The sequence below is a fragment of the Pyxicephalus adspersus genome, chromosome 4, assembly GCF_032062135.1.
Source record: "Pyxicephalus adspersus chromosome 4, UCB_Pads_2.0, whole genome shotgun sequence".
Taxonomy (NCBI): domain Eukaryota; kingdom Metazoa; phylum Chordata; class Amphibia; order Anura; family Pyxicephalidae; genus Pyxicephalus; species Pyxicephalus adspersus.
The window spans coordinates 37,321,491-37,465,669 of NC_092861.1; the positions used below are offsets into that span (position 1 = coordinate 37,321,491).

The window sequence follows — 144,179 nt, forward strand, 5'->3', positions numbered from 1 at the left end:
TCTGTAAACAATAGGTAACAACAGGTAAAACTGGAAATGTAAAAAAAGTCTAAAAACCAAAAACACATATATGTAATATATCACAATTTACCATTCTCATAGATGTGGTGGCTACAAGAGTTTTCATTTTTAGGCTTAAAATATTTTCATCAAGCACAGAAGTCATTGGTTAATCTTCACAGAAATGTCCTAGTCACTTCATGTGTCCTTATTTGGAAGCAAAATAAATCATATTTTCTTTTCTTTTGTAAAAGACCTTGGAAATTAGTAAATTAGACATGTTTGCCATGACCCCGTTTGATGTTACAATGTACAAGTAAATGTAGCCCCCCAGTACAGAAAATATGGTAGTCACAGGATCACCAGGTGAAAATAAAGGTAAAAAAATCTATTGTACCACATTTCAGGACTAATAGGCTGGAACAATATTTGATTTTGGATTTGAATGTGCTTTGTACATTATTTCTATTACTAATATTCAGTATTTATATAGCACCAACATACTATGCAGCGCTGTACATTAAATAGGGGTTGCAAATGACAGACAGATACAAACAATGACACAGAAGGAAAGGATCCTGCCCAAAAGAGCTTACAATCTAAAAGGTGGGGAAGCAGCACACACTAGGAGGGGGGATACTTTATGGAAGAACATGTCCTAGGTATAAAAAAAAATACTGGCAAGGTGGGTTTGGACCAATTTTGTTTTTACATTAAGAGACTGACAAGACCCACTGTAATTGCTTGCTCATAGGAATATTCATTTCTATGCCTGGTTTCATACTTGGTGGAGTCAGTGCATGACGGTATATCCATTTGATAATAAAGTTGTATTGAACAAAGAAAGGAAAGTGTGGAATATCAATGGTGGCCTATTGTTTATGCTTTGATATACATAGGTGCATGTAAAATCACAGCCCTCTGCTGTACCAGATGGACTCAGCTTGAGCACTTAGATCTTCAATGTCCTTTGTTCCCAAAGTAAACTTGTTCTTTTCATGGCTCCTTACTGTGTAGAGTGGGCATATATTTTACATAGGTTTCTGGGCAACCCCATTGCTCATTGCTGTGATTGTGTCATCACTCTTTAGCTGCGTACACACGTCCAATATTTATCGTTGGAAAGGAACGATGAACGACTGACGCACGACCGATTGGCCAAAAATCCTTTTAAAAAAAAGTGACCAACGACGCTGACGAACGAGGATAGTTGTTGGAAATGAACGACCGGCAAGGCGGATCTGATTGGACGACGATCGTTCACCATCTATCGTGTCTATCAGTGATCGTGCATGTTCCAAGCATGCGCGATGAACGTACGTTCTGTACAGGTGCTTCACTGTATTGTGTTTATGTGTGTAAATATATATATATATATATATATATAGATACATTGCCGTCCTCCTCTTCAGCACTAAGCAAACACATCAAAGCAAGAGCTGCTTTCTTATTTCTTGAGTACACTTTGGTGGGCATATTGCACAGAGGGACAAAGGAACAGTGAGGTGAATGTCGTTCGTTTGACTCGATCGTTCGTACACACTATTCACTTCCTCTGGTGCATGTCACTTCCTGTATCGTTCATACGATTGCATCCATCATGTGTACAATATCGTTGAACCATCGTGTCGTTATCTGCAGGTACAGGATTGGTGCTATACGATCATTCAAAGATATCATGCAGGATCCTTGGTCATTCGTTTACCAACGATAATTATTGGAAGTGTGTACTTAGCTTTAGGGCCTGTTTTTGTTGTTTTGTTTTTTGTAAAAATAAATTCACCTCACTTTCTTTTTTTCTTTTTGGGAAATAATGAGTGAGAAGTGCGTGTCAACATGCAATATAACAGGTTTTTGTGTTCTGCACTGCATGTAAATGCATTTTCAAAACAAGCACATAGAAAACAATGTGAACAGAGCCTATAGAAAACAATTGTTTTTATAGCGGCCTTGCCTATAAAAGCTGTTGTGAACAAGCCATACAATCCTTGAAACCATAAGCAGAATTTGAAAACAGGTAAAAATGAACAATTTACAGTTTATGGCTCTCTTTTGTTCTGCAGGAAATCCCTAACATGTCACCATGGGTGATAAAGCATGTACTGCATATAAATACTACATAGGAATAATAATAGGAATAATAATATGTATCTCTGCAGTCTTTTATACATGGCTGAATAGATTCTGCCACTGAATAAATAACCCTACCTACATTATTAAAGCGCTTACTGAAAAACAAAAATGTAATATATTGCAGCTTATCAGTCCTTTGATGTGGTGGCTGCCAGTAGCTTACTTCCTGTCCTAGACTCAGTCACTGTGCTCAGTCTATGGATGAGCAACATTGTCACCCTAGGCTACACTCCTGATTTAATCTACAAATATCTGCCATCTCAATATTTATCCTCATGTCCTATACACAAGAGGGAGGTGTTCTAAAGTTCATAGAAGACAACTACAAACCCTGATAGTATTGTTTGAACACAAACAGCCTGGCAAGATCAACTGCAGCTATTAAATCAAAGCACTGGTAAAGTTCAATGTTCTGGACCAATGCATGGAAAGCAGGTATTAATGAAGGCATGCATTCATTTTTAATGGGACCCCGTACATATCTTACCAGCACATTGTGGCATAAAACATGGCAATGCACTGCCATTCTTTTAAAAGTATAGCACATTTTTTTATTTTGATTTTTTATGCAGTGTTGTACATTAGACAGCCCGCTCAAATGCACATACTCTAATACAATACACACCCAAGTGTTTGAAAAACACAACATGTTGCCATAATGGGAACAGACCCTTAGATATATTTAGGCTGCTCTTTTTTGATCTACTTGAACCTTCATGATTTTAGTAATACCTGAACAAAACCACACTTGTTTAGTAAGTCCACCCATCTGATTATCCTAACAAAACAGGTACGGGTAAAAAGTTCATATGCGTAGGAGCATTTTGCAGATTTCCTACCATAATCACCATTCTTATCCCTAGAATTCATGAGAATAAGGAAATAAATAATAGGACTATAATCTTAAAATCCCACTCTAAAATTTTTTTTATTCTCAGATAAAAGTTTTGCAACCAAGGGTCCAACAAACCCTGAGGCACAATGCTTTGAGAAGACATCATATGGTACCTATATCCCTCACCAAGTGTCCAGCCCCGGTCATTTGTCAATTTTGTGTTAACAAGCAGTAGACCTTACATAGAAAGAGTAGGTGGGTTGTAGGATTGTAAATCAAAGACACTTCATGTTTGCATTTAAATACTGACATTTTGTTTAGTAAATAAGGAGATCACCTCACAACAGCATCACATCTCTTTGTTGTGGAAATCCATCTCCAAAGTAAATCAGATTAAATAGTGTTTTTACACAGTTAGGGTGGTATAGAATTACAAGAAAAACAATTATTGTTGTTATATATTATTTAAAACAAAATGGAAAACATTTCAAAGCAAGTCCTATGAGTCCACCTTCATGTCAGCCTGGTCTAATTGTGTAGCCTTGCAGCAAAATTATCAAGTTGCTTAAGACTGAGTTAGCCTTTACAAATCACCTACTATTAGTAGGTGTAAAATGCACCTGTAAGGAAATAAAGTTAGGCCCAAGTCATAAATTTGCACTGCCACACCACCTGTTATCACACGTTACCAATGCATATTGCTGTATCCGTTGTGGATTGTGCTTTTCACCCTGAAATATGCATTGTAATAGTTTATAAAGTATCCAAGGCTGTTTAAATTGCCCTGCAGTTATTGCTATAGCCACACATTTTCCTTGATCCAGAAATACCTTAGTTATCAATAAATATGTGTTGGATATATCAGTATAATAACCTGGAGCCACTGCCGCTGTTGGAAGTGGGGATTTTAAAGTTATTGTGCAGGATATTTAGAATTTACTGTAAGTAGGATTTGTGTTCAGCAAACATTGTATTGTGAGCCGTGTTGTACAGCACTAGGACTTTGTATATCCATTCATATTCAGTGCCATTCAATAGTATTGCTATAAACTAAATGCTGTTAAGGGAAAATTCAGTGCAAAATAAAACGTATGTGCGCAAAGAAAACTTGGGAGAAAAATAGAAATTAAGAAGGATTGGAATCCCTGTTGGGGATTTTCTACAGTGAACTACACTTACTTTTTGTCTTACTAGCAATTGTTTTATTAGACGAGAAGATAGAAAAATTAAAGAAGGGATGTGAACAAAATTAAAATCTGCCTTCCCCTACTCTTTTGTAAGTGTTGTTAACCTAATTCCCTGTTTGATCAACCATTATTGTGAGCAAGGTTGAAAATGAGTTTTGTAATAGATACCCCCCATATAGTAGTAACAACAGGGGTTCTATACATCCCATCTTCATCCAAAATTCAATAAGAAATATAAGGGCAAAGGACAAAGAATAGGGCAGACCTTCATAAAAATTCATTGGAAAATTTGCGTTCAATGGTTCAAAGTGAAGAAAGTAGGCGGGCAAACTGCTAATAATTCTACTGTTGCCTTATTATAAATAAAAATAAATTAGACTATGATTAAACTATAATTCCAACCATAAATTTCTTTCTTGTGGGAAAGAGTTAGAAACTCTGTTAGGTTCTATCTAGGTCTCCAATGGTTGGATCAATTCCCACTATTTGTCCGAGGTATTATTGTCACTGGGAGAGTATGTCAGAAGAAATCCAATATGTTATAGCTGGCACAAGAACAAGAACAGAAGAGATATTTTCCAAATCGTAACAACTGTTAAAGATGGGATTTTCCCTTATGACTTAGCAGTCAGGTTGCACATTGATAGCCTCTGTTTTATATTTCTAGAGGGCTTTAAGCAGTTCAAAAACTTCAAATAAAATATCGCTCATGTCTTTGGTGCTTGGTGCAGACATACAGTCTCCGACTTTTATGGTATCATCAATCAGGAAGGTCAATAAATCTGTCCTGGTCATTGTTCTCTCCCGAGATGGGTGGCACTGGCACAGAATATGAGGTGTCCTAAATGTGTGATTTGGATGAAGCTTTTATGGAGCCCAACTATTGGCTTTGGTATGACAAAAATGATTGGTTTTGTATGTGAAATTGCCGAATTTCATCATTTCAACACTCAAGTAAATGATCATCTTGGATTAAGGTAGCAGTTTCCGATGCTGTGTCTTTTTAAAGACACATTTGCCCTTAATTTTGGTGTAGCCTAATCTGCAACACATTTAAAGATAGACAGATGGTAGGATAGCTGTTCACCAGTAAGGGTGTCCCTTTTTAGTGGAAATCTATTCAACAGACTAACAAAAACTGACAGCTGTCAATGACTATGCACATCTGAGGTGACAAAAACACACATGCAATTTCTTAATGGCCACCAAAGAGCATGACCGAGAGCAGCCAGTTTGTCTGGGTTGTCACAGGTGTCATGATCCCATGCCATAACTGATTCCTAGGTGGCCGTTGACAGATTACCAATAGCACAGGAGCTGCTAATATGACTTTGCAGCTGACTATGTCTAAATAATTTACCAAAACCTGTAGTTTAAGGGCCACTCTACAAATATCTACACTGTATATCCAATTACGAAGGTTCCTAATAAAGGTTTAGCTAATAAATTGCACTGTTCTAAGTAGTCATTTCTATGCATAATCTGCATGTGTGTGGGCAGCTTTAGAAAAATAGCTATTCAGCAGGTCTGGATTTATAAGGGGTTGGTAATATGTAATCCAAAACCGGGCTAGGTATAAAAGTGTTTGTCCAATTTTACCACTATAATATGTAATAAGTGTGTTTGCTAATGCAACATAAACACTTTACAGCATGTAGACCAGCCAGAGAGAACTGAAGACTTTCTTTTTTTTCCAACACTAAATATTTTAACAGGCTTCTTCTGCATTGTTGAGATCTTAACTCTTTTAATATCTTTTCAGACATGCCGGCCCTTCTTGTCTCGCATAAAGCCTCACTACATACCCACCATTGCATATCCCCCTCCTATTGTGTGCTACTTCCCCCATCTCATAGATTGTAAGCTCTTCTGGGAAGGGCGTTCTCCTTCTCTTGTGTCACTGTCTGTTTTTTGCAACCCCCTATCTAATGTATAGCACTGCGTAATACGTTGGCACTATAAAAATACTGGTTCTTATTTATATTATCAATAATAATATTATGAACACCTAAATTGGGCATATATAGCAGTGGGAGGGGATTTCTGAAGTCCTAGCACAGTACACACTCTCCTGATGCTACCCCTTAAGAGCAACTAGGTAATCATAATCAGGGCAGGTTTTGGGTTAAATAACAGACAAGACGAAGAAAAGTGAGTCTGTAGGCTTAAGCCGCATACACACGTGCAATTCTTGTCGTTGGAAAAGAATTGGATGCAGGATCCTTTCCAACGATAAGAACCGCACGATGCATGAATGAGTGCTGTACATACAGCACCGTTCTGCTCTATGGAGAGGGGAGGGGGAGAGCGACGGAGTGGCACCCTGCTGCGCTCTCCCCCTTCCCTTGCATTAGGATTGCTCGTCCTTCATCATTCGTGGATCCGCCAGGAGGGATCCACGGACGATGAACGACCCAGGCTGTACACACGCCAGATTCTCGCCCGATATTCGCCCGAAGCCGATTATCGGGCGAGAAAAATTTGACATGTGTATGTAGCTTTACAAGTCTAACATTTATATACATTGTAAATAATACAAGCATCAGGCTACAGGCCAGGGCAGTGTTCCTGCCAGCCTGTTACTGCACACAGCAGGTAGCAACTGCCCATTGGATATAGTTAAAGGGCTCATTGCCAAATATCCTTGTGGCTTCATCCACTATATCCATAATTTGGTTACTGGTCCTGCTATATACAAGGAACTTTAAAGGAAGGTGAATAAATATTGCATCCATCCTAAAGAGTTTTCAGTCTGTTTTACATACAGTATGAAAAACACTACAAAACCTAAACATGGAGTCAATTTCAAAAAGACATTTTGGGGTATACTGGCTGGCACTTAAACTTCAGCAGGTACATATAAAAAATAGCATATGGGCAGTGCAATACTCCTTCTCATACAGATGTTTTTGACAAAAATTATTTTATTTCACAGGAGCATATTATTTTGGAATACATTTTGCATGTTTGCACACTATCTAGGTACATGAATAATCTTGAGATAAGAGCTGTAATATTTACAAGGTAACCTAGGCAGGAGCCCAAGGCCCGCTGGATATCCATGGACCCAGTCCTGTTACTAATACTTTTTCAGTAAACCGGGAAGATGGCACTATTGGTCAAAGATACCCACTGCATGTTTTTCAAGAAAGGAGGCACTTGTAGGATCTATTAATACTATGGCAGTACAGATAGTATACCGTGGTGTCCTCCCTGTTCTGCAATTTTATTAAATCTATCTTCGCTTAAAGTAACCATACTCATGGTTCTATGAGTGGTGCTCTCTATACTTTTCTGTAATAACAGAGAACTGACAATGTTTTGCTTTGCCTGTTGGTGAAACTGGTTCAGAAAGTGATCTGTAGGCAGACTCTTGCACGTTTCACCCACACTGGTAACCTGAACTGGATGTGGGAGTGAAAGCCTCAGGCCTTGCCCTGTAAGGTAATGTCCCGGTCTAGGGGAGGAGGTTGTGTAGGGCTGAGCACTGATTGCAGCTCATACATTATTCAGATTAAGGAGGAAAAAGTATCTGCCCAGAGACGCCTCTCCCTGTCCTGTGAGTTGACATTTTCTTACTTTCTTAGGGACATCCAGTTCATCAAGTCACAAGTGAACAACTAGAGGCTGGATTGGACAATCATTAGTTTAGGGGTCTTCCCTGGGGGCTGATTGAGGGCAGTGAGAAGACCTTTTCCTTGTGTGGGGTCACAATGCTTCTTTACTTTCTTAGAACTTTCAGTCTTGCTACATTGTGAGTGTTCCAGCTGAAAGTTTGTGCAGTTCTGTGGGATCTGTTACTTTTTAGTTTCTTGCATTAGGAAATCTCAGCCCACCCCTTCCTCTCCGTGTGTCAGAGCTGTTGAAGTTCCAGGAATCTTCAGGGTCTCTTAAAGTTGTACATTGTTGCTGTTGGTTGTGCCAGGATGAACCAGAATCCAGGTCTCCCTCCACCGGGGCAACAAGTCATCCATGTCACCCAGGATCTGGACTCGGACTTGGAGAACCTTTTTAACTCGGTCATGAACCCAAAGCCCAACTCTTGGAGAAAGAAAATCCTGCCGGAGTCCTTTTTCAAAGAGCCGGATTCAGGGTCCCACTCCAGGCAATCCAGCACCGACTCCGGTAGCCATCCCCCCAGGCTTGGAATTCAGCATGTCAGATCCCATTCTTCTCCCGCTTCCTTGCAGCTAGGTGCTGGTTCTGGGAATGTTCCCAGCCCGGCTCAACAGCACGCTCACCTGCGCCAGCAGTCCTACGATGTGACAGATGAACTGCCCCTGCCACCTGGTTGGGAGATGGCATTCACCCACACGGGCCAGAGGTATTTCCTCAAGTAAGTGGCCTTTGGAGGTTTTTACTAACCCTTTATAAAATGTGTGTGACAAACTTTTATTTTTTGGTAAAATCAAAATGGCAACCGCTCTAAACAATCTATAACTAGCTTCTAAAGGCATGCGATAAACTTTTATTTCAGACATTCTGCTGTGTTGTTAAGGGAATGACTGCGTTAACTCTTCTCCACCCAGGGCTAAGCAAAGGAATGCTGTCAGAGGATTATGCAATCCTGTGTTTTAAAGCAGGGGGGTCTGTATCATGTTGTATTAACTCTTTTCCTCCCACACAGGATTGGCATTCTATGCTCAGCACAGTGGTCTTGTCCAATGTACATCTTGGCTGTATCTATAGGGTGCGCTTTTGTAATGGTTGCACTGGAGTTTTCATAACAGTATATTCACTTTGTATTGATTTACATGTAGCCGGTCAAAGTTAGTGTGTGGTTATCAATAAAACTAGATAACGTAGATCTAGATCTAATCACTGATCAAAGAATCATATTTGTGTCATTTCAAAAACTATTTTAAATCTGCACGCTTTCATTAAAAAAATACTTGGAGGTACTACCATAAATTTCCCCCAAATGTGCTTCTCTTTGGTCACTCTTTTAGTTGCAGCCCAATGGAGACTACAAATGAATATGGTCCATCATTAAAACTCTAGGGAAGATAATCCAGAGCAATGATGTGCAGCCAATCCTGGGGTTTGTAGAGGTAGACCGAAAGTGGGTGAAAGGAGATCATCATGGAGAAGATAAAAACAGTATGAGAACAATATTTATTATTGAAATAAATTATATTGTAAATATTATGAATTTAACCTCTGAAACTGCCCAGTATTGTATCACCATTTATATTTGATATTGCTCTGCAAGGCTAAGACCATTACAGAAAATAAATCAATTTTCCAAAATATTATGAAATCACTTGAAGGCACAAATATGAAAATGTGTTTTTACCACGTTTTTAACGCGTTTACGTTACAAGTGCTCATAAATGCGGGAAAAAGCCCCATTGAAATCAATGGAAGCGTTTACCCACGTTTTTCTGGTCCCATTCTTCTCCAGCTTCCTTGCAGCTAGGTGCTGGTTCTGGGACTGTTCCCAGCCCGGCTCAACAGCACGCTCACCTGCGCCAGCAGTCCTACGATGTGACAGATGAACTGCCCCTGCCACCCGGTTGGGAGATGGCATTCACCCCCACGGGCCAGAGGTATTTTCTCAAGTAAGTGTCTCCAGTAATGTTTCATGTTCGAAAAGGACCATCTAGAGCAGCTTTTCTCAACTTTCTTACCCCAACAAAAAAAAAATGTTATGTCTTGGGGAACCTCTGCTAAAACCAATTTGTCAGGCATCATTGGCAATACTGTTTGTATATTGCTGATAATGTAAAAAAAAGCCCACCTTACAGTGGTAGTCAGAATGCCACTCTTGCAGGTAGATAAAATGATAGTTGGTGATAATGGTATTGCATCTGGAATCATGCAAGCACCATCAGATGGAAGTCCAATTAACCACATTTCAAGGGACCCCTGGACACATCTGGAGGAACCCTGGTTCAGAATGGCTGATCTAGAGATTCTGAAAAAGATTGCATTAACCCTTCTCCACCCATATCCCAGCAAAGGAATGCTGTCAGATTATTATGCAATTTTCTTAAAGCAGGGTTGAATGTATCATGTTGTATTAACTCCTAATAATCTACACAGCATTTTTATTTCATACCAGCAATGCTTTTGTCCAGTGTAAACTGTTTTGCTGCACCTAAAAGAACAATGCACACTTGTAAGGCTTGTACAGTTGTTTTCATAACAGTAAATGTGCGTGGTTACATTTTTTATTATTTTGGAACATGATGTTTTTTAGTGTCTAGTCCTTAGTAGGACTGTGAATAATTAGTCTGATCTGACAAGACGTATACCTTCTGTATGTGTATAGGTGCAGGTAACATGCATGTGACTCCAGGCATATTAGTTGTTTTTTGTAGGGTTTAGCTGTGCAGACTGTCTTATTTACATCTATGTTTTCTCCATGCTTGCACAAAATTCATGTTATAAATGTTACCTTTAAAATTACACAATAGATAGGTTTGAGGAACTGAGATTGATGAACAACACTGTAACCATTCTTTGAAAATAAGATCTAAACCCTTGGATGGAGCTGGATGCAGTGGAGTGCCCCTTGCCTGTCCTCCCCAATATTAGGTTAGAGTGTAGTGACTGGTCAAGTAGCAAAGGGCAGAGGCTTCTGAAGCTTTTATTACATGTATATTTTTACTGTGAGCAGTGTAAATACCTGAATGTGACTTGGTATTACCCTCTTGCAGTTCCTATAAAGTAGAGCTCAGAATTTGCAGCATAAAGAGCCAATCCGGTGTGCTGCAGTTGAGGGAGCTTTGGTTCACTTTTCACTGTCTAGCCACAGACTTGGGGTTGTTAGGGTACCAGTAAGTGTAACTTAACTGCAGAAGCTTAAATTACTGTTTTTGGTCTACAATTTGCTAGTTGACCCACAAATCATCTTATGTATGTTTGTCATGTATATGTCTGTCAAAATTATTAAGGAACATATTCAGAAGATCTCTGATAGTGTTGTCAGCCCTGCCAGAGTTGTGCCAGCTGGACAACAGAACACCTCCATGTGAAGACTAAGGGATTGAAACTGAGCTGATAACATTATTGAATTATTATTAGGGAAATTTCAGACCTGCCACAAGCTCAACTGTGCTCCCAATCACTCCCTTTCAACTGAATGGGTGTAGTTGTGCACACGGTTGTGGTGGATTGCAGCTAAGGTTGCTGAACACAACATGTTGCTTCTGGCTGCCATAGAGTAGCCAACCACTTCCGCTGGCTTGAGTGCAACTAAATTCAATGGCTCACTACGGTTGGAACGTGGTTCAGTGTGGCTGCAGTTGCTTCATTTTATCTATCAACTTCCTGAAAACATTGAACCACAGCAAACCTCAACCACAACCACACTCAACCTGCATGACACAGGGGTTTTCAACCGCAAGACTGAAAGATGCCCTAAAAATGCAGCTTTAACAGGAGATTTAGTGCTCACTTCTGGTCGAATCCACAAGTATTTTTGTAAATTTATGCTGGTTGCAAAGAGACAAAACCAGGAAAATGTGCATGTGTGGCCCAGATGTATTGAATGTTTTTTTTTTCTTGCCAAACATATTCTTTAATTTTGGGAGGGTTAAAGTGCCATTATAAGAAACTATGATGTGATAAAGTAAACCAGCACCTGATCTCTTCTGAGAACTTGAGATGATGTTGTTAGCTTGTACCAAAAGATTACTGGAAGTGGGCAGGAGATATGCAAGTAATGCCAATCCGTCTAGACCCAAGTCTAGATGCTTACATTATAATACTCCATTGAGGATTAGGAGTTCCCATTATCCAATACTTACATATCATCAGACCTGGGCTCCCTCCAAACTCAAATGAAAACCCAAGTGGGAGTGATATGTAAGAAATAGGAAGAAACAAGGAAGAATAATAAGGATAATAGGGCTAGAGGGGTCTCTCAAATTATGGATATGATGTGTGGAGGGTCCATGTGTTTGGTAACTGACAGATATCTGGGATTATTGGTGTCTGTCCGATTGTTAGATATCTGTCCTCAAGATGAAACTTTGTTCTTAAGCTACATACATGCTAGATTTCTTTTGCTTGAAATGATTTTACAAGATTTGTAAGGAATGAGCGTGAATACACAGCAGTGTTTAGAGGGTAGGCACCCATATGCACCCCTTTCCCTTCTCTACCATAGAAAAAAAAACCCACCTGGTGGATCATTGGGGGACCTCTCTACACATTTGTCTTGGGCAATAGTTGCGTAGTTTAACTCATCTGTTTACATAAAGCCACCATGTTTGATCAAGGAAATTATTAGCTTGTAATCACTTTTAATAATATTAAATTACTAATAAATAATATGGTATCTCAAAATCACAATATAGCTCTGGAAACAGGTCTTTTGCTGTATTGCTAAAATGTAGTCAAATGGCTGAAAAAATTATAGAAATCCATTTGAATGAAACCTTCCAATATACTTGTAAACCACCTCTGTTATTCACATGTCCCTGGTAAAATATATACCTAGAGGGTGAGTCCAATATTTAGAGCTTGCAACTCAACAGCTTCTTGTATTACCTCCCCTCCTCCAGCTTGCTTATTGGACTTTGAATAAACAACTTTGTCCATGTTCTTTCTTTTCTGTAAGTTAACCTCCTAAAACATCACCACTGAATGTTACAGTGCTATAATGAGAACCTCCCATTGGAGAAAGATTCACATTGCGTAGAAAGTAAGCTTTGGATACAGTGGAGAAGAATTAGCACCCCTGTTGGGTTTCACTGGTAAATCATGTTGGAGAGATTTCCCCCTATCCAATCCTTCTCTCCTACTGTATCCAAACTAGGAGAAAGATGATTTCAGAAACATCATGGTGACATTATGATTACAATAACATTAATTGTGGCAGTAAGGGGACCGATCCCAAGTTGCAGAGCATTTGAACAAATGTTGATACTTTGCCTGTTACGTGGAATGTTAATTGAACAGGTAAAAAGTCTGGGACGAGGGGGGAACCATGACTGATTGCTTTTACAGAGGGAAGCTCATTGGATATATTATCTGAACAGTGTATACCCTGGGGGATTAAATGCTATGTTATTGTTAGCCTGCTTCCTTGATCACAGATAATAGGATCCTTTTATTCTTTTTTTTAAGCTGCTGCAGTGCTTATTATTTTGGCTTTGTATGGATAATGATTGTAACTTGTAAACCTGATTGTCTTTCATAAGGCTGTCTATTTCCCTCCCTTCTATTAATTTTTCTATCTCCATTTTTTTTATTTCATTTAATATAATGATATAAACCTTTTGTGTTTTTACCTGTGATAATATAAACCACATGTGGTCTCTGCTGTCAACTTGATGATTTTGCTCAATTGTCTATCACCAATATTGTGACCTACTGTCAGTATTAGCAAAGTGCCAATTAGCATGTGCTCCCCACAATCTGGAGGGATTTAGCGGGGACTATACCAGACTGATGCAGAGAGACCGCTGCTTCCTCATAGGAAGCCAGGGTCCTTCTTTGCAGCCAAATGTCAAGGGCAGTGAAGTTTGGGCTCGTGCTGGAGCCCTATTGAACAACAATGAACAGTAAGGCTATTTTCAGACTGGTAATCAATTTGCTGTGTAGTTTCCCAGGTGCACAGTTTCAACTATCAGCCATCTTTGATTGTAGTTTTTAAGTAGTTTTTACATTGTTTTCTGGGCTCTATCAAGAGCTTGAAAATCACTATTGCAGTTGAGCGAGAGACTAATCTGAGATGCTGCATAGTTCAATGACAAAACCGTTACTGCAACCACACTAGTGCTAAACACTTGTGAAAGGGTAATTTGTTTTAATAGTAATTAGGCATCTTCGCAGTACTTTCACATTCACAAATTGCTAAACTGCTGCAGTACCACTTACTACAAAAAAAAAAAAAATGTAAAACTTATGCACATTCACTATATATAGCTTCAGTTGGGCTTTGTTTTGTTTTTTTGTCCCCATACCCAAGCAATTCCTACTTCGAACCAACCCTTCCCTTGTCTGTGTCACTTTAATTCCACAAAGGTTATTTTGTTGCCATACCCATGCATCGCCAATTTAAATAATCCCTAATACAGCAATCTTTTTTCACACCAACTATACCTGCAACAACTTCATGTGTTTGTTTTACTTTCATTCAAGAACTCCCTCATACCTAATAATTAAAACCAATGTCTAGATCTGTATTCATCACTCCTCTTCCAAAACAATCTGAATAACCAACCACCTAGTCAGATTTCTTTCATTTGATATAATGCCACTATTGCTGCAGGTTGTTAGACAAGTATTACTTCTACAGTTTATCACTGCTACTTCCACAATCTCTATAGTCCTCAGATTTATAGATTCAAGCCTTATGCATGTTTGTTATTCATAATGCACTTATACTTCCCTATCTTGCACTTATTAGTGATTCTCAGTATACTGATACTCCCCTATCTTGTCCATAAGAATGGTTCCCTGTGCACTATTACCCCCTATCTTGCCATTATCAATGGCTCCCTATGCACTGATACTCCCCTATTTCACCCCCTGAATACAGCTGTCCTGCACAGCTGCCTCTTGTTTTAGCCTATTTAAGCCCATCCAGTTTTCAAGCCAGTTGTATACAGCTGTGTTCTCCAGAGGGACCACAAGACACCGTTGCTGATGTTCATAGAGTTAGTTTTATTCAGTGCTGTCATTTTACCTTGCCTGAACATTACTCCTAGTCATGGAACATGTATTTTCATACACATGCTCCAGCTGTTTTCTGGACACCAATGATTCCCAGGACACCAAAACATTCCATAAGGTCTCCTGCTTTCCTATTCCTCTTCATGCTGGTGCAAAACACCTAAAACATGCTTAGATAGCTTTTTATGGTTCCTACACAGATCAACTTGTTTGGGTGTCTGCACCTATCTCATTTGGTATAGACTGGGTTTATTATATTATTGGGTATCTCCTATAATGACACACCAAGCAGTCAATTAATAAACCTCCTGCACAGCCCCCTCAGCTCCTTCTCCCATGACATATAATTAGATACACTCAGCTTACCTCCTCTCTCTTTTTTTATGACAAAGAATTTCTCTACACCTGCACACCTGGATATTTTACTGCATTGTTAAAGTGGAACTAAATCTAAAAATAAAAAAAATGCAAGCAGGCAGGTTCTTTATTGCAGAAGGAACAGGCTATGTCACTTCTGCTATAAAAATACATTTTTAGCCAACTTGATTGGCTAGGCAGGAATTATGTAACTCCCACAAATCTTCATGGAAGTTAATTAACTACCAGCACCCAGGTATATGTACACAGTTAGGCTATGTACACACGTGCAATAATTGTCTTTGGAAACCAACGATTGACGACCGATGGTCCGATAATCTTTAACAAAAAAAGGGCACAATGACTGGCCAATGACGCAGATGAACGAGGCAAGACACTGGAAACGAACGACCGTCCTGGCAGATCTGATTGGGTGAAGATCGTTCGCAATCTATTGTGTGTACGGTCGTTCAGTGATCGTGGATGGTTCTGCGGTACACTTTCTCCTGTACTTGTCACTTATCAGCATCCTTCAAAAGATCGTATCTAGCGTGTGTACATTATTGGTGGATTATATTTGAAGGATTGTATCCTTACAGCATGTATAGAATCGTGCGCTTTATAATCGTTCAAAATAATGGCTGTTCGGTTGTCAATCGTTCGTTTTGTAACAATTATTGCCTGTGTGTATGTAGCCTTAGGTATTCTGGGATCATACACTGAGCTGAGCATGCCCACCAAATTGATCCCCCCTGTCTGCAGCAGACTGATAACATCATCTTAATGTAAGCAGAAACCATTTAAAGTCATTTTCTGCTATTCTCACTCCTTCTACCACATTATTACATTATCCACATTAGAGTCACTTTACCTTTATATCCTATTTTATTATGTGATTACACTTCACATTTTTACCTGTTATTTGTACTTTTGATAGTGACACACAGACATAAGATAATCTTTGCATGTGTGGTCCTTTAGATTTGTTTGGGGAATTGTCTTGTAGTTACCACTTGATGCTACGTACCCATCAGATTAATGTCACTGAAGACAATCTGTTATCATCACTAGAACAAATACAGCGCACTTAAGCTACGTACACACATTCAACGATTCCCGTCCGATACTCGGCTCAGGGCCGATATCGGGCAAGAATCTGGCGTGTGTACAGCACCAGTTGTCCATCGTGCGAACTACTGTCCTGGCGAAACCATGGATGATGGACGACTAACAATCGTAATGCAAGGAAAGGGGGAGAGCGCGCAGCAGAGTACCGCTTTATCGCTCTCCTTCTCCCCTCTCCATAGTACAGCATGTACAGCACTCGTTCATGCATCGTGCAGTGCTAGTCGTTGGAAAGGATCGTGGAAGATTGTTGGAAAGGATCGTGGAGATACTATTATGGCACCTGTGTATGCGTCTTTATGTTCTACGGAAAGGGGAGACAGGAGGACAAGCAGGAGGCATCCTGCTACACTCTCCACCATAGGAAAGTACATCAGTTGTCCCTGGTCTGTCTTTCATTGATTCGCCATATGAATGACATTGGAGGACAACCACCTGGCGTGTGTATGTAGCTTTAGTCCTATCCAGTCTTCCTGGCTAATTCTACTTTGGAAAAAACTTACCATGTGGGATTAATTATGTTTCAGCCAATCATTAATAAACATGTAAGGATGTCCAATGTGAACTTGCATTTTTGTAAAAGAAAAAAGGATCCTTTTTCAGATTGTTCAGTACCTGGGTCACACATGCACTGCTGGTCTTCATCTAATATATGGAGGCAGCTGATGGACCTGACAAGACTGACACCTCTTGTCCATAGCTGCAGGCAGACTCTCACCTGCTGGAAGTTATGCTCACATGGATTATGGAGGTCAGTAAACCCGTGTAGGTCACTGTGATTAGCAGCAGTTGTAATGTTTGCATTGTTTGTCTCATCCCACTTCTTCCACTGAATTAGAGTTGCTATGTTGGCACAGCCTACAATTTGTCCTAAATGAGTCACTTCCTATCTTATAAGTGGGATGTATGATAATAAATGTTACCTGTAATATTACTGGAACACTTCTTATCAAGTGACAGTAGCAAACCAATCTCTGTATGAAATTGCCATAAATATTGCCATTCTGCAATCAGTCAAACAATTATCCATCTGAAAATAATAGCTAGCTGTAATGACGCTACAGAACACCTAATGCACATGTGCACCGGTATTATATTAATATGTGGTGTTGTGGAATCAAGTGAAACAGATCTCTGACGGATGACTGGCGCTATATACTGATTACCTGCAAAAGAAATCAGTTTTAGTGTGGACTTAGCTTGCTTTCGGAACATAGGCATTATGGAAAAAATGGTGTTCTGTAGTTCACAGAGAGACATGAGAACAATGTAACTGATAACAGTCAGTAGAGCTAAGGAGACTCTCCTCCATAGGAGCACACAGTAGTCCTTTCCAATCAGTTGTCTATTTATTTGTGGTGGAAAAGTGGTAAATGACATTCGGGGGTCGCTGTGTCAAGTTTTTGCTTGAGACAAGCACAACCGTTCGTCATGATTGAGAATCATCTGACGTGTACATAGCTTAATAGACCTGGTCCAGTGCTAAACCCAGGAGCTGAAACAGTAAGTTCTTGGGCTTCTGATCTTGCTACAAACCTGTCCATGGGAACTCGTGTAGCAAAATTCTCAGCACACAGTGCTTCCATCTTGTGTTTGGGTGGGACAGGGCTGTTATAGGTAATCTGAATGAATAAAAAATATATTTATATAGCACTAACATAATATGCAGCGATGTACATTAAATAGGGGGTTGCAAATGACACTCAGATACAAACAATGACACAGGAAAAGGCGAGGACCCTGTCCAGAAGAGCTGACAGTCTAAGAGGTGGGGGAAATAACATTTCTGTATACTGTGCAACCCAAAATAATTCAAGCATTAGGCTCTTGAAAACCATCTAAAATGTTACACGGTATATGTGCTCCTTTCAGTCCAACACAATCCTATCCTAATGTTATGCTAACAATTTAAGGAAACTGATTTTTTTTTTCCGTTTAAACCTCTGCATACATTGCAACGTAGCATTAATAGAGTGTAGATCTCCATTTCACCTTTACCATTCATAGCCTGAGCTTTTACCATGCTGCATTACATAAAAATCGCACTTATAAGAATAATTATAATCAGCACATTTAAATATATTTTTGCAGTAAAAAAAAAACAAATGGGGGTTGCATAACATATTACATAAATGTTGCATTGAAACAGAAAAATTAATTTTTTATTTTTTTATTTTTTCTATTCCAAAAAGAAGGGAAATAAAAATATACATATCTGTATTTGAATCCCTGTCTGTTTAAAATAATACATTAGGGAAAACCAACAAATGCCAAATACAAACAAATAAGCCTAACAGTGGAGAAGATCAAATTGATATTTTAGGAATTTTACATCTTAGTTGGCATATGTTGTAAATACGCAGCCTGTACATGTATGTTTGGACATATCGCAGTATATTTGATGAGTGTACAATTTGCATGTTTGCAAACTCTTTCTGTACAATTGTACATGTATATTTAAGTAACCAGACTCATACTTTTCTGTAATAACAGAGAACTGCCAATGTTTTGCTTTGCCTGTTGGTGAAACTGGTTCAGAAAGTGATCTGTAGGCAGACTCTTGCACGTTTCACCCACACTGGTAACCTGAACTGGATGTGGGAGTGAAAGCCTCAGGCCTTGCCCTGTAAGGTAATGTCCCGGTCTAGGGGAGGAGGTTGTGTAGGGCTGAGCACTGATTGCAGCTCATACATTATTCAGATTAAGGAGGAAAAAGTATCTGCCCAGAGACGCCTCTCCCTGTCCTGTGAGTTGACATTTTCTTACTTTCTTAGGGACATCCAGTTTATCAAAGCACAAGTGAACAACTAGAGGCTGGATTGGACAATCATTAGTTTAGGGGTCTTCCCTGGGGGCTGATTGAGGGCAGTGAGAAGACCTTTTCCTTGTGTGAGGTCACAATGCTTCTATACTTTCTTAGAACTTTCAGTCTTGCTACATTTTGAGTGTTCCAGCTGAAAGTTTGTGCAGTTCTGTGGGATCTGTTACTTTTTAGTTTCTTGCATTAGGAAATCTCAGCCCACCCCTTCCTCTCCTGTGTGTAAGAGCTGTGGAAGTTCCAGGAATCTACAGGGTCTCTAAGAGTTGTACATTGTTGCTGTTGGTTGTGCCAGGATGAACCAGAATCCAGGTCTCCCTCCACCGGGGCAACAAGTCATCCATGTCACCCAGGATCTGGACTCGGACTTGGAGAACCTTTTTAACTCGGTCATGAACCCAAAGCCCAACTCTTGGAGAAAGAAAATCCTGCCGGAGTCCTTTTTCAAAGAGCCGGATTCAGGGTCCCACTCCAGGCAATCCAGCACCGACTCCGGTAGCCATCCCCCCAGGCTTGGAATTCAGCATGTCAGATCCCATTCTTCTCCCGCTTCCTTGCAGCTAGGTGCTGGTTCTGGGATTGTTCCCAGCCCGGCTCAACAGCACGCTCACCTGCGCCAGCAGTCCTACGATGTGACAGATGAACTGCCCCTGCCACCAGGTTGGGAGATGGCATTCACCCACACGGGCCAGAGGTATTTCCTCAAGTAAGTGGCCTTTGGAGGTTTTTACTAACCCTTTATAAAATGTGTGTGACAAACTTTTATTTTTTGGTAAAATCAAAATGGCAACCGCTCTAAACAATCTATAACTAGCTTCTAAAGGCATGCGATAAACTTTTATTTCAGACATTCTGCTGTGTTGTTAAGGGAATGACTGCGTTAACTCTTCTCCACCCAGGGCTAAGCAAAGGAATGCTGTCAGAGGATTATGCAATCCTGTGTTTTAAAGCAGGGGGGTCTGTATCATGTTGTATTAACTCTTTTCCTCCCACACAGGATTGGCATTCTATGCTCAGCACAGTGGTCTTGTCCAATGTACATCTTGGCTGTATCTATAGGGTGCGCTTTTGTAATGGTTGCACTGGAGTTTTCATAACAGTATATTCACTTTGTATTGATTTACATGTAGCCGGTCAAAGTTAGTGTGTGGTTATCAATAAAACTAGATAACGTAGATCTAGATCTAATCACTGATCAAAGAATCATATTTGTGTCATTTCAAAAACTATTTTAAATCTGCACGCTTTCATTAAAAAAATACTTGGAGGTACTACCATAAATTTCCCCCAAATGTGCTTCTCTTTGGTCACTCTTTTAGTTGCAGCCCAATGGAGACTACAAATGAATATGGTCCATCATTAAAACTCTAGGGAAGATAATCCAGAGCAATGATGTGCAGCCAATCCTGGGGTTTGTAGAGGTAGACCGAAAGTGGGTGAAAGGAGATCATCATGGAGAAGATAAAAACAGTATGAGAACAATATTTATTATTGAAATAAATTATATTGTAAATATTATGAATTTAACCTCTGAAACTGCCCAGTATTGTATCACCATTTATATTTGATATTGCTCTGCAAGGCTAAGACCATTACAGAAAATAAATCAATTTTCCAAAATATTATGAAATCACTTGAAGGCACAAATATGAAAATGTGTTTTTACCACGTTTTTAACGCGTTTACGTTACAAGTGCTCATAAATGCGGGAAAAAGCCCCATTGAAATCAATGGAAGCGTTTACCCACGTTTTTCTCATTTTTTGGCATTTTCCAGCGTTAACCCCATGTTTTATTTTTTAAACGTTGCAAGCAATGTTAAAAATAATGCTCATGAACTTGCTTCAAGGAAACGTCCTGGTGTAGATTAGCCCATTGGAATGCATGGGAATTTCAAACATGAGCTTTTAAAGCCTCAGGTTAAACGCTGGGGTAAACGTCTGTGTAGACTAAGCCTAGAGATCGAAAAAAAAAATTTCTGTGCTACTTTGTAAATTTTGTATAGCCCTTTGGGATACCATGAGGCATTCCACACAAGCTGTGATCAAAATTTGTGCATTTATGGGTTACCGTAGCTAGTAATCCAACAACATTGGTCCCCAGAATAATAATTTTTATTCCAGTAAATATGGTGTAAATACTTGCCAAAATAAACCAGCACCTGATGTTTTCTGGTAACTAGATGTTAGCTTGCACCAAAAGATTACTAGAAATGGGCAGGAGATATACAAGTAATGCCAATCTGTCTAGACCCAAGTCTAGATGCTTACATTATAATACTCCATTGAGGATTAGGAGTTCCCATTATCCTGTACGGACATATCAGACCTGGGCTCCCTCCAAACTCAAATGAAACCCAAGTCTGAGTGATATGAGTGAAAAAAACAAAGATGATTCATATGTACATGAGGGCTAGGGGTGCGTCTGAAAGGTTTGATGTGTAGACAGTTGTTGTGATTGATAAATGGGAGATCTGGAATGACTGGTGTCAGTCCTATTGTCATGTATCTATCCTAAAGATCAAACTTTGCTCCTACTCATTTTGTTTACACAAAGCCACCATGTTTGATTTAGGAAACCTCTGCCTTGTAATCAATAGTATCTCTCACAACCACAGTATGATCCTTCTTATGTCTGGAAGCTGTCAAACTTAAAGTGGCTTTTCAGTTTGAAAAAAGAATTCATCCTAAAGGCTAAAAACACAATGGAATAACGTACATGTGAACTGGACTGGCCAACCAAAATTGCATCCACTTGTGTCCCTGCTGCTAACACACACAGTCTGCAGCTCATAAGTTTGCTGTATTACTTTTCCTTCTGCAGCTTGCTCATTGGACTTTCTTTGAACAATATTCCATGTTCTTACCATCGTGAAAGCCAACTTCCAAGAACTCCAAAACTCAACCTCTTTGCTACACTAGACACGTGGTATAGGGGAAATATGGAGGCTGTCATTCTGACCTTTCTAAAAAGAGAACTTGTGTTGCTGCTATCCATTTAGCAGGGAGGTGACCCAATATGCAGTTCAGCAAAAACAAGAAGCAGTAGTGTTATCTTCCAGGTTGTGCAGAGGTATGCAAATCTAATATAACAAATTGATTAGGATTAATTTACTGTGTTACCTTGCCAAAAAGTTTGGTATTCTAATCAGCCGATCTTGTGATTTATACACCAGCACCAGATTGTACATCTAAGAAGATCTCTCTTCTGTTTCCTGTTGTTTCTTGCTAATTTACTGGAATTGGTGCTGCTGGTTCAGTGGCCAATAGCAGGCTTGAAAGGTATCTAATGTTTATAGGAAGCTGCATTGCCTAATCAAGATTAATTGGCTTTTGACCAAAAAAATGGCCTTGGATTATGTTAACAATCTATGGCTATGGAGGGACTTTAGATTGTGAGCCCCTTAGTTAATGACATGACTCTGGAGTTTGTAAAGCTCAGCATATTGTGTCATCAATTGCTATATAAGTTAATAATATTAATCAGGAAATAAGCATTGCACCTGCCTAGCAGTGATTGTAACAAATATGTATAAATGGATATAGTAAATGTATGTGTATTAACCAAACTTCCTCTGGAAGGTTTTCAGAGTTGGAAATATTAGTTGATATTGCTTTTTGCTGATCATTATATAAAGAAGTAGAGCTGATCAGTCACATCCATTTTTGTATATGTAATAGGGGTTCTTGGCTGCTCCTGTGCTGTCAATGTTGACATAGAACAGCTGATAACGTGAACTTGTACAGAGGTGAGGTGGCCCATACCTGACAGATGCTGAGCTAGAACTTTACTTTCTGCTACTTAGCAATAGCAAACACTTCACATTGCAGTGAATTTGTGGTGGCCTCTTTAACCTCTGACACTTAACACATTCCTTTCTATCTTACCACCTGCACAACACAAGGAAAACCCAACAAGGCTGCAGCTAAGGAATGGCTGTCCAGATGTCTGGAGCTTCTCACACAGAGGTATATGGAAGCAGGACCTGTTCTCCTCTGATGTTTACATTTTTGATGGATTACAATCTGGTAAACATGACTTGGTAATTATAGATTTACAGCCTTGAAGGGGGGATTGTACTGTAAATAAAATGTGTCTCCCTCTTTTACATCTGTGTGTGTAGTACAAAAGGATGACCCATCTTCTCACAATCCCATTGAAGGTCCTTTTATCTCTTTTGTTTACAAAGTTTTATCAGAGTAAAGGATCCTGTTATAAAGGCCTGCAATGTAAATGGGATCTTTTTTTCTTTGTTGACCAATGTAGACCATGTAGGGTTTTTACCACTCTCAGCATACAGTTTATTCAGTTTTGGTCCTCTGCCTCTGTTACCCTAATTTTTTAGCAGTTATTTCAAGTTGGCCTAAGAAGACAAGGCACACTTGTTTTAGCACTGGTGCCAGGGTTGCTATCCAGCCAGTATTTTCCTGGCTTGGATGGTAAAAATTAGACTTGTCGCCAATATTATTAATAGGAAAAAACAATAAGGCCAGGTATTTGGTCAGAACAGGTAACAACCCTAACTGATGCCCATTGCAGGTGCAGATTGAGGTTATTCCTGAGGATTATAGAAATAAAAACCGAAGTGAAAATCGCACAATAATCTGGGCAGGTGAAGGTAAAATCCAGAGCAGCCAAATTTGACCAATGAAGATTGTAAGCTCCTGAGCTAAGACTGTGCAGCAAGTAAGAGATATTGTATGATGGGCATACAAATACACAGATATAATATTGAAATTGGTCATTATTATTATTATTATTATTACAAAGTATTTATATAGTGCTGACATATTATACAGCGCTGTACAAGGTCCATAGTCATGTCACTAACTGTCCCTCAAAGGGGTTCACAATCCATATGTCCCTACCCTAGTCATATATCTTTAATACAGTCTAAGGGCAATTTGGAGGGAAGCCAATTTACCTAACTCCATGTTTTTAGAATGTGGGAGGAAAGTGGAACCTTAGCTCTCCAAAGGCCAGAGTGCTAACCACTGAGCCACCATGCTGCCCATTATAGTTCAAGAGTCACAAATGATCAGATCTTCTCAATATATATCATATATATGGTCCCAATATTTTTTCACTTTCAACAAGAAACATTTCTTTTTTTGCAGATAATTATTTAATTTTTATTTTCAGTTAATGTACAGATTTATACTCCTATGAATAAATCAACTTTAGTTCCTCCTATACTAAAACAGTGTTGCTGTTTAGAATTGCAGATGAAAAGAACAGCTGTTATATGGATTGCCCTTGCTTGCGTGATACTTTTAATACTACTTTATATATTAGTGACTGCCCCTTTGACCGTACCAGTCAAGGGTGTGATGAATAGAAGATCACATTGACTTCAAAGGGAGTTTCCATAACATGGTACCCTGTACAGCAGTGACAAGGCTTAATGAGTAATCTGACAAGTATTTCATAGGCGACAGAGAGGTGCAAGTGTCCCAACCAGGATCACTCCGAGATTAGTGATATTGTATTGGATGTCTTTCAGACCTTTTCTCAGTTCACAATAATACATATAGACATTGTGGCAACATCATTTTGTGTAAAACAAGCTGTTTGCACAGTTACATTTAATATGGTTAAACATATTCAAGGGGATCTGGTGACTTGACTAAAGCTGCTCTCCCCCTCCCCTCTCCATAGAGCATGAACGGTGCTGTATGTACAGCATCGTTCATGCATCTTGCAGTCTTTTCTCGTTGGAAAGGATCGTGAAAGATCCTTTCCAACGAGAAAAATTGCAGGTGTGTACGCAGCTTAATAACTAGTGATGATCAAACAATTTCTAATGCCTGGTAACTGCCCTATATAGTTGTGTGCTTCTTCGTTGTATTTATATTACGGATTAAAGCAGAACTAAACCCTCTTACAGTTTTGCAACCAAAGATGGTGCCATCATAGTCTCTATTTAGGTCAGTAGATGTCACAGTGCTGCACCTGTAAACAGCTATTTCAGGGTTTAAATGTTTGATTAGGAGTTTACAGAAGTACAATAGTAAGTTTTCTCCAGAGACATACCTTGAATGTGGTGGCTTTTGTTCCACTTGTTCCACTTTTGTTCCTAATAATGGAGTATATTTAAAGCCATACACTTAGGCTGCGTACACACGTGCAATAATTATCATTAGAAATGAACGACTAACGTTTGTCCGATATTCGTTAACAACAAAAAGTGCACGACGCCGATGAACGAGGATTGTCGCTGGAAATGAATGACAGTCCAGGCGGATCTGATTGGGTGGCGATTGTTCGCAATGTATTGTGTGTACGGTCGTTCAGTGATCATGAATGGTTCTGCAGTACACTTTCCCCTTTACATGTCACTTCCTGCATCGTTCAAACGATCGTATCTAGCGTACATTATTATCGTATCGGTGTACATTATTGGTGGATTATATTTGAACAATCGTATCGTTACAGCATTTACAGAATTGTGCACAATACAATCATTCAAAATACCCATGTATAATCGTTGATCTGTCGATAGTCGTTCGTTTTCTAATGACAATTGTTGCACGTGTGTACCTAGCTTTAGTATTTTTTTTGTTTTGATAGCGTTAGAAAGATTAAAACCTCCTTGCTAGGCAAAATCCACCACTGGTATTAAAAATCTAAAATTATCAGTTCTCACTAAAGGTGCGTACACACTTCCAATTTTTATCGTTCCAATCGAACGACGAACGATCGATTGGGCAAAAAATCGTTGGTAAAAAAGGACTGTACACACGGCAGATTTTCGCCCGATAATTGGCCGATGCCGATTATCGGGCGATAAAAATCTGACGTGTGTACGTAGCTTTAGTCAAACACTGAAGTGGTCTAAAGGGCCCACAGCATGGCATCAATTGATTTTATAATATTGGTGCTAAAGTGAATCCTAGTGCATCCCGCTTAAAAGTATATTGTGCTTCTCTATTGCTGTTATGATTTGCTTTGGGATGCATTCTGTGCCTCAGTGTTGATTTTCCCAAACATCACAATTGGTAGCTGTTAGCGTTGGAGTTTGGATTGAAATATGTGCTTTTGTATCAGGCAATTAGATAAATCCCCTTAGAATGCAGTTCTGGGTTCCTAGGTGACTTTCTTCAGGCTTAAGAACAGTCATGGGGGCAAAAAGGTCAATTAGAACCAAGGTAGAACATTAGGTTAACTGTGCAAGATTTAATCAGACATTTGTTTATTGAGAAACATTGAATTGATCAAATATAGTATAAAAGGACTGTATTCAACATTGATTTTTGGGCAGAATGGGAAGGGTGGGTAAGATTAGGTCAGGGCAAACTGTGTGGGGGGGGGGGGGAACAACATTAAAATGCACCCTGTTGGAAAGTTCACTTATCTTTAAACCTGCGTCAGCCAAGGAACTAGCAATGTTCTGAAGAGGATCAGCAGACGCAGCCCCCATATTCTTCTTCTGACAGATTTGTGTGCAATTTAAAAAATTCCAAATGGCCAGTGTCATGAACACAGTTCCAAGGAGAGAAGAGGCAAGTGCCACACAGTATTCTTTCTATATTTGTACCAGAAAACACATCAGACTTTGGCAGACAACTGTGATGCACAGTTGCCGAAATTTTTTCCCTCTGTAGTCTTGCGATTGAAGTGGCATCCATTGGAATGCTCATCATTAGCAGTTGCTGCCTCCATTGCAACACCAACAGAACATAAATTTAGTGCTCGGTCCTGATTTTTGTTTTATTAGGTTGCGTCTTTTTCAAACCTATTAACTAAATATTTTTATTTCTGCAACTCTGTTCTGCAAACGTTCATAGAATGATCACATTTAAAAGGAGCATAAGCTCAAAAACACCTAAACTTAAGCACTTAGTTTTAGTTCAGTGTTAGAGCCGAGCACTATAGATCAGTAACAACAGGAACCAGTATTCATCTTCCACGGGTCTACCTACAGTAAGTTTTTTTATAGTACCCTGTCTGCCAAAAATATGTGTTTGGACCTTTAACAAAAAAAAAATATATATTTTTTTCAATACACTGAGCAAATAATTGTCCACATTTAGAATTTTGACAATACAAAGGTCCTAAAATGTTCTTTGAACTTCTGAATTAATAGGCACACTTTGGTATTAGAGATTAATATGCCAAAACATTACTATGCTGATATGTTCTTGTCATGTATTAATGTTCCCTAGTGAGTCTCAATGGCTTTTCCCTTTTAAACTATCTGGGGAATGCTGCAATTTCAATAAAGCTCCAAGTGACTCAGTGCTTCATTATTATTTTGGACAGTGATTGATTCAGCTTGCCTCCCAACATGGGTCCAGCTTTCCAATGTACATAAAACTCTAGGAAACCAGAGTAAAACACTTAGTAAATTGTGTTTACCAACAGATTTATAATAATAAAACAGGAGATAGTCGCATCCATTTGTTAGGAATGAATGAGAAAAAAAATGAGAAGGCTTATTTGTAAGCTGTCATTGACTTTGATTTACTGCAATCCAATAGGTCTCTGAGCTGTGCTGCATGCCACCAGCAAATGAATGATTGGCATCTTCTTGTAAAGCATTTGAAAAATAAATCTTTTAACGAGTTATATCTTAATCAACATAATGATCTTTTTCATAAAATCCTTTTAAATGTATAGATGTCATTAAAATATAATGGATAGAGATATCCTAGTAGGTTTCTATCTAAACAGAGTTGTTTAAAACCAAATTATTTGGAGCCGTGTGACTGTATCTTCCTATGCCTTTCTGCTTATTTCAGCCAAGCGGCAACCACGCTCTATCCCCTCCAACCAAATAAGAATGGTTGGGGACCATTTTGTGCACAAGTTTGTGCTCCTAAGAGGTTGCAGCATGGTTCCTGGAAGCAACATGTTGCTTCTAGTCACAGGGTTGCTTTTCCGCAAACGCAAGGGCAATGAATACCTCTAGGCCCATAGCAGTATTTCGGTCACAAATGCAGACATGTGGTTTAAACCGCACATCTAAAACAGGCCTTAGGCTGTGTACACAAGTCAGATGATTCTTGGCAGATACATGCCGCAGGGCTTGTCTCGGATGAAAATCGGTCTTGTGTACAGAGAGCGCCCGACTTTATGAGTTCGTCCTGGTGGATGACAGAAAACAAGCGGCCACAATAAAAGTGAGAGAGTGCAGCAGGTGCTGCTCACTTATTTTCCTCCCTGCCCTCTCCATAGAGCAGAATTGCACTGTATGTACCACGCTCGTTTGTCCTTCTTTCAGTCATTTGCTTTTGGAAACAATCATGAATGATCGTTTCCAACTACAAAAATCTAATGTGTGTATGCAGCCTTAGTCTCTAAAAAGTGAAGCTTAGTGACTAGGATTCATTAGAAAGTTACAATATTAGTGTTATGGTGCTTTGTCTGGTCACTTCACTTCCTTTCTGTTGATCTGCTTCTTTTGTTTTTACAATAAGCCACACACATTACAACATAACTGTACAGTTGTCTTGGACTTGCCAACAATTTAACATACAGACAATGATCTATCCAAGCTCAGGGCAGCAAATCTTCCATGCACAGCAGAGTTATCTATAGATTTACAAGTTCACCTCTTCCATGTTAGCATGTCTACTTCAATGAGAGGAGAGATGATGTGATCAAACAAGAGGTGAATAGAAACGGTGCCACTTATTACGGGAGAAGACAATATTGGTCCTCAGACCTGCTAAATTCATGTTCCACTCATGTTGGCATCTGCCTGTCACTATAGATGTGAGATTGTGATCTGACCTCTGTGGGCTAAGAAGCACCCATTAACTTTGTATATTATCTCATATCACAAACAACAAAAAAATGAATATTTAGTGTTGTATTCAATCCTTAAATATGTCTACACCCCAAGGTTTGAAATAATGTCTGGGCCTCGTGTTCATGCATAGGTAAGAATCTTCCATCCTTTTACTGGAACTGTGATTGATATGCTTAGTGCTAGCTAGATAGTTCCATGCACATTGGGTGTGAAAGGGTTACAGGACAATGATAAACTTGAATATGAAGTGCTGAAAAAGCTGGAATTTAAAGCCCATGACTGGAGGACACAGCCATTCATGTGCATAGAGCATTCATTGTTCTTCCTATTTGTCTCTTGCTTAAATTTTAATAATTATTGAGTTGCTGGTGATTATTAACTGAGATTATGTTTAACATTCAGAAAAGAGCTACATTCCAGCGCTATAGAGGACAAGACGAGTCGTTATCATAAGTTGGCAGGACATTTACAGGTAGTTTTGGAAAGTTGTTTGCTTGGCAGAAACAAAATCTACTTGAGATTTTCTTACAAAGGACAATAATTCAGCCTTAGTGAAGTGCTCATGAGTACACGATGGTACTGAAGTACCCATTGGGAACAGGATGGAATTTTCAGGGAGGTTCAATAATGTAACTTGTGTGAGCATGTTATTTATTACTTGGGGCTGTTAATTCTACCTTCCATGCAAGTATCAGTTCAATGTATATGGAAGATTACAAGCCGCTTATAAAGAGACACACACATCAGAAATAAAGAATAAAATAAGTATAGTAAAAGCCTATCAGTCTTTAATTGTTCTGTACAGTCAGTTCTTGATTCCAGCCCCCAACCTACATGGCTACATTTCTCTAATGAATGGGACTCCTATTCTATAAGGCCACAGCAATTTGCTGTATTTGATAAATCCTAGTTCTGCATTTTGAAAAGTCCCATTTGCTTGTCTTTAATGTATTTGTATCTAAACCCCAATGGTTATCCCTTTTTACCATATTGTCTATGTTTGTAGCAGATCTGCTTTAAATACCCTGTTTCCCCGATTATAAGGCAATCTCTTATATTTTTTGAAATGCCAAAATATGCCCTGGGTCTTATTTTCAGGGGATGTCTTATTTTTCCATGAAGAAGACTACAGTACACATTTATTGTTGAAAGTCACTCATGATCACTCAGAATCGTGTGCAGGCTTTTTACTTTCAGTTTGGCTCAGGAATAGACACGCCCTGCAGCCAGCATCAGAGACACACACGCTGCAGCCAGCATAAAGGACACACACGCAGGATCAGATACCCGGAGCTGTCTTATAAACTGGTGAGTGTCTTATTTTAATTATTTTTTTAAAAATCGGGGGTGGCTTACTTGATGGGGATGTCCTAAAATCGGGGAAACACGGTAGCAACTTATGAACTTTACATTGTTGCTGACTTACCCTGATATTTAAAGACAGTTTTGAAGTACAGGTAGTCCCCGGGTTAAGGACATCTGACATAAGGACACCTCCTTGATATGAACGCGGCTTCCCTACCCACTGTGTGTAGAATGGAGGCTTGAAGGGGTAGGGGTACAGTTTGCATGACTTGCAGAAGAAATATTTTACTAAACACAGCTCAGGTTGTGGGTGATCTCAGGAGGTGAGCTCTTTCTGCAGCCTCTTGTAACTTTTTAATGACCAAGACAAATTGCAGTTGTTTCTTTTTGCACATCAAAGCACAGCTTGCTCCAGAAGTTAATAAATGTCTAGGCTCCATTAAGATTTTGTTTTTTTGCTTTCTTTGTGAATATACAGGATTTTATAAAGTAACTGACACCATGCTGCCTAATATTATGTTAAGACAAACATCTGTCCTAATTGCATTTATTAAAATAATGTACCTGTTCCGACTTACATACAAATTTTCTATGTACCCAGGGGACTACCTGTATTGAAAAAATTGCATCTAGGTAGTGTCAAGCTTCAACAGGCAGTTCATTTCCTAATAACTTTACATTCCAAAATGTATTGGAAATTATTTAAAAATACAAAGCAACAATTTGTAAACCAAAACCTAATTTTTTGTGGTTTTGAGGAATGCAGCATGGTCATTGTCCATCAGTACTGCGTATAGTTGGTTGTGGTTGACCAGCTCTACACCACAGCTGGGGTATCTCAGCCAATCATTGAAAGGTATATCAAATTATTGGCAACACCGGTGTTCCAGGAACATTGTAAATGGACCTTTTATAAGATCATGTAGAGCCAATATGTACTTCTGTATCTTATGAGTCAAATACCCATTGCCACCTGGGGTCTGGCTTGCAAACTTACCTTACAGTATGTTTCCCAGTTTTTCCAACTGCTTAATCCATCTTTATGAAAATGCTGAAGGCTGAACCCTAATTAAAATTGTAAACTTTTCTTTAAAAGCCTAAACAGCATACAGAGAGCCTTGAGTCATTTTGCGCTCAGTTAAAAGGCTGACATACATGTTCAAGTGTTTTCATCATTTTGTGCATGTTCAATGCAGAAGTTCTTTTTTGGTCATGACTGTAAACTTGCTCCATGAAGGGGGCAGTGACCGCTGTCTGTTAACATGCTGTAACTTGACTCTAGCTGCTAAACTTTAGGTTTACTGATGCTGCCTCAAAATGCCTTCTTTAACAATGTCAGCTTTGTGTTGTAAAAACAAGTTTTGGCCCGGCACAGAAGCTGTTTTTTTTTTTTTTGGGGATATGACACAGAAAGCGGTTTTTGTTTTTTTCCCTTTCTGATTTAGATTCCTTCACATAGAAAGTTCTCAGGCATCAATGCTACATAACCTGCATGTTTGGTTGTTAAGTTCCACAAAACTTTATTTATTTTGTATTGTGGTACAACACTAAAAAATATTTCTCAGCTTATTATATGCTAAAATTTTCCATTAATTTGTAAAGGGGTCAAGATATGCAAAGAATACTGGAAAAACCAAATGTGACAGTAGTGCTTAAAGAAAAACTCCAGCCAAAAATAAAAAAAATTCTAGAAATAAATTTTACCTCCTCCGATGTAAATGCCAAGGTCTTTGTTAACAAAAATAAAGGAAAATAAAGTATGAAAAAATACTGGTGTCCTGTCAGATCCCTCGGATTTGTTCTTGAAATAGGCATGTGCAGTGACTTTATCAGTATCACAATAGGACAGCTGTGTCTGCTCACTATATCATGCTACCCAGCAACTCCCTGTGTTACATCCCTCATATTTTCTAAACCAAATCAATTTACAGCCCCCTAGTTTTAGAGAATTTTAAGATATTGGGTCACAAGTTCAAAACTATGAAAGCAAACAGGGATCTTTTCTTACTTATGGGTTTTTGTTTTGAGACCCCAGGCCCATAGGGGTCATAAACTAAGCCCCAAGGCTCCCCCACTTGCATGCCTAATTTAGATCCCCTGGAGGCCCATCATTTTGACATCGTATTTGAAATAGATTGAATTGCAATAAATGCAATGCGTTGAGTTAATTCACACTGGCTGTTTGTGAAAATAACTGGATACCATATAGGTCTAGGAATGACCGACCCTGTTTTAAGACCAAATCCCTTTGTTCTTCCTCAGCTGCCCCTCTTTTTGGTCTAATAATCAAAAAATGTGCTAGTGAATCAACCAAAAATATTTATTTACACTCCTAAATACTGCATTTTTTCTGGAATGGCCATTAAGTGAAATGAAAATTAAAAAGAAAACACATAATTGCGTTTCAGTTTTTCATGACCCATGTAACTGGGGTTGTGGTAGAGGTGCGTCTTTTGCTCTACATACTTTGTAGTAGAAGGTTTTCCTCTTTCTTTTCTCAGAAATATGGGAGGTTTGGGGTCATATTCCAATTTTTAGTTATTGTGGTTATTAGTGTTTGACAGACAGTTAAACCAGGTAGCTTCCCCCCTCTAAATTTTAAGATATGTGAAATTCCTCCGACTGTTTTGCCTTGGGGTTGTTGTGTTTTGCTGCCCACCAGATTTTGCTGGTAGTGGTTTTCCAACCCTCCTTAACCTTCCTGCCCTACAAATACTTACATTTTTGCTAGTTTTCATGCACTGGAGGACAAAGAAGCATGCTACTACTATCTGAGGCAGCCACCCTGAGCATAATATTTTGTTGTATTTTGCATTCTTCCCTTTCAATGTCCCCCCTTTTTATGAGCTCTGTCTTCTGCTCTACCAAACATGTGTGAAATGTTCCTGAACCGAGTCTAGCAGACACAGGGAGATGTTGTGTAATTCTGTCTTCATAAAATAAGAAACAGCCCATCACATCCTCTCCATATGTCTGTGTATTGTTTTCGTGTCTCTGAGTTAGATTGTGGCTGGCCTGCTAGTGAAAGACTTCTGCATGCTTTATTACTGTAGGTCAGTGTTGTAATGTTGCATCTCATACCAAACAGCTTTGGAGCGCTTTTTCCATTCGATGCCTGCGGACAATTTCGTGGTTAGACCTGACTCACTTCCTGCTCCAGTTTTTCTTATATGAAGTGAAAAAACCTGTTTGTTTCACTCAAGATTTGCGGGTCTTGCCCACAGTTCACTGGACTGACTTTCTGGAGGTTATTAAAGGACAAGAGCCCCTTTGAAACAGCATGTGTTAGAAGTGAGAGGCCTAGCGTGACTAGCTGATATAAATTGTATGGAAGCAATTAGAGTACAAGGAAGTGTCATGCAGGCCAAATGTAAAACTATACAAACTCAGAGTTCTATGTTTTCTACTTCCCTCTTCTAGTTTTATAAGCAAGGAGAAACTCGGTATGTTATATTTAAACAATCCGCGATTCTCTCTTAATAGTAAAGACATGATTTGTATCTTCATAGATCATTGCAAAGACAAATATGAAAATATAATAATAAAAAGTGTTAGAATTAGTCTGATGTAAAACACGAGCCTTAACACATATAAAAAGCTTTCTTGGAAGCTGAAAAACTGACTATATTGCAGTAATGCAACCGGATTTTCTCTACCCATCGTCAATGATTGGAGAGTGATATAAGAAGCAGCAAAAACTAATTCGTTCTCTCTCCTTTTATAAACATGCTCCTTGTTAGCAAATCAGCACAACACACAAATACCTGGATAAGTGAGCTGCTTTTCCCTATTGCACTCTGAACTTTGCTGAAGAGGCTGGTACTAATACAAATTCATGTTCTTACATTAGTTGATTTTAATGTTTTGTTACTGTTGAAAAAAAATTTAAGGTTGTGGAAGAAAAAGGGACACACACATGTAGTATATACCAGCAATCTTTCCAGAAGCCAGCATGGTCGATGATGGCGGTGTGATACCTATACCACAATGTGTTCTTTAGGCCACAATTTGGTAGTCTGCATTGAAGATCACACAAATAGTTTGATGCAGGTTTATTCCACTCTTTGTCATTTAAATAGATCTGCCTATCAACTACTACTGTACTTTTTCTAGTAAATAATTGAATATGCAAAGTTGCACAATTGTGGACAGATTGGGCATCTTGGTTCCTGTAAAGGTATATACAATATACAATATATGTAAAGGTGTATAAAATATATTATATATAGCTGTCTCTCCTGTACAACCCTAAATTTCCTGGGGCTTCCCTTGTCCAACAAAAGCCAAAAAACTACATTATCAAAAAAAACCCATTTTTGCACTCGACCACAGATTTTCTTTGAATCATCCACCTTAATAATTCATTTAAATTATGGTCTGTTTTACAATTATATCTAACCAATCACCTATCTGTGTATCTGTAAGGGTGGCTTGCTTCCTCCTGGCCAAGAATGTAGAAGGCATTTATACCATGGCCACTAGGCTAATGTACTGTGAACTGGGCAAATCATGAATATTGGCAGTGGCAGTGGTGGAAAGATTTTTCAAAGGTTCACCTATGGTAAAAGGTTGAGAAAGGCTAATGTAATAGATCAGAAATATTGCATTGTGTATGACTAGCATAAGATGTAATAATGGGCAGAGTAGCTGAAAAGCATTTTTGTTTTCTTGAAGGAATTCCACACTTTTTCCTTTTATTGTTATGAAATATAGAACCTCCCTAATACAGAGTACACCATAGCAGTATGTTGCATTTTAAACCAGCTACACTGAATTATCAATTTTTTGGAAAAAAAACAAGGTTCCAACAAGGGTCTGAAAGGATTATTCACTTATATTAGGATTAAATACCAGATGGAGTAGGGATGAATAAATAGATGCATAGAGGATTGATTGAGAAGAAAACCTTGTGAGAATTCCTCCATACCTTAGCTCCAAAGACTTGTACATACAATGGTTGTTACATACAGCATTAATAATCTGCAATATACAATGCCAGCAAGTGAGCGTGAGGGTACAAAAGACATATGTCATACCCAACAACTTCTGATATAATAATGTGTTTATTGAATACACACATAAAGGTAGGCCCTGAGCTGACAGGGAAAAAAAGGACAGCATAGGCGTAAGGGATATATGACTTGGTGCTAATCGGAACCAGTGACAAAATGGTTAAGGAAGGAGGTGAAGGGTGGAGATCATTAGGGATAGAGATATGGCCTAAGGGTTAAAAAGGGGCCTGGCAGGAAGGGCATTAATAGGAGGCTTTACTGGAGTGCGCTTCCTGCCCCCCCCCCCCAAAAAATTGGGGAAGTTTTTTAGTTTTGGAATTTTGGGGAAAGTTGTGGTCCAACAAAGGCTGGGTCTAGTTGACGATGGAATGTGGTTAAGGACTCATCAGTGGGATCGTGGCAATAGTGAAGGCATTTTGGTTACAACTGGTGGACGGTAAGGAGTCGGTGTAGGGTTGATAATGGAACCCGAGGCAAGGGGGCACACCTGGGGGCCAAAAATATTTTTCTGGTGGACAACAGTGGTGTGTTGGTTTTTGGAATTTTGGGGAAAGTTGTGGTCCAACAAAGGCAGTGTCTAGTTGACGATGGAATGTGGTTAAGGACTCATCAGTGGGATGGTGGCAATACTGAAGGCATTTTGGTTACAACTGGTGGACTGTAAGGAGTCGGTGTAGGGATGATATTGGAACCCGAGGCAAGGGGGCACACCTGGGGGCCAAAAATATTTTTCTGGTGGACAACAGTGGTGTGTTGGTTTTTCTTGGGGGTGCCTTCCCAGATCTGCAATCTACCGGGGTGTCAAGAGTTGTTTTAAGTGTTGAAAATTTGTAAGGAAGATATATGTATATGTATATATATATATATATATATGTATATATATATATATATATATATATATATAATGTTAATAAATGTTTCATGTAAGAATTTCCATAATAAAACCGCCAGCCTCAGACAATTTGTTCCAAATACAGTTGTATGTGTTATTTGTAGGGGTGGGGGGGTCAGCTGGGATGGCATGGGAGGTATTGGTGACATAAGAGCTACCCATGTCTAGGCTACAATAATTGATATCATTATACAACTGCAACTAACAGATATCATTAGTTGCAGTGGATATTTTCTTTTACTTTGTAAGTGACTTTCCCTTAAAGTGCTTACATGATCATTGCTAGACGTTACCATTTACAATAATGCTATACAATTGTAAAAATATGTTACACTATTGCAGATGCACACAGTATGCCATCTAAAAACATCCTCCTGTCTAACCAGAATTGCATATAATTAATTTTACATTGCTAAAGTTAGTTCCTGCCAGGGAATTTCTGTCCTGGACATCTTCCAGTGTGTTTGTTTTAGAAAACTATAGCAAAAATAGAAAGTGTTTAATATGAAAGAACTCATTGTAACAGCCACAAAAACAATATTTGTTATACATGTTTATCATTGATCACTAAACATACTGATAATGCTTTCAAATATTCCAGATACATGTGTATATGATCTGCTATTTGTTATTCATGTCTTCTCAGGCATCTTCCAGCGATGTTTAATAGATTTTGGCTTTCAGGGAAATCTCTGGCGCAGGATATTGACTCATGAATCCCTCCATCTCCTGTGAAATTGACTTCTGAAAGAACAATGTAATCCCTAGTTTTTTTCCTAGTTTTATCTTAAATAAGCAAAGGACTGATTCATTTTCCTACAGAAAACAGGAAACTGCAAAGCACAATGAAAATCTATAGCATACCCAAAAACAATATTGACTGAGTTTGGCTGCCATGTGTAATGGCCAGGTCTAAGATTCTTTAGTTTAGAGAATAAAAAAAAAACTTGCCAAGATTCTGTATTTGGAAGACAACTAAAAAACTGATAACAGTACCCCATGTAACTGGTTTTAGTATATTTCATAAGTAAATTTCCATAGGGGAAGAAGTTTTATTTGGATTGATGGTATAGTAATTAGATGATCAGGCACATAAGGGAATGTATTGTTTTATAGTGTTTTTTTTTTTTAGGTGTACGTGTAATACAAATTATTTTGATGTAAGTAATCTTATCACTATGGGTCTATTTATAAAATGATGAAACTGAAAAGATTTCCCAAATCTGAGACATAGTGACTTCTCATTTTGCTAGTTGCCTGGCTGTCATACTGACCATCAGTACTTTAAATCACTTACATACTATCCTAGGTTAGTTGAGAACCACTGGCTTGGATTTGGAGTATGAGTTCCTAGGGATCTTTGGGAATTCTGCTAGCTTATTGGTTTCCTGCTTTACATAATAAATAGAAAACATTACTTTTCTTCTGAAGCTTTTCCATAGCTATATTGACCAAAGTTATGGTGATAGGATATTACCAGCAGCAGGATTAACAGGAGTAGGTGTATTGCAATGCATGTCTTTACAGGTTTTCTCTAAGCTAAAAATACATCAAAGATCTAAAATGGAAAAATGACAGTGGAGACTCTTTTAAAGACTAGTGCTGAAAACCTGGAAGCGATCAGACCATTTCCAAACAGCATCTGGTATGTTTTATCTCACACTGAGACAAGGATTAAGATCATTTAATAGTGAAAACCTAACTGATTTATGCTGCTGAGACATCTTTTTGAACTTTGAACGCTGATATGTTTCAAGATTACCAGAAGCCCAACACCTGTCTAGGAAGGGAAGAGCCTTATCTCTGTGCACTACTATCCTTAAGCTATGTACACATGTCCAATGGTTCTCGCCCGATATACGGCTCAGGGCCGATATCAGACGAGAATCTGCCGCGTGTAAATTGCCCGTCATCCATTGTCTGAACGACCGTCCTGGCAGATCCACGGACGATGAATGACGAACGATCCTAATGCAAGGGAAGGGGAAGAGAGCACAGCGGGGTGCAGCTCTGTCCTTCTCCCTCTCCATGAAGCAGAACGGTGCTGTATGTAAAACACTCGTTCATGCATCGTGCAGTGGTTAGTCGTTGGAAAGGATCGAAGACTACTATAATTGCACATGTGTATGCGGCTTTATACAATGTCAGCATGTAGGACAACATATATAGTCATCGGCTAGATAAAGTATGGAAACAATGGGGGCAGTGTAAAGAGAAGAAGAAAGTATCTTTCTGCTTGATATCAGATGAATGGCGATATGTCTGTCCACGTTTTTGGCAACTAAATGTTACAAAAGTTTTTAATTAGAAAGTCTGTGTTGCAATAGTTTTGACATCAGTGGATGAACATAAAAGTGGCAGGAAATTAAAAACAGAAATATAACAAAGCTAGCAACGGGATGCAACCCCACTGTTGTGTGGTAATGTATCAGTTTGTTGGATCTGTTACATTTAGTGTGACAACCTAATTTTACCTTAATATCAGCCTCCTGTAATTCTCTGGTCAGACTGGTATAGGAAAGACACAGCACAAGCAGCCAATGAGGCTCAGTTGCAGCTCTAATATTGAACATGTGAGTGAAGGAGAGAGCAGGATGAGTAGAGGGATGACCCAATTGTTGTGCTGCTGCTAGTCGGAAGGCAAAGAATGCATTCTCACTTAAACTGTGCAGTGGAGATTAAGGATTTGGCAATGCTATTCAGCAGGAGGGTCATAAAACCAGCTGCACAAAATTATAATCTGTTCAACCGGTCCAGCCCCTTCCTTGTTTTCTCTCTTATATCATCCTTTTATTATCACTCTCTCTGGATTTGTGCATCTCTGTTCTGGAGGAGCACAAGACAGAACCAGACATTAAACTTTCCCGTTAACATCTGTTGGTTCAAAGGTGAAATGTCATTAAAAGAAACAAGCAAAAACAAACAAGACTTATTCTGGAACCTTGTTTTATATAACATTGCAGCATTTATTAGAGCAGTATTCAATCACTATAGCTATTTCTAGAATTTATGTTTTGAATGGTTAGTCATAATGTCACCTATGTATCATAAAAAAACAGAGTGTAATGTATAACTTTCATTGCATATATAGTAACCCCCTTTCAAATTCATAGGATAGATTTAGAGTCATGTAGAGAAAATTGATGTCCATAATAGGACCTGGGTCTATGTGGCCATAGATTGCCCAATTTATAGAAATGCTTTGATTTGAGCAATATCCCAGAGCATCACCATGCAGTATTAACAATCCAAGGGATGATAAGAAGCTATTCTGTATTATAGGGATAGCTTTTCTCTGGCTTCAATAATAGTTTATGTGGCATTTGTCAAGTAATCAAACAGGGTTAAGTCAGAACTCTGCATATTTCTTTAAGGCCAATGTCTTAAAGATATTGAGTGGGTATGATAATCAGGCAGGTATCGTGCACTTTCATTTACCTATAGTCTTGTAGACGATCCTGCTAGTCAGTTACAGTTAGAGATAGAATTGTTAGTGTGACTTCAGATGAAATGAATGCATTGAAAGTGAGCTTTTTTCCAGAGGGGATCTAGTTGTAACATGCAGATCAAACCTTTCTTGTACAAGAGCTTTAATCAATGCAGTTCTTTTCTAAAGTGAATTTGGGTACTGAAGAGCTAGACATAGTTTTTTTTTTTTCAGTTGGCGCAGAGGCTGGCTCTTTAAAGTGGATTGCATTTTTTTCATGTGTTTTTCATGGCAATGGACCATTTTTTTCCAGCCATTTGCAAACAGTGTCTGTCTGGCAGGATTTCCTGGATACAGCAGACAGTGGAATCGCTGAGGGCCAGCGTTTTGAACTGCGTGATTAGCCTGCTTTCTGAGGCTGTTGTCCTTTTTTTCATGACTTATGATCAGCTTATAACAAGGATAAAGTGCTGCTCAGGAATCTTCATTATGTAACAGCTGTAATGTAAGACAACAAGTGCACATTGTACATTACTTTTAGTAGGCCTGAACTTGTGTCTTTCCTTTTTTATTACAAGAATATGTTTATTTAATGCCCTAAGTGCAGTAGTTCCTAATACAGCCTCCTGTCAGAATGTACTTTGTGGTAGGGCTGTGTACAGTAAACAGATATCTGGTTACTATGGGCTCTTGCACACTTCGTGATCACATTACATTTTGCACTACTTTCTAAATTAGCCTAAGGGATCTAAAATGAAAACCGGTTTATTCAACACTAGCAAAAAAATAGATTCAGAATTTTTCAGTACAAGTTTGGATCATACTTGGCAGTACTAAAATTCTTTAGACACTTTCTTAAAAGAGGCCTAATTTTAATAAGGAAGATTCCTAGAAATGAAATCTTCATAATCACACTGTAATATGTAATTGTAATAAGTTAATATTTTAGAACCAGTTCACAACTAAAACTATTTAGTTTATGTATACCTAAATATAAAGTCAAAATTTAGCCATAACTCTTTTTTGTTTTGGATTTATAATATGGTGAAATTTCTGGAAGCGTTTACTGTTTCAGTGTTTTAGACGTTCCCCCTAAAACCATTTAACCCCCCTCAGACACTAAAATTAGGGTAGCTTTTAAAGCCAAACTGCAGATTAATGAAATCTTCTAGGAAAAACCTAACCTCGCAGTGCCTAGCCCCACATTACAGGGGTCAGAGGTCATGTAAACTTTACTTATCCCACACTTTCCCACAAGTTCCACCTGCTTGCAACCAGTCCCCCATAGCTTTCATAAACCAGTCCAGGCTGCAGTCGCAGGTACCATTGATGTTCTCTAAAGAATGCCTTGATTTACATACTGGAGGTCTAAAAAGCAACCAATCATGAAAGCTCACATGACCCATCATACCTGTCATTAGAGTCCTACAGAAAGTTTACTAGCTGCATTTTATCTATAACATGGTTGGATTTCAATCAGGTTAAATGTTTCAGGCTTTGTGATGGGTATCAGAAAAAGACAGCTTCGGAATCTAGGATTAGTTTCCAATAAAATAAATATAAACCATGAGAATCCCATTTATTTTCTATCCTTTTGAAAATGCAACTTGTCTGTCTGTAATACTTTAAGACACAGACCTTGAACAAGTATGTAAATGAGGACTTGTGATTCGTTAATGAACCAACTTGTATTTTGAACAAAAAATAGTTAACTTTAAAACTTGCAGTACTCACTATCAACATTGACCATGTTTTTTAAATTTAAAACATGGTCTCATTTGAGGCTGCTTAGTATTAGGCAATGATTTGGTTAACCTTTCTCAAGTTTAAAGTTTGGACTTGCAGAATGATTAGTGTTACTTGCTGTGCCAGGACCTGCTTTGCACTAATGCATTTGGAGCGAGGGTGCTAATTTTCCACAGAATGGGACCGCTCTGTCAGACAGCTGAACTCTGTAAGACCTCTTGCATTATCTACTGGAAACTCTGAGCACAAGAAGAAGTCAGTTTGTCACTAACTTGGAAAAAGGCTATTTGGAGGTGTCAGGAATCCAACCTACCTATCACCTTACAGTGTGTAGCAGATATGTGTCAATCCACAGCTAGTAAAAAAAAGTTTTTTCATACAAATACGTTTTTCATATGTATATTTTTCCTCTTCATTTACCAAGTTATAGTTATTATTTACTGCTTCTACAATGAAGCCCAGAAGTCACCACAAATTGCATTTTCCTAAACTGGAGAAAGCAAAATTCTGGTCTACATAGAAGTCTCAGCCTCCATGTTTCATCAGCAATGCAGTTTACGTCTTTAAACATACACTTTTAATAACTTTGAGTAAATCAATAGTTATAAAGAATAAGAAGTGAGGGGTTTTAGGGCTGCTTGTAAATCAATATATTTAGTGAAGCTTTCAAGCAAACACGAGTATATATCAAACGTTACTCTACGCGTTTCGCTTCCTCGGGTATGTAACATTTGCGTGCGCTCTAGCATTTAAAAAAAGGACAAGGTTGAAAGATATACAAAAAACATAGCTTTGCGGTCATATCTTAACAAGCATAGATGGTTCATAAATATGTACAATGGTTCTTGCTGGATAGGTATATATATATATAATATACAATATAGAAATTACCATAATACTGTTGTCATAACTCAGTCATATATATAACATTATGTTTACACGTTCATACCATACACATACATCAAATAAATATTAGCTAAACATATACCATATTCCTGCACAATTGACACACTACCTACAACTGATTAATTACCATCAAAATATTACTAAACCATATAAACCATATACACATTTTGACATATACTACACAACACACACCATATTGTTGGCTCAAAATCATAATGTTAAATATATGACTGAGTTATGACAGTGTTGTGTTAATGTCTATATTGTATAACATATATATATATATATATATATATACCTACCCAGCAAGAACCATTTTACATATTTATGAACCATCTATGCTTGTTAAGACATGACCACAAATCTATGTTTTTTTTTGTATATCTTTCAACCTTGTCCTTTTTTTAAATGCTAGAGCCCACACATTTGTTACATACCTCTGAGGAAGCCTATGAGGCAAAATGAGTTGGGTAATGTGACGTTCCTTTCGAATACTTGCACAAGAATTTATCATTATTATTACCAAGTATAGTCGCTTCATGTATAGTCCAGCAGCATCCACCCCATGACTACTTAATGGGAAACAGATGTCTACAAATACATTTTGATATACACTCGTATTTGCTTTAAAGCTTTACTAAATATATTGATTTATTGATTTACTATTATAAACTCTAGAGGGGAGGCTAAATACTACACAATCATGTATTGAGAAAAGTGGAAAGGTCAACTTTCTTCATACTTTTAATAACTTTATTTTATTTTCTGGGTTTGAATGGCTGCTAATATACAAGTAAGGCCAAAATAGTTTGTGTTTCTTTTGCAGTAAAAGATTCCTATCTGTAGCAATATACAAACTTTCATTTCTATCTTGTTTTTGAAGATGCATATCTGTGGTTTCTTTTTAGCGAGCCATTGACCTGGAACAAGCATGTATAAGCATTGGGTCTTCTGCACACACTTGTTTTGGGTTAGTGATATTCTATGTTTTATTGTAAGGCTAAAGATAGCCTCCCCATAGCACGCTTCCTTAAAAACAAATATACAATGGTGCAACTCATCTTAACATACTTCTTTAAGCTCATTAGGAATCAGTAACAACCATGTTGACACAGTTTCCTGCAAAGATCATCGATTCTTCATATTTAGATTTCAAAGTAAAACCGATTCTTGTTTATGGAAACTTCAGCAAGGGTTCTTTAATCTTTATTAAAACTTCACTAAGGCTTTGAAACATATCTGAATAATGCACCAATAGCTATCTGCACCCTTTTCAACACAAACCACTAGTTTGGTAAAATAAATTTTCCCTGTGTCAATGATGATTACCTCTTATTTCTGGTTCTGCTGATTACCTCTTATGTCTTGTCCATCCTAAGATGGCATCCTATTTCCTGTCCTTGTGATGATTTCTCCACATTTCTTTTCCTCTCTATTCTTGCACTGATGAGGTCAGGAGGTTGCACAATTAAAGTTTTTTTTTTGCCATCTATGTCCTAATTTCTATCTTGTTTCTCATTAAACAGATGTGCCACCATTCGAATATGTCCCCTGTCCTTTTGTTCCTGTTATTTCTACTTGGTGACAATGGTTCATAAAAGTTGGGGGGAAACTCCAAAGCAGGTGCAATAAAAAGTTGACATCAGGTCCTACCCTTCCCTAATTTATCTTAAACAAAATATTGCCTTACATGCACTTGCACAATGTCAGACACCCCAGATCAATGTACAGGGTATCTTAAGATAAAGGGTTATATTAACAATTTCTATTCATAGGTTAGCCTATAGTACATCTGCTTGGGTAGTTCAGTGATTACATTATTAGTTGGATAAAAACATTTCTGCTAATGAGCTACAGATAGAAGAGTCTGGTGGCTCCAAGAACACAATGCAAATTGTCTGTTTCAGTTTCTGTCCTTTTTCTTCTCCTCTTGGGTTCTGTCCAGATCTTAAATGCTAAATTACCAAAAGATTTCAAAGGGGTTTTGTTTCCAAATGTGTCATTGGTTACAGTGTTAAGTCTGGAGCATTCTGTATACTAACAATGAAGTCTGTCAATTGCTTGGAACTCTGCTGGATGTATTTAACGCACTACCATCTGGAAATATGCAGAACGTGGCTTTTCCAGTTATACATTTTTCCTTTTTAAATAAGCTACACGGAAATTATAGTGTTAAAATCTGAACATGCTTGAAAAAATGCGTTGTACCGGAGTATAATGAACAGAAGGTTCTTAATGAAGTTTTTCCGGCCCGACTTCATTTGGAACTCAATTGTTTCACTTGTAGATATTTTAGGTCTTTAAGAGTCTTGCTTGTTTTGAAAGCTGTAATATCACCAAAATAGTAAGTTTTGTTTTTTACGGTTTTATGGATCTGTGGGTTGGGTGGAGGATAATATAATTGCTGTACAATTCATTATTTAAAGGCTAAGGCCATTTTAAAGAGATTCTCTTGTTCTGGGTAAACAACACGGCTGTTGTCTTATTCTCGTTTGTGCCCTGTGGTAGGATTTTCCTATCACTAGATATAATGTACAAGGAGGAATAGGATTGTGCTAGGGAACTGACACTCTTTATGAAGAGGTCAAATTTGCTAGCAAACTCAAAGGCCAAAGGCTAACCAATTTTGTTTTTAGTTTTATACAGAGTAGGTAATAGTTAGAAAGTGTCATCAGATTATCTTTCTGTGTCTGCACCCTGCTAAAGAGATTTCCCTTCTTTTAACTTCTCCAAAGCAAACAAAACTTTTTATACCAAAACGATGTCCCCACTGGAGGATTCTCCCTCACCTACTGCTCCTTTCGTTGGCTTGATGGCAACTGAAAACGTTGGATTTAGCCCCATTTCCAGTCTTGTTGGCAATGGTCACCAGGACAAAAACGAGGATTTATCTTCCTAGGAGGAACACAGACAGCAATAAAACTTTACAGTTGGTATAATACTTTCCTATAATTTCAAAAACTAAAAAAAGTGTGCATCTACATACACATATTTGGTGACTAAGATCTAACATGAGTTCCTTATATATAAATAGAAATATTTAATAATTTTTCATAGAAATAAATGATATCTACCAGTGACCAGCTTCAGGCAAAAATTTAATTATTTTATGCTTTTTCTTTTTTACATGCACATTTAACCCCCCGCCCCCCTTCCTTCCCTACCAATACCACCAGCAGCACTTAGTGATTGCTTTCAAAGGGATAAGTCCATTTCTAAAGTTGGAAAGGAAAATCTGACAGCTGCACTTAGATGCTGGTGCAAGGTTCTCACCAGTTGTTTTCAAGGGTATAGCGAGGAGCCACCCAGAGTGCTTTGCAACAGCTGTAAATGTGGGACCAAGGGAAGAGGTTTATACTGTGTGCCAACAAAGTATTTTAAGAGAAATCTAAGAATAGATACAAACAAGCAGTCCCGCTGGAATCTTCACCTCAGTGCTAGGATGTTCTGCAATGTATTTAGGTTAATCAGGGGTTCCAACTCTTAAAATCACAGAGCCTGCCTATGGAACAAAAGTTAGTATTTAACATTTCACCTAAAAATAACACAGACAGACGTTACAAAACAAGCTTTATAAGGTTCAGTAAAGAAGTGCCGAAAAGGGAGAGAGAGTGCAGAACAAGCAGAATCATCAAAAAAATTATATAAAAGTCATAGCTTAGTAAAGAAACACCAGTAAAAGATTTTAAAAAAACTTCCCCTATAATAAAAGTATATTTATTTTCTTTACAAATTCGGTTCACATGATTCTGCAGGTTCTAGGTAGTTTGAAGGGAAGTTCTAGGCTCGCAGTCAATATCTATAACTAAGTAGGGCACTTATAACATTGTATGGTCTAAATCTTCTAGGCTGGAACAATAGAACGGATAGGGGTGCATCACAGAGAGACAGCACAGCAAGTTATCATCTCACACAGTTTTTGTCAGGATTAACACGTTTATCTTTCCACTTATTAGGCAGATATAACAAAACACTTTTAATGGTATATTTACTAGACCAAAGGAAGCAAATACCAAAAATTCCTTGTTAGGGTTGCATGTGCTTTTTAGGTAAAATGTATAATTTTAATTTGTTACATGATCATGCATGTTTAGCAGATCATGGGCAGAGCCGCATCATTCCCCCTGGGGATTGATGGCAATTCTGTGGATGGCACTAGTATTTATGGACAGGGGAATAGGGACTGACAGTTGTAATCACACCGTTCTATGTTGGGCCCTTTTGGCTTGCACACCTGTCATCTCACATTGTGGCATCTCTGATACTTATTAACTGACTCATGTGCAAGAGCAACCAGCACGTTTACATTCATTCTTAATGAGGAAGTTTGCAAAAAAATCTGTCACCCCTAAGACCATCCCCCCCCCTTTCACATCACAACAAAAATGTTATTTATTATATACGAAATATATATAAATACCTATAAATTGAGGTACAAACCATGGTCTCGTGACCACTCAGTTCTACTTTTCTCATTTCATCTCTGATAGTGTACAGGTACCAGTGGAGCTTGTGCACCCTACTAGGCACAATTTCAGGGAGATAAATTTGCCATCAGTAATGCTTTAGTAGCATTACTCACATGATTAGTATCTTTAACCATGGATTGGATATACAATGATCAAAGAGGCATGAAAACAACAATGTCTGGAATGGGAAGCAAATTTTGCAAAGCATTTGCACCAGAATACTACTTTAAATGATCACTGCATATGTAAAAAACCTAGAATAGGACTAAATAAAGGATTGTAGCGAGGAGGTATTCTGCTGTAATAGATGACATTTTACATGAAATCAGAATTCTGCTTTAAAAGCTGTCTTTGATTCATCCTGCATTAGGATGCTTTTGCTGAACTAGTAATTTTAAGTTGTTTGAAATTTTCTTCAAAGCTTACCTTAAGCTGTATGGTATGTTTAAAACAAAGTTGTTATTGATTCCATTTCATTTGAAGTGGCAGGGGATAAAGAGTAGTGTTGTGTAAGTGAAAATCTTTCCTACTGTAACAGGAAGGTTTATCTCCATCCCATTTTGTAATAAACATACATTTCTCTCGGCGTAGGGCTAATAGACCTGGGTTTCATCTACAGCCTTTGGTTTGAGATATGGAGGGATAAAAGGTAAATTCATTCCATTTTTCATAGTGGAGGGTCCAGCTTCAAGGAATTACATTTCAGTGTTATAACTGATTGTTTTTATTCATTTCTACATCACACAATGTAAAATTTAGGTTTGATCTTGGTTAACTGTTCAGATGCTAACATGGTAAATAAAAAGGAAAGACAAGTGAAATGGTGAATGAATGAACAGTGGTGTGTGTGCCATGTTATGGCTTCAAATATATATTGTGCATAGAATAAGGAGTATTTAAAACCATTTTAGTTTTTTCTGTGTCCCATTTGGGCAGAATTACCACTTCCTGCCCTTTGGATTTTCTCATCACTTTAAGTCCTGAATAGAGAGCATCAATGAAATTACCTGGTACACAGACACCAATAACTACCTGACAAAAGGTGTTACTCCTCACCACTTTATCTACAATGGAAGTATTCTGGCTTTATGTAATAGATTCACACATGTTGGGACCTAAAAGTCAAAGTTGTGGAGGGGGGGGTGGAGCTGTATTGACCTAAATTTCATCAAGAGAGAAGAATATTGCAAAAGTATCGTTTTACCACACACCCTACAACAAAGCCCTGTGTTTATCAACCTGGCCATGAATGACTGAATTGTGGTCATATTCCTGTTCTGCTGTACGGGAAAATACCATAGCATATTACAGGAATACCAGCCTTGTCCTTATGAGTGCCCATGGCAATGGCTTGTTTAATTACAACCCAATAGCCTTTTTAAATAGTCATCTAAACCTGTGTCTATCACATGATAGACTGTATTGACTACATCACATGTAAGATATAATGGGCCCTTCACTTCTAACAGGATCGTTGTTGTTCTTTGTGAAGTCCACAGCATCCATTCCAATTCCTCTTTCCATTCCTTTTCACATAGCAGTGCAGATGAATCTCATTGGTTGCTTTATGAAAACCAGACACCTTCTGGCTTTGTTAAATATTTTTTTATATAATAAACAGGGGTATACAATATTCTTCATGGGACCCCGGTTTAATCTTGTTATCCTGATGTATGTCAGGAATACCATAAAAATACCACATGGGGCAGAGGTGACCAGTTTTCCAAGTGATGTCAAGAACCTCCACATCCAGTATGTGTACAGATGTAACATTTTTACTGCAAATATTAGTTATATTTATACCTCTCCATATAAGTGTAATGACATACAGATTAGTGCATCTAAAGTTAAAGTTTACAGAGTGTTTTACATATATTTACCTTCTAAAGGCATAGGAGTTGTTATATTGACATTGTGTGTAATATTGGACCAAACTAATGTGCTTGGTTTATAACAAATTTGGATCAGAGACCTCATCATATCCTGTTCACTATTTGTTTTCTCTATTTCTCAAAAGCTACCCAGTATGTATAAATCCGGTCTCTTCGTTCTTCCAATGACCTACTAATGACTTCCTCACTCATAACATCGTCACACGCATGGCCCCAGGACTTTTATAGAGCTGCTCCTACTCTCTAGAATGGTCTTGCTGTTCAACTTACTCCTCCTTTCTGTTCCTTTAAAAGAGCTCTCAAAATCCATCTTCTCAAACTTGCCTGCCCATCTTTTTCTGTTTCTTAAAACCATCACTACTTACCCAACATTCCATATCTCCCCTATTGTGTGTTACTTCCCCCACCTCCTAGATTGTAAGCTCTTTGGGGAAGGATCTTCTCCTGTATCACTGTCTATATCTGTGTGTCATTTGCAACCCCTATTTATTGTACAGAGCTGCGTAGTAGGGTTGGTACTATATAAACCCTGTTTATTATTATTATTAATAATAATAATAATAATAATAATAATAATAATAATAATGGTATCTGTTATTTGTTTTAGGAAGAGCAGGTGCAGTGCCGAAATTTTGATTTTGGCTTCTGTACCTTTTTAGTTACTGACCCGCTATTTGTTCAGGTTAGGAGTTTTGAGCTTGGGCTTCAGTTATCCAAAGAGTTATAATCCTGTTTGCCCCCTTCCCCTGACCTAAACTAGCAAATCTTCCCTCTCCATGATGCATACCTACCAAGATACAACAGCCATGGTTTACTTTTTGCTTCTATGGTTATGTTTCTGGAGGTCACAGGTCTCAAAGAAGGGGCTGACTGGACTGTGAAGACATGCAGAGCTGGACATAAACAAAGGAAGCACAACCCTCTGATCTTGATAAGTTTGCATCTGCGGAGGGGGAGGGTGGGTTATTTTATGTCAAGGAGAGCTGGCAAACATGACAATTGTCCTTTGTTTTAATTTGTTTTAAAATGCACCAATTCTATAAGGCCAAATGTAATATTTGGATGAAGTGGACAAAAGTATATAAACCAGAAAACAACTTTAGAACTAAAAACTTTCTAGAACTTATTTATCTACATATTTTTTGGGTTTTCCACCAGGTACATCATATGAAATCTATTATAGGACAGGTAAATCCTAGCTTTGTATATCCTAACAATAAAACTGTAAAGCGTCGGTTTCATGGACACTGCATATTCCAGCGGCCTGCCTTGAACTTCCATGTGCCTCACGTCTCACAAACTAGATTGTAGGTTTCAAGCATAATCGTCTTCATTATTCTATTTACAGCAGCAAAACTAGGTCACCGGTGAAGAGTTACTGGTTATTCTTGACTCTCCTGTCCAGAACAGTTGAGCTTCTCACAATTGTGTAAATGCTCTTTGGTCTGTTGAAACATATTAGTTGTGATCTATATACACAAATATTGTATGAGATGTAAGTAATAAGGGTTGGTTCACAAAGAGTGGTGCTGCATGTATTATCTGAAATGAAGGCTGCTACCAAAATTGTCCCTTTTAGTGATTCTTATTTCCAGGGATCTGCATTGCAGACTATAACTGTAGCAAATAGAACATACAATGAAATAAAAATATTGATTTAGTAAGGCATTGCAGAGTGAAGTGAGAACATGCATAGCGTAATAATCCCCAAAAACCAGTCAGCTCACAGTACTCAGATAAACTCAAGTGGTGTGTTCCAGATATTCCAAACCCAACGCTGACAAAACAAATGTCATCCAACAATCCTTTATTTTACTAGATAGAACACAAACTTACTGATCCCTAGATGTGGTGGCTGCACTTACAGTACCTAAGATTAGTCCTTTGTGTAAGTATATTATTTGCCTGCATGCTTTTCATTCCTGTCAATCACTCCTTTAACTGGGTCTATACAATAAGTGGAACCCAAAACATGTATGAGTAATCTTTGTCCCCTAGGCAGAGAAGCTAGAGAATGACTACAACAAGTACTACCCCGCATGAAGCATTTATACCTGTGAAACCCAAGAATGGGGCTATAGAGGTCAGTTCGGTTTGGCCTCACCCTTCCTGTATAAAACAGTTCCAGACAACAACTGCAGTGTGGTGTACTGTCCTAGTAGCTAATTTGGTCTAGCACTTGACATTGTAAAAATAATCTGTCTTCTTCCAACCCTATACTACAACATGTTGCTGTACAATATATTGAGTATAGAAAAAAACATGCTTTTGCTTCAGATTTGCTCTGCTTTTTTCTAGGTCTTAGTTTTGCCTACATGTCTAACTTTTAAAGCCATGAACTTTTGCAGGTATTTTTGGCAGCATAATAGTTTTCTACAAGACTCACTGTGTTGTATCTCTCTGTATACCTTTTATGGAGAAAGTGTAGCAGACAGCACACAAAATGCCCAGTAGCATCGTCTTATAATTACCATTACGTTTCTGTAAAATGACATGAAATCTTAGCATTTAATAAAAGGAAAATACACATAAAATGAATCACTTCATGGCAAATCTATTACTTTGAGGTTTTTATTGCCATTTGTTTGCCTGCATTAGATCAAGCATTCTTTACAGTAGGCCTAACAGATAAAATTTATGTGATTCCTTTCTGCAGAAAGTGTAAATTATCAGAAGAATTAGGATAAATTAATTCTCGAAACAACCTACAGGATGTTCTAAGTAAGAGCTGTGACTGTTTTAGCAAATTTACAGGCAAACTGGGAATCCCCTGTTTCTGAGCCTTTTGTGTAACACACAAAATAATCCTTCCATTTTCAGAAAAAAAAAATCTAGAGATAAAATTACTAGACTGTATCCTCCCGTACATTTATTATAGAACATCCTCCATGTACTGTTAGGATCAGTGGGATTTGGAGGGTTGCTATTATTAACACAGAGGTCATAGGAGGTGAGGACCCCTTCCTATTATTACAAGGAGTTGTTCCGAACAACCCTCATTATTAAACAGGACATATTAAGTCAGTAACATTTGAAGTGTCTGTCACCTTAAAAAAGCCTAGATACGTAGAGGGCCTGCCCATTCCTGTATTAGATCACATCTATCACTAAATGCTCCCCTGTTTTGAATCACCAAGGTTCCAGGACTTCTCTATTGATGTCTACAACCTGTTACGGCCCTTGGAATTGGCTCAAAGAACTCATCTGTAATAGTGTTTTGATTTTACAGTCATACATAAAAGGTGTGAGTACATGTTATATGTACAAATCATAAATTGAATCATTCTAAAAAGGAGATTGATACATTTGTTTACACTTTGTTTATACTGCAATTCTAATATGTGTGTCAGTAGTGCATGACCATCAACACTATCTACAAAACAGTGTTATGACATTTCAGTGATTGCAGAGGAAAGCACCTTTACTACCAATGCAAGCAGTGACTTGTCCTGAACTAGATAATCACCCGTGTATATCGTACTGAATACAACAGAGGTGGAATGGAATGTTTGATTTGTTTTTTCTACTTTTCTAACTATTGCTTTTCACCGTCTGCTGCACTGTTGCAACCAATTAAATGTTTGCGTAGTATGGCAAGGTTGGTGAAATCTGATTCTAATTTACCAGATTTACCAACAACTAGGTTGTCTGAAGACCTGCTTGATTGTGCCCCAGATGGATACACCCTGAATAGATTGTAGGAAGATGAAGAAGATTCTCATACTACATAGGATTTCACTTCATTTATAATACTCTTCAGGTTATTCCATAAACCAAAGGCCGAAAAGTATATTCAACTAATTACATACAAATGCTCAACAACCATAATTTTTAAACACCAAGCGGCAATTGCTCATTTGTATGTCACCAATAGAGCAAGACTTGTAATAACTATTTAGGAAAATTATGACTTGATTACTAAGAATCATGAATGGTGTATAGGTGGAGTTGGCTTTGCTTAGTATTCACACAATAATACCAACCCCTTACAGTTAGTGTATTAGTTTTAGTTTATCTTATGCCCACAAAAGCACGCCCAATAGGCACAGACGGTAAACATATCTTCATCTTTTGCATCAGATTGGCTTCATGTGTAAAACCAGACCTCTCACTTTTGTAACTTACGCACATGCAAAAATGAAATGGAAGTAAATTGTTTATGGTAGTATAGTCAGTCGGTTCCTCTAAACTCAGTAACTCACTCTGGCAGCTTTATTAATATGTTCCTAGTTCTGACAGTCTTTTCAGCTTGTAGCACTTTGTTTTTGACTTAAGCGTCTGGGGGGTGTTGGATAAGTTGTGCTTTTGTCTCTTTGTAGCCCTGCCAACTCGGAGCATTTATACAGAACATAAACCAAGAAAGCCTCTCTGACTCCGTAATTACTTCTTACCATCACTGAGATGGAGTGTTTGCTGGATAAGTGCGTAATTAATACAAAGGCACACAGTTCTGCCCCCCTTAGACTGTCAGCATCCGCTGTGTTTTGTGTTCCAGTAACAAGCTAATGCAGGAAAATCCCTGTGCAGTCTATCACGTTATTTCTATCAGTCCTTCCTGGTGACAAATTCTATTGCAATCATCAGCTACTCAAGGTGGCTTGGTGATTTTAATTATCCATGAAACTGGTAGGTTGTGCCACTTAAAGTACAAATGTTCAAGTATGCATCCCCAAGACCACATAACCAGAATTATGGCTGCTCTATATTTTGCTACTACCTTTTAGGTAGCACTGGATTACCGTATACGCTATAAAGAAAACTAAAAGGGGTGAAATACTATGATTTGGTACTGGAACATTCTTTGCTCCTACTACAACTGGCATTCATCTTTAGGTTTTGGATGGGCCCTGGGTGTCCTCACATACAAGGGGGTGCTGAGAAGTTCCTGGCTTTGCCCAGAAAGAAGAGAACCAGAGTTAGGAAATAACTTTAATATAATAATTTATTCAACATATTCTCCCCTGAGACTGATGCACTTGGTACAGCGTAGTTGCAGCTTTTCTAGATCGTTTGGCCGCAAACCAGCTCTCAGCAGCATCTTTGACGTCAGAAATGTCCTCAAAACATTGCCCCTTCAGGTGTTCAAATTTGGGAACAGATAATTCAGATAAGTCTGAAGGGGCCAGGTCAGGTGAGTAGGGGGGATGGTGGACCAATTGGAAACCCAGGGTGTTCAATTTGGCAGCCACAAGGTTTGACATGTGCGCAGGTGCATTGTCCTGCAAAAAAAAAGAATCCCTTTGGTCAACTTTCCACGGCATTTCATCTTAATTCAATCCTTCAGCTGGTCCAAGAGGTTAGCATAATACTGTCCGGTGATACTAGAGCCCTGAGGTAGGTAGTCCACCAACAGAATTCCGTCTTTGTCCCAGAAAACTTACGCCATGACTTTTTTGTCCCGATTTCTGGGTTCAGAACTTCTTTGGCCGCGGGGACCCGCTGTGGCATTGTTCCTTTGACTGCTTCTTGGTTTTAGGATCATAGATGTGGAGCCAGGTTTCATCCTGAGTCACTAACCTAGCCAAAAAGTCCTGTGCAGCTTCAAAATGGGCCGAAACGGCTTTGGATGCTTTAACTCGTTCCTTCTTCTGATCACTGTTCAAACTTTCGGCACCCACTTTGCTGAAAGCTTGTTGCATGTCCAGGATAGTGGTGATAACAAACCCAACACACTCCAGTGAGATGTCAAGTATCTAGGCTATCTTTTTTACGGATATTCACCGGTCCTTAATAAATAGCTCATGGACCGCATCGCAGGTTCCGGGTCAGTGCCCGGGGGGCGCCCACTGCGGGGCTCATCTTCAACAGGGAAATGCCCAGTCTTGAAACAAGATATCCAGGTTTTGACAGTGCTGTAGGAAGGACACTTCTCCCCCAGTGTTTGTGACATCTCAGTGTGAATGTCCTTTGCTGACTTTCCCTGGAGAAACAAAAACTTCATGATGACCCGTAACTCCATCAATGTGAAACTTGCTTGTGCCTCTGCCATCACAGCTTCTCACTAAAAGAAAAAACAGTTTTGAGAATTGCAAAGACCTGATATTTGCACAGTTACATACTAAGACATTAGGCTGTCATATGCCCCCACACTCATTTTTCTATTTAATCTGGAAGGGAGCAAAGCCAAGAAATTCTTAGCACCCCCTCGTACAATACACAGGTTCTGGTCCTGCATTGTAGGGCATGACTTCAGTGCTTGTAACTTCAGCACAGTGTACTGCAGAGACATGGCTATAGAGAGTGGTCATATACCAAAGGGAACTTAAACGAGCGAGGAAATAGGATAAGTAGAAGTCTATTTTAGGAACCCCACCCCAGACAAAACTGAACATTTAAAAATATGGTGTTAGGTGTTCTACTCTACATTATAACATTTTACGCTGATATGAAGGTTGTTTAACCTCCATAAACATTTTTATCCTTTTCAATATAAACCTTTATCTATTCCGGATTCCAATTACAGCTTTGTATTTATTATTTTATATTCTCTCATCTGTGTTTACATGGTGCTAGTTCAATCACGTGTTTTGCTTTGTCTTTGTCTCAGGATATTTATGTGGGTAGTAGAAGGAAAAAAAAGATACAAAATTGTGTGTAAATGCGAAAGGCTTCTGTAGGTTTAATGGCCTTGTACCTCAGGATATTGTTTCCTCCGAGTTGTATACTGCATCTAAATTCACATAGGAATCTGCTTTTTTTGTGTTTACTTGGCTAACTTTTGATTGTGACTACACTTCACCCTATGTTTTGTTCTCTCCTTTCTGCCTGCTAGAATAGCCGGTTTTTCACCATGTCCTGGAGGTGCGGGCGGGCAGGGTAGGGTAGAGTTTCCTTCTTTTCATGAGCTGAATGTTTGCACTTGGATGCCCCAGTCAGCATTTCCCAGCACCTGCTGCTGCTTTGGCTAGGTAACTCTCTGCTGACTTTAGGTGTGTTTACTGATCTCCTGATTGCTGCACAAGGTGATCAGACAAGTAACATGTCCTGTCCTGTCACTGGAATAACAGATATATTGCTTCACAGACAGGTCATGATAGCGTACTTAGATTTGATGTCACCTCCCTGAACACCTCCATTATGTACTTTGGAAAGCAGACATACATAGATTGCTGCCTCCACAGAATCTGGCCTAGCATTCACCTTAAACTGGCCATACACTTTTATATCTGTATAGATAAAGAGTCAATATTTCTTCCATATCATATGACAAATAGAATGAAATTCATTGTTTACCTGGATTATGCACTACTGAAAATTCTAGCAGATTTTAGAAATCTGAGTATCAATAGAAACCACTGTTCTAGGTTGTATTATCACAAGCACCTCACAATCACATTCAATTATCAAATGGTTAATAGAATCCATTCACATACAGTATTCTCCCCAGAAATGTTGGGTGGGAAGAAGCTGTAGGTGCGTGGTAGCCCCTGTATTGTAACCAAACTTTTCAGCATCCACCAAAAACAGCCGAGTGGTTGCTAAAAACTGCCGGGTGGTGCACCTGGCTATAAGAGGCTGGGGCGAACAATGATTTACAACAGCAGATTATTATGGTGTACCTTGACATGTTTTACACAGAATTATATATTCATCACACTTACAAGGTTTTATAAATAAGCATGCCTTTGTGTGATGATTCAATGTGCTCTTTATTAAACCAGTGATCTATGGTAATCGATTTTAAATAAAATGTAAATTCAGTTAATAAATTAAAATATTTAATGCTTGGATGTGTTTTTTTTTAATTTTGAGATTAACACAGGCTGAGGTGATTTTCATCCCACTACTTCAAGGCTACTTGTGCTAAAACAACCTCATGGTGACATTTGTCAACATCCTCAAATTTTGGAAGGAGGGGGTGGGCTGGTTTGATCATTGCTTGCAGTGAACTCCATTGACATGCTCATTGTATTATCCCCCAGGCACAGAAGCCTATGTGTCTGCTCTGCTGTTAACTATTTGATGGCCAGAATGCCACGAATAGAACTCAAAGTGGCTTTATCTGATTGCAAAAACCACTTAATATGTAGTAGTGAATATTAGAAAAGAAAAGTGAAATTGGATTTGGAAATATAGATACTTCTCCTTTACTTCAAGCTACATTTGTTGTCCTGCTTAGTTTTCATTCCCCCTTTTTATGTGGCTGCCTCTTTAGAGTTAGAATTGGATCCTAGTCAGAAATAACCCAAGTGTGAGCAGCAGTAATGGTTGCATTAGCCACACTTCAATTGTGTTATATATATATATATATGTAAATATATATATATATATATATATATATATATATATATATATTATATATATATATATATATATATATATATATATATATATAGTGGAAAATTACATGCAATAGTGCATTAGTGTATGATCTGACCTTTATCCTCAGTATTTGAGTGACACATTACTTAGTCAGCTTCAGTGTCAATAGGTTTCCCAAGTCATACTTGTGCATCTGCTGCAGTGAGTGGGTGTCCCAGTGGGGAATGTGGCGCTCTGTAAGCCGTCACTCACAAGAGTGCAATAAATGAGTCAAACCTTCACTAGTTTGATTTTTGTGACATATCCTTCCCTGCCTCTACCCAGAGGGTGGTCATGCTTTGATGTGACTGAGTCATAAGATGTTCTCTTTCCTTTCAGTGAGAAAGCTGCAATGCTGGCACCAGTGGCCATTACACTGACTGTGTCTGTCTCCTTGCTTCTGTTATGTGTCATTGTAATATGTTTGCATAACAAAAGCCCAGTATTCCCTCACACTGTACACACTGTATCTGTGTGTTCCATTGGATGTCTGTACAAAGCAAACTGATTTGTTACTAAATAAAAGTTGCAGTTCAAGGCCGCACAAACCGGGGAAAAAACAAAAACATTTCTGAACAATTGGACTTGCTTTCAGTCAAACACAGTGCAGGTTTATTCTAGGTGCTTATGTCTTGTTCTTGTAGACAGTTTAAAGTGGAATTAAACTCTAGATATAAAAAAAATGTGATCAGGTGGGTCTTTTATTGCAAAAGGGACAGGAAATGGCCTTCTGCAATTAAACAACCTTACCTGCCTGATTGCAGTTTTATATATACACCTGTCCTCGTTCTATCACAGATGTCGCCATCTTTTTTCCTTCTTCTCTTACTAGTCCCAATCTTTTGCCATCTTGATTGGCTGTACAATTGACTAATGCTGTACTTTAGAATTTGTCCTCATGTAATGAATGTTAATAAAATTAATGATTGTAAGCTCTTCGGGGCAGGGTCCTCTCCTCCTGTGTCACTGTCTGTTATTTGCAACCCCTATTTAATGTACAGCACTTCTAATTATGTTAGCGCTATATAAACCCTGTTTATTAATAATAATAATAATAATAATAATAAAAAACAAAAATGTATTGAAAAGAATTGTAGAAGGCAGGCATCTACTGTGCAAATCCTTTAAAAAGCCTACGACTTCCTGAAAGTCGTTATTACCGCTTACACACTTAATGACATACCCCAAACTGTATTTCTAGAAGATGGGAGGGAATGTCACATGTGTCCTGAAGATTTTGCTGGTAAGGGAGTGGGGACAAGGTGAAAGTAGGTATCCTATATCAGATGCTTTATTTGCTAACAAGTTAAAAGTATATACACCAACATCCATTATACACAATGCAAGGAATTATGGGACTTGTAGTTTTCTTATAGGCAGGAACCTGACTTTGCAGCCACTCTGCTGCCCTCTAGTGTTTAGCTAGAAATAATAAATACAACCATCAACTATCAAAGTTTATATACTGTATATATATATATATATATATATATATATATATATATATATATATATATATATATATATATATATATATATATATATATAAATCTCCAATAACAAGAGACCTGCAGCTGGAGCTTTGTTGGTAGTGACCAGTTTTTGCTGCATTAGAGAATGAATGTTTTGCGAAAATATATATTTTGTATATAGATATATAGCTCATAAAAATGATAATGATAGCTCATCTCATCTACATCATATGGTAAGTAGCCAGAATACTTTAAAGGCCCTGGTAACAAGCTTTCCCATGTTTTGTGCTTTTTTTTTTTTCTTTTAATTTGAGAAATCTGATTTCAAAAAGTTAACCTCATAATCTATAGGTGATTATTTGTTCTGTATGAAATTGGTCAACGATTAGCCCATTAACTTTGGGGAAATCTCCTATACTGGTCATTTTTTTTTAAGTGGATCCCTTCTCATCTCTACACAAGTAGTGCTGCCATCATTTACAGTCACAGTAAACTAATTTGAAGAATAAGAAGTAATCATTGATCTTGTGTGTAAATAAAGACTAATGATATGATTTTGATCATATGTTTATATGGTATAACATAACCCCATTACTTTTATTTTACAGTCATGTGGAGAAAATTACAACATGGCAAGACCCCCGGAAGACAATGACACAGCCAATGGCTCATATGAACCACCTTCCTGTTACCACATCCACCCCAATAAGCCAAAGATCACTGGCGATGTCCCAACCCAACCTTGGTATGTCTTGCTCACAGGTTTTTACATTAATATTGACCATAACAATTATTTAGTAGTAACATAACTTCTTCAAGGAGAGATTCTTCATTCATCATTTTAAAATCTTCCTATTCTGTTTATACAAAAATCATTTAACATCCTACGGTTATGTCAAGTAGGCCCCTATAAGTTGCCATATAACCCATTTTATGGAGAAATATAAGCAGTTGTACTCGATACATCTTGTTCGATTTAGAGCTGTCTGTAATTTGTTTGGGCTACAACCCCTAGAACTTGCCATAAAAGAAATGCACTTTATTGCTGGGTCCATATTATGCAAGCAGTTAGGTAATCACTGTGATGCATTAAAACAATGCTGTAAATGTTACAAATATCCAAGGATACAAAAAAATGAAGGCATACTCCACACTAGAACATGAACAGTACATATATAATCTTCTGTAAGAATCAGAAAGGGGGGTGTAATTAAAGGAAAGCTGATCACAAACCCCTGGCTTCAAGGGCATAAGGGCAATGAAAAGTTCAGTTTGGTGTGAAAAGTGTAACTCATAATGTTATTCAAGGCAGGCCTGGATACAACAGCTAAGAACCAGCTCCAAAAATGTAGGAGTTCTCACCCCCCAGGTTGGCTATATTTCCAATTCTAACACTTCTAAGAGGACATATATGCAGTTGTCTCCCTATAACATTCATACATTTGGTCCATTCGACCCATGCAGACTTACGGTCTACAAAATATGTTTATGTTTTATTTGTACGTGAGGATCAATTGTTACTATATGATTAATACATAATAATACTGACTGTTAAATGGTCCCTAGTATTTATTCAGACACAGATTGATATTTAACATACATATATCATAATGATCTGTAGATAAAATGAAAAACTGTTTTTCTAAAGTGTTGTAACATGGAACAGACTTCTTTCTCCAGACCATTGTAAAAACTGAGGCTATGGCTCACTCTCGTTTGTTGGTTTCCAATAGTCAAATGTCACATACTTAACCACATATAAATTACTTGTTGCAAGAGGGCCAAAGCACACCACGCCAACATTCTAGTAGACTTTTCAAGAAAATAATCAAAAAAGCAGAGCAAGTTAACTGCTTTCTTGGCTGGCACTCCAGAGCCCACTTTGAACTGTTCCATATTGAAAGAAATGGCAGACTACACCTTTGTCTCTATCCTTCTCATTCTCTTCTTAGTCTCAGAATTAAAATATATCTTTCGTTTGAAGGCCTGCCATCCCCTGGCTCAGAGCTCTAAGCATCCGAGACTGATGGTCCATTTCTACGCTTAATCAGAAACATATGTTTTCCTTGCTGAAATTCTTATAACATGGAAAATTTAGTGTGCTTTGTACATTTTGCTCCCCTGGCTTGCACCATATTTTGGCTTTGTTTGAGTATACAAAAGCACTTATAAACACTTTCATATTATTTTGATAAAACGTGACTAAGCAACACCACATCCTAACATGACTGTGAGCAAATAAAAACCTCAGGGGAGATATCGCTTAATCTTCAAATAGTTAACCCAAGAAAGCCGCAAGACCTGCTTTCTTTCCATTTGTTTGCTTGTTTTTAGTGTATGCTGCTTGCGTCGTTTTTTTTTTTCTTCTTTTTTTCAAAACATAGTGTTTATTCCAAGCTCCATCTGTTCAAAATTAGTTAATGTTAATTCTGGAAAACAACCGTGTGTCAACATGACTGTGCAGTGTGCTCTGATACATTTGGTGTGTTCTAAACGAAGGGCTAAAGCACCTAAGAATGTGGGAGTGCACTAATGTGATATAAAACTCTCACTTTTTTGGCATATGAATAGAAAAATCTGTCCTACAACTGCCGTAACACTTAGGCCCACATTGTAACAAATAGCCATTGCAGCTATTGAAAACATCCCACCATGGTTATTGAGATGAAGTAGGGTGTGTTCCGTAGCTAAAACACATCAGATGATTGTCCCGAGATGAACGACTATGTTAATCTCGAGCAAAAGTCTAATGTGTATAGCTGTCTCCGTACATCGTTCTTCAGTCCACCCTGAAAGGTCGATAAAGGATCAATCAGAAATGACTTTTTTTCAGAGGCACAGAGGGATACGTACACAGCTACCCACCAGAAGAGGCCAGATCTCTTTCTTATCTTGCTGAGAAATAAGGACCATGGGTACACCTTAGACCTTATCTCCAAGAGGATCCAAAGGGATATAGGTACAGACATCACAAATATAGCATGCTGCAGAAAATCACACCTAATACTGTAGTATATTAAACCAAGACACTTCATGTCCCGGAGCATAAAATATCTTACCCACCATATCTAAAACTGATGAATAATACATGTAGTATACCATGATAAATTTTGACTCCTACATACTAATAATGTAGTATACCACACTGCAACAGTAAATACAACATTCAGTACATATCATACTGCAAAACACTGCAGAGAACCTTTTGCACCCATCTTTCTAACCTTGAGCTACCAAATACTCCCACAGCTATATTTTCCAAGCTTACTATAGTTTAGAGCAAGGAATAGGAAGATAACGTTCCTGCTGGCAGCTTTCCAAGGTTTTTGTCTTGGCTGTTTCAAGGTATTTCACGTATCAGTTTTGGGTCTTTCAGTGTATGGATCCTGTGGATCTGTTATTTTTAGTACTGCTGCTCAGGGTACAGGATTAGGTCATGTACATTCATACAAGGGTTACTTTTGTGTTAGCAATTATCTGGTAAGGGTGGTGTTAGGGTCAGAACATTTTGAATGTTAGGGATGAGTTTACTGTATGTGTAGTAAAAAAAAAAAAAAAAAAGAGCAGTCCATCTGTCTAGTTTATGCCTTTAACCCTGTAATTAGGTTGTAAATATGAAAATAAGCTCCTTGACCTGCCAGAAATCCAAAAAGTTTCAAAACTTCCTGTTGGGGTGTGAGAACTTTGCCTCTGCTGCAATTAAATCACAAGGCTTATTGTCATCCTGAGTTTTCCTTTTTGGACAATAGAGCTGTATATTTCCATCTCCTTGCAATGCATTAAAAGTTCCCTTGTGGTCTCTTTCAAATTGCTTTTTCCTAATATATATATATTTGTTTCTCTGCATATTAAAGGCCTGTTTAATTAATATTTTGCATTAAGCTATTTTAAGACTTGTGGATAACCCCAGCATTTTACTTTTCTGAATTGCACTCCCAACTGCTCCTCTGCAAACTAATGGGAGTGGATGGGAACCACTTTGCACACGTAGTTGTGTTCACGTTTGCAGTTGCAATGGATTGCTGTGCAGTTCCTGAAAGTGGCACAAAGCATCTGGCCACACACTTGCTTTGACTCCATTGGAGGAAGAAGTGCACCACATCTGAAGGGCAACATGTGAAAACACTCTAACCTGTGGTGCTGCCCCTGCAGAAGTTTGCTATGTGCCCATAAACAGGCCTACTACCTGCTTTGCAGCCGCAAGTGTGAAGGACAGGAAAACCTCTTCATCCTACAGGAGGCTAGGTACATTCAAAACTTTGGGAGATGGTCATCTGACCTTCAAGCTGGCCTTATATGCAAAGTATGGTATGTAATGTTTAAATTTGGAAAATATAATAAAAACCCTTACATACACAGTTACAATGTGTCAGAGACTCAACCTATTAATTTATTGATGGATAAGCTCAGTAAAGCAAGTGGAGTATTGCACCTGACACCCTTTTATGAAAATGAAACAGGAAACCTTAAAACAATGAGAAGTTTCAGTAATCCCTCCTGAAAGTTATAAACACATGCTCCAGACTTTTCCATATCCTGTTGCGAGGAGGAGGGGAATGTCCTATTGTTTTGAGAGGATATCATGAAATAACAGTTGTGCTGGCTTCACAGATCACTAAATGATGATGGAAAATCACATTTATGTTTTCCACCTTTAACACATCCTTTCCACAACAACTTGCCAACTTAGATTAGACTTTGCTTGCTATGTTAGTTTTCTGTACGGGCACTTCACCAGTTACCATGCCAGTTTGGAAGGTGATGTAAGGCAACGATTTGAAAGGGATTGTTGTAAATGAACAGACCCTGCAGTGATTATGAGTAAGATAAACCTAGAGAAAATGCAAGCCCTAACTGTAATGAGGAGTGTAGTAACAACTGATATTAGGAATCAAAAAGTAGAAAAAAAAAACTTTAGCCAAAACTTCTTCTTGACATTTAGTCCTCTTTTATCTTCCACATTACTCACGTACCCACCTAGTAGCCCCGCAGACTTCAGCAGAGCTGTTGATATGTAGTTTAGGATCAACATTTAGAGACCTGATAAGGGATGATCCCCACCCATTTTAAACAAGCATAAACACCACTTTTTTCACCTCATTTTCACCTCATTCACCTCTGTAGCAATAGTCATTGTGGAGACATTCACTTGAATCAGTTTTCTTATTCCCTTTACTTTTTATGGAGAGTAGAATCTTGGCTGTCTACCAACCTTTTGAGTGAGGGCCAGTGTTGACCCCATGTATTTTAAAAGTAACGTTTGCTAAGTATCTAACACAGTAGTGATACTCAAGTGATGCTGCCTATTGCCTTTTGAATTAGGAAAAAAACTTTTGTCCACCTCCTACATCACTTTACTCTGTTATTATAACATAAGGAAGGTAATAATATCACTTTAATATGTTGCGTCATCTGTTATTACTAGATGACTGTATGCAACACATTCACTAATTGACTGTTTTCTGTTTCTAAATGCTTTCATGCCTTCCTTGTTGGTAAGTATATCATTCACTTGTTACAATCAGCAGTATTTTCTCCTGTATATCTGATCTCATGATTATTGGTTCTGTAAATTATTATTGGTGTTGTGAGGTTTCGTTGTGAATCTAAAATGTTGGCATGTTTCTTGTTCCTAATCTGTCTCCTGTAAATTTTTAAATTACTTCACTGTAAGATTCTGGCCAAAAGGTCTTTTTTCTAACACATCGGGGCTGATTTATGAAAGCTCTCCAAGACAGGATAAAATAGACTATTGTGGGAATACCAGAGTGATCAAACAAACCTGGAATGGCTTTGTTAAAAATAATTTAATATTGGTGAAAATTTGAAATGCAAGACTAGATCCATTCAAGGTATGTTGGATCACCCAGGTTCTCCTTTGATAGTCTTTCTTCTCCAGTTGGAGATCTTTAATGAATTAGGCCTAATCTGTGCGGGGTCAGGTTCTTAGTACTGCTAATTTATCTCCCTGTTACATGATCCTCTGGTGAAGACTACAGGTGGCTGTGCTGGGACACATGCAGGAACAGTACACTGTTATCAGAAAGCTGATGCTAGAACAGTTGTAAGTGGACAGAAAGAGGCCGAGAAAGGCTGAAAGGGTTCGGCAATTATGGATAAATTAAAAACTAAATTTAATCTCTGTATGGCCTCCTTCTGAAAATACTAGTTTCCTGGATGTCTTTATGACCAAATATTTTTAGTATTTTGTGAAGCTCTGATCTGGAACTAGCATGGAACATGTGGAGTCTGAACTCTTAATCTGCATGCTTGTTCCAAGTCAGTGATTCAAGGAAGTCAGCAGGTCATCAAGGGAGCCAGCATTACAGCCTATCAACTAGCATTTTCAGAAATGGCAGACTCTATTTCCCGTATAAAATCCTTTCCATCCTCATGAAATCCTTCCTTTGAAATCCACCCATTTGCCTTTAGTATGCATTGCTATCTGGAGTTGCGTGAGAATTCCTTTTTAGCTGGTCAAACGCATCCATGGTTTTTTTTAATGTAAAATGGGTCCTGGCTTTTGGATTTCCACTTTCGAAATACCTTGCAGATTTTTGGAGCAAAGTTCAGCCGAAGCCGGCTGTGTTTTCATTGATCTTGTTGGCCGGCTAACGCTGCTTCTCATAAATATGCTCAGCATAAGTCTCCGTTTACTGGCGAGGCTGGTTAGATGAATTGAAGGGGCCAACTCTGATTTTCAGTGAAAAATATAAAGCTGGTGGGTTTTGCGGTTCATAAAGCCGCAGACATGTGTTTTCCATCAGGCTCTACTGTCTGACACCTGACATTGGACAGTCCACATAAGTTAATGTGAAGACAAACAAATGGTAGTGGGATAAAAATGGCTGTCAGCTGAATTCAAAGCTTGCTGACACAAGCAGAATCGTATGAAGCTAATGTCAGGTTAGCACTAAAGTATAGCAAACTGAGCCATGTGTATGAAGATCTTACCTGGTCTGGTTTGATTTGTGGAAATCCATGAGTATTGCCAGGTCTGGACCAATTTAACATTTTATAATGTAGCAAGATGACAAAGTAAATGACATTTGATGGAGCAAAAGCAGAAGTCAAATGAATTGCTTTTCTCCAGTTCCATATTCCTATACTGTTTTCATCAGTAAAGGCAATTATCTTCTCGTTTTGATATGAGAACAGCAACACATAAATGTAGATTGATTATTCACAAAAGAAAAAATTAAAATGTCCTCTATATGACAAATAGTTTTCCTTTTTTTTATATACACATACATGATCCAACTCTTAAGATTCATGCTAAACTTTTTCCTATTTTCTGTAGTATAGGGAAATGTCAGAACATTTCTGATGTTTTAATTATTTGGCTCGCATAACAATGGTGACCACACAGCAGTAAAATATTTTTATTAGTGACAGATTTTTGTCATTTTGTCCAACCATCTCTTTTTCTTTTTGGGAGAATATACCTTCTTTCTGTTCCAGTGGCAGTGTTCTCCAAGACAGAAAGTTCCAACCCATGCAGAAAAAGAAATATTTTGGTGAGAGTTCTACTATAAAAGATTAGGACATGTTGGGGCAATAACAGACACTCCCTAATGGTAGCTAAAAGGTAAAAATAGTAGGAATGCCATTGGAAAAAATCCAGCACAGCTGAGTGACCACCACCCCTGTGAACTATTGTGTGGGGGTGTGTACTGCTCAGATTTCAAAGTTCCCATAGACATGGAACAGATATAAATGTTTGTTGGTCATCTGATGTCTGTCATCATCCCTTTACCTGCATGTATCACTCACAGATTCTGCACATGTATTGACTCAGCAGTTTTTTTAATAATATAAATATTCATCTTTAGGTGATTTGATATGTGACGATGAATATGATATCCTGGATCTGGGTGATAGCCAGGCAAATAGCCCTTTTAGTAAAAGTTGTAAGAAATTGTAGGCTGCATGTTTGGATGTACTACATTTGAACTTTCTATATAATGTGATTTTTTTCCCCCTCTCAATGCTTCACTGTAAATAACTGGACACTCCCAAAGATAAAGTTTCAAAAAGAGGAGAAATATGTGGCTGGGATTAGTTGAGGATTAAGTAGTATGCATCAGGGGTGGGTGGCCTGGGGACACGTAGTTTTTTCTCTCTGATTCTAATGAGACATAATTTGATCACTGCAACTTATATTAACACAAATATTCAGCTTAGCTGCCTCATCATGTTCATTACCATTTCTTTCACCATATTTATCTTTCATACTAAGATCACAAAAAAGAGGTTCTTATAAAACCAGTATATTATTGGTATTATTGTTGTCTTCCAATGCTGCTCCAACACCATCTAGTAAATCTTCATTATTGTGCAATAGTGCTAATACCAAAATGGCAATATCACAGTTTTAGATCAAGTCTGATAATAATAATAATAATAATAAAAGTCTGCCAGTTCACTGCTTTTCTGGACCTTGATAGCACAACCTTCTTTACTTCTGACAGGTCTTACTTTGTTGTAGGAAACATTATCCACCAACATGAAATTTCATCAGGGATGGGTGACACCAAAAATGTACATGACGATAACCCAGATATGTTAAGGCAATCTTAGAGGATATGGGCAGGGATTCTTGGGTGAGCCTCTCTACCAGGCTATTGGGAACTTGTACCAAACTTGTGAATAATATCAAAATACACAAAAATTGTAATGTGTGGGTTTTTTTAGCATTTGACAGGTTAAGTACAGAAGTTTGGTTAGTTAAATTAATTATTAAGATAAAACAGTGGGATATCAGATATGTGTCAAACAAAATGGGTTACCAACCTGAAAGTATTAATGGTTCACAATGAGATAGACAAATGAAGGTTTTTTTGGCATGCAGAAATGTATTTTTGTAATGTTGTTGTTGGTTAGTTAAAGCTTTAAGGATCATAGTTTAGTCTTTCTAATCATCCAGTGTTACCATTGTTAATCCTGTTGTGTATAACCACAATTCCTGGATACTTTATAATAAAAATAAAATTATTTTGGTCTATATCTCACATAAACTTTTCATTATTTTAGGACTTACCTATTTTCCCTCTATTCTAGTAATGAATCACCAACATCAACAACAGATGACTTCTAGCCCAGCCATGTCCCAACAGACTCACCCTTCCCAAAGTCATCAAGGAGCATTGATCAATCTCCCAAATGCCCTCACTGCTCAGCAACAGCAACAACAGAAGCTTAGACTTCAGAGGATCCAGATGGAAAGAGAGCGGATCAGAATGCGGCAAGAAGAGCTGATGAGACAGGTAATCACACAGGAGAGCATTGTGAATTCTCATTCTTTATCTTGTGACATTCCCACCAGCTCTGTTCCACTTTAACACTGACCTCTCTCACTTTTTCTCGTTGTGTAAACGACCCCTTTGATAACCTCATTTCACCTTGTGGTAGAAACATCCTTGATCAAACAAAAATGTGATTTATGTGATCATGTGATCATGATGTCAAATAACCAACAGCCCTGCAAAGGTTTTCAGAAGTGAAACCGCTTGTAGGTACTAGTTGATATACAGCTATATGTTTTCAATCTGTAAACTTTTAGGAAGTCAGTAACTTTTGTCATTAGTATAGTGATTACTTTTCCTAAAATTTCCATTAGCTTGTGACTTGTGATTTGCTCTGTTAACTAGTGGCTTTTCATTCTGCTTTTCAGCTGCAGACATTCTTTTAGTCCCAGGCATGTGTTCAAAGACAGGAACTGTCAAAGTAATTTACAACATTTTTAGTTCACCAATCACAGATCCTTTAGTTAAGTGCAGACAGATGCACTTTTGTTTGTGTTCTTTCTCTCTGCCATATGAATACATACACAGATCCATGTTATTGAAAGGATAGAATGCATGGGATAATGTAATGTCATGTTATGGTAAAAAAAGCCTTTGGCATCCAATACATCTCTGTATAAAAAAAGAAGCCTTGCCGGGGAGGGGGCACAGCTTCACAGCACTGCACCTTTGGCATGCTGAATTATTTGTTGATTGACATTTTTACCATATATTTCTGGTCCTTCTTCTTCCATTCCTTCCCTATAATGTCTGTTTTAGCTGGACTCTCAAGATTATCTCAACAAAATATAAAAATTTGGAGGTTTGCTAGCTTGCTCATGGATGTAAAAATCTGTTGTATTTTGTCTGTAAAATAAAACCTTAACAAAAAGAATCTAAAATAACAAAAGAAAAAACATGCAACATTTTCAAGTATTCATCTTTGTTACATTGTGAAAGTTGGCCAGAAAGAAGAAAACAGAAGATGGTTTCACCCTGTGCTCAGTCTGAGATACAGAGATTGTGAGTCTGGATACCGAAATACAGTTAGGAAAGAGGAGTAATAAGTAGGGTGTGGAGCTAAATATTTACCTGTGCTACTTATAAATTTCACTCCCAACTTGCATTTGTTATTTAGGCATGCAAATTAATTAGCATGTTACCAATTTTACTAGTAAATATATAAAGTTCCTGGTTTATATATTTCATGAACAATGTCATCATCAAGGCCACATCATCATGTTGTTAGAAGAAACTTTATAGTTTTTAAATATTTGTTACCCTAATTTCCCAACGTGAAAAAATCCCCACATATTGAAAGTCACATTGCACAGACTCCACTGCTTTACTTCTAACACCACTAATATTATTCTTCCATTGTAATTCTTATCTTTAAAAAATACACAGAACCATAGTCTGTCAGTGTAGAACAGCTATGGATAAATTCCTTTTAACAATATGTTCTAATAGAAGTAAACCAGTAAGTGTAAATGGGCAACATCTCAAGTTTATGAAAAGTCAATGATGTACTTGTGAGGTTTTAACCCAAATAGAGGTAATTGGAGCAAGACACACCTAAAAGTGTACCAGTCTTAACACTTAATGATCTAGACAACTACGCAAAGAGCGTCCTCAATGCTTCAAATCTGGGTGCTGGTTGATTTCCAGATGCAACCAACCATTAGAAATGGGTCACTCAACCCAGGTACTCAACTGGTGATAAAAGACAGTTTTCTGGTTAATTAATGATAATACCCACTTTTAGGCATCATAGTTAATTGTAAAGGTTTAAACCGACTGCTGTGTTCACTTTAACAATAATCCTACCACAAAACTGCTACAAACTGGGCTAAATAACACAAAAACATTGAAAAGAAAATATAAAAATCTTACTCTATACCCGCTACTTGGAATTTCTGTAAAGTTTGGCATGATTTAAAGTTGGTATTTTGGAAGGTAGTAATTTAGAAATAAATAATTACAAATCACTTTTGAAACGTGTTTACTGCTTAGTTACAATGCTAAGTTGATGTGACTCATCCAGGTATTGTTTATGATAATCACTCAGTGTAGGGAAGAGCTGAGTAATAACAAGCACATGTAAACCTCAACTTCGCCTAAATCAGGAAGAAAAGGGGAGTGTGCTTATCTCTCAGTAGCAGTTAGTTTCAGTTATAGATCTTGTCATCAGTGACCTTCTATCTAAGGACATTCTTAATAACTGATATCGAAGCCCAGGGAGGGCCTGGCACTACTTTATTGAGAGTTGGTACCATTATTTTTTGTTACAAGCTACTTACAATTCTTAAATATTATTTAGGAATAAAGGTCCTTTAGATGTCATGGGACCATGATAATACCTACTGGCAAAGTCAAGTGGTCATTCAATTCTGTTAATTTCTTTGTTAACCTAAGCTTAAGAACCTAAGATTAATAAACTTAATATTATTGGAAATTTTGTTCATAAAGAGTGAGTATATCAGACCTAATAAAATAAAGAGTATCATCTGTATTTATTTTTATTCCTATTATTATTATTATTATAATAATAATAATAATAATAATAATAATAATAATAATAATTAATATTATTTATATTCTATAGTGCCATCACCTTCTCTGGTGCTTACTTATCACTAATCCATTTTTTTGGCAAGTTTTGAATCTTTCCAAGCCTTCCATAGTGCTTGACCTTGATCTACATCTTTAGCATAGGCCAAGAGCCACACAGTTTGAGGTAAAATAGCCCTTCTTTGGCTTTCTGAATCTTTTTCAACTGTCCTAAAGGCATTAAGGAAACAAGTGAGAGCACTGTCTTTTCTTAGCCCATGAATAGTTCCTAATAATTTATGTACTGTAGATGTGATTTGATTCACACTGGGCACTGCACCTTCACCAGTGATGCCAACTTGGAATTCCATGCTACCCCAAGCCACCTTAAAGTACAAGAAATTATGATCCAGTTGAGTACCTGATTGCTTTTTGCATGTGGTTTAACGTACAAATCCAGTTTATTATTGATTTTATTGAGGCCAATGATGTATGTATAATATAGTAATTGTTATTCACAAATAAAAATTACATAAAGTGAAACCCATGACAGTTTTCAGCCTTCAGGATAAAGTGCTCCTTGCTGTGATGACTTTATTTGAAATAAATTCATTGTCCCCCAGTTAATCCTTCACTCCTGCCTTATTATCCTTAGTGCAACCTTCTTCTGGGGGAAATGCTGAGTTAGTACTGTGGGTGGTTGCCAGGTAACTGGAATGAGGCGGAAGGGCCCGAGTGAACGGCTGTGGAATTCCTTTGGCAGGTCTTGCCATTCTCTTTTTAACCTGACAGCAGTTACTAGACAGCTTTCCAAATATTCCAGACCTGACAGCTGCTGTGATGAGAGCAGGCACACCCAGCTTAGAGAAAATACCAGTTTCTGGGAGTTATCCTATCTGCGTTTGGGGTTTCTTAAATAAAACCTAAAAACCCCCTGTGGAAGAGCTAATAAATTACAGTAAAGGACAGTGGTAAAGTGTATTTTTCTATGTGTACTCCAATGCTGATCATGGATTAACACCAGTCTCAAATATATAGGGGATTTCCACACTTTTCCACAATTTCCTCAAGTTGACTTAGATCCATTTGTCTAAAACTACAACAATGACCTTCTTTATATCCTCTATTATTAGGAAAGCCAGTAGAAACCCATGTTGTTTTGCTGATTTCCTGGGAACTTGGTAGCTATAAGTAGTACATTTCTTCTCTTTAAAGGGTAAGAACCCTTTTTTAATGAAAACTCGTAATAAGAGACAGCTTCCTTTGTTGATCTTTGAAACTTTTGGTTGCTTGGCTTTCATTCTGATCTCAACATGATGATAGGTTTTAATACTGACTCAGAACAGGTATGAAGAGCAAGTGTAACGGCTTAATGCTCTACATCCTTAATCATTTTAAAAAAGTTAACCTACATATATAGGTAATGTTTACTTTAAAGTGTACATGAGAGTAAAAAATTGATGTCCGTTCTACTGCATGCTTAAACTTTATGTCTGAGATCCCAGTCTTTTTATGCATAGACAACTTCTTTGGCATTACCAAATACTATATTAGGTCAAGCATTTCTTAAGTAAACAATGGCTACATACCTGACATAGCCTTAGAGATATCTTCTACATTTTTAGCTCAGAGAAACCTATGAAATATTTGTTTCGGTCCTGGGGAACCCCTGCTAATAATAGGTAATATGATGTGAGTGGGAGAAATTCCCGTTACTGTGGTGATCAGAATATCACCCCCATAGACATCTAAAAAGAACATTGGTGTAAGGCCACAGGTTCTATCAAATGGCTTTAGATCTGCAGGCACTAATAGACGTGAAGTCAGCTCAGGGAACCACCTGCAACACCTTAATGTATCCTGCTTGAGAATGGCTGGTTGGAAAATCAAAGTACAGATCGAGGTTAGCAAATCATCTAGTGAGAATTTACCTGATCAGCATATACATTGTATAGTATTATGATTTAACAAATAAGTAGAACATTTATTTTGATATACAGTATAAAAGAAACATTAGAAATGGGGTTCAAAGTTTCAAAATCCAAGAACAGCAGATCTCAGATTATTGATTGACAATGTCCATCATTCATGGCCTACAGCATGATAAAAATTTACACCTAAATCCATGTTCATAAATTACCCCTGGTATCTTTAATTTGCAGCACGAAAAATTTGAAAGGCACTTCTACATGATGAAACAAAAATGAATCCCAGCTGCCAAAGAGCCTAAAATAGAAGCCTAAAACATGTTTGAACTTGTAAAGACCCCAGTGGATTTTTATCTAAGACACTCACAAAGTAAATTCAAGACATTCCCTGAGCCTGCTCGACTATATCAATTTTAAAGCCACAGCAACAGAAACTATTGCAATGACTGAGCTAGCGTGTGTATGAATAGTTTTTTAGTTTATTTACTACCTAATGCCATAATTATGGATTAAAGGTGTGTTATTTCACCAATGTCAATTTAAAGAAAAAAACTGTTGCAGTGTTATAAAATACTTTATAGATTATAGAGAATACTTAATAGATTATTGTGTATTTTCCTTCTTACAAAATATAAAAGATTATTTAGCTGGCGGGTAATGACTAGTCATACAGTATTTATTGCCTATCGTGCTACTTTTTGAAGATGTGTGCAGAATGCTGTGTCTATACATGCTTGGATAAACTAGAGGAACGCTCCATACGTACAGCATCATTGTTACACCAAATACTACCCATACCAAAACAAATTCGATCAGATTAGGTAGCTGTGGGATTTTTTCATCCATGATAGTAACCTATTGTGAAAACCAGCTACCCCTATTCTTTAGGTAATATTTGAAAATGCCATATGGGCAGTCCTGGGCTGACCATGATGCATTTTATTTTATTCAGACTAGTAAAGATTGGAGGAACTTTTATTACAGTTGATTCATTTCATCTCCCAAACCACTGCAAATTAACCAAAAATATAGCAATGTTAAGCAGCATAAAAAGTTATGCTTGATGCAATAATGCCATCAAAATGTAAAATTTCACTTTTGACTTAATTTATCCCACAGCAAAAATTTGAATGTTACAATTTTATAAAATATTAGCTTTAAGGTAGCTTGTGGATGAATTTTAGTTTTATTTGATGAAAAAACAATCTTGTGTATGGCCATCCTCAATACATGAGTTGGGCATTTGAAATCCCCCAGACACAAGGGGCGCAGAGATGGGATTAAAGTTGCAAGCATAGCTCTATAAAGAGGGATCAAATGGAGGAGGAGTACCAGCTTGTCAGTAACAACAAAAATAGTTTTTTCTGGTATTCCCCACATAATATGCAGGTTTGGCATGGATTAATTAAAGACCACCAGGTGTGCAGTGTGACCACATCCTATAAATGGCTGGTCATAGAAGAATGCTGTAGTAAATAAACTAGTAAACTAGTCTTTTTCATATAACAACCATAGGAACCTATATAGAAATTTTTGATCTTACAGCAATTTATTAGGCGTGTCAGTAATTTGTGTCTGCTTCATCTGTTCCATTCAGCTGTAGCTCCATAAAGTCTGTTAATACAGGTGCTTTAGGCATTTGCTTTTATTGTTATTTAAAGCTGCTCATCTCTCTATGTTGGGTATATGGGACAGCTGATGTCATCGGAGCAGAACAAACAGTGGCCAACTGCCATCCGTACTTAACTTAGAAAAGTGCAAAATTTAGGATGTGGCATCTGTTATGGTGGCCTGTCAGTCAGTACTTTGGAGTACCTCCTTTGACAGAAGGCACAGCTTCCAAACATTCTTCATAGAAAGCTAGCTGCCTTTCCATAAATGCTTTAGGAAGTTTTTCTTTCTACTTCAAGCTTTGATCAGGGCACTTACAGAAACACATAACCAACAGCTGATTCTGCAGTCCAAGGAATTGACATCAAATAATCAATAAAATCTTCCCATGATATCTACGTTTATTTAAAAAAATATTAATGCAGCCCTTTATTGTCATATAATGAATGTATTTTTATGGCAGTGTATAGGTGCCATACAGGTAGGTCAGTTGCCTAGCCTGCTTTAGCACTGCAAGTCCAGTCACTCCTATTGCTACCACTCTGTGGGAACTGCTGTGAAGTCTACAAGTCAACTCTAAAAATCCACTCTAGACACTGTTGGCTTGGGATATGTTCCCTTAAGTATAATATTAACAAATGCTATCCGCTGACAAATCTCCCTCTATTCAATCGGCAAGTCCTGGGCTTCGTTACATCTAGTTTTTGTTTTTGTTTTTTGTGTGGAGTTCAGTTTATGTCATGGAATAAATATAGTTTGAATAAAAGTGACTTTCCACCTGGAACTCTAAATAGCATAATGACGTCAATTAACTGCACACCAACTAGTGACAACATGAGTTAGCAACACGTGCAATATATCTCTCATGCTATAGTTCCTTCCTCCCATCATATGAGTCATGTCTCTTCCTTATTATACACAATTATACTTTGCTGCCTCATACCCACCCATTGGCTCCAGGTTATTGGGACGTGTGGAAACAACCTAATTATTACATTTAATTTATATGAAGGTTAATAATGGAAGTGTATTTACAGATTACTAATGAAAACAATATGGCTTCCAGCCATTCAGTCATCTGTAGGCAGCTTTGCTGCTTTACTGTATCTAGCAGATGTCATTAAAAAAAGTTTTTTTTTATTATTATTATTATTATTATTAATAAACAGGATTTATATAGGGCCAACAAATTACGCACCCCTGTACATTAAATAGGGATTGCAAATGACAGACTAATACAGACAGTGATACAGGAGGAGAGGACCCTGCCCGGAAGAGCTTACAATCTAGTAGGTGAGGGAATTTCACACGCAATAGGATGGGAGATATGTAGTGGTGCTTTCAATTGACAGAAGAAGACGGGTAGGCAAGTTTGAAAAAATGGGTTTTGAGTGCTCTTTTAAATGAGCAGAAAGTAGGAGCAAGCCGAATAGGACGAGGAAGCCCATTCCAGAGAGTTGGGGCAGCTCTAGAGAAGTCTTGTATCCGTGCGTGTGATGAGGTTATGAGTGAGGAAGTCATTAGAAGGTCATTGGAGGAGCGGAGAGAGCGGCAGGGGGAGTATTTTTTAACCATGTCAGAAATGTAAGAAGGACAATAACTGTGTAGGGATTTGAAGGCAAAGCACAGGAGCTTAAGTTTAATTCTAAGGTGAAATGGAAGCCAATGGAGAGAACTGCAAAGAGATGCAGCGGAAGAGGGGTGGAGGAAGAATGGATGAGTCTGGCTGCAGCATTCATAATAGATTGTAGAGGAGAGAGTCGGGTTAGTGGAATACCAGCGAGAAGGATGGTACAGTAGTCCAGACGGGAGATGATAGGAGCATGTACAAGGAGTTTGATGGTCTCAGGGGACAGGTAGGGGCGGATTTTGGAGATGTTGCGTAGGTGAAAGTGACAGGACCTGGAAATGTTCTGAATATGGGGGGTAAATGAGAGGGCCGAGTCAAAGGTGACACCAAGACAACGTGCCTGAGGGGAGGGCCGAATAACAGTGTTGTTAACGATTAGATATATGTTGGGGGGGGGATTTGGAATTTGAGGGGGGGGATGATGATGAGTTCTGTTTTATCCAGGTTGAGTTTCAGGAATTGGTCAGACATCCATGATGAGATGGCTGACAGTCAGCATGAGACCTTATCCAGGACTGAGGGAGACAGGTCAGGGGTGGACAGATAAATTTGAGTGTCATCAGCATACAGGTGGTACTGTAAGCCAAAGGAGGATATGAGACTACCGAGAGAGGAGATGTACAGAGAAAAGAGAACCGGTCCAAGGACTGACCCTTGGGGAACACCAACAGGGAGGAGAGTGGGTGAGGAGGAGTTACCATTGAAAGAAACTTGAAAGGAGCAGTCAGACAGATAGGAAGCAAACCAAGAGAGAGCAGTGTCACTGATACCAATGGAGCGCATGATTTGTATTAGAAGGGGATGATCAACAGTGTCAAAAGCAGAGGAAAGATCAAGGAGAAGGAGCAGGGAAAAGTTGCCTAGAGACTTAGCTCTGACGAGGTCATTGGCCACTTTAGTAAGGACTGTTTCAGTGGAGTGGGCAGCTCTAAAACCAGACTGGAGGGGTCAAGGAGAGAGTTGGTGCTCAGGTAATGGGTGAGTCTTTTGTAGACAAGGCGTTCAAGAAGTTTGGAGACATATGGGAGAAGGGAGATAGGACGGTAGTTGGAGGGTAGGGAGGGGTCCAGTGAGGATTTCTTTAGGATAGGGAGAATTATGGCATGTTTAAAAGCTGAGGGGTATTTACCAGTAGAAAGGGAGAGGTTGAATAGTTCGGTGAGGGCAGGGGCCAGGGTAGAGGAATGGGCACGGAGTATATCAGAGGGAATTGGGTCAAGTGGACATGTAGTAGACGGAGATGATGAGAGAAGAGTTAGGACTTCGTCCAGAGTAACAGGGCTGAGGGAGGCCAGTGATGATTTACAGGTGGAAGGGGTGGATATGGTTGGGGTGGCTTAGTCACCCATCAAGTTAAATATAGTTTTTTAAAAACTGTCAATTATTTCTTCATTTATGCAAATGTTCTGTTTTGAGAAATCTTGCACATGAGCTCATTTCTTCTCATTTTTGTCTTTTACTTAGGAAGCTGCACTGTGTCGACAACTTCCCATGGAGTCTGAGTCCCTCCCCACTGTTCAGACCCCAGTGAACCCTCCTACCATGACCCAAGATATAAGATCTATCACAAACAATGGCTCCGACCCTTTCCTCAACAGGCAAGTTACAAATATGTAAATACTTTACAAATACTACACAGAAGAAATATAGTGCAACTTAAAATGTTAATTTAGGAAGCATTGGTTAAAGAAAACATAATGCTGCTAGTAGCTATAAAGTGCAGTGGTGTCTGCACATACTAAATTGTGATCCAACACTTCTTCATTGTGGTGAAGCTTGCTCACCCATTCATCCTCCCACACATTCCTGTTGGCCAGTGAAGCTGTCCACCACAATGTCGGGCCAAAAGCAATTGTTTGAGGGTGGGAGGAAGCTGGCAAGTCCCAGCATTACCAAAAAGTGTTGGATCTTTGCCTGTCTTGGCTCAGCATGCAGGTAAAGGAGAGGATATTCAAACTTATTCATGGTCCTCCATGTCTTGAGTTTGAAATTTCTCCTTTATTCTGTTTCTTAATATTAAAGAAAGTGTAATTTGTAAAACAGAGACATGTTTTTAAGTCAGTTATCTTTATCAATATGTGTTCACCTACCTGCTCACAGAAACCCATGGCTTTTGACTGTAATCATAATAAATAAAATATATTAGGCTACTAAATATTTTTGTTCAACATAGATAGCATTCTTACAAGATATTTACCCTACAGTAAAATAGAGGGTGCCAAAATGTTTAACATTTGTATTTAAATTGCCTATTCAGGTTTTGCTTTCAGTATTTTAGGGCTATATACATGTTGGCAGCTTCTCTCATGGAATGGCTATTAACAATTGCTAATATACTGATGAACATTGGTCTACAAGGGTTATCAGACACCAATGCTGTCAAAAGCATAAATTGCTATCCTAATGAAAGCCATGTTTTCTAAGTGATCTAAAAATTCAATACTGATTTACCACTTACAAATGATTCTTGAAGTTTTTGAACTTTCAGACTATAGTTTGTGAGAGTTAAATAATTTAGATGTTTATTTTTAATGGGGTATTGTATGATGTATTGCAAGAGAAGGTGACTTCCATGTTTCTATTTCTTTTTATAGTGGCCCATACCACTCTAGAGAACAAAGCACAGACAGTGGCCTCGGCCTTGGATGTTATAGCATACCAACTACACCTGAAGATTTTCTCAGTAATATGGATGAAATGGACACAGGTATGACATAGCCCCCGTTAAAATATATGTACTGTACTGTAGATTCAAACCTTACTTAATTATAGCATATGTCACTACAGTATCCATTATATTCAGGAAAAACAGCTAAGTCTTGTGCAACCATCTAAAGCAGAAGGATCCAAGTTCAGATTTCCTTTCCTGGAGTTTCTGAGGTTGAGTTTCTGGGCCTGATTTATGAAGGCTCTCCAAAGCTGGAGAAGATACTTTCATCTGTAAGGCTGGATGATCCAGCAAACCTGAAATGGATTTGGTCAAGGATTCAACACATATGCTAACAAATAGCAATCCATTCCAGGTTTGCTGGATTACCCAGCTTTACTAAAGTATATATATCCTGTCCAGCCTTGGATAGCTTTCATGAATCAGGCCCTATGTCTCTGAATCCTATATGCACATACTAAAACGCTCCCTTGATATTCTTGGGTTTATTTTGGGTTTCAGAATTCCATTTGCTGAGAATGAAGCTGATAATGGGATGTATGGAGCAAGTTCTGTGTTTTGAAAGTAAAACTTTTTTTTTAAAAGCTCCAACACGCTTTCACAATCAGTCTCTAATATATATGAACAACTTAAGGCTACAGATGTTCTCCTGTGAAATATTGTCCCATACTAATTTCTATATTTCCCTCTCTATTTTTCCCTACAGGTGAAATTCTTGGTCAGCCAGCCCTTAATCTGAACCCCCAAACACGTTTCCCTGATTTCCTTGATGCTCTTCCGGGTACTAATGTTGACCTTGGGACACTAGAATCCGAAGATTTGATCCCAAGTTTAAATGACGTGGAATGCGTGCTAAACAAAAATGACACCTACCTCACCTGGCTGTAAATTGCTTATGCCCTGGCTGTGTTGTTTCTCCAATAACCTAGCTTTATTGTATTTCTTATATGGAAATGTACGATGAGCCTCAGAAACAATTTGTATCCATGTGTTGCCATACTGACTCATCTGCATTAATAGAGCTAAACAAGTCTTTGTCTGAATTCATATATATATGTTTTATCAGAATGCATATTTTATTTTTCCATATTGCATCACCTTGCCAGAGCTGTGATTATGTACACATCTGTGGCATACCAAGGTGAAGCCGTCTACAGGTCACATTTCTGTATTTAGATCTGTTAAAGTCTTTAATTTTGAGGAACGCAGATTATTAACTGCAAGCAGAGAATCAAATACAGCTGTGTAGTATGCAGTATACATACAACTTATTTATACCCTTAGAGCCTAACACATTTAATCTTTTTAATATAAGCTTTTAAAATCATTGTGATATTAGAAAATTTGTGCTGGAAATGGAATAACAAGTTGTTTTATTTTTTTTTTTTGTGTTTTTTTTTTTTTTTTTTTTTTTTTTTTTTTAAGCCAAGCTACCTAGAATTCTTTAATTTGTTTTTACTTTCTTCCCCTTTTTTTTCTTTTACATAAGCACAAACACTATATATGTCTAGAGTTGTTCAGTATATTACTGTATAGATTTTAGGAAAAACTACAAACATGCTTCCAACTGAGAGTAGCATAGTGTTCAATAATCGTTCAACACTACAATATTGTAACATTGACCAGTTTGGTACTAACTACCACTTTTTTTTCTTTTCAAATGATGTGATTTTTTTACTGGTATTTTTTAATGCATATTCAATGTTATTGTTTATTTTATTAAGCACTATTTTTTTTAACTAACTGTAACTGATAAATTCAGTCGTTTTTTATAACACAACCATATCTCTGACATTATCAAAGGGAGTATTTTACATAAAAAAACTGAATATTGCCATGAGTGGGTTATGGAAATCAGAGAGTATTGACAAGGTAAACAATCAGTATGTATCTGATGTATATTGGAACCCACTTTACCTTTTTTGTCTATGATTTTTGTAAAGTAAAAAAAAAACATATATACTATTTTTACTGACTTGCTATTCCATTGGTGGTATATTAATGTTTAGCCACTATTGGAGTGCAAGATCTGTTTGCAGTATATCCTATATTACATTGGAATTATTGGACTGAATAAGCATTGAAGACACCAGTTAATCAGTTTAGTTGTAAATGCAGATGAAGTCCTAAAATCCATGAAATATATTTGAAGCAATATAATATTTATATCAAAAGACTAAGCTTTATTTTATAACTCTTTTGAGTAAACAGAATTTTTAAAGGCATTATTGATCTCTTGGTGTAACTTTTTTAATCCACAAGAGATATTCTTTGCACTTACTTTGGGTATACAGACTTTTCTCCCTCTGTAGGGTTTTGCAGTTTGCCTGTTTATGTGGCAGGACAAACCTTCTGGGTTTTTTGGGCAGATGAAGAATATCAAACATCTTAGATGTACAATGGCTGGAAAATGGAGGACTTGGAGGAGGCTATAGTGACATGGGTGCTGAATGAGACAAAGGTGGAGGAACAGTAACTACCACTGATATATATTGGTAGACTTTGTTTTTTATTCATTGATCTTCCTTCTTGCAATATTCTAAAAAATGAGCTACTATATTTCATAACAACATATGGGGAGCATATAGGCATTATAAAGGAAGGCAATAATAGACATGTTTTGGAAGATCTTTTCACCCTTAATACAAAGAAGCAGTCATTTGTTTGTTGGCTAAGAAAAACACATATCTACCCAATTGTGAAATTAGAAATAAACTAGTGACATCGCCAGGGTTATGTCTTAAGAAACCTATTGATCTTACTGTCTTTGACTCCATTCTTCTTTTCTGTCTATGTTTAAGCCAAGAAAGATTTTTTCCTTCATGACATGTAGGTCTTACTTGCATATCTGATGACATAAAACGTGATTTGTTGACAGACTATAATTGCAAATGGGTACTTCACCTTTTTATATTCTGATTTGAGGTAGTGCCCACCATGTTCCTAATAAGAAAGTGGGATAGGAAGTTAGGATGTGTGATCAAGCAACGTGAATATTTTTAGGCAATATGTAACACACAGTGAGGTTGATTTGGTGCTGTATGTTCCCTCACAAACATTTGTCAGTCTGCAGCTGTTATAAGATGTATAGAAGGAATGGAGTTGGTCACAAGAAGCATGTAAGAAAAGGAACTCTTTACATTGGTTTATTTCCTTGGATCTTTAGCAAGTATTGGGTAGGCCACATGTACACTTTATTTTTTACATCAATGCAATTTGTAAGAAGTATCAAAGTTTAAGGAGATAGTATAGTTAAAATTGAAAAGTTTATTTCAGTTTCTTACCATATATTGTTAGAACTAAAGCAGTGTTTTCAAAGTATACTTGTGGTAATTTGAAGGTGATAAATTTACTGTTATATCACGTAGATTGCAGGAGCGTTTTGCAGCGGCTAGATTTAGTATTAAGATTATGAGATAGTTTAAACAGTTGCTTTTGGAAAGTGGGGTGCAAGTCATAAACCAGCTGGACTTATTGGCTTGGAAAATAAATCCTGGTCATCTAGGTTGACATAGTCATAGTTGTTAGAAGTCTTTTGTATTAAATATTTGCTACATTTTCTAACCTATCACTTATTTCTTTGCTTTATCTTTATTTCTACCAGGATGAGTTTTTACAGCATGCTGCATGTAGTTTAAGCAGTATAAATTTAGGAGGTTGAAATTGATAGGAAAGTTACCAGGGTCAATACCGATGAATTACGCGGGAGCTGAAGCATTTATAGTCGTGCAATATGAGATGTCCGAAAATAAGTCTGAGATCATTTACAGTATGCTTGGCTTAGGCTTAAATGCAGTCCAATCTGCTTCCTGCTGTACACCAAAACCAGGACAGATGATTCTGCCTTGACTACAACTCAACAACACATAAGTCAAACAGCAACCAAGGAAATGCCACACTGCATCAATGTAATCAGGGAGAAAAGTAACAGCAGCTTATTGACCTCTGATTGCACTACTTTATCTTTAATGATGGTATTATTTAAGGGCAACATAATTCTTCAAAGATTAGTTTGCTTTGTTTTGCAATGCTAATGAAGCAATCTCAAACAGATATCCTAACCATAAATCACTGACTGCCCTATATTGTATAAAACAGGGCAGTAAAATCAGATAGACCCATTAGTAATGTAGCAGGACATGTATAAATCACTTTATTTTATGAATTACAGCACTTGGGTAATGACACCTTTGGGGTGGGCAGTGTTGTGCTGTAATTAAATGCAACCAATGGGATATTGGCCTTTACTGGTCTGACCAGGCTAAGCTGCTGAAAGATCATAAATGGTTGGTTAGAATGGGTAACTGCATACTCTGTGATATCATATGAAAGTCTCTGAGTTTGAAAAATATTTGGGTTTGTTGAAAGGTGGCTACAAGAACGTTCCTCCTTTCAAAGTATCATTGACCAAAAGTTCTCAAATCCAATGTTACAAAGACTTTAAAGATTTTCTATTCTTTTTTTTTTTTTTTGTAAAACTGTGAGTTATATTTTGTTTACATGCACTATCCTACAATATATAGGTGCCTGCCTAGGATCAAACCTAATGATTCACAAAGGATGCAGTTTCAAAGAAGGTGACATAAAACAAAACATCAGAAAGGATACCTTCTAGATGGAGATTACTTGAGCAGAAGTACTGTACAGGACTTACGTACTTTATGTTTTATACATACTTATGTCTCAGCTACATATGAATAAGAATGAGTAATAATCTTTCATAGCTTCTGTATGAACAAATCAGCAAATAAACACAGAAACAAAACTACTGGAGGACATAAAAAGGAACAGAGAGGCCAGGGCCGCAACATTTGGAAACAGTAGTTCAATTATCAAATGAATGACTTTGTTGGCATTGCAGGTGAGCTCCAGTTGAATAAAGTCTTATTCAGTAAGCCAAGGCAAAAAGATTATCGTCAAAAATGATAAAGTACAGTATTCAATAGCAAGCTATCAGATTTCAGGTTTCTGATGTCTGGTCAGTGAAACCTATTCCATTGCTGTTGCTTACTGGAGTGTGCACTTTGCTTTGTGTCCTGTTAAGCAAGCCCAAAGAAGACCAATACATATTTTATGGGTGTATAGAACAAAATATATAAATGCCTCTGGAAGGGTAGAGTGGACACTATTAGCACTATTGTCATGTTTCTATGAATATGTGTGCTAGGCAGATGTTCTATTTTACTTTATTTAATATAATTAGAACAATGAAGTTGTGAAGTAAAGGGGTACCCTGACCCAAGGCTTTTTCTTAATAAGATGGCATTAAGGGAAATGATGTGCCACAATGCATTGAAACTAGTTTCAGGCTAAAAATTTTAACCATCGGCGTTTGCATTGATTCTATTGCATGATTAGCTTAACATTTAAGTCACGGCAAATTTACTTTTAAAGTAGAATTGCTAATTTAGAAAATACATTAATTACTATTAAATGATCTCATAACACCTGATCAGCTATTTTAGCTGTAAAAGGTTTGAGCCATTGTATTGTATATCTTGTTCATATATAACAATACTGTGATTTAAAAGTATACTTTTAATGCAATAATGAACCCAAAGTCAAACTAAAACAACAGCAGATACTACCTTTCACTTTTAACAGATTAGCAATTTTTAGCAATTTAAATGGTTGCTGTTGGTTTTCTTTAACAAACAGACCCATGTTATTGTAACTAACCTTCCCCCAATGTAAAATGTGCTTATGTAAGTAGGCATATGGTAAACACTATTGTCTTCATCCTGAAACCTTGTGCTGATTGACACTAAGTTCCTTTTTTTTGTTTTTGTTTTTTCAAATTCAAGTTTTAGCTGCATGGATTTCAAATTTTATTTCTGTAATATAAATGTAGACACTACACTTATGCAACATTGTGTTGTGATATGCTACATATTTATATGTACTTTGTAATCAATGTGCCTCTCCTCCCCCTGAATGTTCTGCATATGAATGTATGCTTCCTATGAAACCAAGAGAAGCATAGATGGATCTTATAAATGCACATTGTACCTTTTGCCTTTGTTTATGCCATCTTATTGAATTTAATAGCCGACTTTGCTTCTTTGTTTGGGCAACTATGCAATAAACCCTCCAGAAGTTACTCTGTGTGTCTAGTTATTATAAAACATTTTTATTACTGATAACTGTATCATTCAAAACTGTTGAAGAAGCCTATATACTTGGGGTCTGGTCTTTATTAGATAAAGAATACCTTAAAAAAATCGAAAAAAATAAATAAATATATATATATATATATATATATATAGAATACCGAAATCTGATTTCCTTCTAAAAACAAAATGTCTTAATTTTCTCATTGATTTGCAAATCATTATTTTCAATTAATTAAAACCTCAATTGAAAAGTATCAAACCATCTTACCATAACATTTTCTTGACTTTCCAAACTTGCCCCTTGCTACTGTTGTGGATAATTCACATGATCAGTCCATCCAGCTGATTGTATGGATTTAAAACTATACGAGTACGTATATATATTGTGACATGACAAAAGGAGTCGTCTTTGTTGGAAGGTATATTTCTCCATGTTTCTTCTCCTATGGGAGAGATTAACCAGCAAGATGTCTGCTGGGATTCCAGACCTGGGTTTGCATGTCACCCAGAGGTGTTCTGATCCAGGCCAGAGTTTGGTTCTGACAGGCCTTGTCAGAAGGGGGGAAGCTGCCTGTGAGAGCCATTGTGTACTAGATGTGAGTAAAGGTTGCTGGAACATTTTGAGTCGGGTTGGCTGGGTTAGCCCTCCAACTGGTAGAGAGGAATCTGCCTACTGTATAGTTAGTGCCTGACTGGCTAGGATTTATTTTTGTTTGATCGTTTGATATGATGCAACCTTTTAATAAAACTGACAGTGGGTCAGTTTTAAAACCGATCTACTGTCTCCTGTTGCTTCATCCACCTTTTCTTGAGTTTAAGAGTACCTCTTACCCCAGAAAAGGTAATCCCACAAGAGTGGAATACCACATATGGTGGACGATGCGTGCACCTCTATAAAGAGACTGTAAAATGGAGGATGTGATGAAAGCATTGATTCAGGCCTCTGCGGCCCAGCAGCATGCTACAGCAGTGCAACAAGACACAAATCGCCAACAATGAAATGGTGAAATAATGAAGCTGTTGTCTGTCCAGATTGCTGCAATATAAGAGGCCCAGCAATTGGATCGCAGTGTCCCTAAAGAGGTAGTTAAGTGAGGACTCTGCCGTACCAGTACAAACTGTGGTGTGTACTGCATCTAGCCAAAGCAGTCTTGAGAAACAAGTGTGTCAGTTAATGAAAAACCTGTCACTGTTTTGCTGGATTCGGGAAGCATTGTTACTCTGGTAAAAGCTGAGTTCGTTCGTCCCTCCAAACACCAACCTAACACTATAGGGGTCATTTGTATACATAGGGATACCCGTGACTACCAGACTGCTGTGGTCAAACATGTGTTGTTCCCACATTGTTTCATGACGCCATAGTGGGGAGGGATTTTCCATATCCCAGAAGCTAGACGTGAAGCAGTGGCCGAGGAGGTTAGAAACATGCTACTTTAGAAAACTTAAGAGTGTGTCTAAATTTGATGCTTACCCTATGCCACGGGTACAGGCCGTATTAGACACATTCAGGAAAGCGGCACTGACTGTCAACCCTAACAAGTGTTGTATAGGCATGGAGGAAGCCAAGTACCTGGGGTATGTCATTGGTCGAGGTGTGATTAAGCCCCAAATGAATAAAATCGAGACAATTTAAAAATAGCCCCGGACCATAAATAAAAAACAAGTCAGAGCCTTTTTGGGAATTACTGGCTATCATAGGTGCTTTATTCACAATTTTGCTTGGATTGCAGCATCATATGACAGACCTCACAAAAGGCAAAGGTTCCATCATGATTAAGTGGAACCCCAAAGTCGGGTCTTTTCAGACTCTGAAGGAGGCTATTTATGTACAACCAGTATTGGTGACTCCAGACTTCACAAAAGAGTTTGTTGTTCAGACTGAAGCCTTGGAGGTGGGACTAGGTGCGGTACTGTCCCAAATCAAAGACGGGGAAGAGCACCCTGTGGTGTACCTGAGCAGGAAATTGAATGTACATAAGAAAAATTATTCGGTTGTAGAAAATGTTTGGCTATAAAATGGGCATTGGAAGACCTTAAGTACTATATGTTGGTTAGGAAGTTCAGATTAGTCACAGATCACGCCCCTCTAAAATGGATGTGTGACGTCGAGTGACAAGGTGGTTCTTGTCTCTCCACTCATTTAAATTTACAGTGAAACAGACCTGGTAAACTCCAGGATAATGCAGACACTTTGTCACAAGTCCACTGCCTCTCAATGTTGGTTGCTCAACCGCGGTGGCTTGAGCAGTGGGGGAGGGGGGGGGATGGGTATATGTGACATGGCAAAAGGAGTAGTTTTTGAAGGTATATTTCTCCACAATTCCTCTCCTATGGGAGAGATTAACTAGCAAGATGTCCGCTGGGATTCCAGACCGGAGTTTGCATGTCATTTAGAGGTGTTCTAATCCAGGCAAGAGTTTGGTTTTGACAGGCCTTTAAGGCACAGCTGGAAGGGGAAAGGGGGGAAGCTGCCTGTGAGAGCTATTGTGTACTACATGTGAGTAAAGGTTGCTGGGTTAGCCCTCCAACTGGTGCCTGACTGGCTAGAATTTATTTTTGTTTGTTCATTTTATATGATGCAACCTTTTAATAAAACTGACTGCGGGTCAGTTTTAAAAACCGATCCACTGTCTCCTGTGTGCTTCATTCACCTTCTTCAATCTGAGAGTACTTCTTACCCCAGAAGAGGTAATCCCACAAGAGTGGAATATCGCAATATTGCTTCTTCACAGCTTTAAAATCTAAATCTCATTATGGCATATGAGGGGCAAACGATTGTCCGTGAGGTTAGCTAGGGTTGGGGTAGCACTTACATGGCATGACAGTTGGCTATAGCATACTGGCACGCAGCAGTGGTTCAGCCCTGAGCCTGTTACAATCTGTCCCTGTCTGCTCTCCAGGGAAAACAGCATGCTTTAGGTTTTAAAGGCATTTCCTAAAGGTGTAAAGCTAAGACTGCATACTTTTTTTTTTCTGAAAAAAAGTCCTAATTTTCTTATTGATTTGCAATTTGCTACAAAATTGTTATGCACATAAAGATAAAATGTCCTTCACCCCATATATATATATATATGCCCTTGTTGACCTTTCTAACATGATAGTTAAAAAGACCATTGGTGTCAGTTAAACTGGTTCAAGAAGCACAAACTTCTCATTGATCAAGGAACCCCTAGCAACCTCTGGTGGAACCCTGGTTGAGAAAACATGCTTTATATCACATACTGTTTTTCTTCCTCTGCCTGTCAGTGGAAAAGATCTTATAGCTTTGGTCTCCAGGCTACATGAGGATTGACTCTTAGGCTGCATACACACATCAAATCATTGTTGAGTGAAAATCTGACATTGGTACAGCAGTCTCCCAACAATATTCATCAATCCATCCTGGTGAATGATAAACTGATCAGGAATAGCCACTGTTCACTCCTATGGAGGAGACCTCAGTGAGGGTGCCAGTGGCTTTTCCTCACCAACCCCCCTTCATAGAACAGAATTGTACTGTATGCACATTGCTGATTCATTTACTGTCACTGGAAACAATCACAACATTTCTACACCTGCACATGATATTACACACTATTTATTTGGAGCCAATATAATATGTAGCACTGTAAATAGTCCATAGTCATGTCAATAGCTGTCCTTCAAAGGGGCTCCCAAGCTAATGTCCCTACCTCATTTGTCTTTGATACAGTCTAAGGTGAATTTTGGGGGAAGTCAATAAACCTAACTGCATGTTTGTAGAATGTGGGAGGAAACTGGAGTATCCAGAGGAAAACCATGCAAACATGGGGAGAACATGCCAAATCCATGCAGGTAGTGTCCTTGCAGAGATTCAAACCTGGGACCTAGTACTGCAAAGACCAGAGTGCTAACCTCTGAGCCACCATACTGCCTCACATAGTCTTAGAGTATGTGATTTATTGATTCTGGAAGACAAATCGTTCAAACATTTTTTAAATTATTCACAGATTTAGGCCAGACTGGGGAATACTAAACCATTTCATGGGGTAAAAGAGAAACACTTGAGTCAGAATATGTAATGTCCTGTAAAAGTTCTGAAAGCTCCATGGAAGCATACGACCTGGGAAACAAGAAAGGTAACCTGTTCATAGGCTGCCATGGAGAAGTTGGGAAAGTTATTTATTATAGAGTATACAATTCCTCAAAATGAATTTAAAGATCAGTTGAAACTGTTTAAAACCAATTTCCCATGAAATTTTCATGATTTTCCAAATTTGCTCTTTGCATCTGTTGTAGATATTTAAGCTGATCAATCTATCCAGCTGATTGTGTAGATTTTAGATCATTCAACTTTTCTTAACTGGGTGCTTTGCAGAAGCAATATACTGGTTCTTCACACACACGGGAAGGGGGGCAAACCCTTGCCCCTGTGGTTAGCTGGGGTATAATGGAATGACAGCTAGGCTTTAAAACCCAAAGCATGCTGTTTTCACTGTAGTGCAGACAGGGACAGATCGTAACAGGCACAGGGCCGAACCACACTGCTGTGTGCCAGTGTGCTATTGCCAGTGTGCACTGGCACACAGCAGTGTGGTTCGGCCCTGTGCCTGTTACGATCTGTCCCTGTCTGCACTACAGTGAAAACAGCATGCTTTGGGTTTTAAAGGCATTTTCTAAAGGTCACTGGCTGTAGACTGTACAAAACGCCATATTTTCTAGTTGTAGCTGGTTACCAGCTGTACTGTATGACTTTTAAAGGGGTATTTCCTAAGTGTTGCTGGATTGGCTTCAAGCTTCATGCTTTCTTTAGGAGACCATATTTTCTAATGGTTTCTGGCTGCAAGTTGCATTACTTTTTTATGGGATATTTCCTTTAAACATTTATATGGTTTTAATGGTTGTTGGATGCAATACTTTTATTGACCTTTTTGAGATTATAGATGACAAGGTCACAGCTTTGTTGCCCTAAATCAGAAAGTATTAGCTGTTAATTTAATAAAAAATGATAATATCAGCTAACTTGTATTATCATGTTTAAGATTTTGGATTTTAGTAATTGGGTTTACATGTGCTTGAAGTAAAAGTCTCTACAAAAATCTTATAAGGCAACCTGTTGGGGCAGTTGGTGAATCTAGTTATGCTGAAAGGCTGGGAGGTGCAGCAGAGTCAAAAAATCCGCAGGAAACCCCAAAATCCTTTTAGGAACTAATTGCTGTCTGAAAAAACACATTGACAGCTAGTTTTTTTAACAACATTCTAGGTACTTTTTTTGTGAGATACTGTTTCAAGTACATATTTGGCAACCACCAGCCACTGATACATTGTTGACACACAGAATTATTTTTCCAAATCTGAATCTGACATTGGGCAAGTCTTGTTGTGTAGTCAGGAACAAATACTTAGCAAACAAGTTATGAAGCACACCTTGTTAGTACCAGCTTGGACTCCCTTTTGCCTTCAGAAATGCTGTAATTATTTGTGGCATAGATTCAATACGCTGCTGGAGACATTCCTAGAGATTTTGGTGTATATTGAAATGATACCACATCATGCAGTTGCTGCAGATTGGTCAGCATCAAGTAATATCCAACCCATCCCAAAGGTGCTGTATTGAATCTCAAAGTTGTTCTATTGGATCCTAAAGGCGCTCTTTTGGACTGAGATCTGTTGGCTGTGGAGACCATTTGAGCACAAAGAACTCACTGCCATGTTCAAGAACTGCCAGTTTGAGATGATCTTAGCTTTGGGGTATGCCATGTTGGACGATGGGTAAGCTGTGGTCATTAAGATATAGATATGGTCAAAAACAATACAAAAGTAGGTTGTGGCGTTTAAAAAATATGCCGCTGATACTAAGAAGCCCAAACATGCCAAAAACATATCTACTACACTATTACATCATCAGCAGTCTGAACTGTTGATACAAGCCCAGATGGATGTCTTCTTTGTTGTTTATGTCAGATTCTGACCCTACAATTTAAAATGTTGCTGCAAAAATCCAAATTCAACAGAGCAGACATTATCCCAAACTTCACAATTTTAGAGAGCTTGTGTGAATTGTAGCCCTATGCACCCGTTGTGCATTCAAGGATGCTTTTCTGTACACCTTGACTGTAATAGGCAGGTTTTTGAGTTACTATTCTTATCAGCTCCAACCAGTTGCCCGTTCTCCTTTGACCTTTCGTATTACCAGGGCATTTTTGCCCAGATAACTGCAGCTTACTGGATGCTTACTTTTTTGGACCGTTCCAAATGGAATATCTGTGAAAAGCATTGTAAAAATACAGAAAGGAAAACGTAAAGCAAGGTATATTGTTCAGTCCACCGATCAGCTGCAAAGTATGACCTGTTCTCCTCCTACAAAATATAAAGAATGCCCTGTCATGGAATCCATTTTAAAAACTGTTTTTGTATTTTAGATTGTTTTATCTGCTAGCTATCTTTGTCCCTGCTAGGTAGTTCATCGTGTCTGTTGGAGACTGAAAGTGATAGGAAATCCAAAATTTTAAAGTAATCACTAGAACAAAAGATGACACATGTCCACCAATATTTCCAGACATTTTCTTGCACTTCCTTTTGTGTCTACAGGATAGGAAATGAAAGGGAAAATCTCTTCCAACTGACAGTCTTTATTACTCAATTTAAAATCAAAATATTATTATTATTAAAAAAGTTGGCGCTACATACTTTTTAATGAGAAGTATCTTTCCCATAAATGTTATGTTGTAAATAACACTGCATTGTTCATATAGGAATCAGATTGATACTGTTATCTGTTTGTATATCATGGCTATGTACAGGAGCAGCTCTATTAAGTTCAGAAAAAAACTGTAATGTTGCTTATGTCCAGTAATGTGTAACAAACCAAGATGATAACTGAGAACCCCATCAGTCACCAGGGATAAATGGGTAGCATCTAAATTACGTGTCTTGTAACAAAATGTGTCCTGGAGGGCTGTAAATAGGCATGGCCTGTGGGACAAACCCTGCCCTAAAATTTAGTGAATTACAAAGAGCAAGATAATTGCATGGTAAAGAAGTAGAAAAACTACAGGATTTATGGACTAACACACCCTCAGTGATTGACAAGTGAATAAATACACTGCCGGGCTGCTGCTGAGTCCTATGATTGGCTGTATATTTCACAGGGCTATATGGAAATGAATGCCTTTAGGATGTTCACCCATGGCTGCCATTAGGAATTGAAAAAGTGAGATCCTATGAATTCTGATATTACAGGGGGAAATCAGATCACAGGAAAACTGCAGGGCTGTCAAGTCACCCTGGAAACTCAGAATCACCCGATATTTAGGTGTAGTCTCCCAAGAACCCCAATTAAATCTAACCCCAATAACAAAATAGGTTAGGTAAATAGGTTGAGTAAAGTAGTTTTTCCCTTTAGTGTGACCTGGTCATCCAGGTAGTAACAACAGAGAGACAACACTCACTTACTATTTTATCTATGAAAGAGTACCTTTGTCACCCAAAACCAGGAAGTGTGTTAGCTAAAAAAAACAAAAAAAACGTCCCCCTCCCGTTCTGGAGAACAAGGAATAATGTTCATGATATTGGTGCAACAGAAGTGAATCATCAGCAATTCTTTTGCACTTAACTAACAAATATAATATATAACACATATTAAATAGATATAATAAATAACATGTTATAGTACATTTTCAGAACAATTAGTAGCAAATAGGAGGATGCACATTAATCAAGATATGGAGGGGTGTTTTTTGGAAGTGTGGAGGGTAAACAGTCATTTTTGACTATGAGGGTTGTACAGTAACTTCTGGCTTTGGAGCAGTTTTTCGCAATAGTATCTAGAAGGGGTTGTACAGTAATTTTGGCTAACTTGTGGCTGAAGACAATTGTATACAGTAATTAATAATTATAGAGGGGATTTTCAGTATTTTGAAGTATTATTTGTAGTTTTAAATTTCTGGCTTTAGGGGGGGGGGGGGGGTTTAAAGAAACTTCTGGCTGTAAAGGGGGTTGTTCAATTATATTTGTTTATTATTATTATTATTAATAATAATAATAATAATAATAATAATAATAATAAAAAATCTGGCTGGGAAGAATGGTGCACAGTAATTTGTGGCTGGGGTTTGGAGTGTACTGTAATGTTTGGCTATTGAATGGGGGGAGGGGGTTGTACAGTAATTTATGGGTAACTTTCTGGCTAAGGAGAGGGGTGTACAGTACCTTTTTGGCAGTGGACAGGGTGTACAAAAATTTCTGGCATAGGAGGGGGTTTAATTATTTTTTGGCTATAGTGAGTAATACGCTGTTCAGCGTATTGAGGAAGTTTCCCTCTTTCAGATTCATGTCCCTCTGGCCCCTTTCCCTCTTCTGCTGTCTTTAGTTGGGTAAATATATACTCCTCTACAAAAATGTATTTAACTAATAACACATTAAACCAATATTTTTTGTGTTTTTTGGTCCACAAAATGGGACCATGGCAGTGTAATTTGCTCATATCCTTTGAGCTAAAAATGTCCCATCACTAAAAGTTAGGGGGTATGCATAGACGGTTATTATAGTAGAGCCTGATAAACTCCTGGTGCTGCCCCTCAATAAGGTAAAAAAATGGCTGGAAACTTTTGTCCAAGCCGAATTCGGAACATTCTAAATCACCCAGACCCCCTCTCTAGACATATCATGTTTTATTTATTCTCCTACAAATTAGAGCATCTGTTCCTCGAAATCCAAGTCTGATAGGTTTTTACTGTAAGAGCCTCCTTACAACATTTATGCTGATATCAACCACGATCTCTGCATTGACCATGTGTAAATACGCTGTGTGAACACTGCAAACTACCACAGACAACTCTACACAGACATCCGTTTACCACAGGCCTGCAGACCCAGACAGCTTTCTTGGAAACTAGCTTTTCATCCCAGAAACACACGAAAAGGTGTCGTTAACAGTCCTGGAATAGATTATATCCACATAAACCACAAAGCAGGATGAACTTCTAAAAACATCTAAGACATGTACGGCAGCCAATGACCAAACCCTGGGTCTCAGACTAGACTTGTACAGAATATTGAGAAAACACCCATAAAAAGGAGTGCAATTTACTAAACCTAAAGCAGATCAGCACTGCAGCTGCAATATGAAAAACACATGTCAGCTTTGGGCTTTATTAAGGCTTTAATAAGCCAGCTTCAGAACTATTCTAATTTTAGGCAAACACCAATGGGTTGAATCACCTGCTGGCTTCACAAATCTTGGAATCTCATCCGTAGTTTGTGTCTCTGCTACCTCCTAAATGTTAGGAACAAAATGTGTCCTTCTGTTCATAGCTAGAGATCCCAAATATTTGTTTAATCTGTATTACAGAGGATCTATCTCAACACAATGACACCATCACCTGGGTCTTTAATGTCTCCTGCAGTTAGGCAGACTTTAGACTCGAATTGGAATATCACATCACAGTTTTTAAAAAAAAAAATGATCCTTGGAACAAAGACCTAAACACAAAGTATCAGACTTAGGTTAGACTTTAAGGTGAGCTCCAGGTAAACAGCTAAATTCCTGATGAAATTGGAAATGTGAGTTGACTTACCTGCCAAATAGTTTGGAACGGTTTAAGACAAAGTTCAGCCCTGGGCTTTTATGAAGAGGGGGCTCAAAATGCACTGCATTCCAGCTCCCTGCATCCCTCACATTATATAAATTATGGCTCCAGAAAAGGGGGGCTAGGCTTGTAACATAGAGCCATAGAGATCATTTTATAACAAGCTCTAGTATTACTTCCAAACCATTGCTGCACAGGAACACTAGAGGGCAGCATACTCCCTTTTATTGCTTGTCTGATATATTAACAATAAATTCAGATGTGCAATGTGCACTCCTAGAAATTGTTTATTAGAGCAAACAAAGCCTCACCTTGTATTTCGTGGAAATAATGTAAGACGTATTAAAAATGTTTAAATAAATAAAGGTAAGGGCTCTACAGTTAACTCATAGGAGTCTTACCCTTATGCTAGAATAAGCAGTTGAAATTACAGCCAGGTAACTCTTTTTTAAGATATTATTGCACAGAAGTTCCCAGGCAGCTTAGGATGGCTTGCAGTCAGCCGCCATGTTTGTCCATGAATATCCCATTACAATGTTTGGATGAGCAGTCTGTGTGCAATACTAAACTGTCCCCTCTAGTACCTATTTCCTATGGGAGGCCAAGGCACTTAACTATGCTACCTTTTTGGAACAAGCCATAATTGTCTCTTTTTAAAAAATAAAGAGCCTTATATTGGCGTGTTATGTATGTAAACCGAGTCTATTTTATGCTCAACATTTTAAATCACAAATGCTGCACTTAAATGCATAAAGCCAGTGTGATCTGACTTTTTTTATTTTTTTTTTAACTTCCACTATATTAATGATAATATATAATATTTACCCCCTATATTAGTTTTATAACATGGTCTATAATAATAATATTTACCCCCTATAATAGTTTTATAACATGGTCCATAGTCTAGTACTAATTATACTATAAAAGTGGGATTTGAATATTGAAAGGAACCCCCTATAGGTAGTGTTAGATGAGCCTCTTACCTTCACTCCTAAGCATGCATAAAACAAAAAATTGTATTTACATCTACATACATATATATCACCTATTGTAACTATTCTAGCAACACAGTAGGGTAATGTAAGAAGTGGGTTTTTGGATGTCCAGGCTGCAGGGTCCACACTGTAGTGTCAAAAATTAGTGTAAAACGTTTGACCAGGTAGCCACACCCCATAAAGACTGAAGAGAAATGGCCATGAAAGCTGCCCATGAGGCTGCCATTTCTCTGGTCAAATGGGCAGTAAGCACCAAAGGAGGATCTTGTCTTATAGCCCTACATGCTCTGTGAATTAGCTGGGATCTCCATAATGCCAGGGTTCTATTGGAAGCTGCTTTACCTCTGTTGACTCCCTCAGAAAGGATGAAACAACAATCGGTGTGTGAATGAAGGATTTGCATCTTTCTCAGCATTGTAGGTGTAACTGGAAAACCTAAGGACTGACATTAAGGATTAAGGGCATGACCCTGAAAAAAAAAAAACACATCTCCATAAGGATGTATTCCTGAAGAAAAATAGTGAGCACCTGTTGTTGTGGCATGCGGCGTACAAATCTTACTGGGTAAGGCCCCACTTAAAGGAAATTTGGTTGCACAGAACCCGGCTGAGGGACCATTTTGTGTTGTCCGCAAAGTGGAAGGAAAAATGGTCTGGCATTGTCTTCTGTTTCCACTGGATCCAGAATAGAGAGTACTTTGTGATGTTGCACATAGGACATCTGTAATCATTTATCTGAAGAAGGAAGATTTCCCTCCAAGCTGAATGAAAATACTTCAGGGCTTCCCAAACTAATTGGTGTTCCAGAATGTTGGAGACCATCTCCATTGCATTGAAGTGGCCATCTTCCTTGAGATGTAAGGTCCCCTGCATGAGCCCCACAAAGCCACTGGCAGAAATAGGCCAATGAGTAGTACTCAGGGATTGACAACGAAGAAGAATCAAACATTTCATCCACCACCTTCACATAGCTGGCATTATAAGAATGGTCAGGTGGAGGGATAACAGATTACCAGTGGAACAGGAAACCTTGTTGAAAAAGCTTAGATGCCAATGGGCCCACTTTGCTCGAAGGAGGGGGTAGCTGATAAACTCAAAGGAGGGGGTAGCTGTGGACGCCCTGGGAATTTTCCCATTTTTATGATTTCCATAACAGCCATTGTAAAGGACTCTACATGAGCAGGGTGCTATTTATAAAGCTTTGGGCCAACTTCCTACCACCCTATAAGCATACAATGGCTACAGAGGAGCCCCCCAGGACCCCCAAAATAAAAAAGTTAAAAACTATGCCACCAAAAAGGTGCCAAAATAGAACACAGGCCACAAAATAAGTGCTGCAGACTGCATAAACTGTACAACATGTGCATGCCCACTTAGGTACCACATATGCAGCAACAGCCATGCAACTATCATTTCCCTGTGAAGAACTAAGTTCTAGAATAATGCAGAAACTCAGGACAAAAGGGGTGTACACATGTAGGGTATATGTTCCCAAAGCTGCATGTATTGGCACATGGAATGCATTGTGCAGTGTGGTGCCATCCATTCTTAATGCACACAGTAATGCTTGATACGAATAGATGAGCATGTATAGGCAGAGAGGCAATGCATACTGTTTGTGAAAATGGATCCTTACTGGCAGGATTATTGGACAATAACAGGGGCACTCTAAGTGACTATTTAGAGATACATGCATGACTTCTGCGCATATGCTTGTCCCATGTATGTGATGTGCGTTACTAAGGTGTGTTAGGGCAACCCATTTGTTTAAATAGGTTGCCCAGTGATATATAGCAGTCCAAAAATTGGACATGCTCCATTTTTGGGGGCTCGATACAATGCATTATAATGCAGTACAATGTGCTACAAACACATATCCTCCTGTTCCTGATTTGGAACTGTCCCTCTTTCAGATCCACGTTCCTCTGTCCCTCTTTGATCCTCTTCAGCTGTCCTCCTTTTTGGGTGGATATATATGCAGTATATAGTTCAGCATCTAAACTATTATATATATATATATATATATATATATATATATATATATATATATATATATATATATATATATATATATATATATATATATATATATATATATATATATATATATTTTTTTAAGCTGATATAAAGGAAATATAGCTTAAAAATGCTGGCATGGCAGAGGTGTGTCATTTGCCTACATACTTTAGCCAAAAGAGTGTACCTCTTCCCCATCTTCAAAAGCTGTGAGATATTGAAAAGGTATGTTGGGGTTCCAATAGCATCACAGTGTGTTGTATGTTTGCTACTGGGTGTTTGTTATCCCACAATCTTACCAGAGCATGTATGTGGATGAGCCCAAAAAACTTGAGAAAAGTAACCCAGAGCAAAAAAAAAAAAAAAAAATATTTGCAAAACAAAAAAGGCCTAAAGGAATTTCACTACTATAGGTGTAAATGGTGTCTTTTCATGTAGGTATGTGTTTTGTAATGAAACAAGAGAAACTCATTTCTCTTTTTGGTTCTATGGGGTCAAGATGTAAGCTCTTCTGAGCAGGGACATCTACTCCGCCTGTGTCATTGATGGCATCTCACTGTCATTTGCAACCCCTATTTCATGTACAGTGCTGCGTAAAATGTCGGTGCTATATAAATACAGTTTATTATTATTAATTTGTTATTATTATTATTAATAATAACAATAATAATAATAATAATAATGTCTTTCCTATTTAGCCTTATTACCAGCTAGTGACAATGTTGTAAACTTGTAGGATCAGTATTCACATTGAATCAGTAGATGGCACTGTACATTTATGCTACTGTTTGCCTTTCTAGCAATCCAAGTAACTAAGCCTAATAAAAGTTCATTGTAGTATAAATAGCAGTTTTCGTAAGCAAACTGAGCTGTACAAAAATAAATAAATAAATAAATAAATTAAAAAAAACACACAAATAGCAACATTTACTTAAAATACCCATTTAGAGGTCATTTTATAAATATTTTCACCCGTGATTCACCACCAGGAGAAAGCAGCCATATCCACTAAAATGACATGAAGAAGAAGAATTTTAATAATAGCATTTTTTTTATTGCCAACATATAGATCTGTTAATTTAACCAGTCCTTTGCCCCTACACATACACAAATATGCACTCACACACCTAGAGCTACTTCCCCTTCTTTTTACTTTGCCCAAGTTGCTCCTTATTGTTCAATATATACAAAATCTATGATAAGCACCAAAGTGACAAAATTGGGAAAAAGTGATTTTTGAATTGTATTACTGCAAACAAAAATGAGAACACACAAAGTAATGCTTTTTTGTGGGTTAAAAACTGTGACAGATTTTGTTTTTACAAGCCACACAAAATGCAATGAAATTTTTGGAGGGATTCAGAACAATGACACAGAAGCTTTTTACAACACCCCACCTAGAAAAAATTGTACAAATTGTTAGTGCAAAAAAGCAGCACTAGGCTTATTCCTATTTTATTCTTGGGGTGCACATGTAGGGATACTAGTAAGTATAATAATTACTGGTACTTTTATACATGCCTTTATTTTACTTTTCTTCAAATTTTCATGCAGACAAGGATGTCTTGCATGACTGAGAAAGGGGTTTGAACAACCTGTAAAATTACTAGGGTACAAGCAAAAAAAAAAAAAAAATGAAATCCTGTAAACGCTTCTTCTACATTTTGCTGCACACTTTGACCCGTTTATACACAAAAATTATATAAAGCATGTGTAATAAAAAATAAAGAGTGTGTTATGCTATCATGACAAGGTTCAAACTAATCACAGCAATTTATTGTTTCCTACAACGGTAAAATGTAAGGCATTCAACCAGTGATAACTGTCACAGTTGCCTGTGTGCTAACCTCACCTTCTAGTTCAAATTTAAAGCATATTGAGAATTTCCGATCTAAAGAGAAGTTTGGATGGCACCATTACCAGTTGTAAAGTACAGGAGGATGTAGGTATGTTTTAACCGTTTACAGTTATCAGACTATTGCTCTTGATAGTGGCTTAAAGAAGAACTAAAATTCATCTATACTTCCCTCCAGCAATAACATATCTACATACTTCCTTACTAGTGCTGACAATGCACACAGAAGCTATGTTTCTTTGGGGTATGCTGGAAAGGTACACAGAATTGAGATTAGGCTTCTTTGACAAAGCTAAAACATAGGGAAAAGGATACTTTATTTAAATTCAAACTCAGACCGCAACATTCTTTCCTATTTTAAAGCTGCATGTTTCTCTTATTTAACAGGAAGATCCAGGACTTCTGCCTATGATACCTAATATAGCCTAAGCACTATGATTGGGTTCACGCTATACAGAAGACTTTCTTGCCTTTATAAACCAGATAGCTGACAGTATGGTCTTTTCCAACACAGGGAAAACGAGTGAGAGGTGTACCAGACTATGTCCTACTCACAACCACGTCTACTACTGTTCCATAAATACTTTACACTATACAGTGCAATACTCTAAAATTCAGTATACAACCGTGAATGCATCATGGCCACATTGCGTAAAACCATGTAGGCCTAACATACAAGATGCAAAGGATGCAGCAATAATCAAGAGGATCACATAACATAAGAATAACAAAAAGTCTTTTTGCTCAGACCACCACATCTGTGATGCAGAGAGCTGGATATTCTTTCTTGAGAATGAACTTGCCAAAGCTTACTCTTAAATGTAGGTGATCATTATACAACAAACTGTCCTTTGGAAGGAAAATCCTATGTATTATATTAGTTCTGGAATGGTTTGGCGTTTGATTCCCCTCTAGACCTCTGTGCCCAGAAAGCTGCAGTATTGCTGGGGTTCAGAAAATTCTGCACAAAGGAAACAGCACACTACCTGGGACCATTAAAGTTGGAAAACCCAAACCCATGCCCTGTTGATGTTAAATACATAGATTATATTGTCAATACTAATGTCAATATCAAAGCTTTTTATTTAGCTAAGACATTTCCTGTCCTCAACAAACTTCCCAGAATTCAGAGCAATCAGCATCCTTTTTGCATCAAATATTGAGCTAGGCCATGGATGACTGCAATCATAGATCACCTTAAGAATCAGGCTAGCAGCTAGACGTAAATGTAAATTTGAATGTAGATCTTCACCATTCAAGCAACATTTTGGTGGGCCAAGTTGTTGGCTCTCAATTTTGCTGTTAGTAGTTTGGAAGTAATTTTCTTTTAATATATATATTTTTTTTAAATAAAGCTATGGGCAAAATGCAAGATTATGTATATGATGCAGACTGTCAGCAGTAGGAACACGGCAGTTTTTGTTTTCCTGGATGCAGTTTTCATACAACCAGCTGCTAATCACACCTTGCCTATGTGTACTCGTAGTCATCATTTAATTAATTTAAAAAAAATTAAATCTAGAAAACACAGTCTTTAAAATTTGTTTGCCATGAGTAAATATATAGACCAGCTATAAAAAAGAAAAAGCTAAGGAAAAGAAAAAAGGATTCTGACCACCAACATTTTTCCAGTATTTTTATTCAAAAAAGCAATAAAACAAAGAGCAGTGAGTAAACTGAACTGATCTGGTTGTCTTTGGTTTCCATAGTTAAATACAACCCCTCATTACGGCATGAACCATGATGATTATACTTACAAACAACAATCGTGTGTCATTTCCCCACTCTATAGTTACCATTTTCCTTTAGTAAAATGCTTCCTGTACTTTATCTTTAGAGCTCTGTATTGGCATACAAGCTTCACCATTGCACAAATATTTTCACACAGTGGTGGATGTAGCCAACAATGTCCCCCTGTGACGAACTGGGCCCCTCTGCTGAACTGACTGTTGGCGGAGGAGGGTCAGGGGCCCTCATGCAGTAGTGACCTTTGCACTTTCCTTTGTCTGACCCTGTTTTTACATATACTTGAATTGCAAAGGATAAGGTTGGCTGTATCTGACTAATTATATTACTGAATGCGGGATACTGAATGTACAAGGTCTTACTCTGGTGCATACTAGAATTGCACTGTCATATTTAGACCCTGACCAACTATTATAATAAGAAAGTGAAGGTAGGGAAATGAAAAGGGAAGTTAGTACAATGCCTATCTGACTTTATATCTATTTCTGGGACTTTAGGTATTGTATTAGTTCTCTGGGGCTGATTTGTTAAAGTTCTCCAAGGCTGGAGAGGATACCTTTTCATCAGCGAAGCTGGGTGATCCAGCAAACCTCGAATGGGTTGCCTAAAAAGTCATTTGCTATTTGTTAGTAAATGTTTTCAACCCTGGACGAGATCTATTCCAGGTTTGCTGGATCACCCATCTTCACTGATGAAAGTGTATCTTTTCCAACCTTGGAGAGCTTTATTAATTTAGGGCTGGTGTGTCTGAAAGAAGACGTGACACATCTGCATGTGGTCTAATTCTTTCTTGTTACATTGATGACGTTTATATACATAAATACACACATGAAGTCTTATAGCAAAACATGCCAAAAATAAAGTACCTAATTACCAACATCAATATCTTTGCAAATAAATATCAGAAAAGATAATAATACTAACATCACACTTGTTACCAGAAAAGGAAGGTACAACATTACAAAAGTCCATACCAACAACACAATAGTCCATACTTGGACTATTTATACCATTGTAGATTTACCCACGGGGGCTGAGAAGGGTGGTGCTGGGCTTTTAGAGGTTCTAGAACTTTACAATAAGAATATTAGAACATTATTTTACAGTTAAGTACACAATACAAAAATAGTCAGAGCTGTTGCTGGGCTCTTCATTCCTTAACGGGTTGATAATTAGTTGATTCTTGAACAAGGAATCTTCATGATGCTAATGTTAAACTGTGCCCTCTCCCTGTGTGGGAATCAAGAAAGTTTGTAAGGTTATGATACTGAAAATAATTTTTATTATTACACTAAAAACAAGAAAGTAGGTTTTAAATGGCTGTCTACTTAGTTCAGTGGTATACTAACAGTTATTCTAACAGGAGGTTATTCTAAAACCTCTATTATTATTTAGTGCAGAAAAGTGTTCATCAACTAGTTGGATATTGAAATATGAAAATATTTTAACATGGCAAGGCACACACTTAAGTGACCATGTGTATGAGACCCATTGGTCCTAAACTAAGACCTAGAACACACAAAAAATAACTTTCACTGGAAGCAATCTATTCCATGGACGATAGAAGGAATGAACGTTGTACATGGAGAGAAGAGGTGGAGAATGATCAGGAAGCACATTGCTGTATCCTTCCCTTTTGTAAATAAAGGCAGTTGTTCCTGACAATTATTTACTGATACAGCAGGATCAATAGGCAATATCAGAGGACAGCTTTACAGATCCTATATGTTTGTGAATGTTAATCTCAAGCAACAAAAATGTATCTGCTCTCATTGGAAGCCTAAAAATGAAGTTTTTGGAGATTAGCTGGTTTACGTGACACATGGGGATTCCTATTGTGTTCACCTCTCTACTGTTAACTTAGGACCCGAAGGTCCCTGGGCAGCCTCAGGTTCATCAAACTTTCTGTCTATTTGACCTTGATGTTTATTCTGGGGTTTACCTTCATATCAATAGTTATGTTCAACTAACAAATCTCTGATTTATTGGAGGTATTAAGTTGGAGGTTATTGGAGGTAATAACGCTGGCTTCCTGTACATTTTAATGTTTTAACTTTTTTCTCTGTAGTAAATCATTTGGATCCATCTGTATTTACTTAAATGCACTAGTTAGTAAATATATTAAAGCTTTACATATAATTAATCTGACATTCTGTACACATTCTGTGGTAGAAAATGTTTCAGGTAAATGTGTTTTCAATGTCAGTGATTGCCTCTCCACCAGAGAATGTTTGCTGAATGTCAGGTTAATATATATGAATATATTTGCATTCCTTGTAATCATATTGTGGAGTTAAAATATTGAAATAGGTAGATTACAAAGAGATAGGCTATGTCTTCATTCTTTTTTTTTTTTAACTACTGAAGCCTCATGAAACTAGAAACACATTCAGTGTGGAGTTTGATAATACCAAACCTAAACAGAGTACCAGGAAGACAGAAGAATTATTTTCTTATTGATGCCAAGGAAAATCACTGCATGCACTGGGTAGGACTTGGCACATCACATCAGAAATATAAATTACTTTTAATATAACTTATTTAGGCTGTAAGAAAAGGACAGATTTTATTGTTAGCAGGTCATTTTCTTAGGGAAGATCTGCTTTAGAAACTATATTCATCTTAAAAAACGACTTACTTAATTACAAATAATCATTGGATTGTAGCATGATATATAAATGTTATGCAATGCTAATCTGTCACAGATAACTAGCTGTTCACACCAATATAATGAATAATGATTCAGCTTACCCCACAACATCCAGACTTGCAATCTCCGCAAAACGTTCCAAGAATGCCATTAATAGCTTGGATAGCACAGAGAACAGCCTGGACTGAACTCATTATGAGCAGCAAACTGAAAAGGGTCAGGTTCCATGGAACTACTTCAGGAGGTGCAACACAAGTATTCCATATTTTTGGGTTTCCCAGGTAGTTTCTTTATAAAACATAATTGTTATTATATATTGTAGTATTTGAAAAACAAAAACATTTAATTTCATGTACTTGGAATGGTATATATAACTAGAAAGGCATGTCTTTTAGTAAGATATAATATAAAAAAAAAAGGTACATAAAGTTGTAATGGGTATGTATGTCTGGCCCACAAGAATGTGATGCATTTATCCTTCATGTCTATCCTGAAAGCATTTAAAATAAGATATTCATGTTACATTTATTTTAAAAAAGTTTTTTTCTGTATTACTGATAGGTCAAACCAAAACATCCTAAACTTAACATTCATTTTTTGTAAATGATTGCTTTGACTCCTCCAACATATTTACTTACCCTCCGTCAAAAGCATATGTCCAGTTTCCATAGCCTATATCACATTTGGGACCCTTGTGTATGCCAACTACAGCTATTATGAAGCTGTAGCCTGCTCCCACAAACCCAATGGCAGCAAAAAGAATAGAAGAAAACATCTGAAAAAAAAGAACATGTATATGGTTAAAGTTCCTTACTACAAGTCTAATCACACACTGTCCTTTTTATTCCACAGAACAATATGCAAGCTTTCAGGCTGCTATCATTGTGATACATAGATTGCTATACCTTGGGGCATTGACCTGAAACACATATGAGGGCAAATGTGGTGGCTTAACTAGGACTTCATCATCTCCAGGACAATGACCCCAAGAGGACTAAGACCAATGGTTCAGAGTAACAGAAAGGCAACTAACCTCTTTAGGTAAGTAAATAAAACATTCAGGCACTTATTTATTAGGGATTCATATTGGTTTTGGCTTCTGATTCCAAAAGAACTAAGAGGTAACTAGCACACAGCATACTGAACATTAAATTACATATATTTGTTTAATGCCTTACCGCAAATCTCCTTCCACATTTCTCATTGCCGCAACAGCCGCAGCAGTCATTGTTCTTCAGTCCAAGAAAAACCAAAGCTGGAAACACCATCTAAAGCAAATTTATGGTACATTTTTGTTACATAATGGCTGATCTTTGAACAAACAAGCTTTTAGATCATTGACATTTGGGCGATTTATAAAATTTCCACATTGCTTTTACTTTTGTATGTTGATACGGGAAATGTACACAATAAGAGAGTTATATAAATAAGTAAAATTGTTCATAATTTTAGTAACTAAGCTGTTAAAGAAAAATACCAGCCAATATTACATGAGCTTACTGACATTTTTTCCTATGTAGGTCCTTATTTTAGGATTTGTGTATTCAGGTGGATACAGAGAATCCCAACCCCTCTTCCTTTCAGTTTTAAGTGGATAATTTGTCAAAACTTCATCTCTGTTTATGTGGGTTTGTCACATAAATATTATTTCTGGGAATACAAGCATTTTTCCAAAAATATCTATTTGAAAGGGGTAATCAGATTGGTTTAACAGAGGTGCGTGTGGATAACAGAGAAGTGTGCTGGATCTAGATCCCAGCAAAGAACATTATGTTGGAAAGTAGGGGATAAACTTCTAATTGCAGTGAAAACATACCAGGAGGATTATGCCGGATAAAATGACAGCAAGAACAAAACAACTTATTTGTTACTTGTACAGCACATCTTCTAAAGAGAATATGACCTACCCATGCAATATGGCTGCCTATAGCATTGTATTGTATAATCCAGGGGGTGTAGTGTTTTTACACAGATTACAGTACTTTGGGACAATGGTAGGTATGATAACTATATGGGCAATAAGGAAATAGGAATTTAATACATTTTAGACAGACTGCACTTCTGATTTAAAGCAAACAGTGGCCAGTCTCCTAAAGCCATCTTAGAAACTAACATTGGCAGATGATAGAGTACAGCTTAGGTCTTTGAATTTAACATTAATATGTACCTGAACTCTGAATGCCTTTTTATTTTAAAAAAAAATAGGAGTATGTTGTAATTTGAAGCAAGAACATTGTTTAAAGAACATTGTGCACTTACCTTTTTAATTTTATTGGGAAGAAAAATTACATTTCGATAAAAGATTCTAATAATTTTGTCATTAAACATCTTTAGGGTTTTTTTCCCTGCAGCTGTAAAAGTATTATGCAATTTAAATAGATGCTGTCAGAACAAGCATATAAAGCACCCTGCCCTTCTTTATTTGCTGTTGAAGAGCCTTGCCCTTGCATTGTCACCTATTGAGTCATTGACCTGAAAGAAACTTGCATCCAGCTATCTGATATGCACATGCTTCCAGGATCAGTATGGCAGAATATAAGTTTGCACCTACAAAAGTCACCAATAGCACTCCCCATATTTGATTCTTGGTAGGACCTTGTTATTGATCATATAACTTGTTTGGCCATGAGCAGATATAGCTTTCTCCACTGTTGTGTATCCACTTATAGTTATCTTATGGTTGTCAAGTTAAAGGAGACCTGACAATTTTTTTTTCCAGTACAGTCTTAATTCCCACCTCTTAATAGCATTGCCCATCATCAATAGGTGGTGGTTGTTCTAGGGCAGACATGCCATGATACAGAATAATGTATATGTATTGCTCTGCTCCTAAACAGGCCTGCTTCTGGAAGTCTTTTAATGGAATCCATAGCTTTGGGGCTGTGACAGTTGGCAGGTAACCTTACAGGTTACTTTTAAACTATCGAAAAAATAAATAATCAATAAATATACTGTAAAACAGTAAAAAAAATGGAGGAAAGGCTTGGATGAGAGCAGCTTTAGAGTTACCCAAAGTTACATACTAGTATTGGAGCAGAGGCACCTCTTGCAGTATAGATAATTAAACAAATGTTCATATGTCCCATATGTGGGAGTAGTGCCAAAAATTAAAATACCTCATATTTTTTATTTTTTCATGGAGCATTAAAAAGGATCTAACCAAGATGTCTATCGGGCTGCTTACTTTACAAATAATATCCACATTGTGTAACCACAAGTAAATTCCTGTTCTTTGTGTTATAGGTCTATTGTCATTAGCAATGAAAAGTCTACCTGATTGTAGCCTGGGACCAAAGCTACGTACACACTTCCAATTATTATCGTTGGAAAACGACGAACGATCCTGCACGATATATACGAACGATCGTATAGCACCGATCCTGCACATAGAGATAACGACACGATCGTTCGTAGATATTGTACACACAATAGATACGATCGTTTAAGCGATAGAGGAACTACGTGCACGACAGGAAAGTGAACGGACGTTCGTTCATCACGCATGCTCTGAACATGGACGATCAACGAACGACCGTACACAAGAACGATGTTCAACGATCGTCGTCCAATCCGATCCGCCGGTCCGGTCGTTCGTTTCCAACGAGTTTCCTCGTTCGTCGGCGTCGTTGGTTACTTTTTTACGAACGATTTTTTGCCCAATCGATCGTTCGTCGTTCGATTGGAACGATAAAAATTGGAAGTGTGTACGCACCTCAAGAACAGGCAACAGTATTTTGACTCTGTATTTGAACATATATAAAGACCTGTTCAAATTTGTACACTTCTTCGGGGGGGTGCTTTCTTATTCAAAATCAATGAAATCAAACTATTTTGACAGATTATTTTACTATGCACTACAAATGTAGATATGTTATGTTCCCTGCCACTGACAAAACTGATTCTTTATTTGTACAACCTTTATCATGGACATGATATATTCAGGGTTGAATATAAGGAAACTTCTGTGAATCAATAACTTGAAATTTTGCACACAGTCCGGATGGATCAGCTAATCCTTCATTTGCAAAACTGAGGTCAAAATATGCATAAACTACTTTTTTTTAATTAAAACATGTTGTGTTTATTATCACTATCACTATTACTATAAAATGTTTGATCAAATAGCAGGTTACACATATACTGCTCAGAAGAGTTCCTAAAAGCCCAGTGCTACTGTAAGGAGTCTATCTGGAAAGTTTCCCAAGGCTAGAGAAAATACACTTTCATCAGCAAACCTGGAATGAATCTGGTCCAGGATTGAAATGTTTGCTAACAAATAGCAAAGTACGTATAAGAATCCATTCCAGGTTAATGGAGAGTTAATAAATCAGGCACATTGTGGTTGGTTTACTAAAGTATTATAAACTGCTTACAGAAAAAAGTTGAATGTGAGTATTCTTTGCAAACTACATTTTCATTGCATTCATTAGGCTAAGTGAAAATTCCCTTTACAGAGTGATTTATTACTTTGAAGCCTAGACTCATTTTGTAAATAATTTTGTAAATCAGACTGAACACATTACATATATATATTGGCATTTGTGAACTCCATGTATCTTATCTCTTACCAATACTCCGGATCCTAGAATTCCCCCAAAATACCAGACTTCATCAGATATATGTCCATTGTTGTCAGCGACTTTTCCTCCAGGGAAAAACAGCAGGATATTGGCTAGGATGCAGAGAACAGCTAGTGGAATCAGGGCAATGCCCAGACATTTAGCGCAGCTTCCAGAGCACATATTGTCGAAAATACCAGTTGCTTCAAATTTATACAAAAGTCTGGAGTGTTCCAGATGATCACATCCAATGTAGAAGAATTCTTCAAAGGCACATTGTAACTAGCCAGCTGCTATGATGGTCTCCAGGCTTTGATTTCACAGTGACCTGACTATTTATATGTCCGCAGCCAATGAGGTCCCATAAATTAGATTACGTATGTAAAAACTTCACTTTGTACCTTGACAACTAAATGTCTCTGTTAATATTCTACCTAATAGAATGCTAAATTTTCATTGATCTGCCTTTCCCTCCCTGAAACAGATAGCAAAATGCCTCCCTTGTTCAGCCCAAAATTTCAACATTCACAACCTTTTTCAGCTACCCATAACCTTCATGAATAATTAACTATTGGATGGAATTTTGTGAGGGACTGCTTTCTCCTTTTACTCGGTCACGGACAAAAATGTCTAAGGCCGAAATGTCAAACTCAAATTAAACAGTGAGTCAAACTCACACAATCTTTCAATGAGCTACATATTGTCCATGGAGTGCCATATCTATGTATTGCTGGAAAAAAATATTATTAATATTATACAGTATATAGCGCAGACATATTAGGCAGCGGTGTACAAAGTCCAGTCATGTCACTACTTGTCCCCCAAGCTCACAATCTAATGTCCCTATCATAGTCATATGTCAATAACACCGTCTAAGGTCAAATTGGGGGAAGCCAATTAACCTAACTGCAAGTTTTTGGAATGTAGGAGGAAACCAGAGTACGTGGAGGAAACCCGTGCAAACACGGGGAGAACCTGAAAACTCCATGCAGGTAGTGTCCTGGCTGAAATTCGAACCTGGGACCCCCAGCGCTCAAATATAGCACTTTGGTACTTAACGTTACAGTGATCATTTCAGCTTACAACATTTTAGTCCATATATTGAGGCCATAAAACATTTCCTGAAATTTTACCCTAAAAAGGTATTATATGCTGTTAGCAGCTGGTAATCGCCTAACATTTTCCTTGTAACATTGTTGTCAACAAAACTCAACTGCATAATGGTTAATGACAAACTTACCTGCACTCTCAAGGACACCCCCATGCATTCAAATTTACCTGGAACCCTTAGATTGAATATCGGTACAGGACTTTTCCCCTTCTCACCCTCTGTGCCTAATGTCATGGCATTGTATTACACTATGTGAACTGCGCTACTGGTTTTAAGACTATTACTTAGTAAAACTGTATTGATCCTGTCTTTTCTTTGAATAAAAATAAAAAAAAAAAAAACATTTCCTGAAGTTTTAAGATAAAATATTATACAACCATGTGGAGCTTTTACTATTAGGATACATGCTGGGTCCTCAGTCAGTGCTAGTCCTTAAATCACCATTGAGCCACCTAGGAGGATAAACCATTATGTGGCATCAGAAGTGCAGTTTGACTTGGTATATACACACAACATACGTTCTGTTCCATGGAGAGGGGAGGGGTGAGGATGAGTGCACAAGCCTTGATCCTTTGTTATGCATAGTGGTCATTCCCAATCATCCGCCGTGAGGGATCCATGAACTAAGTCAAGCCACCGCTGTACACGTCACATTCTTTCCAGAGACATGCACAACCATTCCTCTTGGGCAGTGATTTTATAATGTGTATACATAGCTTTAGGGAATAATCCTGTTAGAAACCTATAATTGGAAGAATGGAACAGGTATCCGTATGGGAAAATCAAAATAGGGGGGTGAATCTCTTCAGGAACACAGCAAAAACCTGATAGGAGCACTCAACCTACATACACTTTCATTTGATTGAAAAATTTAATAACATAAATATATTTTTTAATCTCATGATTTTTACTATTTTAGTGCTTTTTATTATGGCAAAAGCACCATCAGACCATAGGATAATCAGTTTTCCAAGCTCTTATAGAAATTAACAAATATTCATTAAAGCTAAAATAACATTTCCATAAAATAGACAATACACTTTTAATAAAAATAATGGTAAAGGCTTTATTGACATGATATAAATTAGGTTGCTAAATGCAAGTTATGGGCAATGTAATATGTAGGTGATCAGACAGCCATTTTTAAAAGTAGCTGCCTAGGGCTCTATCTAAAAAACAGAGAACCTGACATTCCCTGGTGGGAATCAAATACTCCCATTGAAATACATGGACTTGAAAGATTCCTAGGAGATAATGTTTGGGGGAATGTTTGATTCACTGTTTTATAAATTAAGCCCCTAGAGTTTGCTCAGCAGTATTAAAGGAAGCTGAGGGCCTCATTGTTAGCAATGACTATTCTAGTGCAAAATAAATATAGATAAGATGTAATTTGAATATGAAATACATTGTTTACAAAGTCACAAGGTTTTTTAGGGTTGTACATAACATTTAGTCAGAGTCATGCAGGCTCTTCATCCATAATCTGGCTCCATTTTCTTCCTTGTTTATAATATTTGTACTTAAGGCACGAGTTATGTAATCCAGAAATACATCGGGATTTAGACAGGTCCGTCATTCTGAGTGAAAGAAAAGATTTTTTTGTTATTGTCAAGATATAAATGTATGTTTCTAAAATATGGAACCAATGGGCAGAAATAGAAGGCAAAGTTGGTGAAAATTAGTTGTCAAGTAAGAACAATGTAGACAAGTAAAATGAAGGAGCACAGAAAACCAAAACTATATAAAAAGTACACCATTAGCTGTTTTTCTCACTCTTCTCTTTTGTGACATTGTAAGCCAGAACATTTTGTAGGAATTTAACAACTCTCTTTTTTTAAGAAAAAGAATATCACCCAAAGTAATCTGGCCTCCTCCGCTTGAGGTATCATCAATGTTAACTGGTCTTCCACGAGTACCATAAAACACAAAACCCCAGCAGCGCTTTACATGTAGGTACCCTATGGTAATACTACCAGAGAAGACGACCATGAACAAACTCTAAATAGATTTTCACACTCTGGCAACATTCTAAAGTTTGAAGCTAGCGTGTTAAAGTGCTCAAGTCAAACAATAATTGAAGTATATCTAAACAAATTGACCCTCTAAATCTGGCAAATTCACCTTTTAAAGGTAGCACCTATTATATAGGTACACTGCCACTAAACAAATCAAAGATTTTGAATTAATTAATTTGTGGTCAATACTGGTGCAGGAAAGTTTACAGTTTTTCATATACTGCAGATTGTTAAAAATAGGAATAGGATATTGATAAGAATAGAAAGAAATGTCTTTTATAAAAAGTACCTAAAATTATTGTTATAGGGAAAGTACGGAAACTGCCATTGACCTTTTCATAGAATGGTATTATTCTCACTGCCATGCTAATGACTTAGCTACAATGCCTTCATAGTTCCTTATCTTGAAATATATACCTGGTTTATAATAATGAGACTGGGGCATGTTTTGAACCTCATTTACAGCATGTTGCGTTTTTAAATTAGGGTCAGCAATTGCAGACCTCATATTTGCCTCCATAAAAGTTTCATTATAGGTGGGACATTTCTACAAAAAAAGGAATGACTATCAAGTAGCTTACTTCTACCTTCTGTTTTCTTTATATAAAATCAGTATGTACCTGTTAAAGAGCACAAACAGGATCTCCTTAGTAATAGGTTTGGTATTTATTTTTTGTTATGTCAGGAAACATAGTTACAGAGAATACAGCCTTTCAAACTTTCTCCATGGAGGAAACCATGGTATACTCTGTAACAGTGATACTCATAATATTTGGGTAGAAGATTAGATTCACAAAGAACAACAAAACTTCTGAAACCCAGCTATTAAAGCATTAATGAAGCTGTGTCTTGGCTATTTCATTTGTTAAGTTACTATAAGTAAACTTCATTCTAATGAATTTTGGTTTCTATCATGGCTGCTTTACAGGGTGTTGTATACATAGGATCAAGATCACTTGTGGTCATTAAATTATTTGACTGCACCACCATATGCCCATAAGTAAAGGGATAAAGGTAAAATGTTCAGTTAAGGAAATAGTCCTTGGACACAGGTAAAATGGTAATCAGGTTGGTACAATATAAAAGTGTGATTGATATTTTGGATTACAGAAAACAAATATTTAAAATACCCAAAAGTATATTATGTAATTACTTTTTTTATTACCATGTGTAAGTATAAAAAAAAGAATAACAGATGATCTTTCCAGGGTCATGGCACTAATGGGTAGATATAGCAGAGAAATTCTGCTTAAGTGGTGATTAGTGTAGAGGACAGACTTAGGAGTGGAGCCTAGCCAGTGCTGGATCATTGGGTGGCATTTGATTCATGGAACTAACCTTAGGCAGTATTTTCATGTGTTTGTTTTTCTTAAGGTAACACCCAGTGTAAAAGAGGCAGAGTATAGTATCCTGAATGCTTTTTGAAGGGATCTGTTATTGAGTGGAGGACACTCACTGAGACATGCAGGTGTGTTCTGGTGGTCCTCCGGTGGGCAGATGTAATGGTTAGTCACTGCCATGGCATAACACTGGGGCAGAAGCAAGGAAGGAATAGAGGCATTTGCCCTGGGGACAGGGATAGGCAAACAAAATGAATTTGCCATTTTATTATATACTGATTCAGATTTTACATCAGCTTCTGTTGCACTTTTTGGTATCCTATTATATGGAACCTCAGAGCTTCAAAGGTGCTAGAGGATTTTCTTTTGCTAAATGCTGTAACCGTGTCTGAATGGAGGGCAGATATAGTTTTTAATGTGACATAACTCTGGACTTTGTAAAGCGATGCATAATATGTCGATGCTTGAGAAATACTGTGTAGTAATAATAATAATAATAATAATAATAAATTCCACCAAATATTTCGGGCTGTGGGTCCTATTCTGATCAACATTTCAATTCTTATATATCTTCACTCAGGGCCACCAGCTAAACAGCATATTTTTAGGTCCAGGAGGCATATGCCCCCCTCCCTCCAGACCTTGTCATTCCCTGGGCAACTTTGAAAAATTTTTGGTGGTAATCTTGTAAAGTTTTACGTTAGGCTTGTGAAAAAGCTTAGTTAGTAATTTGGGATTGACTTCAAACTGAATTTGCTTTAGTTAGTAATTGGGAATAAACTGAAACTGAATTTGCTTAAGCAAAGGTGTGCAAAAAAATCTAATAATTTTCAACCTATAAATTATTATTAGACAGTATTTATATAGGGTCAACATATTACGCAGTGCTTTATAAAGTCCATAATGTCACTAGCTGCCCCTAGCCGACAATCTATGCCCCTACCTCAGTCAAATGTCTTTAGTGCAGTCTAAGGTCATTTTTTTTTGGGGGGGGGGGAGTCAATTACCTAAACATGGGGAGAACCTGCAAACTCCATGCAGATAGTGTCCTGGCCGAGATTCAGGAACAGTTTGTAGTTTTTTTAGCTAGCTGGATTAGGAGCCAGGGAATGTTTGTAATATTTAGTGATTTACTCTTCCCACATGCACCTTGCCCCTTCTAGTTATAAATTGATTTGAGTAGATCTATTTTCTGGTTTGTTGTATTTGCTGCAGACAGACACTGAGGATATTCAGCTGCTGTGTCAAGTCTGTATTTCTATGTAATTCTTACTAAATCTCTCAATTGGAATGCTCACAAAGATTACAAAGATTACCACTATTTCCAAAGGTGCCTTTGTGTGAAAGAGTTGCCATATGCTACCTTATTGAGCTAAATGGAAGTGAAGGGGGGTACCTAGGAAGGATTACCGGAGAAAAGCTTAGGGTAGATATCAGCAGAGGCAGCAAGAAGTGAAAAAAGTTTCACCCCCTTAATACTATGCTAAAAAATAGGGCCCTGCGATTATGTAGATTACAAGAGTATGCACACTAGGTCACAGATCCTTTGTCAAGTAAAATAGGCGCCAAACATTTTTGTGAATCCTGTATTTAGCTGAGATACTGGATTTGTTATTTAACATTTATTTAATTAACTATTTATTTAACATTTTTTGTTATTTAACATTCAATATTTGTTTATATACTATGTTGAAGAGGTTATTATAGTGAACCATGAATATTAGTCTTTTTAGGTGTTTTACAGCTAGGGGGTTACAGCTAGGTTTTTTCAAAAGCCAGTAAAGGCTTATCCTTGGAGTTGACAGTAGTGCTGTTTTTCTTTAAAATGAATTTGTCATTTTTGTAAGCGGTTGCAAGAGTTAACCATTTTTGGATGCTACATGCATCTGAAAAAACCTGCAGCAATTTTACCGCAAGCAAACGCTCCCCCCAAAAAAAATGTGAATGAATGAACCTATTCATTTAAATGTCAACCGTTTTTAATGGGCTGAAATTAGCCTAGGAATATTGAGAAACTGGATTCTCCTACTTGTAGCATTTTATACATTAGACCTGATTTTTTAAAGTGCTCCAAGGCTGGAGAGGATACCTTTTCATCAGTGAAGCTGGGTTATCCAGCAAACCTGGAATCCTAGATCCATTCCAGGTTGCTGGATCATCCAGCTTCACTAATGAAAGTGTATCCTCTCCAGCTGTGGGGAGCTTTAATAAATCAAGTCCATTCTTTTTACAATTTAGTATTTATTATTATATTGTGTGTTTTAACTATTGGTGGAAAAAATAATGGATTCTGATACTATTGATAAAAACTCTGCCTATATTGCTGATATATTAAGTAGCATGATCTTCAGAAGAAACCTTTATGAATAAACAATACAAATCTAGGGAATGTCAATCTGTTATAACATGCTTAAAATGAGTATGGCTGGAAGCGCAAATTCTCCTGTCCAGTACATGAGTGTGTTTTATTTATTTATTTTTTTACCTGTTTACAACCTTTACTTTTAGGTTTGGCTGCATAACTTTTATGTGTAAAGAATTTTGAAAATATGCAGATATTTTGTAATGGAAATACATATTGCTAGAAAGGAAGATAACTTACCCCGCAGCACCCGCAGCATTTGCAATCCCCACAGATTGTCCCAATTAAACCATTGATGGCTTGTATAGCGCAGAGTACAGCTTGTACCCCACCCATGATCAGAAGCATTGAGAAGAGGGTCAGATTCCAGGTGATAATGACGTCTGTGTCTACTTTGTTTTTACCATCTGCATCCTGATATACTTGGCATTCTTGCCATAAAGTGTGGTTTCCAAGGTAATCCCTTCAAAAAAATGTCAGATATAAAAATACAGCCTTATTTCACACAAAAACAATTCCACATACATTAATGCAATAAAGGTGTAGATATTAGTCTCTTATCTCCTCTAATCTAATTGTTATTGCTTTATAGAGGTTTACTTATAAATATTTTACCCAAGATTCACTCAACTTTTAACGAAAATTTACAGATTCAATTGGATTCTTTGGATTCAATTAAAAACTCTTATAACATTCATGAGTAAAGGTTGATGGTAAAGTCTAATTATGATGATTTGAGGGATGATAGTGATGTATGAATAAGAGGGGCCAACAAATTACTGAAGCTGGTGGTCTCTGAATGCTAAGAAGCTTCACTACACAATGGCTTTGTGGTAGCTGAATATTAAAGACTGTGCATTCCGTGTTTTGGAGTATAATGGGGGCATCATATGAGGGTAATCAGTAGTGGATAAGTATGAAAAAGCTACACAAAAAAAGTCTGAGGGTGAGCTACTGTATCATATTTTAGATAGAAGTATATATGTTTATTGTGTGTGTATATATATTTATATTTTGTGTATAAGTTGGTACATAAATATGTCTCATACATATTTTTGGTTTGTATGAATCTAGTAGCTAACCAGTAAAAGCCTTTCTTTCTCCTAAATTGATATTTGTTTCTCCAAAAATGTGTTGCTCTTTTAGTCATGTGTCTATCCTTTGTTACAATTGCTAAAAATAACATTCCTTATTTATCATGTCTATGATATAAAAGAAATAAATATATGTATATTTTGTAATGTTACTATAATTTTTATTTATTTACATTTATCTTTACTTATATGAACAATAGTTTTTAGACCTACCCATTATTAAAGGCATAATCCCAACGGTCTGATCCCAAATAACATATTGGTCCTTTATTGATAGCCACTGCAGAAATGATAAAATTGTACCCAGCTCCAACAAATCCTATAGCAGCAAATAGGATAGAAGAAAAACTCTGCGGGGAAAGAAAAATGAAAACTAAGATATTTATCTGGCTTTTTACTGACAAATAGCAAAAGTATTATTTGGTAAATCATTTAATCAATAAAAATAACTAGGTTGTAGAAAAAAGGTATTATTATCGAATACATAGCATTTTGAAGGGTGAGGTTTAAGCCCCACCCTGTCCTGTTCAGGAACCATGTCCTATGTATTCCAAAGTCCTATTAATTTTCTATTTGTTGTTTCCAGTTATAATTAAGAAAAATAATCATAAGTCTAAAAATATCTAAAGCATTCCTCAAGCTTATCATTCAGTGATTGGGTCTATGGATTTGTGATGACTTGTTCTTCTTTCAGTGGTTTTCTTCCAGCTAAACCCATGAACATAAATTATGTGAACCCAGTCTTTACTGGAAAACCCAATTACTAAAATTAATTAGAACTATAACTATGTCACCCTCACCATCCCTGTTCCTAACACTTATTTCTATCTTCATTCCTAACTCTATTACTTCCTCAACCGACAACTGCAACCCTAGAATTAAACCATAAATGAACCTTTTTTTTGAAACCTAACCTCAACTAAACTTTCATCTGCACTATTACGTGAGCAGCATCGTCCCAGATTCGAATTTCGGGCAGGACACTCTCTGCATGGAGTTTGAAGTGTGATTGCAGGGGTTTTCTTCAGTTTCCTCCCACATTCCAAAAACATGCGGTTAGGTTAATTGGATTTTGCCCCACAATTTACCTTTGACTGTAATAATGATATATGACTTTGGAAGGGACATTAGATTGTGAGCCTTTTTGATGGACAGTTAATGACATGACTAAGGACTTTGAAAAGTAATGAGTAATCTGATGGTGCTAGTCGTCCATCGTCCGAACAACCGTCCTGGCGGATCCATGGACTATGGACAATTAAGGATCATAATTCAAGGTAAGGGGGAGAGCGCACAGCAGGGTGCGGCACGGTCGCTCTCACCCTCCCCTCTGCATAGAGCAGAACGGTACTGTATGTACAGCACTTGTTCATGCATCGTGGAGTGCTAGTCATTATTGCACGTGTGTATGCCGCTTTACTACAAGAAGTCATCTATCTTTAGCATCCAACTGGACATATTACATAATTTGTCTCAAGGATTATTTCAGACTGTATGCCTAGATAACTCCCTCCAGCAAACCACTTATATTCATATACGTAAGTCAATGGATTTTGTGCCTGCCGACTCGGAAAATAATAATTCTATATACTGAACACTGAGCTAATAGGAAGGACAAGAAATTGCTCCTTTTATTGCAGGTACTTACTGCAAATCTCTTTCCACAGCTTTCATTGCCACAGCACCCACAGCAGTCATTTTTTTTCATACCTAAAAACACCAGTGCAGGGAAAATCATCTATATAAAAAAAAAAAATTAGAGTTTTATTATATTATAGTATATATTATAATTTGTAAGCGATTCTTTTTTAGTATATATTGGTACACAATGGGCTGTGCATTATCATAGGAGATGTTTAAACTCCAATTGTTACTGTGTAGTTATATTGTAACTAGTTTGTGAGTGTTTTAGAGTAGTTCATACTGCCATTTACCAAGTGATAACCCTGTTGCTCACCATTGTCAGTTCTCCAACTACCCGACAACTAATGTAAAGCCCACATTTTGTTTGCTCTGTGTACTGTATATAACAACTAAAATTCCTTAAGTAAAAAACTGTTTTCAACTTTTTTACACTGTGCTGTGTTATCCTCCAGCCTCCTTTAGCCACCTCCTGTCTACATGCAATTGTCCTGTGTTTGTTGATGATCGTTACTGTTGTCTGGCTTCCTGATCAGGTTCACAGGAAGTATTTTAATAAAGCTCTAGATCTGGAAAAAAAAATCACTTTTGAAATTAAAGTAACATATTCAATTGATGTGGTCCACATCTCCCTACCTTGTTTGCATTGACCTGCTAATTTGCTGGATACCCAATTGTCCAACCTCTGATGTATTTAGGCATAATTAGAGACTCATGTTAGAAAACATGTTGCACCAACTGTGGTTAGCCGCATTCAAATTTTTTAGTCCTAAAGGCCCATACAGATGGTCATCAGACATGTCACTGACAGATGAACAAACTATCTCTGTACAAATAGCACTGTTCTGTTCAGTAGAGATGGGAGGGATGAGCAAACTGAATCCAGCTGTTCTCTGCTCCATAGGAGTGCACGGCAGTCATTCCTGGATCAGTCATTTAGCAGTACACGATTGTTTGCCTTGAGCGAGGTGTGTACAAAGCTTAAAGAACTTATGATTTATCTCTTATCAACATCCAACATCTCTCTTATCCACATTTCAAAAATCTCAGTTTTCTATTTTCTTCAAATGACAACTTTAAAAATAAATGAAATGAGAGTGGTAACATCATTTTATCCATGCAAGAACAGTTTAAAGTGAACTGTAAAATAATAAATAACTATCCTAATAGAAATACAGTTTTAGATATGTTTTATGAACTGAGCCCATAGTCAGTTGCATGGACCTAATAGTTTGTTTAGTTGTCACCATGTTATTGTTATTGTTAGATGACAAATTGTGTGAAGATTGTTATGCATTGAGAACACAACTGCTACATAGCTCTTCAAATGAAATCTTCTTTATTTCAGAAAGACTCCTAAAATACTCTCCCATAAAATGGCTTACATCTAACAAAAGATTACCAGTTTACATATATGGTATATTGTGCTTTACTCACCAGCACTCCAGATCCCAAGAGTCCACCTAGATAGAAAACTTCTTTCGTTATGTGATCATTGCTTTTTGCAACCTTTCCAGCAGGGAAAAACAATAAGATATTGGCCAGTAAACACAAAACAGCCAAAGGAATGAGTGTAATGCCCAGGCACTTGGCACAACCTCCCGTGCACATCTTTGACCTTAACAAGTAACTATTCTATATATATATATATATTTGTGTGTATTTAAAATTTGCTATCTTATAAAATGTCACTGTCCTGTAAGAGACAGTCCAGTGTACTGTCATCCACTATTGAACAGTGCGCTATTGACTGTGGTTTTATGGTGACCTGGCAATTTATATGTCGCACAGCCTGTGGATAAAATCCTATGAGATAATGCTCTGAGCAATAGTTTGTCATAGCAACTAATAACCCCTGTTAATATTCTACTCAAACATCCAAGACAGTGACATTGGCTATTGTTTTTCATACAAATTAAATATATAATGCTACGTCAAAAGCCAAGAATCAACAAACCAGAGCCATTGAAAAAAAAAAATTGAAATACTTTTACTTTATGAACTTAAGTCACAGGAAACACTTATTTTGGAAATTCCAAAGTACAAAGAAAATCTGTAAATAAAGTTTAGAACCTTTTATATCCTCAAATGTAGCTTTCAACCAATTTCTTCTTGTGGATTTGCCTTGTTTGATCTGAGATATTTCTATTAGGAAGGAGGTTTGGGCTTGCTACTTTTATGGGTTTCGTCCTTTCACGTGGGAATCTAGCAAATTTTTGTGCCTGAGATAAATCTTAATGGACTGCATGGCATTTAAACTATGGCTATGCAGGCTTAGAAGGGTCAATAATAAGGTTTGTGGATATTCCCCATTATTTTACTGAAAGCTACTGTAGGGAAAGGATAGGAAAAGCTGACAAATGACAAAGTTAGAGATAAGGGTGAAAACTGTATTTTAATTGTGATTGATAAGTTTTATGGAACCCCCTTGTTGTCTTTTTATTTGTGCTCATTGAGGGCTTTTGTGGTTGATTTTAGTTCAGGAGTCATTTATATTCCATAGGTGTATTTTTTGTTTGTTTTTTTTGTTTTAAAGTTATGTTTTATTAATGTATGTCAATAGGCTGTTTATTTTCGGTTAAACTGCTTATTAGTATTTGTTGAAAACCTTCCCTGGGACATTGTTTTAGTGGTATGTTCATTTTTTATGTTTATTTATTTATTTATATTTGATGTTAATAAGGCCTTTTTTACATTTGTGTTACCTATAATAGAGCATTCTTTTTTACTAATAAACTAAACCATCCCCCGTTATAATACTTGCATTTAATATATTCCCATAGATAAAATAAAAGTTAGACATACACCAGTTTAGCATACTGGTCCTGATTTAATAAAGCTCTCCAAAACTTGAGAAGGTAGACTATCATAGGATAACATGGAAACCTGAAATGGATCTGGTCCAGGATTGAAAACATTTGCCAACTAATAGCAAATAATTTTTAATAAATCCACTCCAGGTTTGCTGGATTACTCGATGATAGTGGTCTCCAGTCTTGAAGAGCTTTAAAAAATTGGGTCCATTATCTCTAATTAAACACGTCCTGCAGCCAAAAAATGTTTCACTGCTGTATCTTTTGCTGTATATTAAATATAGTAAAGCCTGTACTTTACCTGTCTAGTAAATATGAGCAAAGTCTTTGTTAAAAAAAAAAAAAAAAAAACTAAATTGTCCAATTTACACTAATGTATCATCTATGGTCTCTTAACTGCTGTAAAAAAGCACCTGCCTACACCCTTTTTCTCTAATATATTTTAGACAATTCCCCCCTTTTGCAAATGTTCTGCTTCTGGCCATATTTACACTGCTGTATCACCTGTGTTCTTCCCAATGAGAGTCATTGGCAAGTCATTTGTGCATCAATGAGAGCAAGGGCAGTCACAGTGAACTACTGGCCAGTTTCTAACTGCCTAACTGCCACAAAGTGGACCTAACACCTTGTGTTGCTGCTAAAGCTGGAACTGAAACTGAAATGAATAAGATTGGGGTTCTGCTGTAGTTGCTGCTGTTGATTAGATACTCATGTTCCTAAAATATTATGAAAACCTAGTCTCTATGAAGACTGAAAATCTGTTTGTTGTTTATTAAGAATTTCATCAAGGTATACACTATGGGAAGAAGGACTTTTAATAGGACCTGAAGTAAAGGCTGCTCAATTAATTTATAACTAGAAGATGAAATGTGTACAAATGTGGAGGAGTTCACAGAGAATTAACAATGAAAACATTCCCCAGAACTCAATTATTCTAGATAACTCTGTTTGTGTTGTTTAAATGCAATATCCTATTCTGTAATATACATTTTGGTTGGAAATTTGTAAAGAATTTAAGTGTAACAGTGTTATGGGGAAGAAGTATATGATCATCAAGGCAACCAAAAGCTGATGCTACGCATGTGCAGTAGCAACTTGAAGCCAGAGCGATCAGACAGGTAGGAGGGACTCTTGCAGAAGGAACATCTCCTTTCCCCTTTTGCAATAATGACCTTCCTCATTGTGTATTCTTAAAAAGGAAACATTAGTTCATTTTGAACAGCAAGTGCTTTTTTCTGTTTTTTTTAATTGGTGCAATCTTGCTTATATTTTGTCTGTCAACTGTCTTGCCACATTTTTGGGGTTGCCAGTCCTGGAAGTATTAGGTATAGATTTTTTCCCCTGCAGTATAAATTTGTGTATCACGTTGAAGGTTATCATCTTTTATCTGTAGGCATGAGTGAAGAACTATTTAGGGTCTGGTCAAATATGTTACAAAAGTCAAACTTTTCTATGAGATGCACTTTTTCATAAGACTTTATCTGATGTGCAATTATAAATGTCAACTAAAGTGTATAACACACAAAATCTCAAAGTAAAGATACAGGAAAAAAAAGAAGCCACATACGGACTTATAAGCTTTATTTTTGGGTTTAGTTATATATTAACAACGAGTCCAAGTAGTTCAAAACCGGTAGATTGAAAGCTGGTAAAAACAAAGGAAAAAGCATTTGTCCTATAATCAGAAAGCTCTTCATTTTATTGAAGAATTTATTGTGAACTTTGCTCACGCCTGATCCACACCTTGAGTATTTCTGTTTGAAATAATAAATTGAGGTTTGATAGATAAAGCCAAGTCAGCAAATGAGGTGTCCTGTTCCATATTACCTAAATGCTTTTATTTAATTGAGTTTTTTGAAAGATGCGGTTTCTAAATAATCACATTTTCACTTGCACTGTAAATTTAACTGGCAGCATTGCCTCCCCATTTTGGATTTTTTTCACCCCAGGAGTAATTTGTTTTCATGATTGTATAGCATATTCCTTTTCTGTAGGGATTTTTTCAAATTTTTTTCCTAAATTTTTGCTTCACTCACACTTAATTGTTTTGGATAGATACATTACATTTTTCAATGGAACCACCAAAATGGATGATCAAATCTCTTGCTCATACACCATCCATTTACATATAATACCTGCCACATTTTTTGATTCTTACTACATTAGGAATTGTTGATGGCAATAACACTGTATACATTGTAAGTTGTGATTCCTTTCCTACGCCAATGATTCAGTGATATGTTTGGATGCAAACCATGTCATGGTGAACTAAACATAATATATTAGAGATAAATTATTTACAATACATTTCATTTTTTGATACTGTATACTCATTTGTTTACGTATACTATATACTATTTTATTGTTACAAAGAGAAATTATGAATTGTTACATGTTATACATGAAACTATTAAATAATGTAATAGAAGTATTCTCTGGTGTTCTGTTTATGCTTATCACAGTCATTTAAAGGTCACTGATAATATATTTTTTTCACATGACTATAAATCTGATGGAGGGCAGTAAAACCTTGGTAAGAGAAAACATGTGATACGGGGATGGTGTCAGTCACCTGCTTCACTGTACCTACAAATAAATAATACAAAACAAAAGAATGTATCATGTTTTATAGTATCTGTCTATATGATGTGGTGCTTACAAATGTCTACATTTTATTTCCAAATAAACCAGTGTAATCTTTTTTTAAAACAATGACAGTTAAGAAGTTAAGGTGCGTACACACTTCCAATTTTTATCGTTCCAATCGAACGACGAACGATCGATTGGGCAAAAAATCGTTCGTAAAAAAGTAACCAAGACAAACGACAATGATATTTTAATTAGATCACAAATGCTTGGTGAGAATTTTTTACAATTCATACTACTGTGAGATGACATATTTATGAAGTACTTTCGCGCTTCCAGCGAGCGCGGATTTTATTGATGAATCAGGGGCAATGACTCCAAACCTAAAGGGTGAAGAAGCTCCTGAAGATAGTTTCTGCCAATTTGCTTCTGTTTTACATAAATGTGCTGCGTTTGGAGTATGTTCGCATCTCCTCCCATTCTTTTAGAGTCAGAGCTGCTACTGAAGCAGATGTGTTGGGTTTTTTGGCCACTGAGATTTGCAGGATAGGTGATTGGCTGTCTAGTTGTTTTCAGACCTGACCTTTGTGTGCATCCTCTATTTCATGACGAAAAGCAATTGTTTGGATTATAGGACATTCCTTCATCCTTTGGGCCTGTCACAGAATGAGTATCAGAGTTTACACAGAGCACCAGTTTTCTTGTTTAGGAAGAGGTGGTATGAGATGGACGAAGTTTTCTCTTATTTTTAATTCTTGTTTGAGTTTCTGGCTTTCACCTTCCGTTCTTGTGGTCCATTTGGGTGGCAGCAATATTGGCTACATGGAAACCCTGGATACCATCTTTTCTATTCAGCTTGACATCTAAAATCTTCAGTTATCTGTTCCTGCCCTTCATGTAGTATTCTCCGAAGTTGTGCCTAGGTTGGTATGGCTGGAATGCCCTTCCCTTTATTGTTTTGAGAAGACAAGGAGACGATTGAATCAGCAGCTTTCTAAATGTTTGCCTCAATTTCATTGCCTTTTATATTGACATGTGGATCTTGAGGGTGGTTTGCCTAGTATTTATAGGTCTGATTCTGTACATTTGTCTGATATTGGCCTTAACATATTTAATCTTGGACTGCAGTCTGCGATCAAATTAGGGTTGGTGGCAGCCATGGGGATTGACACTGCTGACTTGTGGTGATTTTAAATATTAAAGCTCGAGTTGTGGTGGCTGGGCTGCCAATTTATTTGAAATTGATAAAACAAGCCATGGCCAAGTAAAATTCAGCAGCAGTCGCTCTCCTACTTATTTAAATTATTATAAATTAGGTGTAACTTTAAGTGTATTATGCTGGCTATAATCCCACCTTGGGTTGCAGCCCTTCAGACACACCAGAGCAGGCAGCAAAAAAGTGAGGTAACAGGATGACAGATAATCTCAAAGTGGTTGGCAAAATAAAGATTGGGGAGGGCACAGAAACTGGAGTCAGTAACTGGCGAAGCAGCAGGAAGGTATGTGGGAATCAGAGGAGGCAAACAAAAACTCTCTAGGTCATAGGAGATACTCGGGGGACATGAGGGCCACAGGAGGTCACTAAGGCACATTAGATAATAGGAGACACTGCAGCAGGGTAGTTGGGGGTGCACTTCTATACCTCTAAGTGCCCAGGTCACTCAGGTCACCTCCTGATTGATTGTGATGGTAATTTACAAAACTTGAAGATGAAACAGTATAAGCAAACATGAAGGGTTCACAAATCAGACCCTTTCTTTTCTCCTTCCATGTAACCCCTGGAAAAAAATCAACAATTCTAGAAAGAAATAATCTGATAATGGCACTCCTTGAGTGTTCCCTGATAGTTCTCAACAAAGAAACTCAGAAGGCTACTGCCAAGCCCACAAGCTGTTATTAGGTGGCTGGCCTTCATCATGACCAAAGGACAAATGTATTCCCAGTAGAGAAAAGAAAACTAAAAAAAAATTTAAAAAATGGAATTTCCAAGGACAAATATATGCACAGACAAGACCTGAAATATGTGATTATCTCTGTTATGTCTATGTTTATCACTGTCTTGGTATGACAGAACAATCCCCAGACAGAAAATCTTCCTTGGTTATTGACCCTGAGCTTTGAATAATGCGAACTTCACCGATTAGCAGACAAAGCTGCCAGTTACAAGAAATACTTGTATAACCATAAAAGATGGTAATTACGTGTTTCCTGTTAGCAGGCCGCCTCTTTTCCATAAGAGCCAAGGTTCAATGTACATTACTTTAAGGCTGGTAAGTCAGTATATATAAATGTGTTTTGTTCAACAATTAGTTAGGCACATAGTGACTAAATTCAGGTATAGAACATTAACGATTCAAATGTGTGAGCAATTATTTGGCTGCAATTGTTAGCCTGCTGTTTGCACTTACAGCTGGGTTGATTCTGAGTTGAATAGAGCAGTCCTACATGATAATAGAAGTACTCTGAACTATGTTTCCTCCCTGATCTGCACGCTGTAAGTGAAACTACTTGCATTGTACAGAAACGTATTCGTCACATCACATGATCACCTACATAGTGTATCGGTAACATATTACATGCCTGTTGGTATGAGTTATATCACGTGACTTGTATGTGAGTGCAGCTCTGTGACTTGTAATTCAGGCAGGAGATTCCGGAGTGCAGATTCAACTTTGGGAACTAGTTTCTTCCTTCTTGTTTAATATTCTTTTTGTTAAATGAGAGGGAGTATTTCCAGCCAATTGTACCAGACTCCTAAATCAATTTTAAACATGAGTATTTCTAACATGTGCTTTTTTGGTGGGAGTTTTTTGGTACTGTACTTCAAAACGCTGAATCTTTATACACACATTGTAAAATTCATTAATGATATTTTTTCTTAATTATAAAAAAGAACAAACATATTGGTTAACATACATCTAAACATAGATGTTGTTTTTGGTTTAAAAAAAACTTTTTTTTTTCTTGTTTCAACCAAAAAGCTAAAGTTGTACATAATGCATATATACCCTTTACCATATTATTAAAAACGTTTTTCTTTGTTTCCGTTTAGAGGGTAAAAGCGCTCACCCACTCTCTTAAGTTACGTACACACGGCAGATTTTTATCGCCCGATAATCGGCATCGGCCAAATATCGGGTGAAAATCTGCCGTGTGTACAGTCGGTGTCGTCCATCGTCCGAACGACCGTCCTGCCGGATCCACGGACGATCTCCATAGAGCATGAACGGTGCTGTATGTACAGCACCGTTCATGCATCGTGCAGTCCCTTGTCGTTGGAAAGGATCGTAAAAGATCCTTTCCAACGACAAAAATTGCAAGTGTGTACGCAGCTTAACAAAGCGTCCCTGTTGTATAGTTCTAGTGGTAACTGCTAACAAACTTAAAGTTTATAAAGATATTTCTAATGTAGTCCCCAAGGGGTCTTCCAATTGGCACATTTGTTCAGATGTCTAAAAATGAGATTCTCTTTACTTTGGGAGATGTCTGCTAATTTCCTCTGCGTAGAATAGGATGTGAAAGGAAATTTCCCATTGGTATACAGAAAGTAAAAAGAAAAAAAAAATAACGGTTGTTTTAACCTTTCTCTATTCAAAGCTAAAATTTTTCATGAACATTCCTCCATGCCTAAAGGTAGAATTTGTGAAAATTGTAATATTTGCCCTCTAATAATTTTTAGGTGTTGTCAGCATGGGACAAGAATAAAAGGATTATACCAAAAAAATATACCATCAGAAATCTGTGGGCTGCCATTGCTGACCTCTCCATCTAAAGATTATAGTTCCCTGACTCGTGCTTTGTCTTTCTGGATGAGTTCATGTTAACACTTTTATAATGTCCCTTCCTAAACAAAGTTTCTTCCTATCCTTCATCTGCCTTCTGCTATTCCAGGAAAATAGATTGAGGGTATTTGTTCAGTGTGAACACTAATAATTGTAGGTGAAAGACTAACAGCAGAAATAGCTGCAATCACATGATCTTGGTCTCTGCAGTGAAGGATACAGCAATCAGTTTTTCCTGGTCATGATAGTTGGTGACATCATACAATCCTTTTTTTTACATAGTAAAAGCAATGGAACAGTGTTTGTCATCACTTGGGAACTTTATTTGCATTGGCTTGTGATATTGGTTGAGTGCATTCAGTTTAATTCAAGATAATAGATCATAAGTCGTAATAATACAATTGTATCATTTTTTTTTCCAGACTTTACCTTCTATACATTCATCAAATGGCTTCTACACTGGAGTTTATCTCTAGGAGATCTCCCATTGTGTGCACTGGAGGTTGTGTGGCATCCAGCCAACCACTTGCAACAGGCATTGGTTTAGGTAATAATATTATATTATTATAAAACAGGATAAATATAGTGCCAACATACTACACAGCGCTGTACATTAATTAGCAGTTGCAAATGACAGACAGATACAGACAGTGAGACAGGAGGAGGGGAGGATCCTGTCCCAAAAAGCTTACAATCTAGAAGGTGGGGGAAGTAACACACAATAGGAGGGGAGATATGGAGTGGTGGGAGGTAGTGAAGGTTTCAAAAGACAAAAGAAGACTGTGTAGGCAAGTTTGAAAAAATGGGTTGTGAGTTTTAAATATGCAGAAAGTAGGAGCAAGCCTACTCTCTCTTTTAGTGACTAAAATCTCACTTTTAGTGTCGTACCCCTGGAGTGGCGATCCAGGGGCACCTTAAAATCACTGGGCCCGGGAACCCACTGATTTTTAATGTGCACAGTCACGTCACTTTTTTGCTGATTTGGCACATCACCTTTACTCTGCATTAGCTGCAGCTAGTGCAGATGGGCAATTTTTAAAACTCTGCCCAGTGTGTTATGCACTGTGCACATTTTATTTCTGTATTTTTACATTGTCACTGTCACTGGTGTGGTATTTGTCTGCCACTTGTTTGATGGAGGGTGCTATTCCCTTATGGGCTAGCCCTGAAGTCTTGGAGAGTGCTTTGGCCTAACAGCCAGGCGCTCTCCCTCAGTGGGAGCGTCTCTTCGGGAGAGCTCCCAGCTTAGTATCTGTTGGGACCTGCTTAGGCGGTCCCATGGAGAAAAGGTCCCCTTCTGGCTTCGGCCAGTGGGGCAAGTAAGTCTATCCCAGCTTTGGCTGGGTAGGCTCAGTACCCAGCCCTCGTCTGGAGCCTCGCTTCGGAGGGTCTGGGGATAAAGGGTAACCCTTGCTCTTTAGAGGAGGGATCACAAATAGTACCCGAGTGCACGTTTTTTGTGGGGTGCATTTGCACTCACACTTTTTTACCGAGCACGGGGTGTGTTTTTAGAGCACGGATCGTGAGATTTAAAAAGGAAGTAGGAGCAAGCCGAACAGGATGAGGAAGACCATTCCAGAGAGTCGGGGCAGCTCCAGAAAAGTCTTGGAGACGTGCAAGTGATGAAGTTATCAATGAGGAAGTCATTAGTAGGTAATTTGAGGAGCGAAGAGAGCAGCTAGGGGAGTATTTTTTTATCATTATTTTTATACAAAATGTTTAAAAAAATGTTCGGTAGTAGGCTGAGATACACATATGATGAATATGGTTATACAAATGGCAACAATTTTCCATCAATAACAATGTTGTGCAGCACAAAAATGCCAGCACACTAGTCCTTTCAACCTATTTCAATTCATTGATGTCTGCAGAACCTGATCACTGGCTTGAAGTAACCAGTCTGTCATCTGAGATCAACCGAAGATTGCCTGGTGTTTTTGGTCCATAATTTGGGCAGGGCCAAGCTACAGGATGAAGTTTTAACCATATGCACCACATCAAAATATTATTCTTAATATTGACTTTCCAGAATAAATCCACAGTTTGGTAAACTTAAGCCAATGACAGTGCCCCCAGATATCAAAATCAATAAGTATCCGTACCAGCCAGTTTCAATAAACCTTATGATTTTACTAATCATTCTTAACTACAACCATAGGGATGTAACACTTAAGAACTGTGAACAGCAAAACTAGTGTTTTGATCATTGAGGTACTGAACAGGTTAAAAAGAATTGATCTTCATTCATCTATCGTTTCTTAGCACTGCCAAGGACCCACCAGGTTTGTGGCAATATGCTTTAGGTGCAATACAGGTAATACATTTATAGGCAATAGAATAATAATAAATATTAGATAATAGAATAACTATAACCTGGCATCAAATGATCCAAAATATCCAAAAATACAACATTGGGAGAGAAGAGGGGGACTCATGTTCACGTCTTCAAAATGTCTTCTTTTTCTTGAATGAAAACCCCTCATTGCCCAGCTGTTCTTTGACATCCACCCCAATCTACAATCACCTCCTTATGAGACAACCCTTTACCATTCTACCCCAGTCAACTACTATTTATTTTATTCTGCACTCAGCTCAGGGTCTTTTTATCCTAGGCCATTGCCATTATAGGTGCTAAAACAGGCCAGCTTCTGTAAAGAATGGTAAAGCACTGTGATTGGGTTGGGGTAATGCAATTCCTTTATTTCAGAATAGAACCCTATTGTATCTCCAAACCACACCTGCACTACAATGAAGTGTGCCGCAACAAAATGTTTGGTTTGCTGTGTGCTGAACTGAAAAGTAATGGAGAGTTCACTGGATATTACATTGCTGTCTATTTATTCTGATGCCATTCCAAAAATGTGTGCATTCCACTGTGTGTTTTTTTGTGAACTGACCTTTAGATAAAGACAAACAATAAAAATCTGGTTCTAGCCCCTCACCACCCTATCCACAAAAATGGATTTAGGTGTATTTTAAATAAATTGAACATGCTCTAGCCGGCTTCTATGCCATTGGCACAAGCATACACATACTTACTTAAAGCATACATACTTTAACAATAGGCTGCTTGGAAGGAGCGAGCAGCCTATTGTTGAGGTACTTGTGTATGTTTGTGTTAAAGTAGAATATTAGGATTGGTGTACACTTAATTACCAACATATGGAATAATATTTGAAATATATTGTTTCTACTTTAATGCAGTTGTATGTAGATTTAAATTTATATTGAGCACCTTGGTTTATCTGCATTTACATATAAAGGTCAGAGCTAGGCTGGGAAGAAATATACTAAGGTTGGCTTTTTCTTTGCTAAATTCAAATGTAAGCTGGAAATCATTATTACCTTTTTATTTGCATTCTTTATGATAACTCTGCTGTTATGCATTTAGTATGATTTGATTGAATTTGTAACAGTCTTTTATCTTTTATTGTAGATATTCTGAAACGAGGTGGCAATGCTGCTGATGCAGCGGTGGCGGTGGCTGCTGCCCTCAATGACACTGAACCCACCAGTACTGGTATTGGCGGTGACTGCTTCTGTCTGTTTTACAAAGCAGAAAATAAAAAGGTCTATGGCCTTAACGGAAGGTAGTGCTTATTTTTACCCTTGTCTGTGTGAACTTTGTCTTTGTTATATACAAATGTAATGTAAAATGTATTCCTAACATTCTTATTCTTAACAATTTGCATCTAATATATTCTTTTCAGACAAACTTGCATATGATATTATTGTCTATTAATCATCAGCCCAGGCTAGTTTTACATGGGAGATTATGAATGTTTTATTGGGAATTATGCCTCTAAATGTGTTTACTTTGATCTGACCAATAAAAATATTTAAATTAACTTTTCTGTGTTTATATATCTCCCAACAGTTGTGCTATACATTTGCTAATACATACAGTATTACTGGCATGAGGGTGTGCAAAACCTACAAGCTACAAATGGATCAATCCATAAACCACAACAACATCATGGAAATATAAGGAGGCACTATTCTAAATATTAAAAATGTTATCAAATTTTCATTTAATTTCATATATATCCAGAAACAAACATAAAATGTAAAAAGCAAATCATGATAATAGTATGGTAATTCTAACCTATGTTAGAAAAGGGACCCACCTCCCCCAGGTAAAGCCTCAGGTGATCCCATCTCAGCAGATGCCCCTTTAGGTTGCTTCATATTACTGAATTAGGCTTACATAAACTGATGGTAGGGATGGAAGGGGGGGGGGGGGGTATATTTGACTGGGACCTGTTTGTACAGTTTGACAGATCCTTGGGTTTAAAGGAGAACTTCAGGATGTAGAGGGATTCTTCTGTATACTGTGACTTCAATTTTGGGTTACATAAGTATCAATATAATTGACTTATAAATCCAAAGTAGACCCTGTTGTACAACCGGTATATTCTCAGGGCAGCTTTAACAAATAGAAAAACATCTGCCAAACAGATTAACTATACTTTGATTTATCTTGATCTTCTGGCTTCTTTTTTGCTGTATTTACCAGCACAATCAATAATAATGCAATTTGTTTTAATACATAGCTATTACAAATAATAAACTTTATAGTAATAATAAGAGTTGTTGATTTTGTGGTGTTTGTGGGTGCCATAAACTTTGAGCATTTGTTTTATCTGTTTCTAAATGCATTAGAGCCATGATATCAGTCAGTTTGTTAACTTGCTAATTCTGTTTGCTTTTGTGCAGTGGCAGATGTCCAAGGGCATTGAGTCTGCAAGTACTGAAACAGCAAGGTTTCGATCAGGAAAACCCTGTCCCTCCTACACATGTTCACAATGTCACAGTGCCAGGTGCTGCAGCTGCCTGGGCTGATACTGTTGACCTCTTTGGCAGCAAGAAGGTAATATGCTACATTTATTCAAGAGTGGAGATGTTCACAATAATTCTGGCCTAGCATAGGTACAAAAGGAATAATAATATTACACAGAATGATATGCTACATTGTGAGGGCGATTCAAAAGTCATGATTCAAAGAATGCTCCATAAACCTACTGTGCCAACTTAGAGAATTTTTACTTTTATGGGCAAATCATGCATGTATTGTTTTACCATCCCCAACAAACACATATAATCACCTATAATGCTCCCCCCTCATTCTGTATCTCTGAAAATGTTCCAAAATACTCTCCTTTGGGTATGGGAGACCGTGATCCTTTCCTCCTCCTATGATATTCAAGTGCTAATTGCGGGTGGCCATTAGGCAAGCCAGAACACTAAGGTCATGGCACGAAGAAAGAGGAACTTAGACACCTAGATTACACTTCATTTAGTCTGCTAATATTTCTTTTTAAAGGGGGAGGGAATCCAACCAACTATTTTTCTGCCTGCGAGCACCTATATGCTATAGGATTTTTGTGGTCTTTTTCTGTTGTAGCATCCCCTTTAGTATTAGTACAGTGGACTATACAAATACATGACCTGGTTAGCTCCTGTGTCAGCAGTCCCTGACATATCTACCCCAGCCAACTACCATCACCCCTCCCCCAAACCCTTTCAAATATTACAAACAACTGTGTTTTGGAAAAAATTGGCTGGGGTCAGCTGTTTATTACCAACATGTTTTTATAATAAAACATTATAAACAACCCTTCACCAAGCTCCTCACCATTCAACAGTTTCTACAAAACCTGCCTCTATTGTGGACATCATCCGTGATGAGTCCTTTTACCAACATTGCATCATCAACCTGACCCTGCCTTCCCCGCACCCCATTTGCCCCAACCAGACTTACTAACATACAAACTATCCGAAGCTCAGTGTGGGTGGGTGGGTGTTAAGCTCACTCTAGCTATGCCAACTACCAATGACCTCCTCTTTCTGCCCCGCCTTATTACCTCCTCCACCATCTTTTCACCCCTAATGCTCACCCCACCATAACCCACACCCTTCTTTTCCTGCCTTTACTCTTACATGCCTGGTTCCCATAAGCACCCAGTCATGAGGCCCCTGTGCCTATGCTTTTTTTTTTTTCTTGTCGGCTCTGAGCCTGCCTTTACAATTCACTTATAATTCACATATGACATCATCAGACTTTCTCAAGAGCTCTTTTTTGACCTTTTAAGAGCAGGGTATGGAAAGTTTTGCATGTAACTACCCTAATGATCTGTTTTTGCAGATGCTTCAGGGGAAACAGGTAGGATCAATTCCCCATTGACCTGACTGGGCTCCCTAGGAATAAAAAATAGATCCCCAAAATTACCTAACATAATCCAGATGATACTAGACCTGATTAACTGAGTGAATGAGCGTGAAAAAATTCAGCTAATGTCTAGAATTAGTGCTGTCAAATGATTTCCTATCTGTAAATGTCTTTATTAAAGAAAACCCTTTCACACTATCAGCAGTGGTTCTCATTTACTAAGAATAGAGGCACTTGTCCTATTTCTCACCAGCCATACTGTTGTAACATATAAATGTCATAAAGAATAGAATATGTATGTTCTGTCCTATGTAAGCACAACAACTCATGGACATATACATTCTATGTACGTAAATAAAAATGTGACCCATACAAGCAATATATTTACTTAAAACATCTGTAAATTGAAACTGCAACTCACACTATTTACTCTTTGTAGCTGACCCTAGCAGAAATCCTACAGCCGGCCATTGAACTAGCGGAATCTGGCTTTCCAGTGTCTGAAATTTCTGCTTTCCTATGGAATGATTCAGCCAACAAACTACAGACTCCAAACAACAAATATGGCACAGACCTGTTGGTCAATGGACAAGCTCCATGTCATGGGCAGCTCTTCAGAAACCCCTCACTGGCAAACACATTTAAGGTAATTTTCTCTTTTCAGTTTCAGACACAATTAAATATATGTAATATCTGTGGTACAAAATCATATCATCTGATCAAATTCTGATTAGCAAGATGGGAACACATTTACTACATTTTTAAATAAACTTTGATATGTTTCTGTAATTTCAACAATTTTTGAATTGTTTTTAATCTGCAGCTTTCCTTAAACTAAAATAACTAGCGAATCTGAGGGTATCTGACAAGACAGATCTTGTTACAGAGTGCCAACTGTTTCCTAAGTGTGCTTTTGTGTTACCAAACGCGGTAACCCCCAGCCACACTCGGGGTGGAATTGTAAAGAGCTTACCTGGTCCCCACGAGCCCGCAGCCTCCTCTAGCGATGCCCGCCTGGCATCTGTGCCCCCTGGCCTTGCATCCCCAGCTTGATCAATGGGACATGTGAGTGTGCGGCAGGGGTGTGCTGGAGGGTGTGAATGGGCGGCAAATTTGAACAAATTTAAGCAGATTTCCATTTCACCTCTTCCTCGTTCTCTTCAGCTTGCTCATACTTCCTTATGCTCACTATACTTGATCTCTATACTTACGTGACTCAATTTCAAGATATATTTTATTGCACTTATTATTTTTGTTACATTTGTTACATTAGACATATTTTTAGTAAGCTGAAAATTGTTTAAACTAGTTCATTGGTTGGACAGATTTCAGTGAGTTATTCTTAAGAATTACAGGCCTACAATATCAAACAACAAATTTCTATGCAAAACAATATACCATTTAAAAGTACTGACATAATTAGACCACCAGGGAGGTTAAAGCAACTGTAGCTAATAAATGTTAATGGCACTATGTGAAAAGTAGAGTGGTGTTCAACTGTGCATGTACTGGCTGGAAAGAAGACTCTTAGTAGGCCCACATAGTAATCATATAGCACCAACATATTACAAAGTCCATAGTCATGTCACTAGGTCTCCCACTCCAATACAATTTTTCGGGAAAGCCAATTAACCTACACATTACAAACTCTTTGCCAGGATTTGAACCTGTGACCTAGTGCTGTAAAAGGCCAGAGTGTTACCCATTGAACCAACTGTGCTTCTTGTGGACCAAGGCCACATTAAGCCTCTGTATTTTCTGTTTTCCTAATGGCACATCCTAGGTAGGGAGTTCCATTTACAGTAAATTTCCTATTTTAAAGTGGGGTGGGGGGCAAAAGATGAGTGTACTTTACTTTGGAAGTACAGTTACGTTAACAATTTATCAATATAGATTTAAACTCACTTACTTAGATTTGTTACACACATACTTATTACTCACCTCTGGGCTAGGAAAAGTTAATATTATTCACTCTGTAACTTACATTGTTAAAGCAGTGATGATTAGTCTGATTGAGTGAATCATTATCCTCAAAGAGACCCGTACCATGCTGAGTAGAACCTCTTATCAGCCTATCTTTGTCCCACATTCTAGACTAAGTGCCTTATTGCTAATCAGTTGTAGGCGAGCCTTACTTAACAGGATACCGCGTAACACACCCACGATTTGTGACTGATAATACAGGTCACAATGCTGTTTATAGGCCAGGAACACCTCTTTCAAGCAAACTCCACAAAGGTCAAAAATGGGATGTTTTCCAAAGTAATAAATGTTACATACATCACAATAGTGCTGGTAGATAGTTGTATCTGTAATTCTGTATTTAATGTTCTTTATTCTGTCATTTTTTATTGCATAACATTTATCTGGTCTATAGTTAGGTTGTTGCCTTCTATAAATAAACTTGGCCTACGAATGGCATTAGGCCTATATTCTGTGCACAAGGCATGTCATGTCAATCATTTTGAATGGCAGCCCAATATACAATAAGTCTCCAATACATCAGAACACGTGGTAACATACTGTGCATGGTGGTACACTCTGTTGCAAAAAATAAGGCAGGTGCAACACACTGTACTAGACTAGTAGGGTTTGAATGGGGCTTTCCTCAAAGCAGTTCTTTTCATGAAATTTGCCAGGCACCATATGAAGCCATTCATTAGATACTAATGCCAATAATGCTCATTATTCTAACAGACAGTTTAACATTACTTTAGGTGTGCTTATATTTAAAAGCCTGAGTTTTGTTTTCTACAGGATACAAAAATGTTTAAATGGTGCTTTGATGTGCTTTCAGGCCTTATCTGAACTGGGCAAGAAAGGGTTCTATGAAGGAAAGATTGCACAAGCCATTGTAGAACTGGTGCACAACAATGGTGGTCTTTTGGATCTTAATGATTTGTCAAGTCATGTGACTGAAAAAGTTCAACCAATTTGCACAACTTACAAGGTAATGACTACAATGCATTATACTGTAAGGACCACTTACTGTAAATGGAAACATCACAGGTCTTTCAAATGGATCAAACGTCTTGGCTCAATGAGCAGCCCAACACCCATCTATGCAGCCACATAGATGAAAACCAGGCCTGTCCATAGTCTGGGCATAGATACACTCCTAAGATTACTCCTGCATGTTTTTACATATTTGTAAATGCTACAGATTTGAAATGTTAATTTAGGTCTAGGGTACAATATTAGTGTGTCATTAGGAGACTGGGTGGCCGCCAACTACAACCCCTGCATGTGGTCTTGCTTATTATGTTACAAATACTATACTACATTCAATATAGGGGGTCAAATCTGAAGGGGCTATTTATAAGGCAAAAAATCAGACATTTGCTAAAACATTCCGTTGGAGAATAAATCTAAACTACATAGATTTAGAAGATTCTCCACCAGGGAATAGTCAAAAAAAGATTCACTGCTTTATAAATAGCATAAAGCCCCCTAAGTGTTAGTTTTTCTAAACTAGTGACAAACCTTGAGGGACAATAGATGTGCTCTTGATAATTGAAATAGGCAATATTTGTCATGTTAGTCATCTCATTACATAGGAAATGACTGCTATTAATTCATACATACATAGTTCAATTATTGTTATTGTATTAAATTCTACCCTAACATTGTTGAAATTGGAACAGCTTAAACCAAATTGTGATGTCCACAAAAAAATTGGCAGACCATGCCATAGTGTCCTGGTCCTCCACAGCTGGCAAGTGCGGCCAGGCATAAAGGGACCATGGAATCTCCAGTACCAAAAATAAAAAATTAAATAAATAGATATGTTCATTAAAAAATAGTTACATTATTTACACTTTAAAACAGGTGGTCGCCAACTTTTTGGACCTCACGGACCACTAAATTCATTGTTTTAAATCCCGCAAATGAGCGGGGAGCGGTTTGTCACTCTAAGGGAAAGGTTCTTCTCCCAAAATGAATGAGGATGCCAGAACCTGCCCACTCTCCCATTGCAGGCTCAGACCTGCTTGCTAAAGATCCTGGGGGCAGTAGCGCAGGGCTGTGACTACGCGGAACATGATCAGCGGGGTCAGAAGAAGGACCCCTGGCCAGGTAATAGTTCTGCGCCGACCACCAGTTGGCGACCATTGCTGTAAAATGTACTTTCTTGGTCCCTTCCCACCATTGTATACTTTTCTTGCCCCATTTTCTAAATATAGGTTTGTTGTTCACATATTTGCAGGCCTGTTTATGCTTTTTTGTTGCATTGACTGTTGCAGTTTCCCTCCAAAGGCCAGAAAAAAATACCATAATTTTCCCCTTAGGTCTTGCATTCAATTGTTTCCTAAATCCAGACATATTGACCTATTCAGCCAAACTACATGTAGGATGGATTAAAATGTAGTTAAAATACATGTAAACATTCATGATTATAAACCACTTCTAAATCACTTTTATATATTGGGCGATGATATAAGTTTGGGTGGGTTTTAGTAAAAATTCCCTTTTCTTGCAAATTAACCCCTACCTGACCTACATTATAAGTCAATGGATTAGTCAAGCAGCCCTAAGGAAAATTGATCTGTAGTATGTTATTGATCTGAGTATGTTAAAAGTTAGTATGCAGCTAGATGTTAAAGACAATCCCTTAGAAAACATTAACTAGAAAAAAACAGCTAGGAATCAATAAAATATAAAAATGTGTTGAGTTCAAAAAAGCAACTGTGCTCACAATGCACTGTATGGGTACAATACAGTGTGGCTGGCACTGTGACTTCTCCTGACTCTCTGTGAAAGAATACACCGACCAAATCAGGGCCTGCTGAGTAGTGTTGGTGTTCAAATTCAGGTTGTCCTTTTATTCAACTCGAATATGGCTGTTCGAATTCGTGTGTAAAAAAATTAATGTTAAAGTAATTTATTGAATGTGTGTGATTTGTGTATATAACTTTTACTTTTTTACAGGTTATCCCACAATGACAGGATGATTCCCATGGCTGCATAGCTGTGGGAATCCTACTGTCAGTGTGGGATCCCCGGGAAATTGAGGCTAAATGGGGACAAGTCTCCCCATTCATCACTTCTAGTGCTCTGTGATTGGTTGAGGAAAGGTAAACCCTGATGACAGCCCAAGCGTCATCAGGATTTCCCTTTCCCTAGAAAATCACAGAGCACTAGAAGTGATTGAATGGGGAGACTTGTCCCCATTTAGCCTCTAGTGCCGGAGGGATCTTTAACCTCTAGTGCCGGGGATCCTTAAATGAATGCAGCTGCGGTCGCATTCATTGAGAGCAGTGTGCGATCTGCGGCACTAGAGGTTAATTACCCTCTAGTGCCGGGGATCTTTCAATAAATGCGGTTGCATTTATTGAGAACAGTGTGTGATCCCCGGCATTAAAGGTTAAATGGGTACAAGTCTCCCCATTCAAAACCTCTAGTGCTCTCTGATTGGCTGAGGAAATAGGGAGCACTATCCCTATTCCTGAATAGAGTTTCTCTATCCAGGAACACAGGATTCCTGTGTTCTTGGATGGGGAAACTCTATCCAAGAACACATACAACTAGTAACGGGGTGAAAGAGCAATCAGGGGAGCGGAGCTGTCAGCTCTGCTCCCCTGATTTCTCCTGCAGTTCTTCACAGTCCCGAAAAATAACCTGAATTTTCCCACTATTGACTTTAATGGTGTTCAAATTCAGCATTCGATCACCCTAACAATATCCCCCCATTCGATCGAATAGCTGTCAAATCAAATAATGAGATTTTAGACCAATACTACTGCTGAGTATACGAGCATTTCTACTTTTACTTATCTGAGGGTAGTTCACGTTACTACACCCAAATACTCAGAAAAACAACAGTGCCCTCTTTATTCTGCATTCTACATTTTATCTCTAGATATATTAGTCCTCCTACATATACATATATTTCAAATAGAGCACACCAGTTTTGACAGTACTTGAACCACAATCTGGAATGCACTGAACCCAGGAGAGACACTGTCCACATCCACAAACCATTTCATGCCACATTCTCATCAAGAATTCTCACCCGCATAAAATATTATTTACATTAAACATTACACTCTCTGAAATGACCATTGTTAGGCTAGAACTACAATTTTTTATTGTCTCACCTAAAAGTCCTTTGTACCTGCCTTTACTGTACAGTGTGATCTAACACCCCAGAGATGCTCTAGACCCCTGAGAATGTGAGAAGGAAATGCATCACCAATTCATGAAGCTCTGGATAGATTTCTCATGTTAAATATGTCTCTGTAATATACGTCTTGTGATACTGATCTCACAACAATTGCAAACTAATATTCTACAGTAGCATGAACAAGGAAGTTTACATGAGAATCGAAATTACCCATGCAACCCTAACCATTAGATGACATATCCATCTTCGGGTATCAACATGAGTGCATCAGCTATAAAATCTGACATCATCTCTAGTCTTGGGTAAATTGTAATGTATTGCACACTGTATACAAAGGTTAGTTTGCTTCCTTGTTTTTCTATTTTTAACATTAAAGAGCATGCCTGCATAACAAATCATAGGGCAAACTGCTCCTGTGATAAAGTCAGAAAGTCGTGTACTTTTTTCTATTACATGAAAAAAGCCAGCTTTCACTCTGGTCCTCCAATGCCTGCCTATAATCATATGACACTTCCTAATTTTGTGATCCAACGATAGTAATTATCATTGTGATAGTACTTTTAAAAAAAAAAAAGTTAAATTTATCCATCAGAACATTAGCTTACATAATTCATATGATTAAACTCTAATATAGGTTCATGGTACGTCATTTACATCTCGAAAATTAGTCCACTTGCCAACAATAAAACTTAGTAGAAGCCATGCCCAGTCTCTGGCACTCGGCCACATAAGACAGACACACCCAGCTGGATTCCCTCAATACTCCAGTCTCTGTGTCCCAGGAATACACCTAAATGAAGTGAAATACCACCAAAATGCATTAACATACATGAAGGCCTAATAAAATACATTGACTGTGATTACAAAAGAATTAATTATGGTTTTGGGTTTAGTTTATATGCCAGGTATATGAGTCAGAGTATCACCTAACCAGATCTACAAGACAAGCTAATTATTCACTGGACACACCTATTAATTGAAGTATGTAAAGTTTTTTTTCTTAAACATTAGAACCCTTAGATATTCATAATCATAATAGCAAACAAAAACAAATGTTTGCTATTTATTTAAAGTGGGAACTTTCACATATCATCTTTAAACAAATGAAATCAACTACATATTTATACATTAAAGGAGGTAAAACATCACATAAACTGTATTTTTGTGTTTTTAAATAGCTCTTTTTATTGCAATTCAAGTTTCTACAAGCAGTAAAGCTGGTAATGGATATTACATGCTGGTCAGACCTACAGCTAGTGTCCATCTGTTAACAGGAGGAGGGAGGTGAAAATGTTTGCAGACATCTCTGGAACGTTCTTCTCCTGGGAGGAAGGAAAGCAATAGAGATTGGTTGGAAAAATGTCTTCATCCCATCAATTCTTGCCAATAGAAGGCTTAGCTCTCAGATATTCAGCAATGTCAAAGAATGCATAGTGACAAATGCTAAATGTACCTTTGGTCACATTTTCCCAGGGTAAATAAGAGCAAGCCTATACTGGCTGCAGAGTTGTTCTGTTTCAAAATAAAATAGCCATCACGTCTGACAGAAATCAACCCATGTGAATGGATTGGTTTTATTTCTATAGCAAATCACATGGAGGACCTCAAGTGTACAGTAGGGTGGGGGTGTTACTGTATGAAATGAAAATTATAAAATACTATGTAAACGGTTCAATATGCAAGAAGAGCATTGGAATGGTCAAAGCATCAGTGCCATGACCGTAAAAGTTTATTCTTGTTTAGCTTTGTGAACGAACTCAACCAGAATGCATATGTAGATCCCTCAATCCTAGTCCAAATGGTCCTGCGCTCCTCCTGGACTCCTTCTTTTCAGCACGAATGTACATATGTATGCCCTACTCAAGCTTTGTATGTTTTTTCCAGTTGCTGCCTCTCATAGTCATGCTGGTAAAGGCAGATTATAGCAATTCAGCCGTGTTGGGTGTGGTTAGTATGTTAAGAGAATAGAATAAAAGTACACCTGCTAATTAACTGACGCAAAACAAAACAAACATTAATCCTCTTGGGCAAAAATCTAACGGGTATACAGCGGCTCCCCAATGCAGTCTGCCATGGTGTATTACCAAACAACCAACTGGGGAAAACTGCTTTCATTTTATATGGAGGAGAATACAGCGGGGTGCCCCTTTCTGTCCATCTTTCCCACCCCTATTATTTGTTTTTGTTTATTAAAGATTATCTCCAATAACAGAAGTTTGATATGTGTACGCAGCTTTAGACATTCGGGAGATAAAGAAGTGAAGATAAAGTGAGTAGAGATCAGTAGTGGAGTCATCAGAAGGAAAGTAACAGCTTCCAAAGATGCTGGCCATGATCATCTATTTATGAATCTGTAGAACAGTCATTAACAGATTCATCTGAGCACAGTAATAACGCATGGATTATTTTATGGTATTAGAACATTGCCAGACATCCATCACTTAGTGGTGGGAGTGTCTCATATGACATAAATAAAGGTTATTTTTTTTTAAATTCTGGACTGTAAGCTCTTCGGGGCAAGGTCCTCTCCTCCTCCTGTGTTACTGTCTGTATCTGTCTGTCATTTGGAACCCCCATGTAATGTACAGCACTGCATAATATGTTGGAGCTATATAAATCCTGTTTATAAACACTTCATGAGAATAGGTAGGAGATACAAATGTACCCCTCTACTCATTCGCCTTGGTGAGGCTATGAAAGCCCTTGTATTAACTATTTATGGTAAGACATTGGGTCTAGTAAGGTATAGGGTATGGAAACACATTATGCCTGTCTTCCTCTTTTTTCTAGCTACAGAAAAATGCATCCCAGTGCTCTATGCATGAACAAGCATCTAATTAAAATGTAAAGGGACTCCATAGTTTTATGAAAAACCTAAATAGTCTCAAAAAGGTTTGTTGGCCTCTAAATGGTACGCAAGAGGGTACACCTACATTTGTAGACTTCCTCAAAAATTTGCAAAAATAGCAATCGTTGAATATCGAAGTTCAAGTCAAAATCGCCACAACATTGAATTTGAACTATATCCAGTACTTTGTAAATGGTGAAATTGTAGAGCCAACACTTATAGGACCTTTATCATAGTGACCAGTTGTTCCTTTGTGAATTACAGGTATTTTCTTCTTCTGATAAACGTAAATTATCCATAGTAAAGATAACTTATCATGTAAAGAATGTCCTAATCAGTGAACTCTAATCAATGCTTTGTTTTTACATAGCTACAAATCTAGATTAAACACACCCAAACAAGCATACATTGCGCATTTCCCCCCAAACTACTTCATTCCTAAATGTCTTTTACTGATATTGCACACATAAATATTAATATTTATGAATATTAGAATTTATTGAATATTAATTATATAAACAGTAGTGCTGTACTCATTATTACTTTCCACATCATTTCCAAAGCATTTAAAGAAAAATCCAAGGCTAATGTATGGATGAGAACTTTTGTGCAAATGCAACATGTTGGTGTGAACTAAGCACATTGAGAGCAAATTCACACTGAAATGCTTTTTTCTGTAGTTCAGCATTGCATACTAATGCAAGAACACTTAAAACTCAATTATTTTTGAAGTACCTAGTTCTAACTGAACAGTCCTGGTGTGATTCTACCCATACAGCGGAAATAAAACTGGCTTAATTATAAGAGTTTACAGGAAACGTTTACAGGAAACGTTGAACGTTATTGCAAAAAGTGCCCGGGAACCAAAAATGAAGGATTTTCTGTGGCTGCTTTATCATATTTCACTTATTTGTAGTGTTCTTGCATTGGAATGTATAGCTGAACTGAAGCAAAATTCAAGGTCGGGCCCTTAGTCCTTGCAATAGATGCAATAAATGAATAGTGTTCCATCTATGGAAATATATTAAATAATATAATCCAATAATATATATTTTATTTAAACTAGATTATCTGCAGAATTTGCTAGGCAGCAAGTGAGCTAAAAAAAACTGGATTAAGGAAGGCAAATCTGGTTTTCAAAACAACTGTTTTTTAATCTATTACAATTTATTTCCCCTTCAACACCCACATTGTTCTTTTCAAAAAAAACTCTGGTTAAACATCTTCTGATCTAGTCCTACCTAACTTGATTGGAAAGTGTACAATGTGATAAAACCATTGACATCAACTCATTAAGAATGTTTCCTATATGTTGTTTCAACTAGTTAGTAGTGTTAGTAATAATGTAATTGTATAATGGTCAATTAGGATAAGCCATACATTAAAATTGTAGGTTGTTGGAGGTTTCTTGGTCTACTACATTATAGGCATAGCATAGTTACACTTGTACTGTTACCCCAATATATTATTATTTTGTGTAACTGTAAGTATGCTTTTCATATGGTATGCAAAAAAAATTTTAAAAAATATTTCTTTTTATTAGGGAATAAAGGTTTGGGAAATACCACCCAACAGTCAAGGCATCACTGTTCTCATGGCTTTAAATATTCTGGAAAACTTCAACATCAAAGGTACAAAAATAGCAGGATATGATGACACAAAATAACAGACTTAAAGTATGTTTCTATTTTATGGGTTTGAAGTATAACATCTGATTTCTTTATTTTGAGTGAACCTTTTCTTCATTATAGGATTAACAATGCACCTTACATATTTGCAGAGATGGGTCATAACAGTGCTGACTACCTCCATGTAACCTGTGAAGCTCTAAAGCTAAGTGTCTCTGACAGTCATTGGTACTGTGCTGACCCTGCAGTTGCTCCAATTCCCACCGAAGACCTTCTTAGTAAAGTATATGGTGCAAGACAAGCCAGTCATATTAATTTAAAAAGGTAAGCTTCGTATGTAACAAAAAATAATATACATAAACAAACAGTCTGGAAATAGGCAATACATTAGCTAAATGGTATTTTTGTTTTAAATATATGGTTTTAAAAATTAGCCCACATCTATAGTATAAACCAATGATGTAATTGCATACAGTCAAAGGGTATTTAAATCTGTCCATTAGCCATTGATGGGAAATAAAACCCATCATAAAAATGATGTATATTATGACATGTAATTAGCTGGTATGCTCTGTAATGACCTGGTGTGCTTCATTGGGTAGAAAACATTTTTTCATGAACCCTACATTGTTTGGAGCCTGACTTTCCTGACCTTCAAGCCAAGCCTTCCAAAATGCAATTGTTAAATAAGGGTTATGCAATAGCTAAACTCAACTATAATGTTCATGAAAATTAGCTCAAAACTTAGAGGAGGTGGAGGTGAGAGTTTCTGGCCCCTGGAGACTTTTTTTTACAAATACATTTATGTTGAGTTAAGTATACATGAGTTGTATAAATAGCATCAGTAATAAAAGAAGACATCTGATTCAAAAGAGTACAGAGAAAAGTTACAAAGAGTGATGGAGTAATAGGATGGAGAGAAGGTGGGGGAAGAGACAAGGGAAGGTGATTAAGATGTAATAGGCATTCCATAAATACCAGTTAAAGACTGAGGAGGTGGTGTTCAAGGTGGGGTTCAAGGAACCGCTGGATCCACGGTGACCAAGTGGAGTCAAACTTAGACATGAAGTCCACTTTTCATAAGCTATAGTCCAGATTTTTTTTTTTTTTTTTTTGCAGAAACTGTATCAACCTGTTTAAAAATACAAGGTTCAGCAAGAGCTACCAATGCAGCATCACATGTTTTTTTACCCCAATTTATTTAGTGCGCTAGCCCTAGAGTCCATAGGTTGCTTGATAGCAATGCAAACTATTGGTT

General features: G+C 37.6%; 4 protein-coding genes across 5 annotated transcripts in view; 2 read left to right on the forward strand and 2 right to left on the reverse strand.

Moving 5' to 3' along the window:
- The first annotated feature begins 7,701 nt into the window (after positions 1-7,701).
- On the forward strand, positions 7,702-84,030 carry WWTR1 (WW domain containing transcription regulator 1). 2 transcript variants are annotated; one of them, XM_072407883.1, is made up of 6 exons: positions 7,702-8,491; positions 58,868-59,004; positions 67,320-67,525; positions 76,727-76,860; positions 77,857-77,969; positions 78,637-84,030. In XM_072407883.1, the coding sequence occupies exons 1-6, from the start codon at positions 8,082-8,084 to the stop codon at positions 78,816-78,818; spliced, it is 1,182 nt and encodes a 393-aa protein (XP_072263984.1). In that variant the 5' UTR covers positions 7,702-8,081; the 3' UTR covers positions 78,819-84,030. The 2 variants fall into 2 exon arrangements, with proteins under 2 accessions (XP_072263984.1, XP_072263983.1); XM_072407882.1 differs by lacking the exon at positions 7,702-8,491 and adding an exon at positions 19,013-19,790.
- Positions 84,031-100,078: 16,048 nt separating this feature from the next.
- LOC140328356 (transmembrane 4 L6 family member 4-like) lies at positions 100,079-107,804 on the reverse strand. The gene is made up of 5 exons (XM_072407885.1): positions 107,421-107,804; positions 104,031-104,120; positions 103,491-103,627; positions 102,954-103,140; positions 100,079-101,432 (listed from the first exon to the last, which is right to left on the reverse strand). Exons 1-5 carry the CDS (start codon positions 107,592-107,594, stop codon positions 101,415-101,417), a joined length of 606 nt encoding a protein of 201 aa, XP_072263986.1. The 5' UTR covers positions 107,595-107,804; the 3' UTR covers positions 100,079-101,414.
- A 1,570-nt stretch (positions 107,805-109,374) lies between these two features.
- LOC140328355 (transmembrane 4 L6 family member 4-like) lies at positions 109,375-118,703 on the reverse strand. Its single transcript, XM_072407884.1, has 5 exons — positions 118,412-118,703; positions 116,982-117,071; positions 115,547-115,683; positions 114,480-114,702; positions 109,375-110,099 (listed from the first exon to the last, which is right to left on the reverse strand). The coding sequence occupies exons 1-5, from the start codon at positions 118,583-118,585 to the stop codon at positions 110,082-110,084; spliced, it is 642 nt and encodes a 213-aa protein (XP_072263985.1). The 5' UTR covers positions 118,586-118,703; the 3' UTR covers positions 109,375-110,081.
- Positions 118,704-125,668: 6,965 nt separating this feature from the next.
- The window catches only part of LOC140328357 (glutathione hydrolase-like YwrD proenzyme), a 31,848-nt gene continuing 13,337 nt past the window's right edge, over positions 125,669-144,179 (forward strand). The window contains exons 1-7 of the mRNA XM_072407887.1: positions 125,669-126,702; positions 129,592-129,745; positions 130,872-131,025; positions 132,764-132,970; positions 135,122-135,274; positions 142,837-142,924; positions 143,074-143,245. Of these exons, the coding sequence (XP_072263988.1) occupies positions 126,603-126,702; positions 129,592-129,745; positions 130,872-131,025; positions 132,764-132,970; positions 135,122-135,274; positions 142,837-142,924; positions 143,074-143,245 (1,028 nt within the window). The 5' untranslated portion in view covers positions 125,669-126,602. The remainder of the gene's footprint in view (positions 126,703-129,591; positions 129,746-130,871; positions 131,026-132,763; positions 132,971-135,121; positions 135,275-142,836; positions 142,925-143,073; positions 143,246-144,179) is intronic.

Coding starts and splice junctions, on each gene's coding strand:
- WWTR1 (XM_072407883.1), top strand. CDS start 8,082: ATGAACCAGAATCCAGGTCTCCCTCCACCGGGGCAACAAGTCATCCAT. Junction 59,005..67,319: donor GATGTCCCAACCCAACCTTG/GTATGTCTTGCT, acceptor CCTCTATTCTAG/TAATGAATCACCAACATCAA. Junction 76,861..77,856: donor TCCGACCCTTTCCTCAACAG/GCAAGTTACAAA, acceptor TTCTTTTTATAG/TGGCCCATACCACTCTAGAG.
- LOC140328355 (XM_072407884.1), bottom strand. CDS start 118,585: ATGTGCACGGGAGGTTGTGCCAAGTGCCTGGGCATTACACTCATTCCT. Junction 117,072..118,411: donor TCTTGGGATCTGGAGTGCTG/GTGAGTAAAGCA, acceptor TTTTTTATATAG/ATGATTTTCCCTGCACTGGT. Junction 115,684..116,981: donor GCTGTGGAAAGAGATTTGCA/GTAAGTACCTGC, acceptor CTTTCCCCGCAG/AGTTTTTCTTCTATCCTATT.
- LOC140328356 (XM_072407885.1), bottom strand. CDS start 107,594: ATGTGCTCTGGAAGCTGCGCTAAATGTCTGGGCATTGCCCTGATTCCA. Junction 104,121..107,420: donor TTCTAGGATCCGGAGTATTG/GTAAGAGATAAG, acceptor AATTTGCTTTAG/ATGGTGTTTCCAGCTTTGGT. Junction 103,628..104,030: donor AATGTGGAAGGAGATTTGCG/GTAAGGCATTAA, acceptor CTTTTTTTTCAG/ATGTTTTCTTCTATTCTTTT.